The 144,179-nt window shown below is 41.1% G+C and overlaps 3 protein-coding genes across 3 annotated transcripts; 2 read left to right on the plus strand and 1 right to left on the minus strand.

The window, feature by feature from the left end:
* Positions 1–17,486: 17,486 nt before the first annotated feature.
* On the plus strand, positions 17,487–18,466 carry LOC493983 (SPANX A/D member 3). Its single transcript, NM_001009155.1, is given in 2 exon segments — positions 17,487–17,558; positions 18,206–18,466. Coding segments are annotated over 2 exon segments (333 nt in total).
* A 16,586-nt stretch (positions 18,467–35,052) lies between these two features.
* On the plus strand, positions 35,053–107,327 carry ARSF (arylsulfatase F). The gene is made up of 11 exons (XM_054676348.1): positions 35,053–35,161; positions 61,861–61,899; positions 65,803–65,952; positions 71,108–71,229; positions 75,423–75,545; positions 78,773–79,196; positions 84,054–84,190; positions 95,633–95,767; positions 98,306–98,468; positions 104,678–104,802; positions 106,724–107,327. The coding sequence occupies exons 2-11, from the start codon at positions 61,889–61,891 to the stop codon at positions 107,104–107,106; spliced, it is 1,773 nt and encodes a 590-aa protein (XP_054532323.1). The 5' UTR covers positions 35,053–35,161; positions 61,861–61,888; the 3' UTR covers positions 107,107–107,327.
* Positions 107,328–107,556: 229 nt separating this feature from the next.
* LOC129138715 (small ribosomal subunit protein eS24-like) lies at positions 107,557–108,130 on the minus strand. The gene is made up of 2 exons (XM_054676546.1): positions 108,038–108,130; positions 107,557–107,730 (listed from the first exon to the last, which is right to left on the minus strand). The coding sequence occupies exons 1-2, from the start codon at positions 108,128–108,130 to the stop codon at positions 107,557–107,559; spliced, it is 267 nt and encodes an 88-aa protein (XP_054532521.1).
* Between the last annotated feature and the right edge of the window lie 36,049 nt (positions 108,131–144,179).

Genomic DNA, 144,179 nt, shown 5'->3' on the forward strand with positions numbered 1-144,179 from the left:
AAGTGCTGATTGTCAGGAAGGCCTGTTTATACCTTGCCTGTTTTACTTTAATCAGCAATACACTTATAAATTATGTATCAATTTATACTGATAATAAAATTTGCATTTTTTTAAACATCCTGGATTCCATAGAAACTGAATGCATTGTTGCTTTTCAGTTAGATGTGGCCAAAAAAATGCTCAGAATTATTGAAATGACTATTTCATCAGAAACCACCTTTCAATGTTCAATGAATAACACACCATTTCAGCTTTGTCATGCTCCCGGCATGCTGTGCAGGTCTGCTTGTTTCCTGAGGGCGTGGGGTAGCCATGCAGTTTTGGATGTCAAGGTCTCGGTCATTCAGTCTGGCCTAGGCTCTGGGCAGCTGGGGTCATGATGCTGCAGGCAACCATACGCACCTGGTGGCACGACGGTGGGACCTCAGAGATGAAGAGAGTCCGTTGCTACTGGTCCCCAGAGCAGGATGCACTGTATTAGTGGGTCCATTTCAAGATGGTGCTGAGTCACAGCAGTTTAGGTCGCTGGTGCGGAGGGTGCTCATGTTGAACTCCTACTCTGAGGCAATGCAGCTACACAAACTCCTAGCTACTCTCCAAACTGGATTCAGAGACTGTGAGGACTGGGGGACTCTCTTGTAGCAAGGATTGTTAATGTTTGTGGCATAAATGAGGACTACTGTGGCTCTCTAGCTTACCTTTTAACTGTAAGATTAATTTCCTCCTGACTCTGAGCTGATCCCCATGGGGGAGACGGTGTTGCAAAGGCAGGCTTCCTCATTCCCCTTGCTATGGTGCTGTCCTGGATTTCATTGCTCTGTGGGGTTTTCACCACTCCCCTGGTGCTCTCCAGAGTGCTTCCTCGGTCACTGTACTCAAAATATAGTTGTTCATTTGTTTTTTGTCCCTTTTTATGGAGAAGATGGGCACCAGGTAACTCTTGTTAGCCATCTTGGTGACGTCACTCTGTACCTTGGTCTTTTAAATGGCCATAGTTTGCCCATTTCTATTATGGAGGGATAGAAATAACCCCAACTGTGTAACATTATTTATTCACATAATTATTTTGCTTTTTTTCCCTAGATTAGCCAACTGTCTTTATGGCCACTGCTTGTTCTGCCAACCTGGGTCAGGCTGGCAGAACAAGCAGGAACATTTCTCAGCAGACTGCCTGCCTTCTGACTTCCTCATTCAACAGAAGCCAGGAGACTCGCTTGTCCTACAATTTCACTTTGCTTCCCTAATAACCATCTCATTGAATCCTTTAGACATCTAAGTCATAGGACCGCTAGTTATCTTTCCTTGTCACCAGCAGTCTTAAATCAACACTGTTAAAACCTACCTTTAGTGACAAATAGCAAATTCAATGTGCTTTCCAGAGGTGAGCTGATAAAACCACTCATGTAGGTATATAAATGACTGGCAGAGTTTAATTTATAAGCTTTCATAAGGGTTTACTCCCCCAAAATGTGTATGTGGTGTGTGTGTGTGTGTGCGTGCGCGCGTTTCAGTGTTATTTTGGAGAATCATTTCATAGATGACTAACCCTGTCTCTGTTAGGTAATCATCCATTTTTAATACATTTTTTATATCGTGGAAGACTCGCACCTCTTCACCAATAGATATTCATTGTGTGAAATTAAGCTTTTAACATTATTTTTCTCATGAGGCCAAATGAGTGTGGTTTTAGAGTTAGGTTTACTGCACCTCCCGGGACAGATCAGGCACCTATGCACGGACTTCCCAGCGGACTGCATTTTAGCTTCCTGGTTAATCAGAAATCTGCATCTTGTTTTGTCCTGCCACCGCGCTTTCCCACCACGAGAACATGACTGATGCCTTGATCTCAACAGATGTAAGACTGTATAAGTGATGAGACACTTTCATATTCACTTAACATTGAAACTATAACATAGATAGCACCAACTTGATCTTAGTAGAGAAGGAAGGGAAGAGAGACAAGTTAAAACAAATCCTGTTTCTCAGAGAGAAAGAAGTAACAGAAAAAGAAACTTTAAGGCAGGTGCCATTAATTGCCTCTTTCCCGGAAGGAAGTGTTTAGAGAGCTTGAAGCTAACAGGAGAGAAGATAGCTAGATAATGGCTACACATCTGTGGCTTCTTATTTAGAAAAATAATTGTTACGATATGTTGTAATCATTTTCTCATCAGCAACATTTTCTCATTGGCTACTATTGCACCAGGTGACTATTCCTTCACGTTTTGACATCCTCTCTTTCCCTAGCAATAATGGAAAAGACAAGGGAAATGAATTCTGCTGAGTTCTTCTTCAGCCAATCACCTTCTGACTGTCCCGGCCTTTAACATCTTTCCAATAGCCCCAACTATTCCCATTCAGATTTCTGTGTGTCCTATAAGCTCTGAGGTAATCTGTCCTACCCCAATAGCCCAACCTAAACTAAGACAAGGAAGGCTTCATCCTACACCAGAGTTTTCATCGTCAGCACTATTGTCTTAAGCCTGATAATTCTTTGCACAGAGACTCTCCTGTGCATTGCAGGATATTCAGAAGCATCTCTGGCCTTCACCCACTGTCAGTAGCACTCACCTCCCACCAGTTACAGCAACCAAAAATGTCTCCAGACACTGACGAATGTTCCCAGAAACGGGGAGGTGGAAATCACTCCCAGTTTGATAATGACACTGATGGGAAAACATAATTGTAGGAGAGCTTGGTGTGAGACAGTGGGTCTTTTGTCCTCCCCATACATGGCACCAGGACATGCTCTGTGTCCAGGTGTGAGTGTACACTATGGATACAGCATGCCCAGAGCACTCAGCAATGGCTGGAGCTCCTATGAGCTTCCGAGAAGAGGCTAAGCCAAGGCCTGAGCTTTCTTGAGTGGTTGGCCCCACAGAACACAAATAAAACATAAAGGAGCAGCTGCTGATAAACACAGACAGGTTGACTGACCTCCTCTGATCACTCCATGTCTCTCAATTAATATCTGCTCACTCATCAAAACTATGAAATAATTCCCCAATGTGGCATTCCAGCAAACAACAAAATTTCCACATTAATTTCATTTTGGTCGACAAATTGTGTTATACCCTTTTAGGCAAAATAAGCACATGCCTATGTATGGATGAAATGGAAAGCCTATTTTTTAAAAAATACGGCCAATTAAGAAATTGTCTATTGACTATCTCTCTGTAGAACACTACTGGAGTTTGGGGGGCCTTCTAACATCCTGCACAGGGAAAAGAGTCAATGTTTGGGGTAGCAGGTATCTCCCTGGGCCTCTTAGCACCACTCCTGCTCCTGGCTGCTGAGCTCACAAAAACACTGGCCTCCTTTATTCTCATGGATCCCAGACCCTGGCCCTAACATTCTTTCAAAGCATCCATCCATCATGCGGTACTTAAAATCATGAACTCTGTAGCTGCACTGTCTCGGTTTGAATCTTGGATCCACTATTTACTAGCTGCATGGCATGGGCTAAGCTAGTTATCCTCTCTGTGCCTCAATTAGTAAATATTGAGTACTCATATGTTCCAGGAATTATTTCTTCATTGTTTCTAAAAACTAAATTAGCTAATACTTATTTAAAAATTTAATAGTGTTGAATATGTATTAAGTGCAAATGCATTAGCTATTATTATTATTATGCCCAACTCCTCTCCTTTTTTTACCCCAAATCCAATTCATCAGCAAATCCTGTATGCTCTTTTAAAATACTTTTCAAGCTGGCCCACTTCTCACCATCTCTAACATTACAACTCTCAACCAAATCATCATTATCCCTCATCTGGATTACTGGAATAGACTCCTACTTGGTATTTCTGCTGCCATCCTTATCAATCTGTAGTTCATCCTGCACACAGCTTCTAGAAGGATCTTTTAAAAATTCATCACATCACTCCTTCACTCAAAACTGGCAATGGCTTTCCAGCTCGCTCAAAGCAAAAAAAAAAAAAAAAAAAAAAAAAAAAAAAACACACTTTATGTCATTTGGAACCTACTACCTCTGTGACTTTAGCCTCCATTATTGTGCCTGTTTCTTATTCTTCTTTGGTCGATATGACCTCCCCATGATTCTCTATGTATGCCAAGCACATTTCTGCTTCAAGAATTCAGCCTTTGTTCTGAATGAAAAGCAGTTCATTATTGTTTTGAACCGCTTTTCCTCAAATATCTACATTACTTGCTCCCTCATTTTCTCGCGGTTTTTTTCCTCAAATATCACCTTTTCAGCGAGGTTTTACTTGAACTCCCTATTTAAAACAGCATCCCCTCAGCATTCCCTGAACCCCCACGTTCTACATTATTTCCTCCATTTCAATGTATACTATCTCAAATAGTATATATTTAGCATATTTATTTTTGCTTATTGCCTGCCCCTTCTCCCCAGAATATAAGCCACGTGAAGGAAAAAAAAAATTAATGTTTGTTCACTGCCATATCTCTAATATCTAGAGCAGTGCCTGATTCAAAATATGTGCTCAATTAAAGTATGCATTGAACATAATAAATAATTATGAGCTAATTGATTCGTTTTCTTTCTGAGATGGAGTCTCGCTCTGTTGCCCAGGCTGGAATGCAGTGGCATGATCTCAGTTCACTGCAACCTCCGCCTCTTGGGTTCAAGCGATTCTCCTGCCTCAGCCTCCCAGGTAGCTGGGATTACAAGCATGCACCGCCATGCCCCAGCTAATTTTTGTATTTTTAGTAGAGACGGGGTTCACCATGTTGGTCAGGCTGGTCTTGAACTCCTGACCTCGTGATCTGCCCGCCTTGGCCTCCCAAAGTGCTGGCATTACAGGCATGAGCCACCGTGCCCGGCCAGCGAATAGAATTATTGGTAACAGTGATGTTAATGTAGCTGGAGCATGTGATGCAGGGGTAAGTGAATATAAAGGTTTTCTATGAGATGTGATCTTTGGAAATGGTAGCGAATGTTTATTGAAAGCTTACCTATTATCTCATTTAATCCTTGAAGCAACCATATAAAATTGATAATCTAATTATTATTTCACAGATGCAGAAAATAAGGCCAAGGTGGTTAGGGTCACACAGTAAGTGGCTTAGAGAGGATTTTAACTCCAGGTGTTTGGCTTCAGAGCCCTTGTGCGTAACAACTAAGTGTTTTATTGTCCCTAAAATGCAGTTTGGGTAATAGTTTGAAAGATGAATATTTAATCAGAGAGCAAGAGAGTAGAGAAACTGGCTTCGAAACTACACTTCATTGAGGAATTACGTACTCGTTCTTTTGAACAGCTAATATTGATCAAGCTCTGTACTAACCATGAATAATGTACAGAAGAAATAGCATATTTGCAGTCTTCCTAACCCACAGTTAAGTGAGGAAACAAACACATAAATAATTTGTGAAAAAACATAAGATAAGCCCTGTTCTACACATACATACGAGGATTTACAGAAATTTAGAGAAAGAATCAGTCAACCAGTCTCCAGGTAAGTGAAGGTGAGTTTACTAGAGGAGATGATATTTAAGTTATCCTTATAGTATAATTAAGAGTTCACATTGACCACGATGGAAAGAATATTCCAAGCAAAGGAACCAACAGCATGTGGAAGTATTAGAAATGACAAAGATCATAGCCCACTCAAAAACTCAGAGAAATTCAAATTTGCAATTAAGGGTTTCTGAGGGGAAAACGTAGCAGGTGAAGACATGAAGGAGAATGGGGTGCAAATCCTAAATAATTTAGATATTTTTAAAAGCTTCAGAATTTTTGTGCAGATCATAAAAACTCTTGTTCCCCTTCTCCTCTATCCTCTCAGGCATTTTTCCCAATAAATCTTTTGCACTTCTAATTATGCCTCGACATCTGCTTCCCAGAGGTCCAGAAATGACACATCATGTAGTATGGGGTGCTCTTTCACAAAATATTTGTAACTGTAATCCAATCAAGCCTTCAGATTGAACTACCAGTTTATAGAAAATACAACAGCTATCAGAAGAAAGTAAATTACACCATGAGTAAATATGCACACAATTTCAGAATCCTGGGATCAAGATATCCGCCCATCTTGGTATTGCAAATGTTGAGATTACGGGCATGAGCCACTGTGCCTGGCCTTAGGAGATATTACTTTTGTTTGCTATCTTAATAGTATTGCAGTTTCTTTTCTTAATGTTGCTTTTTAGAGATACATACTAATATGGTTTGGCTGTGTTCCCACCCAAATCTCATCTTGAATTGTAGTTCCCATAATCCCCATGTGTCATGGAAAAAATAGGTGGAGATAATTGAATTATGGGGACAGATTCCCCTATATTGTTCTCATGATAGTGAGTGAGTTCTCACAAGATCTGGTGGTTTTATAAGGGGCTTCCCCCTTTGCTGGACACTGATATGGTTTGGCTGTGTCCCCACCCAAATCTCATCTTAAATTCCCACATGCTGTGGGAGGTACCCTGTGAGAGGTAATTAAATCATGAGGGCAGGTTTTTCCCATGCTGTTCTCTTAATAGTGAATAAGTCTCACGAGATCTGATGGCTTTATAAGGCAGAGTTTCCCTGCACAAGCTCTCTTTTTGCCTGCCACCATTCATGTAAGATGTCACGAACTCTCCCTTGCCTTCCGCCATGACTGTGAGGCCTCCCCAGCCATCTGGAACTGTAAGTCCAATAGGCCTCTTTCTTTTGTAAAATTGCCCAGATTCAGATATGTCTTTATCAGTAGCATGAAAACAAATGAATACAGTAAGTTGGTGCCGGGGGCATTGCTGAAATTATACCCAAAAATGTGGAAGTGACTTTGGAACTGAGTAACAGGAAGAGGTTGGAACAGTTTGGAGGGCTCAGAAGAAGACAGGAAAGTATGGGAAAGTTTGGAACTCCATAGAGACTTCCTGAATGGCTTTACTAAAATGCTGATAATGATATGGACAATGAAATCCAGGCTGAGGTGGTCTCAGATGGAGATGAGGAACTTGTGGGGAACTGGAGCAAAGGTGACTCTTGTTATGTTTTAGCAAAGAGACTGGTGACATTTTGCCCCTGCCCTAGAGATTTGTGGAACTTTGAACTTGAGAGAGATGATTTCGGGTATCTGGCAGAAGACATTTCTAAGCAGCAACACATTCAAGAGGTGACTTGGGTGCTGATAAAGGCATTCAGTTTTATAAGGGAAGCACAGCATAAAATTTTGGAAAATTTGTAGCCTGAAAATCCAATAGAAGAGAAAATCCCATTTTCTGAAGAGTAATTCAAGTCAGTTGCAGAAATGTGCATGAGTAACCAGGAGCCAAATGGTAATCCCCAAGACAATGGGGAAAATGTCTCCAGAACATGTCAGAGGTCTTCACAGCAGCCCCTCCCAACACAGACCTGGAGGCCTAGAAGGAAAACATGGTTTCATGGGCCAGTTCCAGGGTCCCTGTGCTGTGTGCAGTCTAGGGACTTGGTGCCCTGCATCCCAGCTGCTCCAGCCATGACTAAAAGGGGTCAAGATGCAGCTCAGGCCGTGGCTTCAGAGGGTGCAAGCTCTAAGCCTTGGCAGCTTCCACATGGTGTTGAGCCTGTGGGTGCACAGAAGTCAAGAATAGAGGTTTGGGAACCTATACCTAGATTTCAGAAGATGCAAGGAAATGCCTGGGTGTCCAGGCAGAAGTTTGCTGCAGGGGTGGGGCTCTCATGGAGAACCTCTACTAGGGCAGTGTGGAAGGGAAATGTGGGGTTGGAGCCCCCCACACAGAGTCCCTACTGGGGCACCGCTTCGTGGAGCCGTGAAAGGAGGGGCACCATCTGCCAGACCCAAGAATGGTAGATCCAGCGACAGCTTGCACCGTGTGCCTGGAAAAGCCACAGACACCCAACACCAGCTTGTGAAAGCAGCTGGGAGGGAGGCTGTACACTGCAAAGCCACAGGAGTGGAGCTGCCCAAGACCATGGGAACCCATCTCTTGCATCGGCGTGACCCAGACGTGAGACATGGAGTCAAAGGAGATCATTTTGGAGCTTTAATATGTGACTCCCCTACTCGATTTTGGACTTGTGTGGGGCCTGTAGCCCCTTGTTTTGGCTAATTTCTCCCCTTTAGAGTGGCTATATTTACCCAATTCCTGTACCCCCATTGTGTCTAGGAAGTAACTAACTTGCTTTTGATTTTACAGGCTCATAGGTGAAAGAGACTTGCCTTGTCTCAGATGAGACTTTGGACTGTGGGCTTTGAGTTCCTGTTGAAATGAGTTAAGACTCTGGGGGACTGTTGGGAAGGCATGATTGGTTTTGACATGTGAAGACATGAGATTCGGAAGGGCCAGGGGCATAATGATACGGTTTGGCTGTGTTCCCACCCAAATCTCATCTTGAATTTCCACATATTGTGGGAGGCGCCTGGTGGGAGGTAATTGAATCATGGGGGCGGGTCTTTCCCATGCTGTTCTTTTGATAGTGAATAAGTCTCATGAGATTTGAAGGCTTTATAAGGCAGAGTTTCCCTGCACAAGCTCTCTTTTTGTCTGCCGCCATTCACATAAGATGTGATTTGCTCCTCCTTGCCCTCTGCCATGATTGTGAGGCCTCCCCAGCCATGTGGAACTGTAAGTCCAATAAACCTCTTTTTTTTAGTAAAATTGCACAGTCTCAGGTATGTCTTTATCAGCAGCATGAAGATGGACTAATGCAACACTCATTTTTCTCCCTGCTGCCATGTGAAGAAGGATGTGTTTGCTTCCTCTTCTGTTATCATTTGTAAGTTTCCTGGGGCCTCTGCAGCTATGCTGAACTGGGAGTCAAACCTCTTTCCTTTATAAATAACTCAGTCTTGGGTATGTCTTTATTAGCAGCATGAGAACGGACTAATACACATACCAATAAATTAAGTTACAAAATGTCAAAATGTCTATAAGTTTAAAAACTTCATAATGTAAAAATATAGATGAAATAAACATGTAAAAGAAACCTCTAAAGACTATCATCCCTAAGATAAAGAGCAAAATAAAGATGTTTACTTACACCACTATTATTTCTCTTTTCTTTTGAAGTTGCAGCCAATAAAATAATATTAATAATGACATCAGCAACAAAAAACCTTTTATAGTGCTTATTATGTGATAGGCATTGTTCTAAGCATTTTGTCTAAATGAACTCATGTGATCCTTTGATGGTCCAGATCACCTTGTGTGGTAAGTAACCGTCTCTCGGTTTTAAAGAAAGTTGAGGTTAAGAGATGTAAAGTATCACAGCTGGTAAGTGGTGAAGCCATATTAAAATATATGAGCTCCAGTTCCTATAAATAAATAAACAAATGAATATACACATATGTGTAATAACAATGTGTAATTCCTTATAAGATACGTAATTATCTGTAGATTACATTCTTATATACCGAGAAAATCTGAGAAAATTCATTCTATATCTTTTTAGAACTAATTAGAGGTTCAGTATGGTAAAAAGTGGGCATATTTATTACAGTAAACAACAACAAAATGTATTTAGGAATACTCAAAGTAAAAATGTCTATTTTATGTAAATGTAATTATAGTTTTTATTCTGTTCCAATCAAAATATTATTTAAAAATACACTGGCAAAAGGACTCAAAGATATACCTGGAATAATAGGTGATACTAAGATACTTTTGATAAAGACGAATGAGGGAAGACCGGTCCCAACATCAATGCCATTATAAAGATAGAAAAAACAAAACAGTTGGTATTGGCAAAGAGCAATAGCTAAAAGGAACACAGTACAAAGTCTGGATTTAGACTCAAGAATATATAATTTAGTATATGATAAGGCAGCATTTGAAATAAACACGGTCATATCAAATTGGCATGTAATGTACCCCATCTTGAAACTTGCTACTATCTTGGCTTGTGTGTGGATAGCATATTACATTAATGCCGAGCAGATTAGTAACGCCGAAGTAGCTGGCGCCTAAATGGCTTAAACACGGAGAAACCACTTACTGATGATGGAACAAAAACTGACCAATCAGATTATAGAGCGGGCTTTTTAAAATTTAAGAAGCTTCTTTGTAGCTAAACCAACAAGAACAAAGACACAACACACCAGAATGTCCGAGACACATTCAAAGCAGTGCGTAGAGGGAAATTTATAGCACTAAATGCCTACAAGAGAAAGCAGGAAAGATCTAAAATTGACACCCTAACATCACAATTAAAAGAACTAGAGAAGCAAGAGCAAACACATTCAAAAGCTAGCAGAAGACAAGAAATAACTAAGATCAGAGCAGAACTGAAGGAGATAGAGACACGAAAAAACGCTCCAAAAAACCAATGAATCCAGGAGCTGGTTTTATTTAAAAGATCAACACAATTGATAGACTGCTAGCAAGACTAATAAAGAAGAAAAGAGAGAAGAATCAAATACACGCAATAAAAAATGATAAAGGGGATATCACCACTGATGCCACAGAAATACAAACTACCATCAGAGAATACTATAAACACCTCTATGCAAATGAACTAGAAAATCTAGAAGAAATGGATAAATTCCTCGACACATACACCCTCCCAAGACTAAACCAGGAAGAAGTTGAATCCCTGTATAGACCAATAACAGACTCTGAAATTGAGGCAATAATTAATAGCTTACCAACCAAAAAAAAGTCCAGGAATAGATGGATTCACAGCCAAATTCTATCAGAGTTATAAGGAGGAGCTGGTACCATTCCTTCTGAAAATATTCCAATCAATAGAAACAGAGGGAATCCTCCCTAACTCATTTTATGAGGCCAGCATCATCCTGATACCAAAGCCTGGCAGGGACACAACAAAAAAACAGAATTTTAGACCAATATCCCTGAAGAACATAGATGCAAAAATCCTCCATAAAATACTGGCAAACGGAATCCAGCAGCTCTTCAAAAAGCTTATCCACCATGATCAAGTTGGCTTCATCCCTGGAATGCAAGGCTGCTTCAACATACACAAATCAATAAACGTAATCCAGCATATAAACAGAACCAAAGACAAAAACCACATGATTATCTCAACAGATGCAGAAAAGGCCTTTGACAAAATTCAACAGCCCTTCATGCTAAAAACTCTCAATGAATTAGGTACTGACGGGATGTATCTCAAAATAACAAGAGCTATCTATGACGAACCCACAGCCAATATCCTACTGAATGGGCAAAACCTAGAAGCATTCCCTTTGAAAACTGGCACAAGACAGGGATGCCCTCTCTCACCACTCCTATTCAACATACCGTTGGAAGTTCTGGCCAGGGCGATCAGGCAGGAGAAAGAAATAAAGGGTATTCAATTCGGAAAAGAGGAAGCCAAATCGTCCCTGTTTGCAGATGACATGATTGTATATCTAGAAAACCCCATCGTCTCAGCCCAAAATCTCCTTAAGCTGATAGGCAACTTCAGCAAAGTCTCAGGATACAAAATCAATGTGCAAAAATCACAAGCATTCTTATACACCAATAACAGACAGAGAGCCAAATCATGACTGAACTCCCATTCACAATTGCTACAAAGAGAATAAAATACCTAGGAATCCAACTTACAAGGGATGTGAAGGACCTCTTCAAGGAGAACTACAAACCACTGCTCAGTGAAATTAAAGAGGACACAAACAAATGGAAGAACAGTCCATACTCATGGATAGGAAGAATCAATACCGTGAAAATGGCCATACTGCCCAAGGTAATTTATAGATTCAATGCCATCCCCATCAAGCTACCAATGACTTTCTTCACAGAATTGGAAAAAACTACTTTAAAGTTCATATGGCACCAAAGAAGAGCCCGCATCGCCAAGTCAATCCTAAGCCAAAAGAACAAAGCTGGAGGCATCACGCTACCTGACTTCAAACTATACTACAAGGCTACAGTAACCAAAACACAGATATAGCATGGTACTGGTACCAAAACAGAGATATAGACCAATGGAACAGAACAGAGCCCTCAGAAATAATACCACACATCTAAAACTATCTGATCTTTGACAAACCTGACAAAAACAAGAAATGGGGAAACGATTCCCTATTTAATAAATGGTGCTGGGAAAACTGGCTGGCCATCTGTAGAAAGCTGAAACTGGATCCCTTCCTTACACCTTATACAAAAATTAATTCAAGATGGATTAAAGACTGAAATGTTACACCTAAAACCATAAAAACCCTAGAAGAAAACCTAGGCAATACCATTCAGGACATAGGCATGGGCAAGGACTTCATGTCTAAAACACCAAAAGCAATGGCAACAAAAGCCAAAATTGACAAATGGGATCTAATTAAACTAAAGAGCTTCTGCACAGCAAAAGAAACTGCCATCAGAGTGAACAGGCAACCTACAGAATGGGAGAAAATTTTTGCAGTCTACCCATCTGACAAAGGGCTGATATCCAGAATCTACAATGAACTCAAACAAATTTACAAGAAAAAAACAACCCCATCGACAAGTGGGTGAAGGATACGAACAGACACTACTCAAAAGAAGACATTTATGCAGCCAAAAGACACATGAAAAAAATGCTCACCATCACTGGCCATCAGAGAAATGCAAATCAAAACCACAGTGAGATACCATCTCACACCAGTTAGAATGGCGATCATTAAAAAGTCAGGAAACAACAGGCGCTGGAGAGGATGTGGAGAAATAGGAACACTTTTACACTGTTGGTGGGACTGTAAACTAGTTCAACCATTGTGGAAGTCAGTGTGGCGATTCCTCAGGGATCTAGAACTAGAAATACCATTTGACCCAGCCATCCCATCACTGGGTATATACCCAAAGGATTATAAATCATGCTGCTATAAAGACACATGCACGCGTATGTTTATTGTGGCACTAGTCACAAAAGCAAAGACTTGGAACCAACCCAAATGTCCAACAGTGATAGACTGGATTAAGAAAATGTGGCACATATACACCATGGAATACTATGCAGCCATAAAAATGGATGAATTCATGTCCTTTGTAGGGATATGGATGAAGCTGGACACCATCATTCTCAGCAGACTATCGCAAGGACAAAAAACCAAACACCGCATGTTCTCACTTCTAGGTGGGAATTGAACAATGAGAACACTTGCACACAGGAAGGGGAACATCACACAACGGGGACTGTTGTGGAGTGGGGGGAGTGGGGAGGGATAGCATTAGGAGATACACCTAATGTAAATGACGAGTTAATGGGTGCAGCACACCAACATGGCACATGTATACATATGTAACAAACCTGCACGTTGTGCACATGTACCCTAGAACTTAAAATATAATAAGAAAAACCCGTAAAAAAAAGTAAAAAAATAAAATAAAATAAAATAAGCAGCGAGAATGTCAATTATTTAATTTCTTTGTGATTACTAGTTAACCATTTGTTAAAAACTAAAATGGTTTCTCAACTCAAATAAATGCAAGGATATATCAAATACTTTAAAACATTAAAGATGAAGTGTTAACATAAATAATTACTAGTGACTTAACTACTAAATATCTTTAGGTAGAGTGGTTATTTCTAAGCATATAATGAAAGCTAAGAAACATAAAAAAGGTTAATAGAATTAAATATAACATATAACCTTTATTTAAAAAAAGAGCAAAATTTGTCAAGGCATAAATAATAACTAAATGGGAGAGTATTTGCAATACCAGTAACAAAGGGCTAATATCTTGAAGGCAAAAAATCCCTTTCTACTAAAATATGATTACCCTCATAGAAAATTGCAAATATCAGTTAAAATATAGATGGACACTAAACAAGAAAATACTTTAAAATTGTAAGGTAATTAAAGATAATTCCTCATTTATCAAAAATTGTCAAGCACCTCATTGTATACACTTGCTGTTTCCTCTATCTGGGATGCTCTCCTCATAAATCTTCACTTGGCCAGCTCTTTCTCAAGATTAAATATCATCTCCTCATTGAAGTAGTTCCTGATCAAAAGCTTAATTTAAATATCTCCCCGAACAGTTTTCATTATAGCAACCATTACCGTCTGAGCTTACCTCACTCATTTAGTTGTGTTTTATTTGCCCCCTGAGGTTTCCCAAGGGTATGTGTAAATCCTCAGTGCCTAAAATAGAGCCTGATCCACAACTAACATTCAATAAACCTGTAAAAAATTGCCAAATGAATAATAGCTACCACGATTCCTGCCAGCTTCAAGATGCGATAGTGATCATAAGTAGAAATAGGGAAGCCAGGAAAGGTAAACTTGGGTAAGATTTGCCCAACTGTCTATTATACACACAATTGCAGAGTACCCACAAAACCAAGAGCATTGGAAATCTCTTTGCAAAAGGAATTATTTTCCCAAAATGAGTAAAATATTAGAGAAAAGTATATATTTTCAAATGATATATGTCATTTTTCTTATGTATTAGCCCCTCCTATGTGTCTAATTTAGCCTAATATTTATTATCTAAGCAACAATTCTGAACACTTGGTGGGAAATTTTTAGCAATATCTACAAACTCAGACCTACTCGACAGATTAGGAAACAGAAGTTTCCATGGTTTTATAGGTGATCGTGTGGCTGCATTTTGCAATTTAAATTTAAAAAATGTCTTGGTGATAAACAGACACCTAGAGCTTTTGTCTGATCAACTGGAATAAAATGTGAAAACTTTCTATGGAAACCTCAGGGGAACGAAGGTGAGGTTGGTGATTTCACTGTGTTAGCAAATGGAAATGCATTGGGAGTGATGACGAATGTTATTGTCTGTGTTCCTGGGCGATAACACAATTGCATTCCAGTGGCTTTTAATGAGTTTTCACTTGAGATACAGTGAGTACATTTGCATGTCAACTACAGAGACCAAAAATATATTTCTTGTCATCACTGCAGGAGGAGAAATCATTTCTGTGCTGTATAAAGTAGAAGGAAAGTAGGTTCACGTACTGCCTTTTGTATTAACGATAAATAATTGAGTTCAGTTAGCTTGTTCTTACACAATCTGAGGAAGAAGAACTGAGTACAGTGGCTCCCATTTTGTAACAGTTTGTTATTTTTTTCTGGGATGACCTGAAGCTAAGAACATGGGGGTAGAGACATGTCTCATAATTTTTTTTTTTTTTTTTTGAGACGGGGTCTTGCTCTGTCACCCAGGCTGAGAGTGCAGTGGCACAATCTTGGCTCACTGCAACCTCCCCCTTCCAGGTTCAAGCAATTCTCCTGCCACCACGCCCGGCTAATTTTTGTATTTGTAGTAGAGACAGGGTTTCACCGTGTTGGCCAGGCTGGTCTCGAACTTCTGACCTCAAGTGATCCACCTGCTTCAGCCTCCCAAAGTGCTGGGATAACAGGCATGAGCCACAATGACAGGCCCCAAATTTTTTTCTTAAAGGTCTAAAAAAGTGTTTTCTTCCAACATAATATTCCGTACACTGCAGATGGTCTTTTATTTTGCTTATTGGTAACTGGCCTAAGAGATTTTACATTTTATTGAAATAAATCCTATGTCATTATTATAAACTTCTGCATTGCTTAGAAAAAAAAACATAAACATTTTTTTACTTAAGGTTATTACATCTGTGTAACTTTCTGTATGTGCTTTTAAAGTCTTTGTGCCATTGAGTTATAGGGCTTTGACTTCTGGGTCTAACAAGGACACCAAGTTCTGCTATATCTTAAACACTGACAGCAATTACAGCCTTATCTTCAGGCCCAGTAGAAGATGCTAATCAAAGTAAACTGCGTTCATGAGATGCAGGGCCAGAAATTAAAACTGTTCAACTCCTCAAGGCCCGAGGACTATTGCGGAAGAGGTGGGCATGTGAGATTGTAAGGGCTGATATTAAGAGAAAAGTAGCTCAGTTTCTCTAGGAATTAACCATTAATATCAAAGGCACACTAAAGCAAAACCAGTATCTAGGTTGCTGTGTCAGTTTAACAAGGCTTTCTTGGAGCATGAACTCACTCCTTCATGCAAAATGATAAAGGTTACAAGGTTTATAGAAATTATATTTTATAGTCAAGATGATTAAACTTTTATTATAAAATTTCAAAGACACAAATTTAATTTGCCGCATCCTGTTTTTAATTAGGGCTTATTGTTTGGGATATTAAGCCTCGTCTCTCAAAGAATAAAGATTTTCACGTTTTTTTTTTTTTTTTTTTGAAATCTTTGAGTTACTGCTTTGGTTAAATGAATGACTTATTTTACAATGACCCATGACCCTATTTCGTGATATCAAGCATTTTAAACTTTTTATCTTTGACGAACTTTCCAAAGTCAAATTCTAACTTGATTCCTCATTAATTTTTTGATATGAGTCCTCTGAAGTCCAAAAGAGACATATTTGTCTTATTTGGTATAAAAATCATACAAGAAGCATCGTCAAATATAAAATGGTGTTTGACTTTCTTTGGGCTGTATTTATAGAAATGTTATTGATATGTGCTCCAAAATTATGGGAAACTCTTATAATTCTGAAATAACTTCTGTATGTTGTGAATTATAAATTTTATGTTAAATTGTTGTATGCTACAGAAGTAACCAAAATTTCCTTGTCAATGGTGGTTTTAATAATGGCCGTCCTGGCTGGGTGTGGTGGCTCACGCCTGTAATCCCAGCACTTTGGAGGCCAAGGCGGGTGGATCACGAGGTCAGGAGATCAAGACCAGCTTGGCCAAGATGGTGAGACCCCCGTCTCTCCTAAAAATACAAAAATTAGCCGGGCGTGGTGGCACAGGCCTGTAATCCCAGCTACTCAGGAGGCTGAGCCAGAGAATCACTGAAACCCAGGAGGCAGAGGTTGCAGTGAGCTGAGATCATGCCATTGCACTCCAGCCTGGGCAACAAGAGTGAAACTCCATTTCAAAAAAAGAAAAAAATATACACCCCTGATTTGAAACAAGAGTAGGATACACGGTAAAGAATGTTTATTCACTAAAGTTTTGACAGACTGAAGGCCATTATTTCAGATTGGAAATAGGAAACTTAAAAGAACTACATGGACATTGGGTCAAAGAACATGGGTTGAAATGTGCCTGGCAGTAGCCCAAAAGTAAATGCTCTTCGAGGTGCATGTGAAGGAACTGTAGGAGGGAAATGGGATAATTCACATCTCCGCCAATAAATAAATGTAGCCACACTAGCTTGGGGGATTTGAGGTGAGACATCGAAAATACTAAGTCATGGTGAGGGCTGGAAGACAAAAGAATGAATCACTTTATAGGAATGGCTGTGGGGAAGGGCTTGAAGGAGTCATCCTCTGACTTCCATGTGAACCATGAACATTAAACATGGAGAAATGAGGAGCGGCAGCAGATCGGTTTGGGATGCATCTTCAGGGGATGCTGAAACAACAACAGCATTTGGTTTGCTCTACACCCCTGTCACCCCTCGCCCGCAAGCCCAGGGAGTGGTCAGCAGTGGGGCTTTGTGACGTCGAAGCCACCCTAGGGGTGCCATTGGATGGGACACTGCCTGTATGATCAAACAAAGCTCAAGGGTGTGGCTTTGCCTTGTCACCAGGAGGGTATATATAGGGAGGGCAAGAGCTCTGGGCCACTGCGAAGATTCAAAAGCTACAAAGCTTTCCGCAGACATTGACAAACCAATATATACAATGGGCCAACAATCCAGTGCTGGCGGGGTGAAGAGAAGCACCCCGTGTGAATCCAACGAGGTGAATGAGACGGTAAGATTGTTAGGTTTTGAAGCGAAGGCGAGGGTGAAAGAAAGACACACAGAGTGGGGGCGGCTCAAACAACAACACAGGAATATTGCAGACAATTGTGGAAGTGGTGGGCCCGCTTAATGCCAGAGCCCACCGCCGCTTACAGGCTGGGGTGCTTGTAGGTATGGGTGGGAGGGGCCTGGGCAGTATGGCTTGCTGCCCGGCAGGATATTGATAAGATGTTCTTAGCATCAGGTGGTTTGGCCCTTTTTCTGCTGGAATATCATTGTGGTGTTCCTTAAAACTTGCCAAGCAAGATATGATAGGGATGTTTCTTTAGTTGGGCCTTCGTCCGCCTTGCGGACAGGTGGTTAGGCAGGATGTTTCTCACGGCCCGAACCCCCATGGGATGTTTCACTTTGACCAAGGTCTGCAAAATAGCAAAGAACTTACAGAATGGTGCAGTTTGGACTAACAGATGACCCTACCCACGCTCCTCTTCTTCTTCCCCATAGATCCCTACTCTGTGATTCAACCTTGTTCTTCTCTGGATCAAACCCCTTCCTCAACCTGCATTCCTTCTTGTCATGAAGCCCCCCGTGCTATCCAGTCTCTATCCTGTTCACCCAAAATAATGTCCTCCTGGCCTCTCCCTGTTTTCTTAACAGATGCCAGAGACGTCAAGGGGGGACTCACAGCCAGAACCCGCTCCTAAGAAATCAAAAGCATCGGACTCCTCGACCGTATTAGTGCTTTGCTACAGGAGAGAGGTTAGAAGACGTTACTCCGTCTCCGATGAATTGGTGAATGACCACTCCCGAGAGAACCGAATCAACCGCCTCCAAATAGACGAGGAAGAATTCACCCAGATTTCTGTGGAAACAGCTGCAAACCAGAAGGAAGATGCTGCCGTTAACCCTGGGCAATGAAAATAAAGTTTGAGAAGCTGATGGCTGTGCATATCTCTGCCTGTTTTCTGATGGTGGTGCGGGGGGGGAAGGGAAGGGAAGAGGTAGGCATTTGAGAAGGGAGGGATATGAGGTCCTGTAGGGTTGCTGGACAGACCCACAGGTGGACAGTAAGCCAGACATTGTAAATAAGGCCTGGGGGAGGACTGATTCCTAAAGAAAATTTCCTTCTTAAAATTTTATCTCACAGGAAGTGGAGATGTGTATATGTTCACGCAACTGTACCCGGCAGCACATAGTTCTGCTGAATGCACATATCGAAGGTATTCCCATCCCCTTTCCATTTGATATTTTCCTAGGTTAGAAATATATGCTTTATAAAGAGTAAACGTTCTGTAAAACACAAAGCACAATACAAAAGAAGATAGTAGATGTAGGAGTAAGTAAACGGCAGGAAAGCATTGCTTGTAATGAAATGATTGAAAAGCCAATTCTAAAACAAAATGTTCAATGCATCTTAAATATTTGTTACTGTTTTAATGACCTCAGCAGTCTTTAATCAAGATAAGTATGCTTTAGAAATGTGTTGATATCCGCAAAGTGTGAATATTCAAAATCGCCATGACTTGGGAAAAGGAAAGTAAAACACTCTTAAGTATGAGGAGCTTTTTTCCATGGAATGTGAACTGCAAGGTGGTGAGAAGGGTTAGGTGTGATGTGGTGAGATCATTTTTAGGAGAGTGTGTCTATTATCGGCTTCCTAACCCTTCCATTTTGCATGATAATTTCCTGAAATTCGTCATTTAATTAAGGCTATAGATTTTGATTACAATGTGTCTTAAAATGTCAAACAGTATAATATTTATAGTGAAAAAGAAAACTGCTTGGTGGATACACATCGGTTAGCGGGAAAAGACACCACAGGGATTCACCATGGAGTCACCCGTGGATGGGGTTTTAGTTTCTGTCTTTGAATTGACCTTCACATAGTGTCTACGTCTTGAGAGTTCAGGGGATGTTGGAGAGATCATTAGGTAAAACAAGAAGGTCTTCTCAGGATACATGAGGGAGTTAAATAAAAATGCAGGAGCAATTACAGTTTTAGTTATTTGTAACTGTGGTTTGCTAAGTCATAACACTGTCATGGATAACATGAAAAAATAAAATATACTAAATATCAATAGACAAAAACCGGTTTGCTTTTCTCCAACCAAATACCTAAATACCTAGCACTGATTTCCAGAACAAAATCCCCCACGTACCATCTTTGGAATAAAAGAATATTCTTTCAAGTTGTCGGACCACAAGGTAAAAACAAAAAATCCCAATGCTTTTTTTCTTACTCTTTGATATGTACAATTGAAGGTATTCCTCATTGCAAACTAATATTTCCATCCAGCACGTGACATTAAAGAATTTTTCATATTTAGGATAGTAATATGGGATCACATTCTTTAGCCTTAGGCATTGCAGAGGAAAAACAAACAAACAGAAACAAACCAAAACTAAGCTGAGAGAGGCGGAGCAAGAAAAGCAGAATAGAAGGCTGCACAGATCAGCCCCCTCGCAAGGACACAAATTTAGCAACTATCCACACGGTAGAAAACACCTCCATAAGAACCCAAAATCAGGGGAACTCTCAGAGTACCTGGTTGTATCACTGAAAGAGGCACTGAAGAGTTAGAAGAAACAGTCTTAAATCGCTGACCCCACCCCTTCCCTATCCTAGGCAGTGGCAGTGTGGTGTAAAGAGCATCTCTGGAAGCTGGAAGAGCAAGAGCAGAGCAGTTGTGGGTCACTGAACTCAGTGCTGTCTCTTACAGGAGAAAGGAAAACCAGACCAAACTTAGCTGACTCCCATCTGGGAAGGGAGCATTGCAACCACCTCTAGCCAGAGGGAAATTACCCATCCCAGGAATCAGAACTTGAGTTTCTGCAAACCTTGCCACCAAGGGCTAAAAAACGGTTCCAGGTTTCTCAGACAACCTTAAAGGCAGTCTAGGCCATAAGACCTGTAACTCGTAGGTGAGTTCTAGCGTAGAATTGGGCCCAGAGGCAGTGGATTGTGGCGGGTATGTGGAGGGGTGCACATGACCTACTGAGATACCAGCTGGGGCAGCCAAGTGAGTGCTGGTGTCACCCCTGCCCTAGCCCCAGACTGCCCAGCTAGCGGCTCCATGAAAGACCCCCTCCTTCCACTTGAGGAGATGGAATAGTGAGGAGCGTTTTTTTTCTTGCATCTTGAATACCAGCTCAACTACAGCGGGACAGGGCACCGGTCGGGGTTGTGAAGCCCCTGTTCCAGGCACTAGCTCCTGGATAACATTTCTAGACACACCCTAGGCCAGAAAGAAACCTGCTGCCTTGAAAGAAATGAAAAGAGAATACCTATACACTGTTTATGGGAATGTAACTTAGTTCAGCCATTATAGAAAACCGTTTGGTGATTTCTGCAAGAACTTAGAATTACCATTCATCTCAGCCATCACATTACTGGATATATACCCAAAGGATATATAGCATTCTACCGTTAAGACATATGCATGCGTATGTTCTTGACAGCACTATTCACAATAGCAAAGATATTGAATCAACCTAAAGGCCCATCAGCAGCAGACTGGATAAAGACATTGTGGTACATAAACAGCACGGAATACTATGCAGCCATAAAAAACGAGATCATGTCTTTTGCAGCAACATGGATGGAGCTGGAGGCCATTACTCTAAGCGAACTCACGTGGGAACAGAAAATGGAATACCACCTTTTTCCATTTCTAAGCAAGAGCTAAACATCGGTACGCATGGACACAAAGAAGGGAGCAACAGACACCCGTGTCTACTTGGGGGTAAAGGATGGGGAGGAGGGTGAGGATTGAAAAGCTACCTGTCAGCTGTTATGCTGATTACCTGGGTGATGAAATAATCTGTACACCAAACCCGTGTGACACACAATTTCCCTATATAACGAGCCTGCACGTGTACCCCTGAACCTAAAATAAAAGTTAACAAAAATTTAAAAATAAAATAATAAAAAATTAAGAAGTCTCACAGAGGTAGAGAGTAGAATGGTGGTGACTAGGGGCTCGGTGGTGGTGGCTGGAGAGACATTGCTCAAAGGATACCAAATTTCCATTAGACTGAAGGAATAAGCTCCAGAGATATATTGTACAACACGGTGACTACGGGTGATCATAATATGTTGTATTATTGATAAATGCTAAGAGAGTAGATGTTAAGTGTTCTCAATACAAAATGATAACTTTGTGGGATGATGCATATGTTAATTAGCTATATTTATTCATTCTACAATGTATATACTTCAAACATTAGATACATGATACATACATTCCATTTTATCTGTTCAGTTTAAAATAATAAAAATAAAGAAGAAAGACATGTCCAAGTGTTCTGCCTGGGAAGATGGGCCTGAGAGAGTCTTACATAGTTAATCATGTACTATGTTTTTCTGTGCAGGACAGCAGAGGGAGTGGGGCTACCTGAGAGCAGCACATAGTCAGTAAATGGCCTATAACAGCTCTACTTCCTTTCTTGAAGAATCAGAATGGTGAAAGAAACCAGTGTAATGTTTCTCATACCCCTAAGAAGGACACTAAAGTGTTTTAAAGAGAGTTGGATCTGAAGGTGCCCTGTGGTTGGGCTTGAGGGATGACATGAAAATGTTCTGCATGAATCAGCCATTTAGGGCCAGATGGGATGATACGCATCTCAGGAGATGTTCGATGGATACGACATTGGGAAATTCTGAGATTCTGAATTGACTAGGTGTGAGACTCATGCATATTAAGTGCAATTACATAAAATGGCATTGCATTTCTCATTCGGCCAAGCATTGTAACCAGGTATATTCATGTGCCAGCTATTTCAATAGAAAGTGCTATCTCTCACAACCGTTTGCATTCCAATACAATTTTCTGAATGTAAGAGAAAGAGATATAGTTATAACCAAGGTGTTAATCAATGAGAATAGTTTGCATCTCATCTTCTCTATTCTGCAGAAAGGCCCTTGAAGAGCATATTGCATCATTTTCCTCATGGCCAAGAAAATCAAGAATCACTGATCTGGCCAGGTGCAGTGGCTCATGCCTGTAATCCCAGCACTTTGGGAGGCCGAGGCGGGCGGATCACCTGAGGTCAGGAGTTTGAGACGAGCCTGGCCAACATGGTGAAACCCTGTCTCTGCTAAAATACAAAAAAAAAAATTAGCTGGTCGTGGTGGCGGGCGCCTGTAATCCCAGCTACTGGGGAGGCTGAGGCAGGAGAATTGCTTGAATCCAGGCAGTGGAGGTTGCAGTGAGCCGAGATCGTGCCACTGCACTCCGGCTTGGGTGACAGAGCCAGACTCTGTCTCAAAACAACAAAAACAAAAACAAGAAATCACCGATCCATTTGAAAGTCAGCAAATATTTTGTCATTGACTAAATGTAGACCCTAGAGAGTGATCCCCATACACCACACTACAACTTAAGACTGATTCTGTTTCTTAATCATCCTTTGGAGGTCATCACGTTTTTGAACTCTTGTAATAACAGGGGACTTGAACGCATTTCAGACAGCAAACCTCGTCCTGTGTTATCTTATGCTCTGGGAGGAATCTAAAAGACAAGGAAGTAAGGAAGAAAGAAAGGAAGGAAGGGAGGGAGGAAGGAAGGGAGGGAGGGAAGGAGGGAGGGAGGGAGGGAGGAAAGGAGAAGAGGAGAGAAGAGAAGAGAGGAGACGATCTCTAAACCTAAATTGGTAGAAAGCTTCACAAGTCTGAATACTTAAAAAGTTAAATTAAGTAGCTAAAGATGTTTTTGAAAAGCATCTGAGCAAACAACAAAATGATTCTGAAAAATATTTGGTAATGTAATAATGACAATGGGTTATTTCTTCTATCCGTGATCTCCTACAATATATTTTAAGCCAGATCACGTTTTTCCTTTGATGAAAACTCCACAGAGTTTTCATCTTGATGAAAATAAAATCCAAATTCCTAATAAGGCCGTACATGATGTGGGCACCTATTACCTCTCTGACATTAATACTTATTCTTCTCATGAATCAATCACTCTGCTTCTATCACACTCCCCAATCTGTGACGCTTGTAACTCACCATGCATGTGATTCCTCTAACCTGCCATCCATATCAGGGTCTTTGCATACTTCTGCTGGAAGGTTCTTCTCTAAAATATCCACTATGTATCCTCATTTTCTTTTCTTTTCTTTTTCTTTCCTTCTTTCTTTTCTTTTCTTTTTTTTTTTTTTTTTGAGATGGAGCCTTGCTTTGTCGCCTAGGCTGGAGTTCAGTGGTGCATTCTCGGCTCTCTGCAACCTCCGCCTCCTGGTTTCAAGCAATTCTCCTGCCTCAGCCTCCTGAGTAGCTGAGATTACAGGCGCCTGCTACCACGCCTGGCTAATGTTTGTATTTTTAGTATAGATGGGGTTTCATTGGTTGGCCAGGCTGGTCTTGAACTCCTGACCTCGTGATCCGCCTGCCTTCGCCTCCCAAAGTGCTGAGATTACAATCGTGAGCCACCACGCCCGGCCTGTGTATCCGAATTTTCTTAAGGTCACTAGTCAGAAGTCACTTTATTGGAAAGGCTATCCTCCATTTAATGGTGAAGACGTTAAATGGTACTTGTACTTCTTTCCCAAAAAATGATACTTTTATCAGTTATTTTACTACAGTACCTGGAACACGTAAACTTTCAAGAAATATTTGGTGAATGAATGCATGTTAATCTGAATTTAGTATTGCAGTCTTCATTACTAGAAAGCATTTACATGTTTTAACTGTCAGGGAGCAACGCTGGTAAGTGATTAATTCCCTATCAATAAAATGGATAGAGTACTATTCATGCTACATGTTCTCACAGTTGTGGCAAGGGTTATTAAATTGCCAACTGTACTACTAAACTTATATTAATGTTGTACTCATTAGTATTACTCTTGTTATGTTCAGAGGAAATATGGAATAAAAGTAAGATCATGGGCCTGGTTCAAATCTGAAATTCTGCTACGTCCTAGTTGGGTGATCTAGGTCAAGTTTCTTAACTCCTCTGAGTCTTAGATTCTTCGTATGAAAAATGGAAAAAATGCTAGCACCTACTTCTCAGGATTGTTTTGAAAAACAAATTAATTAATATATTTAAGCTTTTAGCACAGAGCCTAGTACATACTGTGTGTGCAGTAATTACAAACTATTACTAGTGAGTATAATAGGATGTGAAAATTCATGACATCAAACAACTAGAACCGAGATTTATACACACACACACACACACACACACACACAGACATATGTATACACACACACACACACAGACATATGTATACACACACACACACACACACACACACATATAATTGTTTTTGCAACAGAGTCTAGCTCTGTCGCCCAGGCTGGAGTGCAGTGGCGTGATCTCGGCTCACTGCAACCTCTGTCTCCCGGGTTCAAGCAATTCTTCTGCCTCAGCCTCCTGAGCAGCTGGGACTACAGGCGCGTGCCACCATGACTAGTTAATTTTTGTATTTTTAGTAGAGATGGGGTTTCACCATGTTGGCCAGGCTGGTCTCGAACTCCTGACCTCAGGCGATCTGCCCACCTCAGCCTCCCAAAGTGCTGGGATTACAGGCGTGAGCCACCGTGCCTGGCCTGCAGTAGGATTTTAGAGAGATGTGTTTGTGAGAGAGATTTGTGCCCAAAGGGTTTTATTTTAAATTTTTAAAATATTTATAAAATAGAGACAAGATCTTACTATGTGGCCCAGGCTGGTCTCGAACTGCTGAGCTCAAGTGATCCCTCCCACAGGCGTGACTCACCACAGCCGATCCACTCAAAGCATTTTAACTTAGGGAGGTGAGTGTTGACACAGACAAACCAATGCCATTGCAATATTTTCATGACTTAGATTTCCCGAGAGAAGGGGATATGCCCTACCACACAGGTTCACGGTGGGAAGCACCAGGGCTTGGCTTGGAAGCAGAGGCAGGAAGGAATGAGGAGCCCAAGCAACAGCCTTTATTATTAGGCTTTCCAAGGGAAAGGTCAGGCAGGGCAGGGTGAACAGCTTCACACTGGTAGTTTGAGTAATTACAGTAAGTTTGGAGCAACAGAGACTGCCTCTAGCTGTCTGGTACCCGGTGCTGGGTTGATTTAGGACAGAGAAAATATCAGCTTACTGTGTGAGAGTTAGATAAAGGAGGTGGATGCTTGCATAGGTAGGGTGTGTTCCTAAGTGAGTTGTTACTATTTGTATTAGTCCATTCTCACGTTGCTAATAAAGACATACTCAAGACTGGGTAATTTATACAGGAAAAAGTGGTTTAATGGACTCACAGTTCTGCATGGCTGGGGAGGCCTCACAATCATGGTGGAAGGCACATCTTACATGGTGGAAAGCAAGAGAGAATGAGAGCCAAGCGAAAAGGGAAATGCCTTATAAAACCATCAGATCTCGTGAGACTTATTCCTTACCATGGGAACAGTATGGCAGAAACTGCCCCCATATTCAATTATCTCCACTTGGCTCTGCCCTTGACATATGGGGATTATTACAACTCAAGGTGAGATTAGGGTGGGGACAGAGCCAAACCATATCGCTATTTTTAGGAATCAGCTAGTCCTGGGAGGAGCAGTCTTTCCCCAAGTCTATGAGGCCCCTCAAGCTGTCAAAATACTAGCCTGGCACAGTGGCTCACAGTTGTAATCTCAGCACTTTAGGAGGCCAAGGTAGGAGGATTATTTGAGCCCAGGAGTTTGATATCAGCCTGGGCAACATTGCAAGACCCTGTCCCTACAAAGAAAAAAAAAAGAATTAGCCAGGTATGGTGGCATACAACTGTAGTCCAGCTACTCAGGAGGCTGAGTGGGAAGTTTGAGGCTGCAGTTGGCAATGATCGTGCCACTGTACTCCAGCCTGGGCAACAAAGTGAGACACTGTCTCAAAAAAAAAAAAGTCAAAACATTATAGGATACAGAAAATTAAGACAACATGATTAATGTGTGTGTGTAAGTATGCATTAGCTTGTGTGAGTGTATACATGAGAGAGAGAACAAGAGAGAAAGAGAGACTATGAATACCCACAGCTTAGGGATGACTGAAGTAATTATTCTAGCAACGAGGAGTAAATTCTTCAACGTGACCTGCCGGGTGGTTGCTTATCTCCACCTTCCTTCCTTTCTAACATCCTAGTGATTGTTTCTGTCCCACATTCGCGCTATGGAAGTCATGCAAACAAATATAAATTAACAAATAGTATCGTTTGCCTTAGACCTGTAAAGAAAGGTCTTTTGGAGTCATTGCATGAAATTCCAGAATTCTTACTTGGTTGGATTTAACTTTATTTGCAGGAGGAATTTTCTCTGATGGGATCAGTCACTTGTGGTGTGATGTATCTTCATTTTGATGTGGATAGTCCCACATAAAACAATTAAAAAAACAAAAACAAGTAAATAAAAATCTATGTTTTTAAGATTCTATATGAGTGCAGGACATGATCAATGATAAATAAAACAGCCCCGTAAACAGCACAAGCCTCCCGAATTTAACTATAGAGGACTATACAGTAGAATTTTTTGTTATTATTTTTTCTCATCATAATTTCAGAAGTTGGGAGCATGGGGCTGACACAGTGCTCAGTGCCACGGTCATGGGACCAGGGTTCTTTTTTTCCACTTGGCCACCTCTGACATGCTAGCTTTCATTCTTGTGCATCTCACCCCATGGTTGCAAAGTGGCTGCAGTTCCTCCAAGCATCACACCTGCACTCCATGCAGTAAGGAGGGAAAAAACCAAAGGCGGTAAAGAATCCAGTTAGATGATTTGATCCTATTTTAGTAGGAAAGCACAGCTTCTCTGCAAGACCCCACCAGTAGACTTCGGTATAATCCTCATTTACCAGAGGCTGGGGAATGCTTATGTTTTCTATCTAAAATTGATCTCTGCAGCCAGGCATGGTGGCACATGCCTGTAAATCCAGCTACTCGGGAGGCTGAGGTGGGAGAATCACTTGAACCCAGGAGGCAGAGGTTGCAGTGAGCTGAGATGTTGCCACTGCACTCCAGCCTGGGCGACAGAGTGAGACCCTGCCTCAAAATAAATAAATAAGTAAATAATAAAAAATGAAAAATAAAATTGATCTCTGAAAATAGATTTGGTAACGATTTCATATCAGAAGAAAGAAGAAAGGAAGGGAGGGAGGGAGGAAGGAAAGGAAGGAAGGAAAGGAAGGAAGGAAGGAAGGGGAAGGGAAGGGAAGGAAAGGAAGGAGGAAAGGAGGGAGTGAGGGAGGGAGAGAAGGAAGGAGGGAAAGAAAGAAAAGAAGAAAACAGAAATGGAGGAAAAAAGGAAGGAAAGAAGAGAGTGAGAAAGAGGGAGGGAGGAAGGGAAGAGGAGGGAGGGAGAGACAGAAGAGGGAGGGAGAAAAGGATAAAGAATGATGAACTTTGCCAAATTACTTTTGTCAATTTCAGATGTGAAAGTGGCATTCAGCCTTGGATCATTTTTAATTTTGTTTGTACCTAATCAGATTGAGGTAGAATTTTAATTTGGTATTCCCAGAATTACCCAATTCCCATCTGGGTCATCATTATTATCTCCAAATATTCTCATGACAAGATTTCTAAAAATGTCTGCAAGTTTGCAGTGAAATTGTGCCTTGTTCTTAGAGTTGAAGAAATGCTACTGTTGCTGTGTAATTCTGTGCAGAAGAGTATTATCAATCACTAGAAAAAGCTTTTGAGAAAAACATCTTTAACGAAAAGAGTCCTAAAAGCACCACAAAGACGGTATCATACATAATGCAACTTGTTTTTTAGGTGCAACTGTGTGGAAAGCTCATTATGTGACTCCTAAATTCTACCCTGAAGGAACAGGTGCCTGCTATGGGAGTGGAATATGTTCATGGTCGGGGGATGTAACCTACCACGACCCACCACTCCTCTTTGACATCTCAAGAGACCCTTCGGAAGCCCTTCCACTGAACCCTGACAACGAGCCATTATTGGACTCCGTGATCAAAAAGATGGAGGCAGCCATAAGAGAGCATCGTAGGACACTAACACCTGTCCCACAGCAGTTCTCTGTGTTCAACACAATTTGGAAACCATGGCTGCAGCCATGCTGTGGGACCTTCCCCTTCTGTGGGTGTGACAAGGGAGATGACATCCTTCCCATGGCTCCCTGAGACCATGGGGACCACGTGTTACCCACCACAAACTTACTGTTACAACGGTCATAGGAGCAGAGCTCACCTGACTCATTCATTCCATTTGGGATAAAAACTGATGGCCCAACCCATTGTTTTATCCTCAGAAATCAGTTCTTTCAAGAGCTCGGTGAAATTAAAGTGGGCCCATAGAACAGTGAACCTGGAGGGGAGCATTTGTTGTATAATTTTTTTCTGGTATATAATTGTGCCATTGCCCAAGGAAAAGAGCAAATCAAGGTGACTTCAGCAGATTCTTGTAGAGCTTTTGTTCCTAGAATTCATGGAAGCATCAGGTCCAATGTCATAAGTTAGAAACTTCTGCTTGCAGATTCTATACCCAGGCATGCTAGCTTTCTAATAAATCATGATAAGTACTTAATTTTTTCATGAAGCAGAGGGTCACATAAAACTTGAAGTAGTGCTATTATAGTCAGTTTGACTTCTTGATTTTCTCTCTTTCCTTCTTTTCTCTTCCTGTCCGATACACATCTGGTTATGAGAAAAAATGCTGGGCTGAAGTTCTTGACTTTGCTTCCTCGTAGCTATATCATCGTGGAAATGTCTCTGTGATTTGGTTTCTTCATGTGTAAAAGAAGGAAAACCAGTGTCTACTTCACAGAGTAGCTATGAGGATTACATGCATTAATTAATGTGAAATCGCCTTGTGTAGAATAAGCAGTCAATAAATGTTATTATTACAAATGTTGTTGTAAGCATCATCAATTGCAGTTAATCATGATTCCTTAAACACAAAATAAGAAAAATGGCAAAGAGTCAACATTTAAGAAAAAATAAAGAAACATGGCTAAAACAATTATTTAATTGAAGAAAGACATTTGGCAATACACATAGGAAGCAATTCAAAGCAGGATAAACAAACATAAATCCAAAATTTGAAGCATTTGTGACTGCAGACTACAAAAGACAAAGAAAGGATCTACAGATGGATGCAGGGCAGGTGAGCCCCAAATTGGGGCTTAGCCTGGGAGGGTTCTTGGCTTCCCTCAGGAAATAATTCAAGAGTAAGCCAGTGGTGGAAGCAACAGCTTTATGGAGAAGGTAGTGTCACAGTTCTGTGACCGCTCCTGCAGAGAACAGGAGCTCAGGGCACTGCTGCAGTCATATTTATACCCACTTTTAATTGCATGCAGATTAATGGGCAGTTTATGCAGAAATTTCTAGGAAAAGGGTGGTAACTTCTGAGTGCTCAGGTCATTGCCATAGAAGAGGCCAGTAATGCCCAGATGCTGCCATGGCAACGGTAAACTGACATGGCATGCTGTTAGGCGTGTCTTATGGAATGCTGCTTCCATGTTTTAGCTAGTCCTCAGTTTGGTCCTCTGTCTGCTTCTGCTTCTTCTTCTTACCATTCCTGGGCTCAAGCAATCCTCCTGCCTTGGCCTCCCAAAGTGCTGGGATTACAGGTGTGAGCCACCACATGTGGCCAACAATGAATGTTCTTTATTTTATTATACTTTATATTTTGAGATAGAGTCTCACTCTGTCAGCCAGGCTGGAGTGCAGTGGTGTGATCTCAGCTCACGGAAACCTCTGCCTCTTGGGTTCAAGTGATTCTCCTGCCTCAGCCTCCTGAGTAGCTGGGATTACAGGCACACACCACTACAACCAGCTAATTTTTGTATTTGTAGTAGAGACAGGATTTAACCATGTTGACGAGGCTGGTCTCGAACTCCTGACCTCAAGCCATCCACCTGAATCAGCCTCCCAAAATGCTGGGATTATAGGCGTGAGCCACCGTGCCAGCAACAATGAATGTTCTTAATATCACCAGCCTGTGCACTTAAACATGATTTAAAATGGTAAATTTTGTTATGTGTTATTTTACCGTAATTAATTTTTTATTTTTATTTTTTTGAGATGGAATTTCCCTCGGTCGCCCAGGCTGGAGTGCAGTGGGAGATCTTTTCTCAAAAACAAAACAAAACCCCAAAAAACGACCGAACAAACAAATGCAATAACAACATCTTTTGCAATTTTTGAAGTTTGAAGATTACTTATTTCACTCAGAGCTCCCTTGTATTACTTGTCTTTAATGCTGTTCTCAAATTTGTGTGTGTGTGTGTGTGTGTGGAGAGAGAGAGAGAGAGAGAGAGGGCAGCTAGCAGGTCCTACATCACCCCAAATCCATCATTTTCTCTTTATTCAATTCTGCAGTGGTGCGATCTCGGCTCACTGCAACCTCCGCCTCCTGAGTTCAAGCGATTCTCCTTCCTCAGCCTCCCCAGTAGCTGGGATTACAGGCGCCTGCCACCACACCCAGCTAATTTTTTGTATTTTTAAGTAGAGACAGGGTTTCTCTATGTTGGCCAGGCTGGTCTCGAACTCCTGACCTCAGGCGATCCACCCGCCTCGGCCTCCCAAAGTGCTGGGATTACAGTCGTGAGCCACCTCACCCGCCCCCATTCTGCTATTTCTTATCCCTCTTTACATTGCCGCCACACTGCAATGTAAATGAACCTTTGACCTAAATGAACCAATTAATTATGCCCCCACTTCACTAATGGGCCACTAGAGGGCGCCAGACAAACATTTCTCAACTACTCGGTCAATGCGTTCAAGCATGCCACAGGTGTTCTTGCCAGAGACTTGTCATTGATGTTTTCTTGAGCCATTAGAAGGAAATGGCCATGAGGAAAAGACTCGGTTTGTTTTATGTTAATCCAGGGGATATGATGGTAGACAGGTACCAATCAGATATGTTCATTTCAGACAGTCAAAGTAGCCAATCTGTCCTCCACAATTCAGCATTTTTAGAGAAATAAAAAATGGTGCTGAAACATGCAGAGTCTAAAACTGAATGTCTGCTTTTCAAGTTCTTTCTAATTATTGGCTAGGGAAAAATCAGTGTCACTTAACTTCTCTGTAGTGCAATGTCTCAACTTTAAAATGACTACAATAGCAAATGCTTCATAGAGTTGCTGCAAAGATTACATAGATAAATATGCTAAAACACAAGAGGCTGGAACGAGCACTTTAAGATGACAGTAATTTTATTTTATTACAAGAAAGACTGAGGTTGAATTTTCTTAACCCAGAACTTAGATTAGGAAGAAGTGGTCATTAAAATATACCATGCATTATTACTTATTATGGTCACCATTCTGTGCAATAGATCACTAAGCTTATTGCTCCTGGGAGGGGATAGATTTATTAACTTGCCTGATGTAATCATTCCACATTGTGAACATATATCAAAGCATTCCATGGTACTCTCTCTATATATAATATTATATATAATGATATATATAAAATATTATATATGATGTTATATATAAAATACTATATAAAATATATAAAATATTATATATAATGTTATATATAATGTATTATATAAAATGTTATATAAAATATTATATATAATATATTATATATAATATATAAAATAATATATAATATATATAAAATTTATCAATTAAAAATAAAAATAAAATGCTGACAAAATAAGAGGTGTTAAATGAATGTATAAGAAACATGAGGTAGCTGAAGTAGGAGTCTTACTCAAACCATCTGCCCTGATCTGTCTATCATCCCATGCTGGGACATGAAAAGGCACATATTCAGAGGACTGGGGGAATTGAGAGAGAGTGAAGGACAGACAGAGTCTTCATCAGGGACGCTCCCACACGGGAAGCCTCCTACCATGAACCTTAAAGACGTGAGTTCTGGAAGGTGTCTGAGAAGAGATTTTCTGTGGTTTTGCCAGAGAGCTGGCAACGAGGTGATGGGAGCAAACCCTTCCTTCATTAGTATATTTTCCAAAACTCACAGCATTATTTTGGAGAATTGTTAAGGTAGTAGGAGGGAGATTTAAGAAATAGCCCCAGAGTGTCTTTGTGTTCACTGCCCTGCATGTTTGCCAGGAAGAACATATTCCTCAGGTATTAGTCTCGTGCTGCTGATAAAGACATACCCAAGACTGGGTAATTTATAAAGGAAAGAGGTTTAATGGACTCACAGTTCCACATCACTGGGGAGGCCTCACAATCATGGCAGGAGGCAAAAGGCACATCTCACATGGTGGCAGGCAAGAGAGAAAAAAGAGCCAAGTGAAACCTCTTATAAAACCATCAGATCTCATGAGGCTTACTCACTACCATGAGAACAGCGGAAACCACCCCCATGATTCAATTATCTTTCACTGGGTTCCTCCTGCAACACGTGGCAATTATGGGAGGTACCACTGAAGATGAGCTTTAGGTGGGGACACAGCCAAACCATATCACCTTAGGTATGGAGAGACTGAAGAAATGAATGTGCCATTTTTGATCTTTACAGAGGGTTTCAAATTTGCAAATGTTCAAAAATGTTATCCCTCAAAGACCTTTGAGGAAAAAGTTAGTTGATTGACTCCAGCAAAATGGAATGTCATCCAAGAAAGGTGAGAGTAGCCAAGCACAGTGGCTCATGCCTGTAACCACAGCATTTTGGGAGGCTGAGGTGGGAGGATCGCTTGGGTCCAGGAGTTCAAGACCAGCCTGGACAATATAGTGCAATCTCATCTTTACTAAAAATTCATTTAAAATTGCTGAGTGTTTACTAAAAATTTGTTTAAAATTGCTGAGTGGCACATGCCTGTAGTCCCAGCTACTCAGAAGGCTGAGGTGGGAGGATCACTTGAGCCCAGGACATTGAAGCTGCAGTGAGCTATGACTACACTACTGCACTCCAGCCTGGGTGACAGAGCAAGACCCTGTCTCAAAATACTACTACTACTACTACTAATAATAATAATAAAAAGAAGAGAGTACACAGGAAGCAGTGCTGAATAAATAAATGTATAAAACAAAGTCTGAATGTGTTAGTGCACAGTTGTGAAAATAATCTGGAGTTAACATTTCACATGGGAGGTAATTGAAAGAGCAGAGAAGAAAGAGAGAATGAGCATATGTTCATGTTTTTGTTTCGTCTGGGAAGAAGACATAGGTAATGACTATCTTTATACTTGATAGAAAATATAAGCTTAAATACGTGCTGACAGGTGAAAGGTGGTTACCACCAGAAAACTAGAAAAGATGTGTACAAGTTTCAGAGCCTTAATGGGAAATGCGTGGATTGAAGAAAACCTGATTCATGCAATCAGAGGTGGGTGGGAAAGAATTACACCGAAGAAGCAGAAAATCTGATATATGTAAAAAAGGGAAAATAATATAAAGTGAAACTGCAGGACTCAATCCAAATATAACCATGATCATAATAAACATGGATGGATTAAAATTCCTTTAAAAAAGATAGGCTTTCTGAATGGGAAAATAAACATAAAATCCAGACATACAGTAGTGTAGGAGGCAGCTTAATTAAAAACAAAATGTTGAAAATAAATGGATGCATTTGATATGATTCTGTTCCACTATCCAATCTAAGTAATGATCAATTATTTTATAGATTGTTCTTCAGTTTTTTTTTTTTTTTTTTTTTTTTTTGGAGACAGAGTCTCCCTTTATCCCTCAGGCTGGAGTGCAGTGGCGCGATCTTGGCTCACTGCAACCTCTGCCTCCCAGGTTCAAGCAATTCTCATGCCTCAGCCTCCACAATTGCTGGGAGTAGAGGCACCTGCCACCACGCCCGGCTAGTTTTTGTATTTTTAGTAGAGACGGGGTTTCACCTTGTTGGCCAGGCTGGTCTAAACTCCTGACGTCAGGTGATCCGCCCGCCTCAGCCTCCCAAAGTGCTGGAATTACAGGCTTGAGCCACTGTGCCCAGCCTTCAGTTTGGTTTTGTCCAGTGTTTTCTCATGATTAGACTGAGGTTATGCATTTTTGGCAAAAAAATCATCAGAATTGATGTAAGTTTTCAGTGTGTCATGTTACGGAGTGCATGATGTCTGTATGTCCTGTCCTGGTGATGTTAAATTTCATCACCTGGATTAAGTGGTGTCTGTTGGAATTCTCCACTGTGAAATTATTATTTTTTCTGATCCAGGAAAGGTTAAGCAAGAGTCTGGCACCATTTGAAGTCTAATAAGAAACATTTACTACCTGATTTCTCTGAAGCCTGCTACCTGCGGGCTACATGTGCATAATAAAAACTTTGGTCTCCTCAACGCCTTATCCTCACCCAGACATTTCCTTTCTATTGATTACAGGTCTTTAATCAGAAAATCCTGGAATCCACCTACGACCTGGAAGTTCCTCACTTTGAATGGAATCCCACCTTTCTGGACTAAGCCAATGTACGTCTCACATGTGTCGATTGATGTCTCCTGTCCCCGTAAATTGTATAAAGCCAAGCTGTCACCCAACCACCTTGGGCACTTGTTCTCAGGACCTCCTTGGGGCTGTGTCGTGAGCCATTGGTTAAATGAATAACTCTTTTCAAATATTTTACAGAGTTTGACTCTTTTCACGGACATTAATTGGTGCCCTACACGTGGGGCCTCAGAAAAGACTCAGAATCCTTGACGCAGTTGCCCGAACCCGGAGCTAAGTTACCCGCAGGGCCATTGGAAGCCCTCCCTGGCTTTAGGTTTCTCCTCCAGTGGAACCGGTGAGTCCTCTGCAGCTCTGGACCTTCCATTTGGTGGATGGTCCTTGGTTCATTCTGAGCTGTTTTTCTACCTCCTTTTTATTTTTCTCCTAGGAAGTTGTTGTATAGGATCCTACTTTAGGTTTGGTGGTGCATTCTAAATGGTCTTCTCCACTGCCCTTTTCCCCCCAAATTAATGTCGATTGGCCTGTGAGTACATTTGCGTGAGAGACTGAACTGCCACTTTTGTGGCGTAATTTTGAATTGCCAAATGAGAGGCTGACCTCCTCAGCTTGGAAAAGAAAGGGAGTTTTGCTCCTCCTAGCCAAAAACCACCCCTGGGTGGTAGGGGTTGAGTGGGAGTCTCTGGGGGATTGACTCCTGCCATGATGTGCAGTGACCCTACAGGGAACCACACAACAAAATTAATTTTAAGAGGCTCATCCAGGAGACAGGTGTAAGAGCTGATCACTTGCTATGTTGAGCCCTGTCAGAGGTCTAGACCTCTGGAGAGAGAAACTCAGACACGTGAAAGGGTAGAAAGACTCAGTGGTGACACACAGTGTAGTCCCTCTCACAGCCAGCACACTTCAATCCACCCTACTAAAACCCAGGCCACAGTTTAGTTCCTCATTTTTAAATAAAAGTGGGAGACATAGCATGTAAGGATGAGGAAAGGCGGAGACAGCGACCCCCATTTGGGCACCCCTTTTGGTTCTCTGCTTCCTCTACTTGCAAGTATTTGTGTAAGTGGGAAAAGCTTGAGGGCATGCCAGGTCAAACAAGAAGCTTCCTGTTACATATTATGTCTGTGCTTGTTCACACTTTAAACTGCTGCACACATTACACCAGAGAAAATTCCAGCCCAAAGGTCAACCTGCAACCAATCAGTTCCTAAGTCCTCTATTTTGCTATTTTCTTTTCTGCCTACTTTAAATCTTCTGTTTACTTTTTGTTCTTTTCTTTTCTTTTTCTTTTTTTTTTTTTTTTTTTTTTTTGAGACAGAGTCTTGCTCTGTCACCCAGGCTGGAGTGCAATGGCGCTATCTACTGCAGCCTCTGCCTTCCAGGTTCAAGCGATTCTCCTGCCTCAGCCTCCCCAGTAGCTGGGATTACAGACGTGCGCCACCACGTCTACGTAATTTTTGTATTTTTAGTGGAGACAGGCTCTCACCATGTTGACCAGGCTGGTCTCGAACTCCCGACCTCAAGTGATCCGCCGGCCTCGGCCTCCCAAAGTGCTGGGATTACAGGCGTGAACCACCATTCCTGGCCCTTCTGTTACTTTTCCACTGCTGTTGAGATAGAAGTCACTGTTGGGATCCAACCTTTTTGTTTGTATAAACTGGTGAGTTTGTGTTGATATCTCTTGCTAGAGTTCTGAAGTAAAAGCTATAGGATCTTTGTGTGAGTGTGCATGCGTGTTTAGATGTGTTTATGTACATGCACATATGTGTGCACATACATACATTTTTTATGTGCTTTAGCCCTGAAGTGTCCAATTGGCTTCAAGTCAAAGAGCACTCATAAATTAAATAATAAGCCAAAACGCTTTTCAAGTTCACGTGACTTACATAAATCTTTAATAAATAAGCTGGCTTTAAAATTATTGGTACGATAGTATTAGAAATATCTTAAAAATTGTCAGCATACATGTTTGTTTGCATTTACTGATCAAGCAGTTTCATATTTACCTCTGACAGATATTATAAGGTGTCAAAATTTGCCATAAGGCTTACAAAACTATAAACCCAGCAACCCAGCATGAAACACAATAATCTTTGTTTCTGTACTTTTTGAGAAATAAGACGTTTAATGTTATTAGTGTAGTAAAAAGAGCTAAATCCCAAGTTATCAGTAAAATATCTATATATTTAAAATTTTTGCTTAGGCAAACACAGAAAATTCATAGACTATAAAAATGGTTAACAGGGAAATAACTTTAAATGATGACTATCAGAGTTTTCACAGATAATCTAGGTAAAAGATTTTATAAAATTAATTAGGTAAATGTAATGAAACAAATGCCTGTAAATAAATATAATTTAGAATCTAAAGTTAAATAATAGATATTCACTAAATGTCTGGGCCATTTTCAATTTAAATAAATTGTATTATAGAAAAACTTTTCTAAAAAATATGTTCTTATTCAAAGCTAAGTTATTTTCATCTAATTCCATGTTTATTTATTTATATTTTTTGAGATGGAGCCTCGCTCTGTCTCCCAGGCTGGAGTGCAATGGTGCAGTCTCAGCTCACTGCAACCTCTGCCTCCCAGGTTCAAGCGATTCTCCTGCCTCAGCCTCCCTTGTAGCTGGGATTACAGGTGCCCACCACCATGCCTGGCTAATTTTTGTAATTTTAGTAGAGATAGGGGTCTTGCCATGTTGGCCAGGCTGGTCTCGAACTCCTAACCTCAGGTGATCCACCCACCTAAGCCTCCCAAAGTGCTGGGATAACAGGTGCAAGCCACCGCACCCGGCCAGATTCTAGGTTTATTTAAGGGTTATTTATGAAATATGGTAAAAGGAACCAAGAAACAAGAGATGTAAAGAAAGTTAGGCTGCGTGCATTGGGTCACACCTGTAATCCCAGCACTTTGGGAGGCTGAGGCAGGCGGATCATGAGGTCGGGAGTTTGAGACCAGCCTGACCAACACAGTGAAACCCCGCCTCTACTAAAAATATAAAAATTAGTCAGGCATGGTGGCACGTGCCTGTAATCCCAGCTACTCAGGAGGCTGAGGTAGGAGAATTGCTTGCACCCGGGAGGCAGAGGTTGCAGTGAGCCAAGATCGTGCCACTGCACTCCAGGCTGGGTGACAGAGCGAGACTACTCCATCTCAAAAAAAAAGAAGAAAGTTACAAGGAGGTATTTTTTGGTAAGAAATGTTAAAAGAAAAATAATTTTGTATGAGAAAGAATCTTGTTGTTTAAGAGAGATGTTTAGGACAGAACAGAAAATCCAAGCAGGATGTATATGGTCTGTGCAAGTCATAATACAGTCTGTAAAAAAGGAATTCAAAAAAATTTTTATGTAATTAAGTTTGCTATAACTAAAAGGAAATTATAATCATTCTAGGTATTGGACTTCAATAATAAAAATACAGTAATGCCAAAGGAGATCATTGGTTAGAACAAGATTTTCTTAAAATACTGATGTACTCAGTGAAATTGCAAGAAGTTTTTTATTTTTGAATTCCATAATCTCTTCTTGAAATTCTTCAGATGGACATCCTAGGGGTTCCACTTCTGCTGCATCCTGCTTGCCTCAGAGCTTTCCCTCTTTTGAAAAGGCCTGGGATGGTAACTCTCTCCTTCAACTTTTGCTGGCTCCCGTAATTTTTTAAAAATTAGTAGTCTAAAGGAAGAGAGAGAATTTTTGAAAAGAGGCAAGTGAAAAATGTTACAGGATGTGCCTCTATCTGTGTGTCTGTCTATAAGTTTATTTATTGTCTGTTTGTTTGATTGATTTGTTTATTTTGGAGACAGGGTCTCACTCTGTCACCCAGGCTGGAGCGCAGTGGTGTGATCTTGGTTCACTGTTCCCTTGAGCACTGGGCTCAAGGGATCCTCCTGCCTCACCTCAGCCATCCATGTAGCTGGAACCACAGGTGCATACTATCTCGCCCGGCTAATTTTTTGTATTTTTTATGTAGAGATGGGGTTTTGCCATGTTGGCCAGGCTGGTCTCAGTCCTGAGCTCAAGCGATCCACCCGTCTTGGCCTCCTAAAGTGCTAGGATTACAGGCGTGCGGCACCATGCCTGGCCTTGTCTGTAAGTTTCTATCTGTCATGAGGAAGTAATATTTCAGTACCAAATTATATGAAAGAGCTCTAATCAAATGGCTTACAGAAAAGCAAGTGCTTATCAGACAACCAAAAGCTAGCTCAGATGCTTTTAATTGACATTCCTTTAGTAATCTTTGGTAAGACTAATTTGGTAAATTTAATTTCAAAATCCTGTCCAGTGGTTTAAAATCTTAGAGTCACGTTAGATGGGACTGTTCCCCTGACCTTGACCCCCTTCGTGGGCAGGAACTGGAGTGGCTCATGTTACTCAGCCTGCAGTTTGTGGACAGCTATGTGTTAACAGCTCAGTGAAGGGTCAAGGTGACAGCCTTCTGCACCTGTCCTTTTGGACACCGACTTCTTGTTTGGTGTCCAAGAATCATCAGGTCACACAAACTGAAAGATGATGAATGTGGAGGACTTTATTGAGCAGTGGAAGTGGCTCTTGGTGGAAGAGGAGCTGGAAAGGGGATGGTGTGTGAAGAAGGTGATGTTTCTCTGAAGCCTAGCCTTCTCTGGCTGGGCTCCCCTCCAAAACCACACCGTCTGAAGTTAGTCATGTTTATCTGTAGTCTCCAATGCTCAGTTACTTCTCTGCTCGCCACTCAGTAGCTTGTATCCCTGCCGGTCAGCTGCTTGTGTTGCTTTTTTCTTTTTCTTTTTCTTTTTCCTTTTTCTTCCTGCCAGCTGGTCTGGTCCTTATGGGCACAGGATAGGGGGCAGGGCAGGCCAAAAAGGCAATCATCTGGGCAGAGAAACGAGGTCAGCTGCTTTCACTAGGGCCGAGCTTCCAGACTTGAGGTTGTAGTTTAGCCGGGAGCCCAGCCATCCTGTATCAATGTTAGATTAAATTAGGCAATCCTAGGTTTTGCACTGGAAATTAGGGTTACTGGGAGTTGGAATAGTAGGAGAGTAAGATGTATTTTTGGTGAGATTTATAAAAACACAAAGATGTGGTTTTTGCCAAAGAAAATGTAATGTTTAGAGGCTATTTAAAGGTCACTTTAAAATAAATGGAAAATTATGTAGATAAAACTCATTGGAGAAAGAGAAAAATAAAGAGGTGGGGAATGAGAAACCTTTGACTTTTGGGTGGCCACGTGGTCACACATGGTAATGAAGTGGCATCATTGTCTGGGGTAAATACCCGAGATTCATTGTCTCATGGCCACAGAAAACGAGGACGTGGACACACAGAATGAGGTTGAGAGCAGAAGTTTAGTAGGCAAAAGAAAGAGAAGAGCTCTCTGCAGCAGAGCAGGGTCCTGGAGAAGTGGGTTGCTGCTTCTTTGCTGAAATGCAGCAAGTTTTATAGATGAGCTTGAGGAGGCAGTGTATGATTTACATAGGACGCAAAAGATTGGTTGGACCAGGTGTACCATTTGCATAGGGCACGTAAAGCTGGTTAGGACTAGATGTGTCATTTGCATAGGGCATGAAAAGCTGGCCTAATCTTTTTTTTGAGATAGAAGTTTGCTCTTGTTGCCCAGGCTGGAGTGCAATGGCGCCATCTCGGCTCACTGCAACCTCCGCCTCCCGGGTTCAAGTGATTCTCCTGCCTCAGCCTCCTGAGTAGCTGGGATTACAGGTGCCTGCCACCACACCCGGCTGATTTCGTACTTTTAGTACAGATGGGGTTTCTCCATGTTGGTCAGGCTGGTCTCAAACTCCTGACCTCAGGTGATCTGCCCAACTCGGTGCCTAATCTTTTATTATGCAGATGGACTCTTTACCTGGCTAGTGCCATGTCGCCTGTTTTTTTTTGTTTGTTTTGTTTTGTTTTGTTTTTTGAGACGGAGTTTCACTCATTTTGTCCAGGCTGGGGTGCAGTGGCGTGATCTGGGCCTAATGCAACCTCTGCCTCCCGAGTTCAAGCAATTCTCCTGCCTCAGCCTCCTGAGTAGCTGGGATTACAGGCATGTGCCACCACGCCTGGCTAATTTTTGTATTTTTTTAAGTAGAGACGGGGTTTCACCATGTTGGCCAGGCTGGTCTCGAACTCCTAACCTCAGATGATCCGCCCGCCTCGGCCTCCCAGAGTGCTGAGATTACAGGCGTGAGCCACTGCGCCTGGCCTCTGGTTTTTTACTGTACACGTGGTGACAAAGAAAAGGGAAGACGGAGCCTCCATGTTGAACATACCTGGCTTCCAGGTAGCCCTTTCCCATTGGCACAGCTGCCAGCATTTACCCATGCAAGCTTCCAGCTTGCTTATTATCTATGCCTGCAGCTCTATTTTCCAGGCTGCTCTTTGTTAAAAAGAAATGATTTGGGGGCTCCTTTTTAAAAAGGGAAATTCTGCCAAGGACTCTTTTACCCTCACTATCTGCCTGAATAATTTCTTTCTAGTTCCTCTATCAGTAAGGAGATGCAGCTGGCTTGTCTTCAGTCACTAAAGGTCAAAGCCACCAGAGGAATTTAGAGATGGATCCTACTCATAGTCCCAGGGAATTTAGTTCACTGGATGTATAGCAAATGCAAATTAATAAGGAAAAAGTGAACTATTCAGTCCCTTGCTTACTGCCTATGTAGTTGCTAAAACGAAAGTAAAAGAGTGCTGCCTTGGGCGTGAAGGCAGCACCAAGCTCAGATGTGGGTCGGTCTCAGATCAGGCCAGTGACCTCAAAGCTTCCTACACAAGGAAAAATTAAGCCACGTCAACCAAAAGTTACCTCTGAGACCTGTGATTACCAAGAAGATAGACATGTGGAGGAAGGGCAAAACCAAGTAACTATTAAACCCAGAGGGTATTTACGGGGCTGTTCAATCTTTTGGCTTCCCTGGGCCACACTGGAAGAAAAATTGTCTTGGGCCATGCATAAAATACACAAACACTAATGATAGCTGATGAGAAAAAAAAAAGGCAAGAAAATGTCATAACATTTTCAGAAAGTTTACACGTTTGTGTTGGGCCACATTCAAAGCCGTCCTGAGCCACGTGCGGCCCGCGGGCCGTGGATTGGACAAGCTTGAAAAGGAATTGGTTCATCTTCTAGATTGGTATCGTCAGCTTCCCGAGTTCCCTTTTCTAAAATGGGTTGTAAGAATGACTACTTTAAGAACAGTATGTTTAATTTTTTTTTTTTTTTGAGAAAGGGTCTCATTCTGTCACCCAGACTGGAGTGCAGTGGCATGATCTCAGCTCATCGCAACCTCCACCTCCTGGGTTCAGGTAATTCTCCCACCTCAGCCTCCTGAGAAGCTGGGATTACAGGCACACGCCACCATGCCCGGCTAATTTTTCTATTTTTTGGTAGAGATGGAATTTCACCATGTTGGCCAGACTGCTCTTGAACTCCTGACCTCAGGTGATCTGCCCACCTTGGCCTCCCAAAGTGCTGGGATTACAGGCGTGATCCACTCTGCCCAGCCGAGATGTTTAATTTTTAAATGCCACAGAAAGAAAGAGCATGTTTGGGCTGGTGCAGGGCCCGCAGCTCACTCACTATTAAACACTTGCTGATGAGTGTATGGGACCCAGATGCACAGAAAGTTTTTCCTGAGGAAATGGCCAGCCTGGTGGACTAGGTAAACACCCTACAAGGTCTGTTTATCCTGAAAAGGGGACTGCCCAGCCCTCCCTATATAATGCCAAGTGGAGCACCCTAGATAAAGCAGCCGATGTGCTTCATATGCAAGCCATGTGGGATTGGCTTCATGATGACCGGGATATTCATCAGCTGAATATGCCCATTACCCAATGTATTAGTCCGTTTTCATGCTGCTGATAAAGACATACCCGAGATTGGGCAATTTACAAAAGAAAGAGGGGTAATTAGACTTACAGTTCCACGTGGCGGCGGAAGCCTCACGATCATGGTGGAGGGCGGGGAGGAACAAGTCACATCTTACATGGATGGTGGCAGGCAAAGAGAGAGAGCCAAGCGAAAGGAGTTTCTCCTTGTAAAACCATCAGATCTCGTGAGACTCATTCACTACCACAAGAACAATATGGAGGAAACTGCCACCAGAATTCAATTATCTCCCACCAGGTCCCTCCCACAGCAATGGGAATTATGGGAGATACAATTCAAGATGAGCTTTGGGTGTGGACACAGTCAAACTATATCACCGAGGTCATAGTGTGAAAGGAAAATAAATCTCAGGTCCCCAAAATCACTAAGCCAAGGGAAAAGTCAAGCTGGGAACTGTGTCAGGCAAGCCTGCCTCCCATTTGATTCTTAAATAAGACAGCTACAAAGATAAGAAGCTACATACCCCCCTCACAATTTGTGCTTAACGAAATTCCTTGTGGACAAAGGACAGACGGAATTCAAAGTCATCCTTCCAAGGCTCCCCTGAGACAAATGCTTATCTGATAACTTCCTCTGCCCCATTGCTTATGTAAAAGTACAGATTCACGGAGCCAGCCTAAATTGTGTATTCAGTGGAAAGCTGATCAAGGACTCAAAAGAATGTAACCTTTTGTCTCGTGTCTACTTCTAATCTGAAAGCTCCCACTTCAAGTTGTCCTGAATTACTGAACTGAGCCCATGTATGTCTTACACATATTGATTGATGTCTCATGTCTCCCTAAAATATATAAAAGCAAGCTGTGCCCTGAACACCTTGGGCACATGTCGTCAGGACTTCCTGAGGCTGTGTCACAGGTGCACGTTCTCAACCTTGGTAAAATAAACTTTCTAAATTGACTGAGACCTGTCTCAGATATTTTGGGTTCGCAATAGATTCTCAGTGTATCAATGATGTTAGCTGAAGAACTGTGAAGCTCATAAATTTGGAAAGGAAAGGTTTATTTCTATAAATGTTGTGGTTCAAGGGTCCCCTTCTACAAGAGCACCCCAGGTGACATGACTCTTGCAGAATCAAACAATGGTTTGAGAAACCTTATCAAATTTGCAGTTGTAGCTTTCCCTCATGGGTCTTACAGATGCTACCAAAAGACTAGGGTGTCAACGAGAAGAGACAAACTGTAAATTTTTTTAAGAGGTTTATTCTGAGCCAAATAGGAGTGACCATGGCCGCCCATGACGCAGACTTCAGGAGATCCTGAGAACATGTGCCCAATGTGGTCTGCGTGCAGCTTGGTTTTCTATTTTAGGGAGACATGAGACATCGATCAATACATGTAAGACGTACATTGTTTCCATTCAAAAAAGGTGAGATAACTCAAAGTGGGGGATTCCAGCTCATGGATGGACAAGACACAAAAGGTTGCATTCTTTTCGGTCTTTGATCAGAATACACAATTTACATGTGACGGAGGTTGGGGGGTGGGGGTGGTGGGTAGAGGAATAGTGACTGATGCCTGTTCAGTGAATCTGCATGTTTGCGTAAACAATAGGGCAGGGGAATCTATCAGATATGCATTTGTCTCAGGTGAGCAGAGAGGGCTGACTTTCACTTCTGTCTCTCCTTTGACCCACACCTGTGAAGATAAGCCAAGGTGAAATTGAACAGATCTGTTTTAGGGTAAAGATCTTGAGGTCCACAAAAAATTTCTTTGTGGGCAAATCATGAAAGAGGTATGCAGCTTTTTGTTTTGTTTTGTTTGTTTGTTTGTTTGTTTTTGTCTCCATAGCTGTCTTATTTAGGAGAAAATGGGAGGCAGGTTTTTCTGATGCAGTTCCCAGCTTGCCTTTTCCCCTTGGCTTGGGGATTTTGGTTTCCTTTCACTAATTAACAAACAAAATTAATAAATTAACAAACAAAAACAGGGAAGGGAAAAGTGAGTCAAAGGGCTCATGCCAGAAGGGTGGAAATCTTTAGATAATTATTTTGTTATTATTATTAATTTTTCTTTTTTTGAGATGGAGTTTCGCTCTTGTTGCCCAGGCTGACATGCAATGGTGCCATCTCGGCTCACTGCAACCCCGCCTCCCAGGTTCAAGTGATTCTCCTGCCTCAACCTCCTGAGTAGCTGGGATTACAGGCACCTGCCACCACGCCCAGCTAATTTTTTTGTATTTTTAGTAGAGACGAAGTTTCACAATGTTGGCCAGGCTGGAATCTTTAGATAATTGTTAAGAAATAAAAGAAAAGGAAAATTGATGGAGTTAAAACAAAAGACTTTACAACATGATCAAAGGTTGGGTGGGCCACAGGGAGCCCCAACTGGTCCCCCAACATGAAGGGGCCCCAGGCCAGTTTTCTTCATTTGCCTCAGATTGGAGAAGTTTAAGAAAACTTGAGGCTGGGCATGGTGGCTCAAGCCTGTAATCCCAGAACTTTGGGAGGCCAAGGCAGGCGGATCATCTGAGGTCAGGAGTTCGAGACCAGGCTGGCCAACATGGTGAAACCCCGTCTCTACTAAAAATACAAAAAAATTTGCTGGGCGTCGTGGCACGCACCTGTAATCCCAGCTACTCAGGAGGCTGAGGCAGGAGAATCGCTTGAACCCAGGAGGCAGAGGTTGCAGGGAGCAGAGATCATGCCATTGCACTCCAGCCTGGGCAACAAGAGCGAAACTCTGTCTCAAAAAAAAAAAAAAAAAAAAAAAAAAAAAAAGTTTTAGAGCAGGAATGAAAAGAAGGAAAGTACACTTGGAAGACGGCCAAGTAGCTGACCTAAGAGATCAAGTGTATGGTTGACCTTTAGACTTGGGGTTTTATAGGTTGGCATGCTTCTGGAGTCTTGTGTCCCTTCTCCGCTGAGTCTTCCCTTGGGGTTGGGCTGTCCACATGCACAGTGGCCTGCCAGCACTTGGGAGGGGAGCATGCGCAGTGTGTTTACTGGAGTTGGACGCATGCTCACTTGAGGCGTTCTTCCCTTACCAGCTGAATGTTCCTAGAAGGTTACAGACCAGTTAAACTCCACCGTTTTGCTTCTCAGTGTGCATGCTTGAGCCCACTCACTCACCTCCTGAGATCGTATTGGGAAACTGCTGACCACCAGTTTTAGGTGTTTTCTATTTACTGGGAGACGGCCTTTCCCTGGTGCTGACTGTGACCAATTATTATTTTAGAGAGACACTTTAATAACCGCCTGATGCTCGCCTGACATTCCTGGTGGGGCTGGGGAGAGCCTTTCCTGCCTTGCTCATGCCTGACTAGCTACCTACTGTAACAATAACTGAACTCTTTCTACCGATTTCCAGTGAGAAAATCTATGCATCTATCTATGACCTGCAAGCCCCCACTTTGAAGTGTGTCACCTTTCCTGGCTGAACCAATGTCCATCTTACATGTATTGAGGGGTGTCTTATGTCTCCCTAAAATGCATAAAGCCAATCTGTAACTCAACAACCCTGAGCACATGTTCTCAGGATCTCCTGAGGGCTGTGCTATGGGCCAGTAGTCACTCATATTTGGCTCAGAATAAATATCTTAGAATGGTTTACAGAGTTTGACCCTTTTCATCAGCAGAGGCATACACTCTTGCTATGGGATGTTAACCGAAGCTAATGGAAATAATGGTGTCCAAAAGAGTTCCGTGATGAAACATAAATGGTTCATGTAGGACCTGCTACCTGGGGAATGCAAAGATAATATACAAGGAGGGAGCTTCTTTTTCCTCTTCAGACTGACTCTGTAACTATGTGAGAAGATTTTTGCCTTCCAAAGTTATTAGTGTGTTCATTTTTATCTCTTAGGAAAAAAGTGGCAAAGTTGGAGATGGTGTACACTTTCCTTTATTGCTTGACTGAGGTTAAAAATTTGGCCAGGCATGGTGGCTCACTCCTGTAATCATAGCATTTTGAGAGCCCAAGGCCAAGGATAGCTTGAGCCAAGAAGTTCAAGACCAGCCTGGGCAGCATAGCGAGACCTTGTCTCTACAAAAAATAAAAAAATTAGCTGGGTGTGGTGGTGAACACCTGTAATCACATCTACTTGGGGGGCTGAGGTGGGAGGATTGCTTGAGCTCAGGAGCTGGAGGTTGCAGTGAGCCAAGATTATACCACTGCACTCCAGCCTGGGCAACCAAGCGAGATGCTGTCTCAAAACAACAACAACAACAACAAAAAGAACAACAAAAAACAAAAAAAACTTGTATTCTATTGTCACCCATCAGATTATTTTTAACTAATTTTATTTTAATCACTTACTGTTGAGTCACCTCTGAGATTTTCTATTCCAGTGGCATCCTTATAAAATGAAGCTTCCTTGTCAACTGCACTCGTGATAACACCGAGCTTCTGCTAAGAAAAAGCAAATGCATAACTCTGTATAACCTATCTCCCATGACAGGGTCTATGCCTCGCTGTATTTAAGCATTCATTTTAGTTTTCAGCAATGTAGTACTTTCACCTACATTTTGTCAAATTCAAACACTTGCAATACTTCATTTATTTTTTCTGCATGTCCTTCATATTTTGGCTTTGCTAGTCCACTTTGGCCAAAAAGCTTTGATTCTTTAAGTATAGGCCTAAATATCCTATCTTAAGCATGGGTGTAATTTTCTTCTATTACCAACAGAGGTTCTTTTATAGTTTTTGAAATCACTGATTAAAAAGAAACAGCTCAAATTATATTCTACTGTAAAAATGATACATTCAGCCTGGGCACGGTCAGTCACATCTGTAATCACAACACGTTGGGAGGCTGAGGCAGGAGGATCACTTGAGTCCAGGAGTTGAGGCTGCAGTGAGCTGTGATCACACCATTGCACTCTAGTGTGGGTGACAGTGAGACCCTGTCTCAAAAAAAAAAAAAAAAAGATACATTCAAAGAAGTCAAAATAAAACAGTATCAAACCTATCTCCCTGATTGCAGCTACCTTGTTTTACGCATACGCCTGCAATCCTTTTACACCTATCACACACTAAAAATGTTTTACAGTTATTGTTATTGCACACAGAAGGCATCTAGGAATGTTTTAAAGAACCTGTCTCTCTGAAGTTCATCCTGCTTATCTAACTTGTCTATCAAGGAAATTATTTTCTTGATTATTATTGCTGAGAAAGACTGGGTGAGGTCGCTACCCCAGAATTAGCAGATGCAAATCAGGAGGAAGTGAACAGGCTGCAAATTAGCAAGTTCTGGCATGGGGTGAGGCAATGGCAGAAAATCGGTTTCCTGGGAACTATGCCCAGGAACTAGCCTGACATTGTGAGAAAGCTCCCAACATTCATAATGAGTTGCATATTAAATTCCAGGGGAGGGCACTGTAGGTAAGATGGACCACATTTGGAAATACACTTTTTCAGACGTTTTATTTAGGGAGAATTTCTGACATGTCCTCCGATAATCTGAACTTCCTTGATTTGCAGTTGTACATTGAGAGATCATTTCTTGGTCAAAATAAATGTTCAGCAGGTGTGAATGCTGTATCCACAACTTTTTTTTTTTTTTTTTTTTTTGAGACAGTCTCACTCTGTTGCCTGGGGTGAAGTACAGTGGTGTGATCTCAGCTCACTACAACCTCTGCCTCCTGAATTCAAGCAATTCTAGTGCCTCAGCCTCCCGAGTAGCTGGGATTACAGGCATGTGCCACCATGCCTGGCTAATTACAACTTAATTTTTAAATTTGGGCAGATTTACAAAACTATCAAGCTATTACCCTGCAGCATCCTTAGCCCTAAGCTTGTCACTACTTGTAATGTATTTTTATTTTATTTATTTATTTTTTGAGACAGAGTTTCACTCTTGTTGCCCAGGCTGGGGTGCAGTGGCATGATCGCGGCTCACTGCAACCTCCACCTCCTGAGTTCAAGCGATTCTCTTGCCTCAGCCTTCCGGACCACAGGTGCATGCCACCACGCCTGGGTAAATTTTTTTTTTTTTTTTTTGAGATGGAGTTTCGTTCTTGTCATTCAGGCTAGAGTGCAATGGTGCGATCTTGGCTCACTGCAACCTCCACCTCCCAGGTTCAAGCGATTCTCCTGCCTCAGCCTCCCAAGTAGCTGGGATTACAGGCATGTGCCACTACGCCTGGCTAATATGTTTTGTATTTAGTAGAGACAGGGTTTCACCATATTGGTCGGGCTGGTCTTGAACTCCTGACCTCAGGCGATCTACCCACTTCAGCCTCCCAAAAGTGCTGGGATTACAGGCATGAGCCACCACATCCAGCCAAAACTGCACTTCAAATCCAATCTTTGGCTGGGCGCAGTGACTCATGCCTGTAATCCCAGCACTTTGGGAGGCCAAGACGGGCAGATCACCTGAGGTCAGGAGTTCGAGACCAGCCTGAACAACATGGAGAAACCCCGTCTCTACTAAAAATACATAATTAGCCGAGCATGGTGGCACATGCCTGTAATCCCAGCTACTCGGAAGGCTGAGGCAAGAGTATCACTTGAACCTGGGAGGCGGAGGTCACAGTGAGCCCAGATCGCGCCACTGCACTCCAGCCTGGGCAACAAGAGCAAAACTCCGTTTCAAAAAAAAAAAAAAAAAAGAAAAAAATCTAATATTGTCCCCAATTCCTACTTTTGGGAGTAAACTATGCCTATTTCAAACTATTGCTGGACAAGATTGCCTGGTTTCTGCTTCCCCTTATCCCTCTTGTTCAAGTCAACCAGTCAGGAAATATAAAGAATGATCAAGGAAACCTCCAAGTTAACACAGAAATACGTATATATGGTGAATGCTGTCTGCAGACAGCTTATGGCCCCGTGGTACTAGCCGTCATAGCACATGGCAAAGTTGTCCTATTGACTCTGCTGTCAGCCCCTGCGTGGAAGACCAAATAAAGGTGCTGGGACAGAAGGATGAAAAGGAATCCTAGGATAAATATCTCATCTTCATCGTCCCTGGGTTGGATAATTCTGAGGGTCTGTCGTTGAATCTCAGTGTTTCTGCACAGGACTCAGCTTCAATAGCCCAGTGGCAAGCTGCTTCATAAGTACAACCTCTACTGGCTTCCTGCCTTTCCCTGTCTCTCTTCCTCTTTCCCTGACCAATGCTCCCTCAATTACCTCCCTAATAACCTACTTGGACTTAAGGTTTGAAAAAGAAATGCGGCATCATTCTTTTTGTCTTAAATTTTTAATTAAAAAAAATTTTTTTTCGAGATGGGATCTTGCTCTGTTGCCCGGGCTGTAGAACAGTGGTGGAATTACGATACGGCTCATTGCAGCCTCAAACCCTTTGGCTGAAGCAATCCTCCCACCTCAGCCTCCTGAGTAACTGGGACCACAGGTGTGTGCCACCGTGCCTGGATAATTTTTGTAAAATATTTTTTGTAGAGACAGGGTCTCACTAGTTGCCCAGGCTGGTCTCAAACTCCCAGGCTCAATCAATCTGCCTGTCTCAACCTCCCAAGGTGTTGGGATTACAGGCGTGAGCCACTGCGCCGGGTCGCACCATCATTCCTATTTTTTTTTTTTTTTGGAAATGAAGTTCCCTCTGTCACCCAGGCTGGAGCACAGTGGCGCTATCTCGGCTCGCTGCAACCTCTGCCTCCCGGGTTCAAGTGATTCTCCTGTCTCAGCCTCCTGAGTAGTTGGGATTACAGTCATGTGCCACCACACCTGGCTAATTTTTATATTTTTAGTAGAGACGGGGTTTCGCCCTGTTGGCCAGGCTGGTCTCGAACTCCTGGGCTCAAGCCATCTGCTTGCCTCAACTCCCAAAGTGGTGAGATTCCAGGCGTGAGCCACCACTCCTGGACGAAGCATCATTCTTAATTTCAATGTCTAGTCTAGACATTTAAAAGAATTGAACATATTGGATCGTATCAAAACAACATCTTGTTGAAGAGAATGACCCTCTCCACCCAACCTGAAACAGATGGAGGCAGTGCTGACTTGATCTCAAATCTTAAACAAAATCTGCTTCACTCAATTTTCTTGTAGACAGGCCGACTGCTTTATTAGAAAACGGGAGAACATTGATCTTTTTCTATGATTCTCTTCCGATCACCCTAGGTAGAATTCCTTTCACTTTCTAACCTGTGTCTGTTTCAGCCCAGGATACATTAAGCTTGTTGTCTGTGACACTTTATTGAACTTTTTAATAGCCACGACTGACACTGATCCTCTCTGCTGAGAGAGGAGCTATTCTGATTCCATTCATTGTGACTCCAAAGTCTACCCTGGAAGTCAGATGCTCAGGTGGGATTTTATAAATATTCCATGAACAAATGAACTTTGGCTTTGGGGTAAAAGAGTGGGTTGCCCATCATTTGATAGATCCCTGTATATTTTTTCATAAAAAACACCCTAGCAGGTTGCTTATTGCAAAATGACATGTGTCATATCTTCTCTGGAGCTGAATATTGTTAAGCAAAATTTATATTAATGAGAAGCAAAAAACAGTTTGTTTGTTTTGCTTTGCTTCAGCAAGAATTATCTGTTGCATCAGAAATGCAGGGAGCACTTTTGCTCTTTATTAGCGTTTTTTTCCCCAGAAACTCTGACATTACTAGGACACTTGGTCATCTGTGATCTGCTTAAAAGCTCCCTTCAGCTCCTGGAAGAGTGGGTGGTTCTGATTCTCTTTCGGTGAGATGGTTTATGGAGCCCTCTTCATCCCATAATTCTGAAGAGTAACAGGCAGAACGTCTTATTAGGGGGCAGCTGAAATCGTCTAGGGAATGTGGCTAGGGAGTGTCGTCATCTTTACATCAAAGGCTATGCACAGATAACACGCCAATCCTGATTTCACCCATGAGAAAAGTGAACTCCAAGAATTTCAGGAATGTAGATGTGTCGATGATAAACATTGCATTTATTACAATTTCACTTTATTTCCTAGAAGAGGGGACATTATATTTCCTGGCCAGATGCTACCCTTTGAAAGAAATGCAAACTTTGATAAAATAGACATGCTATCAATTTCCTTAGGGGAGCTTTCTCTTCACTGGGTCACTATACCCAGCATGACAATAAAGTCTGCCATGTGTTTCTTGTCCTACTGGAAAAAAATACATAGAAAAGCTATGCACAAGGACTGTATTAAGATTCATCTATGTCTTTCAGAGATGGCAGGCAAGTGCCATTTCTGAACAATTTGGGTGAAGTCAGACACATGCACCTTACCCCGACAACCACTCAATGGACAGCAGAACATTGCAAATCATGACCTGTAATAGGACTGTCTTTGACTTACACAGCTCAGGAAACAACACTTGGTTTGGTCAAATGTTTGTTCCTTTTCATTTTGTGTTCTAGTGTTTTCTTTTCCTGCCCTTATGACAGTTGTGTGCAACGGCATTATTGCATTAAATAGACACGACTGATTAGGTAGCATGAACCATAGTTTAGAATTTGGCTAAGTGTGGCTATGTTACTGTTTGTTTTTTCTTTTTCTTTTTTTAGGAGATAGGGTCTTGCTGTGTTGCCCAGGCTGGAGTACAGTGGCTATTCAGACATGTGATTCCACCACTGATCAGCACGAGAGTTTTGACCTGCTGCATTTGTGACTTAGGGTGGTTCACCAGGCCTTAGGCAGCCTGGTGGTCTTCTGCTCCTGGGAGGTCACCATGCTGGTGCTGAATGCAGTGCAGATACTTGATCAGCCTAGCGCACCATAGCCCAGAACTTCTGGGCCCAAGCCATCCCCCACTTCAGTCTCCTGAGTAGCCGGGACCACAGGCAGGCTACTTGCTGTTTTTGTCAACATAAAAGGGAGTCAGAAAAGGCAGAACATATCAAGATCAGTAAATCTAGGCTGGGCCTGATGGCTCACACCTATAATCACAGTGCTTCATGAGGCCAAGGTAGGAGGATTCTTTGACGCCAGGAGTTCAAAACCAGCCTGGGCAATATAGGGAGACCTTGTCTCTACAAAAAAATAGAAAATAAAGAAATTACCCAGGTGCAGTGGTGCATGCCTGTAGTTCCAGCCACTCCAGAGGCTGAGACTGGAGGATCTTTCGAGCTTAGGAGGCTGAGGCTGCAGCGAGCTCTTATCACACCAGTGCACTCCAGCTTGGGTGACAGAATGAGACCCTGTCTCTAAAAGAAAAAGAAAAAAAGAGATTAGTAAATTCTTTAGAAACCAAGATTTTACCACGAGCAGTTGCACGAAGGTGGAAAACCTTTCTGTGATTATAAGTAGGGATTCTGAAAGAAGTCCTCAAAGTGAATACTTATTCCATGGAGAAACAGAATGAATTGAGAGAGTCCTGGAAGCTGGGAGGAGAGGAATCTGTAGAAAGCAGAGTCACTTAACTAATTCACCACTGAGACTGCAAACCGATGGTCATGGAGCTGCCATGGGAATCTGAATTACAGTCACTTTTATTCTTTGTATTTTATTGTTTGGGTTGAAAATGCGGCCAGGCACGGTGGCTCATGCTTGTAATCCCAGCACTTTGGGAGGCTGGGGTGGGTGGATCACCTGAGATCAGGAGTTTGAGACCAGCCTGACCAACATGGTGAAACCCCATCTCTACTAAAAATACAAAAATTGGGATTCCATTCCAAGATGGCCAAATAGAAACAGCTCCGGTCTACAGCTCCCAGCGTGATCAACACAGAAAACGGGTGATTTCTGCATTTCCAACTGAGGTATCTTGTTCATCTAATTGGGACTGGTTGGACAGTGGGTGCGGCCCACAGAGGGCAAGTCGAAACAGGGCAGGGCATTGCCGCACCTGGGAAGTGTCAGAGGATTTCCCTTTCCTAGCCAAGGAAGCTGTGACAGACTGTACCTGGAAAATTGGGACACTCTCGCCCACATACTGCACTTTTCCAATGGTCTTAGCAAAGAGCACACCAGGAGATTATATCCTGCACCTGGCTCGGCAGTTCCCACGCCCACAGAGCCTTGCTCACTGCTAGCACAGCAGTCTAAGATCGAACTGTGAGGCAGCATCCTGGCTGGGGGGGTGGGCATCCAACATTGCTGAGGCTTGAGTAGGTAAACAATGTGGCCAGGGAAGCTCGAACTGGGCAGAGCCCACTGCAGCTCAGCAAGGCCTACTGCCTCTGTAGATTCCACCTCTGGGAGCAGGGTATAGCTGAACAAAAGGCAGCAGAAACTTCTGCAGACTTAAACGTCCCTGTCTGACAGCTCTGAAGAGAGCAGTGGTGCTCCCAGCATGGTGTTTGAGCTCTGAGAATGGACAGACTGCCTCCTCAAGTGGGTCCCTGACCCCCTTGTAGCCTAACTGGGAGACACCTCCCAGTAGGGGCCAACTGACAACTCATACAGGTGGTGCCCCTCTGGGACGAAGTTTCCAGAGGAAGGATCAGGCAGCAATATTTGCTGTTCTGCAATATTTGCTGTTCTGCAGCCTCCACTGGTGATATCCAGGCAAACAGGGTCTGGAGTGGACCTCCAGCACACTCCAACAGACCTGCAGGTGAGGGACCTGACTGTCAGAAGGAAAACTAACAAACAGAAAGGAATAGCATCAACATCAACAAAAAGGACATCCACAGCAAAACTCCATCTGTAGGTCACCAGCATCAAAGACAAAAGGTAGGTAAAACCACAAAGATGGAGAGAAACCAGAGCAGAAAAGCTGAAAATTCTAAAAACCAGAGTGCCTCTTCTCCAAAGGGTTGCAGCTCCTCGCCAGCAACGGAACAAAGCTGGATGGAGAATGACTTTGACGAGCTGACAGTAGTAGGCTTCAGAAGGTCGGTAATAACAAACTTCTCCGAGCTAAAGGAAACATTCAAACCCATCGCAAGGACTCTAAAAACCTTGAAAAAAGATTAGACGAACAGCTAACTAGAATAAATAGTGTAGAGAAGACCTTAAATGACCTGATGGAGCTGAAAACCACGGCATACGAACTACGTGATGCATGCCTAAGCTTCAATAGCCGATTCAATCAAGTGGAAGAAAGGGTATCAGTGATTGAAGATCAAATGAATGAAATAAAGTGATAAGAGAAGTTTAGAGAAAAAAGAGTAAAAAGAAATGAACAAAGCCTCCAAGAAATATGGGACTATGTGAAAAGACCAAATCTACGTCTGATTGGTGTACCTGAAAGTGACAGGGAGAATGGAACCAAGTTGGAAAACACTCATCAGGATATTATCCAGGAGAACTTCCCCAACCTAGCAAGGCAGGCCATCATTCAAATTCAGGAAATACAGAGAAAGCCGCAAAGATACTCCTCGAGAAGACACATAATTGTCAGATTCACCAAAGTTGAAATGAAGGAAAAAATGGTAAGGGCAGCCAGAGAGAAAGGTCGGGTTACCTACAAAGGGAAGCCCATCAGACTAACAGTGGATCTCTCGGCAGAAACTCTACAAGCTAGAAGAGAGTGGGGGCCAATGTTCCACATTCTTAAAGAAAAGAATTTTCAATCCAGAATTTCATATCCAGCCAAACTAAGCTTCACAAGTGAAGGAGAAATAAAATCCTTTACAGACAAGCAAATGCTGAGAGATTTTGTCACCACCAGGCCTGCCCTACGAGAGCTCCTGGAGGAAGCACTAAACATGGAAAGGAACAACCAGTACCAGCCACTGCAAAAACATGCCAAATTGTAAAGACCATCGATGCTAGGAAGAAACTGCATCAACTAACGAGCAAAATAACCAGCTAACATCATAATGACAGGATCAAATTCACACATAACAATATTAACCTTAAATGTAAATGGGTTAACTGCCCTGATTAAAAGACACAGACTGGCAAATTGGATAGAGTCAAGACCCAACAGTGTGCTGTATTCAGGAGACCCATCTCATGTGCAGAGACACATGTAGGCTCAAAATAAAGGGATGGAGGAAGATCTACCAAGCAAATGGAAAGCAGAAAAAAGCAGAGGTTACAATCCTAGTCTCTGATAAAACAGACCTTAAACCAACAGAGATCAAAAGAGAGAAAGAAGGCCGTTACATAATGGTAAAGGGATCAATTCAAGAAGAAGACCTAACTATCCTAAATATATATGCACCCAATACAGGAGCACCCAGATTCATAAAGGGAGTCCTTAGAGACCTACAAAGAGACTTAGACTTCCACACAATAATAACGGGAGACTTTAACACCCCACTGTCAATATTAGACAGATCAACGAGACAGAAGGTTAACAAGGATATCCAGTACTTGAATTCAGCTCTGCACCAAGTGGACCTAATAGACATCTACAGAACTCTCCACCCCAAATCAACAGAATATACATTCTTCTCGGCACCACATCACACTTATTCAAAAATTGACCACATAGTTGGAAGTAAAGCACTCCTCAGCAAATGTAAAAGAACAGAAATCACAACAAACTGTCTCTCAGACCACAGTGCAATCAAATTAGAACTCAGGATTAAGAAACTCACTCAAAACTGCTCAACTACATGGAAACTGAACAACCTGCTCCTGAATGACTACTGGGTAAATAACGAAATGAAGGCAGAAATAAAGATGTTCTTTGAAATCAATGAGAACAAAGACACAACATACCAGAATCTCTGGGACACATTTAAAGCAGTGTGTAGAGGGAAATTTATAGCACTAAATGCCCACAGAAGAAAGCAGGAAAGATCTAAAATCAACACCCTAACATCACAATGAAAAGAACTAGAGAAGCAAGAGCAAACACATTCAAAATCTAGCAGAAGGCAAGAAATAACTAAGATCAGGGCAGAGCTGAAGGAGATAGAGACACAAAAAACCCTTCAAAAAAATCAATGAATCCAGGAGCTGGTTTTTTGAAAAGATCAACAAAACTGATAGGCCGCTAACAACACTAATGAAGAAGAAAAGAGAGAAGAATCAAATAGATGCAATAAAAAATGATAAAGGGGATATCACCACCAATCCCACAGAAATACAAACTACCATCAGAGAATAGTATAAACACCTCTATGCAAATGAACTAGAAAATCTAGAAGAAATGGATAAATTCCCGGACACATACACCCTCCCAAGACTAAACCAGGAAGAAATTGAACCTCTGAATAGACCAATAACAGGCTCTGAAATTGAGGCAATAATTAATAGCCTACCAACCAAAAAAAGTCCAGGACCAGATGGATTCACAGCCAAATTCTACCAGAGGTACAAAGAGGAGCTGGTACCATTACTTCTGAAACTATTCCAATCAATAGAAAAAGAGGGAATACTCCCTAACTCATTTTATGAGGCCAACATCATCCTGATACCAAAGCCTGGCAGAGACACAACAAAAAAGGAGAATTTTAGATCAATATCCCTGATGAACATCAGTGCAAAAATCCTCAATAAAATACTGGCAAACCAAATCCAGCAGCACATTGAAAAGCTTATCCATCATGGTCAAGTTGGCTTCATCCCTGGGATGCAAGGCTGGTTCAACATATGCAAATCAGTAAACATAATCCATCACATAAACAGAACCATCAACAAAAACCACATGATTATCTCAATAGATGCAGAAAAGGCCTTTGATAAAATTCAGCAGCCTTTCATGCTAAAAACTCTCAATAAACTAGGTATTGATGGGACGTATCTCAAAATAATAAGAGCTATTTTTGACAAACTCACAGCCAATATCATACTGAATGGGCAAAAACTGGAAGCATTCCCTTTGAAAACTGGCACAAGACAGGGATGCTCTCTTTCACCACTCCTATTCAACATAGTGTTGGAAGTTCTGGTCAGGGCAATCAGGCAAGAGAAAGAAATAAAGGGTATTCAATTAGGAAAAGAGGAAGTCGAATTGTCCCTGTTTGCAGATGACATGATTGTATATTTAGAAAACCCCATCATCTCAGCCCAAAATCTCCTTAAGCTGATAAGCAACTTCAGCAGAGTCTCAGGATACAAAATCAATGTGCAAAAATCACAAGCATTCCTGTACACCAATAACAGACAAACAGACAGCCAAATCATGAGTGAACTCCCATTCACAATTGCTACAAAGAGAATAAAATACCTAGGAATCCAACTTACAAGGGATGTGAAGGACCTCTTCAAGGAGAACTACAAACCACTGCTCAACGAAATAAAATGACACAAACAAATGGAAGAACATTCCATGCTCATGGATAGGAAGAATCAATATTGTGAAAATGGCCATACTGCCCAAGGTAATTTATAGATTCAATGTCATCTCCATCAAGCTACCAATGACTTTCTTCACAGAATTGGGAAAAATGACTTTAAAGTTCATATGGAACCAAAAAAGAGCCCAGATTGCCAGGTCAATCCTAAGCAAAAAGAACAAAGCCGGAGGCACCATGCTACCTGACTTCAAACTATACTACAAGGCTACAGTAACCGAAACAGCATGGTACTCATACCAAAACAGAGATATAGACCAATGGAACAGAACAGAGGCCTCAGAAATAACACCATACATCTACCACCATCTGATCTTTGACAAACCTGACAAAAACCAGAAATGGGGAAAAGATTCCCTATTTAATAAATGGTGCTGGGAAAACTGGCTAGTCATATGTAGAAAGTTGAAACTGGATCCCTTCCTTACACTTTATACAAAATTAATTCAAGATGGATTAAAGACTTACATGTTAGACCTAAACCATAAAAACCCTAGAAGAAAACCTAGGCAATACCATTCAGGACATAGGCATGGGCAAGGACTTCATGACTAAAACAACAAAAGCAGTGGCAACAAAAGCCAAAATAGACAAATGGGATCTAATTAAACTAAAGAGCTTCTGCACAGCAAAAGAAACTACCATCTGAGTGAACAGGCAACCTACAGAATGGGAGAAAATTTTTGCAGTGTACCCATCTGACAAAGGGCCAATATCCAAAATCTACAAAGAACATAAACAAATTTACAAGAAAAAAACAAACAACCCCATCAAAAAGTGGGCAAAGGATATGAATAGACACTTCTCAAAAGAAGACATTTATGCAGCCAAAAGACACATGAAAAAAATGCTCACCATCACTGGCCATCAGAGAAATGCAAATCAAAACCACAGTGAGATACCATCTCACACCAGTTAGAATGGCGATCATTAAAAAGTCAGGAAACAACAGATCCTGGAGAGGATGTGGAGAAATAGGAACACTTTTACACTGTTGGTGGGAGTGTAAACTAGTTCAACCATTGTGGAAGACAGTGTGGCAATTCCTCAAGGATCTAGAGCTAGCAATACCATTTGACCCAGTAATCCCATTACTGGGTATATACCCAAAGCATTATAAATCATGCTGCTATCAAGACATATGCACACTATTCACAATAGCAAAGACTTGGAACCAACCCAAATGTCCATCAATGATAGACTGGATTAAGAAAACCTGGCACATAGATACCATGGAATACTATGCAGCCATAAAAAATGATAAGTTAATGTCCTTTGCAGGGACATGGATGAAGCTGGAAACCATCATTCTGAGCAAACTATCACAAGGACAGAAAACCAAACACTGCATGTTCTCACTCATAGGTGGTAATTGAACAATGAGAACACTTGGACACAGGGTGGGGGACATCACACACCGGGCCTGTTGTGGGGTGGGGGGTGGGGGGAAGGATAGCACTGGGAGAGATACCTAATGTAAATGACGGGTTGATGGATGCAGCGGGCCAGCATGGCACATGTATACCTATGTAACGAGCCTGCACGTTGTGCACATGTACCCTAGAACTTAAAGTATAATAAAAATAAATAAATAAATAAATAAATAAATAAATAAATAAAATAAAATCAGGAGAAAAAAAAATTGGCCAGTCATGGTGGCAGGTGCCTGTAATTCCAGCTACTCAGGAGGCCGAGACAGGAAAATCGTTTAAGACCAGGAGGCAGAGATTTTAGTGAGCTGAGATCGTGCTGCTGCACTCCAGCTTCGGCAACAGAGTGAGACTCTGTCTCAAAAAAAAAAAAAAAAATGCACATGCCCTTTATATGTAAATTTTCATTTTAGGGAATAAGTTCACATCTTCTTAACATATATTATTTTGGTGTTTTTAGACAATTCCAGTTCAAAATTCCTCTCCAGGTACATTTACCTGAAGAAATCTGCATCTCTGGTCTGATGCAAGATCTGGTTTCCAGGCTGGGCGCAGTGGCTCTCGCCTATAATCCCAGCACTTTGGGAGGCCGAGATGGGAGGATTGCTTGAGCCCAGGAGTTTGAGACCAGCCTGGGCAACATAGTGAGATTATGTAAAAATACAAAAATTATCCATGGACTAGTGGGTGCCTGTAGTCCCAGCTATTCGGGAGGCTGAAGCAGGAGGATCACTCGAGCCTGGAAGTCGAGGCTGCAGTGAGCTGTGATCACCATAATTTTACTCCAGCCTGGGTAACAGAGAGACAACCAGTCTCAAAAACAAAACAAAACAAAATCTGGTTTCTAGAGTTTATAGAATCATACAACAGCATGTTTCATGGAGCGTTCCATCTCACAAGGTGGTGTTTGGTTTAGAGAGGGTTATGTATGCCCTCTGATATTCTCAAATCTTTATTTAAAATGCTGGGAGAGTTGCTATCTGGCTTTGCATCAGTGTTTAATATTATTAAGATATAAAGACAGGGAAGACCTTCCATTTCCCTCCCACGTCCCCACCACCTTTAATTGGGAGCACAGATGTCCCTGAGGCACTGCTATAGACCATGAGGTCACCACAACACAAGGGACATCAAATGGGATTGCTCTGGCTCAAAACAGCCAGTCTTAATTCTGGTGCGATGAATGGCTTTTGTGGTCATCCCAGATAAGAACATTCAGCGTCAGCAAGAAAGGCTGTAGGTATTTGGCTGAATGTAATGTTTTGTTGTTGATGTGCTGTTGTTTTTCTTTTCCTGGGCGTGTAGTAGGAGTTGCAAATGCGGGCTGCAGATTAGCAACGGGAACCATCTGGGTGAGCCTAGCAGGGACCAGCCCTCCCATGGGAGAGAGAGGTGACACGGAGCGGCTAATGCTTTCGTAATGATTCAAGGCAGCTGCCAAAAGAGGCAGAGCCTTTGCAGAACAGCCTGTCTGTTCTGCTCCTAGACATTAGAGAGATAATACGGCTGATAGGTGAGTTGGGGAAGGCTTGTTTGGGCACATTTTCTCAGCCTGTTTTTTTTTTTAACCTCTGGTAGAAACGGGCATAGTCGAAAGATCCATTGACCTATTGTATTCCGAAACTCAATGGATCATCAGCTTAGGCACTGAGAAATGGATTCCAAACCAATTTTAGTGTGAGCAAGTTTCTCTCCTTTCTGTTACTCTCATACCCTTTCTTCTTTCTTCCCTCCCTCCCTCTCTTCCTTTTTCTTTCTTAACCAAGAACGTGTGTGTGTGTGTGAGTGTGCGTGCGTGTGTGTCTGTGTAGTGTGTATAGTATGTGACCAGAGTATCCATGCTTTGGAACAAAATGAATTTAAGGAGGAATGCGTTTGTATTTTGTCCTTAGTGTTATTTTAAGGTACAAATATGGGTAATAACTTGCAGACTACAGATGGGCTTTTCTTTCATTGTAATGCATTTGGCTGTCATATCCCTTAGTCCTAACCCCTCTGCCACTGCCAACTAAATATAACCATTAGTCATTCAGTGGTTTCTGCATTTTGCAGTCAAAAAAGAGGGAGCTCATTTTGATTGATTGCCTCTTTCCTTATTCAGGACACAGAAGCTTTCTGAGTTTAAACTTTTAGGCTTGGCAGGACATTGAGACAATGCTCTTGGGCCAGCATGTTTCAGGGCAGGTTTTGCCACTGAGACAATTCATCCAAGAGCCCCAGGACTTGGGGCAGCAGGAGTTCTTTTAAAAATGGGCCAAAAGACGGGCAGAGCACTTGAGGTCAGCAGTTCAGGACCAGCCTGGCCAACATGCTGAAACCCCATCTCTACTAAAAATACAAGAATTAGCCGGGCGTGGTGGTGCACGCCTGTAGTCCCCACTACTCAGGAGGCTGAGGCAGGAGAATGGCTTGAACCCGGGAGGCAGAGGTTGCAGTGAGCTGAGATTGCACCACTGCACTCCAGCCTGGGTGACAGCCAGACTCCGGCTCAAAAAAAAAAAAAAAGGTCAAAAGAATGAACTCATTGAAAGTTCAGGATTTGTGCAGTAGTGGCCTTGGAAAATCAATTTTAAAATGTCGGAATTAGGGATATGGCTCACAAGTCTAGTGAGAATTTCATGCTGGGAACTAATTTAATTGACACATGAATGATACTTTTTTTTTTTTTTTTTGGTCTTTTAAATCATGTGTGTGTCTTCTGCCAAAGACAACAAGAAGGTATTCCAAGCTGCACAATGAGGCCCAGGTAGGTAAAGCCGTATACTGCATTGTGAGCACATTGAATCTAATGTATAATTCTGTGTATTTGTGAATCCAGCCTTATAGGTAGAGGCATTTAATATCATCTGCCTTTTTTTCTTTTTTCTTTTTCTTTTCTTGTAACCTACTATGAGTCAACATGCTGTCTTTATATGGCTGGCCATAAGATGTCTAAGTTCATTCTCTCGACTTAGTAAGTGTGTAAGTTTTTTAAAAAGGTAGGAGTTAGGCAATTGATAGAGATGTAAACTGTAAATTTCCAACAGATACATATGAGTTTATGTTTATTTTTATTTATTTTAGAGACAGGGTTTCACAGGGTTTTGCTCTGTCATCCAGGGTAGACGACAGTGGTGCAGTCATAGCTCACTGCAACCTCCAACTCCTGGGCTCAAGAGATCCTCCAGCCTCAGCCTCCAGAGTAGCTGGGACCTCAGGTGCTTATCACCATGCCCAGCTAATTTTTTATTTTTATTTTTTGTAGAGACAGGTTCTCATTTTGTTGCCCAGGTTGGTCTTGAACTCCTGGGCTCAAGGAATCCCCCCGCCTCAGCCTCTCAAAGTGCTGGGATTACAGGTGTGAGCCACCATTGTGCCCAGCCGTATACATGATTTTAAAGTATTGTAAAAATAGGAGGTGATAAAAAAATTCAACTAACTTTGCATAGATGAAAAGCATTTCTGTAACTTCGGGGATTTGGCCCACAGTCCTGAGCATGTAGCTTTTGCCTGCAAGACATTCTCAATCTTCAAGGAGATGTTTGCATACAGCAAAAAAATTATAATGTTCTGTGGCTGTCATTGTTTCAGAGTATTTACAAAGGACTCTGAGAGCCAATAGGGATGAACTCCTGTTTGTATTTTTTCTCTCAGAGGAGATATTTGAAGTGGGTTTTGAAACATGTATAGAGATGACATAGGAATTGAATCAATAATCCACATGTCCAATATTCATTACCTGATAACTGAGTAGGGATATGCTGAGAAGAGCGTCATGTGTTTCCTTAAGAAAATATGACCTCAGCTGGGACTGAGCAAAACTATGAAGTGGACTCAGGTGGTCCTCAGAGTCCACGTTTCTTTCTTTTCCTCAATTCAGTTCTTTCCCCAACTTCCACTTTTCCTTTACTTGGTAATTCCTTATTTTATTTTATTTATTTATTTTGTTGCTTGTTTTTCTTTTCTCCAGCCAAAGCTGCTATTCTCACACTTTTTTTTCTTTTGAGGGTCTCGTCCTGTAGCCCAGGCTAGAGTGCAGTGGCGCAATCTCAGCTCACTGCAGGCTTGAACTCCTGAGCTCAAGCGATCCTCCCACCTCAGCCTCCAGAGTAGCTGGGACTACAGGCATGTACCACCACACCCAGTTCATTTTTACATTTTTTTGTAGGGATGGGGTCTCACTATGTTACCCAGGCTGGTGACGAACTGATTCTCCTGCCTCAGCCTCCCAAAGAGCTGGGATTACAGGTGTGAGCCACTGCAACCTGACTTTTTAAAAATTTGGAGTAATGATAAATTGCATGTATTTATTCTTTTTATATTATGAATATTTTATTTTTATTTATTTATTCTTTCTTTTTTAAATTCATTTTTCTTTTTAATTTTTTTCCTTTTTAAATTTCTTTTTCTTTTTTTATTGTCCCTTGAGTCAAAAAAGCTGACATATAAACATTGCATAGATTTATGGTGTACAACTTGATGTTTTGAAATACGCCTGCATTTTGGAATAGCTCAATTATGCTAATGCATGTTACCTCATCCACTTACCTATTTGTGATGAGAACACTTTGAGTAGATTTTATCAGTAATTTTCAACTCTAAAATACATTCTTATTAACTACAGTCAGCACAAGTACAATAGATTCTTTGAACTTATTTCTCCTGTCAAATTGAAAATTTGTATCCTTCGACCAACATCTCCCCAACCCCTCCACTGGCCCCCCAGCTCCTAGCAGGCATCATTCTACCCTTTCCTTCTATGAGATCAACTTTTTGAGATTTCACATAGAAGTGAGATCATGTGGTATTGGTGTTTCTGTGCCAGGCTTATTTTCCTTAGCATAATGACCTCCAGGTTCATCCACGTTGTTGTAAATGACAGAATTTCATTCTTTTTTTAACGCTGAATAATATTCCACGGTGTATATGTACCGCATTTTCTTTATCCATTCATGCAATGATGGACACTGAGGTTGATTTCACAGTTTGGCCATTGTGAATAGTACTGTAAGGATCACACACACCCACACGCCCTTAAATTAGAATAAAAATTCTAATTTTAGAATGAAGTTAAGGTTAAATCCCTTACCCGTAGAGACTCATTTAAGTCCCTTAAATGAGGTTAAGTCTCTGGAAGAGAGAGTTAACCTCAGGAGTCTTATCGTCTCCGTCCTCTGCAATGATTTGCCTCTGAGTACATGTTTTCAGACTTCCCTCCTGGAAGGGCATCTACTTTAGCCTTTTAAAAAAATTTCAATAGTTTTTGGGGAGCAGGTGATGTTTGATTACATGGATAAGTTCTTTAGTGGTGATTTGTGAGATTTTGATGCACCCATCCCCTGAGCAGTGTACACTGCACACAATGTGCGGTCTTTGATCCCTCACTCCCCTCCCACCCTTTCCCTGAGTCCCCAAAGTCCATTGCGTCATTCTTATGCCTTTGCAGCCTCATAGCTTAGCTCCCACTTATGAGTGAGAACATACAATGTTTGGTTTTCCATTCCTGAGTTACTTCACTTAGAATAATTGTCTCCAACTCCATCCAGGTTGCTGCAAATGACATTATTTTGTTCCTTTTTATGGCTGAGTAGTATTCCATGGTGTGTGTGTGTGTGTGTGTGTGTGTGTGTATGAATATGAAAATTGGATATGGATAGATAGATACCTGCAGATCTATACAGATAAAGAAGATGTGATATATATAGGTATCTACAGATCTATAGATATCAAGAGTGTCTCGCTCCAAGCACCAAGCACTGCTGCTGAATGGCAGCAGAAGTGCCCAAAGAAATGCACTCTTGGCTTCTCACTTTGTATACAATCTATAGCTAGCTATCTCTATATATCACATTTTCTTTATCCACTCATTGATGGGTATTTGGGCTGGTTCCACATTTTTGCAACTGCAAATTGTGCTGCTGTAAACATGCATGTGCAAGTGTCTTTTGTTGTTGTTGTTGTTGTTTTTGATGGAACCTCGGTCTGTCACCCAGGCTGGAGTGCAGTGGCACAATCTTGGCTCACTGCAACCTCCGCCTCCCGGGTTCAAGTGATTCTCCTGCCTCAGCCTCCCTAGCAGCTGGGATTACAGGAGTGTGCCACTACACTCGGCTAATTTTTGTACTTTTAGTAGACACAGAGTTTCACCATGTTGGCCAGGCTGGTCTCGAGCTCCTGACCTCAGGTGATCCACCTGCCTCGGCCTCCCAAAGTGCTGAGATTACAGGTGTGAGCCACCACACCCAGCCGCAAGTGTCTTTTATATATAATGCCTTCTTTTCCTCTGGGTAGATACCCAGGAGTGGGATTGCTGGATCAAATGGTAGATCTACTTTTAGTTCTTTAAGGAATCTCCATACTGTTTTCCACAGCGCTTGTACATTCCCACTAACAGTATAAAAGGATTCCCTTTTCACTGCATCCATGTTAACATCTGTTGTTTTAGCCTTTATTTTATGCAAAGTGAGAAGCCAAGAACGCATTACGTTGGGCACTTCCGCTACCATTCAGCAGCAGTGCTCGGTGCTTGGAGAGAGACACTCTTGAGCTTGAGGAGATGCCTGGGAGATCCACGTGATCTCCAAAGACCCCTGTTGTGTTGTGTTGGGAGGTGGATCCTGAATCCACCCAGAGAAGCCTGATACCAATAAAATCCCTGCTTGCTTTCCAGGAGACCCTTGGTCTTCATGTCTTTGGTGTGTGCACTCTTGAACACATGCCAGGCACACAGGGTGCATGACAACAAGCCTAATATTGTCCTAATCATGGTTGATGACCTGGGTATTGGAGATCTGGGCTGCTACGGCAATGACACCATCAGGTAAGGCGGTTTCATGGCCAGTCATACGTTCGTCAGTCGTTCAGGTTCAGCAGGCTGGCTGTACGGCTGCATCTATGTGCAAAACCAAATGTATTTGTTGGGATTTTTTTTTTTAGTTACTTTAAACTTTTTGATAGTTTTAAATTATTTAGATTATGTAATAGTTTTACAATTGCATTTTTAATAATTTTAATTTGAATCTCTTTCAGTTTTTAAACTTAAGAAATAATAATTGTCCATCTTCACAGGGTACACAGTGAGGTTTGGATACATACAAAGTATAGTGATCAGATCAGGGTAATCAGCACATCCAGTGCCTCTAGCATTAACCAGGATGGTCATAGTAAAAGCATGGCTATCTGGACCCGAGTCCTGGCTCTGCATTTACTAGCTCTGAAGTCTTGGAGAAGTCGCTGAACCTCTCTGTGCCTGTTTTCTTATTTGTCGAATGCAGAGAAGGCTTTATATCCCTGAGTTTATGTGTGTAAAGAACTTAGAATAGTACCTAACACACAACTACCCTCTATCATACAGCCTATTATGAAGCATGATGATTGTACGTACATGTACATATACAGATATGAACATATAAATGTCATTATATAAATATATGTGATATATTCATATATGAATATATTCTATAATATATAAAGTATATATCATACATTTATTATATTACATATCCATATATTATGAATATATGAACATATAGTCAATGTATAAACATATATGAATATATTCATAATATATGAATATATAATATTACTAATATATACGAATATGTTATTCATATATACATGAACATATACATATTTCTATGTCTATGAATATATATTCACTTTTATATAAATGTATTTTTTAAAATTAAATATAAATATATTTAAATAAATATATAAACATATATTTATATATTTTATAAAAGTACATTTAAATAAATATATGTAAATATATATTTATTTTATATAAATAAATATTTATATAAAATGAATATATCTTCATACATATTGATAATATATAAAGTATATATTATCAATATATATTGATAATATATAAATATATATTTATATATAAATGATATATACTTTATATATTTATATATTATCTATATATTGATAATATATATTATATATTATATATATATTATAATATATCAATATATATTGATAATATATAAATATATATTTATATATAAATGATATATACTTTATATATTTATATATTATCTATATATTGATAATATATACTTTTATATATTATCAATATGTATGAAGATATATTCATTTTATATAAATATTTATTTATATAAAATAAATATATATTTACATATATTTATTTAAATGTACTTTTATAAAATATATAAATATATGTTTATATATTTATTTAAATATATTTATATTTAATTTTAAAAAATACATTTATATAAAAGTGAATATATATTCATAGACATAGAAATATGTATATGTTCATGTATATATGAATAACATATTCGTATATATTAGTAATATTATATATTCATATATTATGAATATATTCATATATGTTTATACATTGACTATATGTTCATATATTCATAATATATGGATATGTAATATAATAAATGTATGATATATACTTTATATATTATAGAATATATTCATATATGAATATATCACATATATTTATATAATGACATTTATATGTTCATATCTGTATATGTACATGTACGTACAATCATCATGCTTCATAATAGGCTGTATGATAGAGGGTAGTTGTGTGTTAGGTACTATTCTAAGTTCTTTACACACATAAACTCAGGGATATAAAGCCTTCTCTGCATTCGACAAATAAGAAAACAGGCACAGAGAGGTTCAGCGACTTCTCCAAGACTTCAGAGCTAGTAAATGCAGAGCCAGGACTCGGGTCCAGATAGCCATGCTTTTACTATGACCATCCTGGTTAATGCTAGAGGCACTGGATGTGCTGATTACCCTGATCTGATCACTATACTATATAGTATATACTATATACTATATATTATAAATATATACATATATTTATATGTTATATATAATATATTATATATTAATAAATACATATTATTTATTTATATATTTAATTATACATATATAAATATTTATTTTAATATAAATAAAATATAAATATTTATTTATATTTATAAATATATTTATAAATAAAATTATATATAATTATAAATATATAATTAAATATATATAATTAATAAATATATATTATAAATATAGATTTATTAATATATAAATATATATTAATAAATATAGATTTATAATATATAAATATATATTAATAAATATAGATTTATAATATATAAATATATATTAATAAATATAGATTTATAATATATAAATATATATTAATAAATATAGATTTATAATATATAAATATATATTAATAAATATGTATGAATTTATGAATATTTATATATTCAATTATATATATTCATAAATATATAAATGTGAATATGTATATTCAGCAGAATTCATTCTGTTTCCTAATTTGGTGAGCCAATAGATTCTTTAAGATGGTGAGCTTGTATTTTTAACAATGGGCATTCTGAAAGAAGAAAAACAGATATGAAACAAACTCAGTGCTTTGTGGTGGATAATAGAAGCTATCTGTATTAGCCATTCTTATACTGAGCTTAGGAGTACATCGTTATCAGACGTACATCATACGCTTTTAAGATCATTGCGTTGTATGACTAATAGATGCTGAAAGTAGTCACCACAGTTTTCGACAACGGAGCTAGGAGTCATGAAAAAGTAGTCGCCAAAAATTAACCATTGCTTATGAGAAAAGAAGAGAGGACTCACCCAAAAGCGCAGAAACACGGTGTCCATAAATAGCAGATATTTACAGAGAGTATGTTAGCGTGGGGTATCGGTCTTTTGCTGAAAATACTAGCAATTTGAGAAGTGAGATTATAATGTGAAATCTAAAACCAGGCACATGTGCCCCAGGAATGCAGTTTACAATTTTTTTCTTTGCAAAATAAATAATGTTTTAAAAGTTGGTAGGTGACTTCCATATCCGAAAAAAAAATCAGATGCACACCTTGGTAAAGCTGGAACTTCTCCTTGCACCAGTTACCTGTCATAATTTCTCTCATGAATAAATGTAGAACTCATTATATTTTATTTTCATCCAAGAGGAGACTGATTCTTTTTCCAGAAGTCTCTCCAGCCTCCAGAAATCTCTTGTTAAATTATTTTTTAATTGACGAATTATAGTTCTGTGTATTTCTGGTGTACATCATGATGTTTTGATTCATGGATCCATTGTGGAATAGCTAAATCAAGCTAATTAACATGCACAACCACACATACTTATTATTTATATGTGGTGAAAATTATAGCAATTTCAAGAATAGAATACATTGTTATTAGCTATAGTCACCACAATCTGCAACAGATCTCTTAAATTTATTCCTCTATGTGAGGAATAAATCAAATAGAGGATTTATTCATGTTTGGCTCCGTGAAATGTTGTATCCTTTAACCTACCTGTTCTCGACCCTCACCCCAGCCCCTGATACCCACCATTCTACTGTCTACTTCTGAGTTTGCTATTTTAGATTCCACACATAAGTGAGATCATGCGGTATTTGTCTCTCTGTGCTTGGCTTATTTCATTTAATCTAATACCCTTCCAGTTCATCTGTGTTGTCGAAAGTGGTGGGATTTCCTTCTTTTGAATATTTAATCATATGACAGTTTTGCAACCTATGTAGACTGCAGGGAAATGTATCTATCAAGCCAGTGAGTGGGTGGGTCTGTGAGTAGTTAGGCATAAGTAAGGTCTGTAAGCAATTAGCCTCGATGAATCAGACCACAATCCCTTAAGCATTTTATTTTGTAAGGCTGAAGTACAGTGAATGGACACCATATAGTGGCACCCATGTATATGAACCCTGCAGAACAACAGCTGCCTGGAATCTCAGTCATACTTCACCTTGACACGGGCAAGAAAGAAAAATGAACTCCATGTGCAGTTACCTGCTCTGGGCACCTGGAAATCATAATAAACAGGGATGTTGTTTATCTTCAGATCTCTCTCTCTCTCTCTCTGTCTCTCTCTCTCCTCTTTCTGTCTCTACATCTCTTTCTATGCCTATGCGTGTCTCTGTCACCCCTCTCTGTCTGCTTGTCTCTCTTTCTATCTCTCTCTCTGTCTCTCTCTGTCTCCCTCTCTTTGTCTATCTCATTCTATCCATTTCTTTCTATCTCTTTCTGTCTCTCTCTCTCCCTCTCTCTGTCCTTCTGTTTCCATCTCTGTCTCTCCATCTCTTTCTATGTCTGTCTCTGTCTTCCCCCTTTCTCTGTCTGCTTGTCTCTCTATGTCTCTCTGATTGTCTGTCTCTGTCTCTGTCTCTCTCTTTGTCTATCTCACTCTATCCATTTCTTTCTATGTCTTTCTCTCTTTCCTTCTCTCTCCCTCTGTCTGTATCTTTCCATCTCTCTCTGTCTCTCTCTTCCTCTCTTCTTCTCTCTCTCCATCTCTCTCTCTGTATCTCTCTCTGTGTCTCTTTCTCTCTTTTCATCTCTCCCTGTTTGTCTCTCTCTGTTTTTCTTTCTGTCTCCCTCCATCTCTCTCTCTTTTTCCACCTCTCTTTCTGTTTCTCTCTGTCTCCCTCCCTCTGTTTATCTCTCTTTCCATTTCTTTCTGTCTCTCTCTTAATCTCTGCATGTCTCTTTCCATCTCTCTCTTTCTGTTTCTCTCTCTCTGTCTTTCTCTCTCTCTCTTGTCTTCTCTCTGTCCCTCTCTGTCTTTCTCTGTTTCCCTCTTTCTGTCTTTCTCTCTCCTTTTTTCTGTTTGTCTCTCTCTTTCCATCTCTCTCTGTTTCTCTCTGTGTGTCTTACCCTTTTCTCTTTCTCTGTCTCTTTTCATCTCTCTCTTTCTGTTTTTCTCTTTCTATCCTTTTCTGTTGCTCTCTTTCTCGTCTGTCTCTCTCTCTTTCATCCTTTCTTTCTGTCTGTCACTCTCTCTGCCTCGCTTTCTGGGTCTCTCCCTCTCTCCCTGTCTGTCTCTCCTCTCTCTTTCCACCTGTGCCTTTCTGTTTGTCCTTCTCTGTCTTCCTCTCTGCTTCCCCCGCCCCCCACCTTTTCCTTCTCTCCAATACACCTTCCCTCTCCCCCTTCAGGACACCTCACATCGACCGCCTTGCCAGGGAAGGCGTGCGACTGACTCAGCACATCTCTGCCGCCTCCCTCTGCAGCCCAAGCCGGTCCGCGTTCTTGACGGGAAGATACCCCATCCGATCAGGTGCGCAAACTGGCGGGCTCTGCTGGACTCTGCCCTCATGTTAGGATGTGAGGAAACAAAAATGTGGCTTGACCACGTTAACAAGTAAAAAAGGGCTGGGCACGATGGCTCACGCCTGTAATCCCAGAACTTCGGGAGGCCAAGGTGGGAGGATTGCTTGAGCCCAGGAGTTTCAAACCAGCCTGGGCAACAGAGCAAGACCCCATCTCCACAAAATTTTTTAAAAATAAGTTGAGCATGGTGGCATGTGTCTGTGGTCCCAGCTACTTGGGAGGCTGAAGTGGGAGGATCGCCTGAGCCCGGGAGTTTGAGGCTGCAGTGAGTGTGATCACAGCATTGCACTCTAGCCTCGTTGATAGAGCGTGTGTTAGAAAGAAAAAAAAAGATACAAAGGAAAGAAAAGAAAAAGCACACATGTGCATAGGTGCACTGGCACACACAGCTAGCACTGGCCACATCAAAATGGCTGCGCTTCTCAGAGATGCAAGATCAACCTGTGTGCTTCGGTTGTCTTTTGATGCAATGAGAGTTTTTTATCTGAATTCCAAGTCACAAGGTGTACATTTGAGTTTCCCAGGTCAAAAAAGATAAGCTGTCTTGGAATGAAGTAATTAATACAACATGTGTTTACACATTCAGTCTGTCACCAAAAAATATCTTTTTTTTTCTTTCAAACCACAAAGTCATGGCCGGGCATGGTGGCTCATGCCTGTAATCCCAGCACTTTGGGAGGCCAAGGCAGGTGGATCACTTGAGGTCAGGAGTTCGAGCCCAGCCTGGCCAACACGGTGAAAGCTCATCTCTACTAAAAATACAAAAATTAGCCAGACATGGGGGCATGCACCTGTAGTCCCAGCTACTCAGGAGGCTGAGGCAGGAGAATCGCTTGAACCCGGGAGGCAGAGGTTGCAGTGAGCCAAGATTGTGCCACTGCATTCCAGCCTGGGTGACAGAGCGAGACTCTGTCTCAAAACAAACAAACAGCAACAACAACCAAAAACCCACAAAGTCATAAACCAAGAAATAGCTATCAGATTTTTGGACAACTTTCATCACAGCATTTTACCCATGGAGACAGTAGTATTATCCCCTTGCTCAATTTATATCAATTTTATTTTATTATTATTATTATTATTATTTTTGAAATGGAGTCTCGCTCTGTTACCCAGGCTGGAGTGCAGTGGTGCAATCTCGGCTCATTGCAACCTCTGCCTCCTGGGTTCAAGTGATTCTCCTGCCTCAGCCTCCTGGGTAACTGGGATTACAGGCACATGCCACCAGGCCTGTCTAATTTTTGTATTTTTAGTAGAGATGGAGTTTCGCCATGTTGGCCAGGCTGGTCTTGAACTCCTGACCTTAGGTGATCCACCCACCTCAGCCTCCCAGAGTGCTGGGATTACAGGTATGAGCCACCGCACCCGGCCATATGTCAATTTTAGATAAAACAAAAATGAAATGAGAAGAACGAAATTATCGTAAGCTCTAGTTGTCATGTTCTCATTACTTTTTAATTTATTACTATTATTTTGAGACAAGGTCTTGCTCTGTTGACCGGGATGGAGTGCAGTGGTATGATCACAGCTCACTGCAACCTCAACCTTCCAGGCTCAGGTGATCCTCCCACCTCAGCTTCCTAAGTAACTGGAACCACAAGTGTGCACCACTATGCCTGGTTAATTTTTTAACTACTTAGGGTATTGCTGTGTTCCCCAGGCTGGTCTCGAGCTCCTGAACTCAAGCCATCTTCCCTCTTTGGCCTCCAAAAGTGCTGGGATTACAGGCATGAGCAACTGCACCCAACCTGGTGACTTTTTTTGTTTGGTTGGTTTTTTGCTTTTGAGATAGGGTCTCCCTTTGTTGCCCAGGCTGAAGTGCAGTGTCACAATCTCAGCTCATCACAGCCTCAAACTCCAGGGCTCAAGTGATTCTCCCTCCTCAGCCTCCTGAGTAGCTGAGATTACAGGCACCCGCCACCATGCCCAGCTAATTTTTGTATTTTTGGTAGAGATGGGGTCTCACCATGTTAACCAGGCTGGTCTTGAATTCCTGAGCTCAAGTGATCGGCCCACCTCAGCCTCCCAAAGTGCTGGGATTTTAGGCATGAGCCACCGTGCCTGGCCAAAAGTAGCTATTTTTAAATGTGCTATTCAGTAGCATGTAACTCTTTCCCAATATTGTACAACCATCACCTCTATCGAATTCTAGAACATTTCCATCACCCACAAAGGAGATCTTGTCCCCATGAAGCAATCACTCCCCATTCCCCCTTCTCCCAGCCCCCGGTCACCAAGAATCCACTTTCCGTCTCTACAAACATGTCTGTCCTGGACATTTCACATAAAAGGAATCATACAGTATGTGACAGTCTGTGACTGGCGTCTGTCACCAAGCATAATGTTTTATGGTAGCCTGGGTCAGAGTTTCATTTATTTTTATGTTGAATATTATTCCCTTGCATGGATTCACTACAGTTTCTCCATCCATTCATCAATTGATGGGCAGTCAAGATGTTTCTACTGTTTAGTGATTGTGAGGAATACAACTATGAACATACATGTACAAGTTTTTCTATGAATACCAGTTTTCAATCCTTTTGGGTTCCTCAGGAACCTCAATTCTTTTGACATTCCCCAGGAGTGAAATTGTTGGGTTGCATGGTTCTATTTTTTTTTTTTTTTTTTTCAGATGGAGTTTCACTCTTGTTGCCCAGGCTGGAGTGCAATGGCGCAATCTCGGCTCACTGCAACCTCTGCCCCTGGGTTCAAGCGATTCTCCTGCCTCAGCCTCCTGAGTAGCTGGGATTACAGGCATGCACCACCACGCCCAGCTAATTTTGTATTTTTAGTAGAGACGGGGTTTCCCCATATTGGTCAGGCTGGTCTCGAACTCCTGACTTCAGGTAATCCCCCTGCCTTGTCCTCCCAAAATGCTGGGATTACAGGTGTGAGTCACCACATCCAGTCATATAGTTCTATTTTTAAAGGTGAGGGAAGTGGGCTTGGGGCACAGTGGCTCACACCTGTAATCACAGCACTTTGGGAAGCTGAGGAGTGCAGATCAGTTGAGGCCAGGAATTCAAGAACAGCCTGGCCAACATGGTGAAACCCCATCTCTACTAAAAATACAAAATTAGCTGGGCATGGTGGTACATACCTGTAATCCCAGCTACTTGGGAGGCTGAGACAGTAGAATTGCTTGAACTCAGGAGGCAGAGGTTGCAGTGAGCTGATATCATGCCACTGCACTCTAGCCTGGGCAGCAGAGTGAGATTTCATGTCAACAACAACAACAAAAAAAAAAGAGAGAGAGAGAAAAAAAGAAAAAAAAAAGCTGAGGGAAGTAGTCTTCGCTTGTGGGTACAGATGCCGCACTTTAATGCCAAATTATGTGGATTCCAGATAGCGGTTCTTGGAGGCAGAATAAAATCGCACGTATCAACCCTACTGCCAGTCTGCTGACACTGACTTTGGACGAGAAGAAAGAAAAGGTCTTTTTTGGCTGAGTGCAGTGGTTCATGCCTGTAATCCCAGCACTTTGGGAGGCCAAGGCGGGCAGATCATGAGGTCCGGAGATGCAGACCATCCTGGCCAACATGATGAAACTCCGTCTGTACTAAAAATACAAAAATTAGCTGGGTGTGGTGGCGTGCACCCATAGTCCCAGCTACTTGGGAGGCTGAGGCAGGAGAATCACTTGAACCTGGGAGGTGGAGGTTGCAGTGAGCTGAGATGGCACCGCTGCACTCCAGCCTGGTGACAAAGCGAGACTTCATCTCAAAAAAAAAAAAAGATCTTTTCTTAGTCTGTTTGGGCTGCTATAACAAAAATACCATAGACTGGGAGGCTTATCTACAACAGACATTTACTGCTCACAGTTCTGGAGGCTGGAAGTCCAAGATCAAGGCATGCCAGATTCAGTGTCTGCTGGGGACCTGCTTCCTGGTTCATACACGGCGCCCTCTTGCTGTGTCCTTACATGGTGGAAGGGGTGAGGGAGCTCTCTGGGGTCCCTTTTGTAAGGGCACTGATTCCATTCTTGAGGCTCCACCCTCCTGACCTCATCCCCTCCTAAAAGCCCTACCTCCTAACCATTACCTTGCAGATGAGGATTTCAATGTGCAAATTTTGGAGTGACAAAAATATTCCCTCCGTAGCAACACCTACTCATTGTACTTTTTTCCACACTACGTCTAGGTATGGTTTCTAGTGGTAATAGACGTGTCATCCAAAATCTTGCAGTCCCCGCAGGCCTCCCTCTTAATGAGACAACACTTGCAGCCTTGCTAAAGAAGCAAGGATACAGCACGGGGCTTATAGGTAAGACACAAGAATTGGTGTTAGTCATTGATCATAAGGTAATCATGTCCTTTGTTCTACCCTTGATTTGTGACTTTCCTGGAAACACTGTATTTTACAATGTCTTATGTAAAGGCGCAGTGGCCCATGCCTACAATCCCAGTACTTTGGGAGGCCAAGGTGGGAGGATCGCTGGAAACCAGGAGTTTCAGACCAGCCTGGGCAACATAGAAAGACCCTGTCTCTAAAAATGTAAAATTAGCTAGGCATTGTGGCATGTGCTTATGGTCCCAGCTACTCCGGAGGCTGAGGTGGGAGGATTACTTGTGCCAGGACTTCTTTTTTTTATTATTATTTTTAAAACAGAGGAGTCTCACTGTGTCACCCAGGCTGGAGCACAGTGGCACAATCTTGGCTCACTGCAACCTCCATCTCCTGGGTTCAAGGGATTCTTGTGCCTCAGCCTCCCGAGTAGCTGGGACTACAGGCGTGTGCCACCACGACTGGCTAATTTTTGTATTTTTAGTAGAGATGGGGTTTCATCATGTTGGCCAGGCTGGTCTTGAACTCCTGGCCTCCAGTGGTCTGCCTGCCTTGGCCTCCCAAAGTGCTGGGATTATGGGTGTGAGCCACCACACCTAGTCTGATTCTTCACACAGCTCAGTGATAGGAGATGTTTTAAAATGAATATATTACAAGAACATAAAATTTTTCCGGCTCTGCCTGCCCGCATAGTCTCTCACCGTGTATCCTGTCATCTGCCTCTTTATTTCGCTAAAAATGGACCACACAGATTTTCTTCTCACTGCCAAGGATGATAGAAGTCCTCAGCCACCCAGTAGTTGGAACTCCAACTACTATTCCTGTTTGGGAAGCCTGGGTTTCAGCTGGTGTGAGAATAACATGCTATTTTAAATCCCTTCAATTTTTGTAACACATCTGCTGTTGATAAGAGAAGGCAATCTCCGTGGGGTTGCAGGACAGGAAGCCTAAGCCAGTAGCACTGCCTCTCCTCTACCTATCCCCACAGGCACTCAGAGGTTGATGGAAGCACAGGCATTCTTGATGGGGCCCTCACCACATACAGGAAGCTGTTAATATTCCTAGTAGATACACATTATCGCAGCCTCTGGGGGTTTGCTGATCATCCACATGCTAGCAGGACTCACAGGCACCCTTTGGTGATCATTCAAGGTGTGGTACGTTTTACTGAATAAGTCCCTTACTTCGATCAGTTTTAATGAGAGCCCCTAGGATTTGCAGTCAGCCAGCTATTCATCCATCCATGCTGGTCCATCCTCCATGATTTATCTATAGCTATCATCGGTCATCTCTCTCTCTTTCTCCATCCATCCATCAACCCATATATCTCTATGCATCTATCTATCCATCCGTCTACCTGTCTATCTATCTACCTGTTTGTCTATTGATCGATCCATCATCTATCATTTATCTATCATCTATGAATCTATCTACCCATCATCTATCTATCATCTATAATCTATTCATCCACTCATTCATCTATCATGTATCTATCTATCCATCTATCATCTATATCTGTCTATTTATCTAGCCGTTCATTCATCTCTATTTAGACATCTCTCTATCCATTCATCCATCCACCCATATATCTCTATCCCTGTCTATTTATCTATCTATCTACTCACCCATCTATCCTTTCATCCACCTACACATACAAATATGCTCCATCTGTCCTCCATCATTTATTTGTACGTGTCATATTTATTACATCTATGTCTCTATTGATATATACATACACATATGTATACATAGATGCATACTCCATAATTTATTTTTATCCATATCTTACCTGTCTATTCATCCACCCACAACACAGATCTATTCATGCATCTCTCTATCTAATCACCCACTCATCCAGGTATCCATCTGTCCACCTACACACACATATATACATGCTCCATCTATCCTCCATCATTTATTTGAATCTGTCCTATCCTATCTTATCTATTTATCTATCTATCCATCTATCAAACTACTCACTCTATCTCTATCATCTATTTGTCTATCTATCCATTCATCTATCAATCCATCTATCCATCATATCTATCTATCCATTCATCTATCCTATCTATCTATCTATCCACCCATAGATCTCCATCCACCTATCTACTCACCTACTCAGCCACCCACCTATCTATCCATGCATCCACTTACACATACATACATGCCCCATCTATCCATCCATCATTTATTTGTATCTATCATATTTATCACATCTATCTCTCTATTGATATATACATACATATATGTATACATAGATGTATACACCATAATTTATTTTTATCTATCATATCCCATCTGTCTATTCATCCACCCACAACACAGATCTATTTGTGCATCTATCTAATTAGCTAGTCATCTATCGATCCATCCATCCACCTACACACACATCTATACATGCTCCATCTATCCTCCGTCATTTATTTGAATCTGTCCTATCCTCTCCTCTCCTCTATCCTATCTATCTATCTATCTATCTATCTATCTATCTATCTATCTATCTATCCATCCAACCACTCACTCTATCTCTATCATCTATCTGCCTGTCTTTCTGTCTACATATTATCTATCATCTATCTTTCTTTCTATCATCTCTATTTATCTAGCTAGCTATATCTACATATGCATCTGTTCATCTGTCTATCTACCTATCTTTCTGTCTACATATTATCTATCTATATATCTACCTACCTATCATCTCTAGCTAGCTAGCTAGCTCTATCTATGTATACATCTATTCTTCCATCAACTATAACCTGCCTTGTCTCTGTGATGTATCTATTCTTCCATCATCTGTAACCTGCCTTGTCTCTGTGATGTATCTATTCTTCCATCATCTGTAACCTGCCTTGCCTCTGTGATGTCTCTATCTTTGTGGCTATGACTTTGTCTTCTCAGTGAATGAGAAAATTTCTAGTTCACGTCATTGACAGAAACTCACAATTCTATTTTTCTCCCTTAGTGTTTATCCTATCCTGTTGCTCACAACCGGATCTGAATACAAACTTCCTCTGTAAACTAAAGAAGAACAAAAAAAATGTGGCTAAGTGGCACTCGGATTTTTTAGAGGAAGGAGAGTATCTCTGCTACTTTATTTTTGTGTATTAGCTGATTGTTTCACGTGAAGAATGCTCACATGGTCTTTGCAATGTGCTGGCATATGTTGACATATTGATGCGTAGATGTGTTTGTGTGTTTGGTTTTAGGCAAATGGCACCAAGGCTTGAACTGCGACTCCCGAAGTGACCAGTGCCACCATCCACATAATTATGGGTTTGACTACTACTATGGCATGCCGTTCACTCTCGTTGACAGCTGCTGGCCGGACCCCTCTCGTAACACGGAATTAGCCTTTGAGAGTCAGCTCTGGCTCTGTGTGCAGCTAGTTGCCATTGCCGTCCTCACCCTAACCTTTGGGAAGCTGAGCGGCTGGGTCTCTGTTCCCTGGCTCCTGATCTTCTCCATGATTCTGTTTATTTTCCTCTTGGGCTATGCTTGGTTCTCCAGCCACACGTCCCCTTTATACTGGGACTGCCTCCTCATGCGGGGGCACGAGATCACGGAGCAGCCCATGAAGGCTGAACGAGCTGGATCCATTATGGTGAAGGAGGCGATTTCCTTTTTAGAAAGGTAAGCGGAATAATTACAAATTCATGTAATAATGATAATGATCTCTTTTTTAAAAGGACCTAGATAGATCTGTAGGGTGATTGTAGTTTATAATAATCTATTGTACACTTCTAAATAGCTAAAAGAGAATAAGTCAAATGGCTCTAGAATAAAGAAAAGACAAATATTTAAGATGATGGACACCCCAATTACACTGATTTGAAAAAATAAATCATTTGTAATAATTCTTTACAAATTATATGAATGTATTAAATTGTAACGTGTACTCTTAAACTATGCACATCTATAATGCATTAATAAAAATAATAGGGGATGATGGTATTAAAAATATTGAGTTAGGAAATGGAATATTGCTAAATGGTGTAATAGGGTTAGATAAAAATATGAAGTGTATTGAAGACCAGTTGGACTCTTCAGTTGGTACCTAAAGCGGTGGTACCTTGTTTGGGCTCCTGTTATTAAAATCATGGCCTCTCTATTGGCTCTGAAATTTATATGTCGTCAGACCATGGACGCAGACCCTGGTAACTCAAACTCACAAATTGTTTACGTTAATTTACAATGCATCTTGTCATCATGTTAACTTACAACAGGGAATATGTACATATACAATATGTATATACTATACTATATATGTATATATATAATATATTTTATAATATTTTTTGTCTGGTTCCCTGATACATATAGATATAGATAAATATATATATATATCTGGAAATCAGATGAAAAAAGTAAGTTTTCCATTGCATTATGTCCCTGTTGTTAAAAAACAAAAAAAAAAGCTACTTGGGGAAATTAAAATCGGAAAGCTTCTCTTTGAGCATGTGATACGTAAGGGCTATTTCATGAATTGGATGAGGTAAATGGTCAAAGGTGATTGTTATAAAAACTTTATGCATCCAGAACACAATGACTGGAAATTTTCAAGGGTATCTATCCTCCTGTTGTTGGACCTTCTTTCTTTAAAAAAAGCCTGTGAACACATTTTTCATTTGCTTTTTCCATATTGATTGAGGCTTAATCTTTACCAATAGCCATTCTAGGATCTGGATTTTCAGGATGTAAGGTGTCTTGTGTACTCTGGTACATAGCTTTGTCCTTACTCTGTAGCCCAAGTGAAGGTGATAAATATGTAGTCTGGGGCTGGCAGCGGTGGCTCATGCCTGTAATCCCAGCACTCTGGGAGGCCGAGGAGGGTGGATCATCTGAGACCAGCCTGACCAACATAGTGAAACGCCATCTCTACTAGAAATACATATTAGCTGGGAGGCTGAGGGAGGAGAATCGCTTGAATCCGGGTGGCGGAGGTTGCAGTGAGCTGAGATCACGCCATTGCACTCCAGCCTGAGCAACAGAGGGAGACTCTGTCTTAAAAAAAATAATGTTGTCTGGGAGTAATAAAGCCATATTTGCTCTGTAGATGCAACTGAATGCTTGGTGTCACTTAGAGCAAATCTTTCTGTTCCCTGGTACCTTTCCAAATGTGCAGAGTTCTATGAATTTTTACAGACAGAGCATCAATATGTGCAAATTAGCACCAACCACTCTGAAAGTATATGATAAGCAATCCTATTCTCTTCTGTCTGCCAGTTCATCTTCAAACATTCCCACACAGTTCTCCTTAGGAATTTACATGAGTACTTGAAGAACAGATCCTATGGTTGAGATGTACATTGTTCACCAAAACCTCTGTCGAGTTTCAAAAGTTCCATATGATCCACAATAACACAATATTGAATGGAAAAAACAATGGTGAAGAGGAAATATAAAGACTTGGACGTTGTGACAATAAGCTCATGGCTTAGGTTCATGAATGCTCAAAACTATTTTTATCTGGATTCTCAGTGTATGACTCTCCTACAGTTGCTATAACAAATCACTATAGGGCTGAGTCCAATGGCTCATGCCTGTAATTCCAGCACTTTGGGAGGCTGAGGTAAGCGATCACTTAAGTTCTGGAGATTGAGACCAGCCAAAGCAACATATGGAAGCCATATTTCTACAAAAAATACAAAAAAATTAGTTGGATATGATGGCATGCATCTGTAGTCACAGCTACTTAGGAGGCTGAGGTGGGAGGATTAGTTGAGCCTGGGAGGTTGAGGCTGCAGTGAGCCGTGATTGCACCACTGCACTCCAGTCTGGGCAACAGAGTGAGGCCCTGTCTCAAAAAATAAAAAAAATTACCACAAATGTAGTGGCCTAATGCAGCACAAAGTTATTATTCTGCTGTTCTTGAGGTAAGAAATCCAAAATTAAACTTGTGGGCTAAAATCAAGATGTTGGTGGGGCTAGTTACTTCTAGGGGTTCTAGGGGAGAATCTGTTTTCTCTTTCTTCTAGTTTCTTGAAGCTGCCTGCATTCTTTAGCTTGTAGGGTTTTGTTTTCTGACTCAGACCCTTCTGCATCTCTCTTATAAAAGGACATTTCTGATTCCACTGGACCTACCCAGATAACCCAGGATAATCACTTTGTCTCATGATCCTTAATTCATTCCCATCTGCAAAAACCTTTTACCATGTAATATCACATGTTCACAGGTTTTGAGAATTAGGATGTGGATATCTTTGGAATGGGGCATTATTCAGCTGATCACTTTGACCACGACTCTTTATTTTGGCAGCTTAGTTTGGGATGCAAACTATTTAATTTTAAATATTTAATGTTCAGAGCTGTGCTTCCTCTGTAGGCTCTAGGGGAGGATTCTTCCTGCCCTTCCCCACTCCTGGTGGCTTCAGGCATCCCTGGGCTTGTAGCCGCATCACTCCAGTCTCTGCTTCATCTGCATATGGCCTTCCCCTCTGTGTTTGTGTCTCATCTTCTGTCTCTTATAACGACAATAGTCATTGGATTTAGTGCCCATCCTAATTCCAGGATGAGCTCATCTTCAGATCCTTAATTAATTACCTCTGCAAAGGTCTTGATATCCAAATAAGGTCTCATTCCAGGTTCTGGGTTTTAAAATATATGGACTTATATTTCTGGGGGCTACTATTCAATCTACTACAATTGTATCCAGTTTCTTCTGGAGGCTCTAGGGGAGGATCTCTTCTGCCTCCTCTAGCTCCTGGTGGCTCCAGATGCCCCTTGGCTGGTGGTTGCATTACTCCATTTCCACATGGCCTCTTCTTCTGTGCTTGTGTCTCCTCTTCTCCTATAGGGACAACATTATTGGATTGGGGACTCATCCTAATCCAGAATGATCACATCCTAAGTAATTAAATCTCCAGAGGCCCCATTTCCAAATAAGGTCCCATTCTGAGGTTTCAAGTGAACATGAATTTTGAGGGGTCACTGTTCAAGACACCATGACATAAGTCTTGTTTTTAAAATTCATTTTTTTAATTTCTTTATATTTTGATATCTCATCAGAGCAGAAATTTCCCAACGAATGGCATTTGTGCTGTGTGTTTTCCTGGGTAGCTGAGGACTTATCATTCATGCAGATGGATTATCAAAATTAACAGTGGGTCAGCCTAGTTCCCTGTATCCTCATGTGAGAACCTACAGGGTGCAAATAGCTTGCCAAGCCATTCCTGTTTGTACTGGCTTATGGCTCGTGAAACTCTTGATCTGGCTAAGAAATGACTTCCATACCACTGTCTCTTGATGTATCTCAGGGTGTGACTCTAGTTTGAGGCTTCATGAGCAGTGAGAACATCCACCAAACAGAGCTGGATTTGACTTTTTGCACTCGCATGATATGGGAGGTCCGTGTTGGCTTGCAGTATATTCTACAGCTGTCCTGGCATCTGAGAATCAAAGGAACTGTGATGGTGTCACAGGGCTACCAGGTTCATATGCCTGCTGCACAGTAACATACCAATACACTGAGGCAGCAGGGTTTATGGCAGAGAAAGGTTTAATAATTACAGGGCAATTAGTGCAAACATGAGAGGAGACCTCAAATCCATCTTTTTTTTTTTTTTTTTTTTTTTGAGACTGAGTATCACTCTGTTGCCCAGGCTGGAGTGCAGTGGTGCAATCTCAGCTCACTGCAACTTCTGCCTCCTGGGTTCAGCGATTCTCCCACCTCAGCTTCCCCAGTAGCTGGGATTACAGGAGCCCATCATCATATCTGGCTAATTTTTGTATTTTTAGTAGAGATAAGATTTCACCCTGTTGGCCAGGCTGGTCTCAAACTCCTAACCTCAGGTGATCCGCCATCTTCAGCCTCCCAAAGTGGTGTGATTATAGGCATGAGCCACTGTGCCTGTCCTCAAACCCATCCTTCCAAGGAGTTCTGGGCTGGATTTTTTAGGGGAATCATGGAGGGTCTTCGGGTCACTGATGGGTTGGGGTAAGAGGGAATGAAATCATCAGAATGTGGAAATGGTATGCTTTGGTAAGTCAGCTTCTCATAGGGTCCTTCAGAGAAGCAGACATCAGCAGTTTCCCTGGTATGCACAACCTGAAAGATTATTGCAAATGGAAAACTTAACATTTCATGATGTTATGTTATCATCCTGTAACAGGATCTGTGTGATTCTAGAACAAATAGGTACCAAACAAGTAGGAATACATAGATGAGAAGGCAAGCTGACCTCAGGATCAAAGCTGAGTATGCTGCAAGCTTAGTTCATTTTGTTTCTCCCGCTCCCTTCCTCTCTGATTGATTTTATGAAGTTTATAGAGATGGTTTCAGTAGCATTACCAAAGGGGTTAGGGAGTAGTTGAGGTGCTGCAGGATCATGGAGTCCATTCTATGCAGGATGGGGCCCTTGGGTGGACCCACTCTATCTTCTGCAGCTTGGAGAAGAAGGAAGCAGGTCATGTCTATGAGAAGCCAAAACAATATTTTTCACATTCATAGATATTGAAAACTCACAAGTAGTTTCATTGATGTCTTCTCAGGCACCGTAAGGAAACTTTCCTTCTCTTTTTCTCCTTTCTTCACGTGCACATACCTCTCCCCACCACGGACGATTTCACTGGCACCAGCAAGCATGGCTTGTATGGGGATAATGTGGAAGAGATGGACTCCATGGTGGGTAAGTCACAGGACTTAAGTGGACAGAAACTAACGTATTCTGATAGGACAGGACACCTGAAAACTGCTCTTGGTCAACCTGTAGAGTGAAGAGAATTATGCCTATGGGACAGAGTGGTCTGAGACATTAATGAGGTAATAGTTGCTAGCAATTGAGAAAGTCAGCAAAAAAACTATATGCATTTCCTCTCCTTTCTTTGCATGCTGTCCACTTATCAACTGGGGTCTTTGTCTACTTGACTGCATCTCCAGTGCTGGCCAGATAACAAATCAAGTCTTCTTTTCAAAAATTTCAACTCTTGTTTTAGATTCAGGGAGTACATGTGCAGGTTTGTTACCTGGGTGTATTACGTGATGCTGAGGTTTAGGATATGATCAAACCCTCCACCCGGACACTAAGCATAGCACCCAATAGTTAGTTTTCAACCCTTCCCCCACTCCTTCCTTCACCCCTCTGGTAGTCCCCAGTATCTATTGTACTGATCTGTGTGTCCACATATACTTGATGTTATGCTCCCACTTATTTTGTTTCATTTTTAAAAATAAATTTTATTGTGTATTTTAAGATTCACAACGTGATGTTAAAAGATACGTATAGATAGTAAAATGATTACTATAGTGAAGCAAATAGTAATCATTAAGTAACATAATATAGTAATATTAAGTAATAGTAATATAGTAAGCAAATGTATCTATCATCTCACACTGTTACTTTTTTGTGACAAGATCAGCTAAAATCTATTTAACAAAAATCCAGCTGAGCACAGTGGCTTCCATCTGTAATCCCGGCACTTTGGGAGGCTGAGGCAGGAGGATCACTTGAGCCTAGGAGTTTGAGACCAGCCTGGACAACATAGTGAGACCCTGTCTCTACAAAAATACAAAAATTAGCTGAGTGTGGTGGCATGTGCCTGTAGTCCCAGCTACTTAGGAGACTGAAGCGGGAAGATTGCTTGAGCCCATAAATTGAGGCTGTAGTGAGCCATGATTGCACCACTGCACTCCATGCACTCCAGTCTGGGTGACAGTAGCTCCCACTTATAAGTGAGAACATGCAGTATTTGGTTTTCTATGTCTGCATTAATTTGCATAGGATAATGTCCACCACCGGCATCTATGTTGCTGCAAAGGACATGATCTTGTTCTTTTTTATGGCTGTGTAATATTCCATGGTGTATATGTACCACATTTTCTTTATCCAATCCACCATTGATGGGTGCCTAGGTTGATTTATGTCTTTGCTCTTGTGAATAGTGCTGTGATGAACATATGAGTGCACATGTCTTTTTTTTTTTTTGAGACAAGATCTCACTCTGTCACTCAGGCAGAAGTGCAATGACATGATCTCAGCTCACTGAAATCTCTGCCTCCTGAGCTAATGCGATTCTCCTGCCTCAGCCTCCTGAGTAGCTGGGGCTATAGGCACATGCTACTGCGCCCGGCTAATTTTTGTATTTTTTGTAGAGGCAAGGTTTTTCCATGTTACCCAGGCTGCTCTTGAACTCCCAAGCTCAGGTAATATGCCTGCCTCAGCCTCTCAAAGTGCTGGGATGACAGGCATGAGTCACTGCACCCAGCCCACATATCTTTTTGATAGAAAGAGAAATCATATTTTCAGACTCTTTAGTGACATAGCCAAACTTTATTTCAGGTCTGTTGAGCACCAATATCTTAGTTGGGGATTGGGAATTAACTGGTAAGTCAGAATCCAGTACCCTCATGAACTCATCCTGTAGAGAGAACAATGTAAATGGGATGTCCTAGGACTTACATGGTAAATGTATTGATTAGCAAAATGGCTTTAATTTTCCAACATTAATGAAAGAAAACCATGAGTGAAACTCACATATGTGCAGGACACAAATTCAAAGTATAATATTTTCCAGACACAGATATTGTGAAATATATGTCACTAAATAGAAAGACGCTTTGGAAAATTAAGCCTGGAAAAAGCAAAGCCAATTTGCATAGTCTTAAACACATAAAAAATATGAAGTATTTAAAAATATAAATAATATTCAAACCAAATACATGAACATGAATAGATGTTTATGTAGGTATAAGTGTGTGTGTCTGTGTCTGTAGCGTTTGTGTACATATGTATAGAAACAGATGATTGACAGAGATAGATGATGGATAGATAGATGATAGGTAAATAGATGATAGATGGATAGATAGATGATGGATTGATAGATAGTTGATAGATGATAGGTAGATAGATAGATGATGGATGATAGATAGATAGATGATAAATAGACAATCGATGATCGATAGAAAGATAGATGATTGAGAGATAGATACATAGATAAACAGATGATAGATGACAGAGAGACAGATGATTGATAGATTATAGATGGATACATGAATAGATAGATGAATAAATAGATATATAGATGATAGATGGATAGATATATAGATAAGTACATGATACATATGACAGATGATAGATGACAGATAAGATAGGTGATTGATAGATAAGATAGATAGATGATAGGATAGATTGACAGATACATAGATGATAGGTAGGTAGACAGATGATAGATAGATAGATAGATAGATAGATAGATACATACATACATACATACATACATACATAGATACATAGATAGCTATGCATACCCCTCTTACTTTCTGCCTCCACCAGCACTAGTCCTTAAAGTTTAGATTCTTAATATTGCCCTCAATCTCAAAAATCGTGGCGATCCTATTTTTGATTTGATCTTTGAAAATCGATGAAATAGATCATTCAAACTCAGGCTGTGATAACTAGAAGACATTACTATTTGCTTTAAAAATTTAAATTAACAAAGCTCCCAAAGTATCTAATTTAATAAAACTGATGATGTGTCATAGTGTTCAAACAAGGCACTTTGGGTGTGACTTTAATTTCGATGGGATTTTTCTGGTGACATTCAGATAATATTACACAAATGGATGGGTATGTTGAATCTGGTTGGACAAGCTGTGATATCTGAAAATTATATTTTGAAAAAGCACAACTGAGATGTACATGATACTGGTGCCCAGAGTTTTTGAATGTTTTGTCCACACAGCCAGAATCAAGCCTTTAGGAAGAATAAACATCTGCTTTAATATATAATTTTAGCAATTCTCAAGCAAACATATATTTACCCTGAAATTATTTATCCCAGAAGCTGTAACAATACCCCAAGTCCTAAGAATTGTTGCTTTTCTTATTAGAAAAGTTGATTTGTGGCCATTCCTGGTAGAGATATCACCTTCCTGCCTTTTATAATTATCATAGGTGGCCGGGTGCGGTGGCTCACGCCTGTAATCCCAGCACTTTGGGAGGCCAAGGCGGGTGGATAACGAGTTCAGGCAATCAAAACCATCCTGGTTAACACTGTGAAACCCCGTCTCTACTAAAAATACAAACACATCCGTGGTGGCAGGAGTCTGTAGTCCCAGCTACTCGGGAGGCTGAGGCAGGAGAATGGCGTGAACCTGGGAGGCAGAGCTTGCAGTGGCCGAGATCGCGCCACTGCACTCCAGCCTGAGCAACGGAGTGAGACTCCGTCTCAAAATAAAAAAAAATTATCATGGGTTTCCCACAGCAGTGCCCTGAAATAATGGAGTCTACTGATAGAATAAACATTTATTTTCATTTTTAATAATTTCCACCTTTTATTTTAGATTCAGGGAGTACACATGCAGGTTTGTTACCTGGGTATATTGCATGATGCCAAGATTTGAAGTACAACAGCTCCTGTCACCCAGGGAGCGAGCATGGCAACCAATAGATAGATTTTCAGCCCTTGTCCCCCACCTTCCTTCTCCCCTTTTGGAGTCCCCAGTGTCTATTGTTCCCATCTTTATGTCCATGAGTACCCAATGTTTAACTCCCACTTATGAGAACATGTGGTAGTTGGTTTTCTTTTTCTGTGTTAATTTGCTTAGGACAATAGCCTCCAGCTGTTTCCATGTTACTGCAAAGGATGTGATTTTGTTCTTTTTTATGGCTGCATAGTATTCCATGGTGCATCTGTACCACATTTTCTTTATCCATGTAGATTGGTTCTATGTCTTTGCTATTGTGAATAGTATGATAATCATGCAAGTGCCTGTGTCTATTTGGTAGAATGATTTATTTCCCTTTGGGTAGATACCCAGTAATGGGATTGCTGGGTCAGAGGGTAGTTCTGTTTTAAGTTATTTGAGAAATCTCCAAAGTGCTTTCCACAGTGGCTGAGCCAATTTATATTCCAAACGATAGTATATAAGTGTTGCATCTTCTCTGCAGCCTCACCAGCATCTGTTCCTCTTTTATTTTTTTGACTTATTGGGTTCGTGCAAAAGTAACTGAGGTCTTTGTCATTGAAAGTAACGATAGATTGATAGATTATAGATGGATACATTGAAAGTAATGACAAAGACCTCAATTACTTTTGCACCAACCTAATAGTAGCCTTTCCAGCTGGTATAATAAACACTTTTAAAAGTGATACTTCCTATGGGCCATGCACTGTTACCAGTGTATTCTGGATGAATCCCCACAACATCCCCGGAGACGAGTATCATCTTCATCATCATGTTTATCCCCATTCACAGAGAAGGAGGCAAAAGTATGTGGCCTTTGGTGGCTGCTCCTGGAGATAAGCCAGGGTTGGGCTCCAAAGCTCTTACTCCCTAGCTCAGTTACCTCTTATGCAGGGCAAAGAAGTCATGTTGAATGATGAAGAAGGAGAGCTACATTCTTCTCTGTAGTCTCCGGTAGCCCCGTTAGACTCCTACAGACTGTCATTTCACAGGAGTCAGAAAAACTCCAAAAACTTCCCCCAACCTGGCTTCCTGCTTCCTTCGAGCCCAGCGAGAGGCTTTCATTGGAGATACCACCCTTGCCCCACCCAGGGGAAAATCTCTGATGCCAAATGAGTCATGCATTTCTGCATGGGCAAGAGTCCATCAGCTTGGATCTGAAGAGCAGGTTTCTCAAGAATGCAGATAAGAAAGTAAAATGTGCAAAAATGAGTAGGAGAAATGGCCTTATCAGCAGGAGATGAGACAAGGATGAGGGTCTTGGCTGAGCCTGTTGTACAGACAGTTGTGAGTGGTGGAATCCCAGGGCAGGCCTGTCTGTGGACAGCAACACAGCTTGGGCAGCAACCCTGGACAGGGCAGAACTGCAAAGGAGGCTGTAAACATGTATTTCTATGTCATATATATATATATATAATTTATATGCAATATGTGAGATACATATATAAAATATAACTTAACCCTTTATATTATATATATTTATATTATTTGTTATACATATTAGTATTAATAATTTGAAAGTTTTATCATATATAATGAATATATATTATGTATTTCTGTAGCATATAATTTCTATATTTATTTATTTATTTCAGTTGATGTTAGAAAGGTATGAATCATTTTCATGGTTGTAATCCCTGCTACTTTGGAGGCTGATGTGGGAGGATCATTTAAGCCCAGGAGTTTGAGGCTGCAGTGAGCCACGATTGCACCACTGCACTCTAGCCTGGGTGACAGAGCAAAATCCTGTCTCAGAAATAATCATTTCCATGGCCACTATGTAATCTCTCTAAATTTTAAGATATAAATAGAATAATTGAATATAATTGAATAATATTAAGAATACAAACAACTCAAAGTAATTTAATATTATTTGTAAAGAACAGAATTGCCTATGCTAAAAACCCTAGAGTTTAATAAAACACATATCAGCACATAGATGACATATGATATTATAATAAAATTATATTACATATAATTTATATTATAGTTATATTACTTATATACATTGTTATATTATTATGTTCATATATAATATAAACATATCATTAATATACAATTATTAGATTTTAATATATTATATGGTTCTATCGTATATATATCACAATTATGCTATGCATGTTATATATTATGTACATGTATACATCAGTACCATAGAGGTTTTATTAAACTTTCTGGGGTTTCCAACATAGTTATGTTCACTACATTTAATGTTAAGTTTGTATTTTATGTGTTAAAGTATGTATTTAACTTTAATGTTAATTGCATTAGTCAGGTTATGTACAAAAATAAGTTACATAATGACAAAAATATTCTTATTTTTCTGGTATTAATGAAATAGTTTCAATTTTTACTTTTAAGCATAATGTTGACTGACGCTTTGAATATTTTAATTCTTAACATTTTGAGAGACTTATAAGATATGCATTAATTAGATAGTAGCCAGGAAAATTCTTGCATGCTTTCTAGTATTACCTAACTATATACATGTATATGTAGTTAACTATATACATGTTATATATCATGCTGTTAATATTATCTATATTTTATATATATTTAACAATATAACTTATAAAACATTTTTATTATATACATAAATACATATATACTACATGTTATGTAGTATATATGTTCTAAAGATTGATATATAATATAATAAACACATTTGTTTTTGTATAGTATATGTTAGTATAGTATTAGTCCAATAGTATAATTAGTTACATTTATATATTAGCTATACATAAATATATTAGCTATATATAAAAATATATTAGTTATACATATATATGAAGTCTACAGTGTTTCTCTGTTGGGTATATGCACCAAAATTAAGACGTTTTCTTTTTGTTAAAAATAATGCATTTCAAGATACAATGGATCACCAGCTACTATTCATTATAGCTCCAATGTCAATAACTAAAATATTTAGAAATAATTTTTCAAGCAGTAAATGAGTATCTCGAAGCTGACTCATGAAAGAAAACTTGAATACATGGAAAGGAAGAGTGGATTGTATACATGTATTAGTTATTTCAAAGTTAATATTGAAGGCTAAGGTAGCTCTGATTAGAGCATTAATTACTGTTCTCTGGGGAGTGGTCATTATAGAGGTGATGATGAAATACACACTGAATAAACTGATAGGAAATAAACTTTCCAGAAACATCTGATGAGAAAGTCTTTGGTAGAAAACATCAAGAAACACTTCTGTGATCATAAGAAATGCTATCAAAAAGATAACTACAAAAATTAAAACGCAGAAATACAAGATTTGACTTTTAGATCAATGAAGCAGAAAATAATAGCCTTAGAGCAGGTCTGGGAAAGAGAAGGACATTACATTCGGTACAATAAAGTTTTTAAATCAAGGTGGCAGGGGTGAAAGGTGTTGGGGAAAGTTTGTGTTATGAGTTGACTTACATCCCCCAAAAAGGTATGTTCAAGTCATAATCCAAGGTATGTGAGAATGGGATCTTATTTGGAAATAGGGTCGTTGCAGGTGGAATCAAGTTAAGATGAGGTCATTGGGGGTGGGTCCTAATCCGATATGGTGAATTAGGATGAGGCTGCTACATGCCAAGGAAGGCTAAGGACTGATGCCAACTGTCTGAAGTGAGGAAGAGGTAAGGAAAGGTCCTCCCCTAGAAACTTCAGAGAGAGAGAGTGACTCTGTCAACACATTGATTTTGAACATCTGGCCCCCAGAACTGTGAAAGAATAAATGTTTGTTGTTTTAAGCCACCTCATTTGTACTAATTTGTTTCAGCAGCCCAAGGAAATTCACAGAGTTAGTTTAGGAAAAACCATTACCAATTCAATTAGCATGCTTTTCCATACACATTAAGGACATTGAGTGAAACAAAACAAAAATTGGAAGAAGCTATAGTTAAACAGTAAATTTACATCTGGATGAGGTATAGTGTTAGTAATAGCAAAAGGTTATCTGATAAGTAGCATGACTAAAGGCCCTATGCACACTGAGGAAATATTAGCAACAACATGACATTGTTTTAACTGCTTGACAAATAAAGAGTTCTTATAAATCAATAATGGAAACACATAATTCCTTCCAAAAATATCAGCAAAATTTTAAACATCTTTTACAGATTAAAAGTACAAATATTAGAGTGGACACAGGAGGAAACTCATGATCATTCATAATGTACCATAATCACCTATCAAACATTAGATACTGATGAGGAATTGAGAAAATGAACTATTATTAATGCCAAAAGTTGTTCATTATGGCATTTTAAATTATGGCAAAGTATGAAAATTAACCAGAATAGTGAACAACAGTAAAATGGTTAAATAATTTATAGTACTTAAAAATAAAGTATCATAAATTGTTTAGGCCAGGTGTGGTGGCTCACGCCTGTAATCCCAGCACTTTGGGACGCTGAGGCAGGCAGATCACCTGAGGTCGGGAGTTCGAGACCAGCCTGACCAACATGGAGAAATCCTGTCTCTACTAAAAATACAAAATTAGCTGGGTGTGGTGGCGCATGCCTGCAGCTGAGGCAGGAGAAATGCTTGAACCTGCGAAGCGGAGGTTGCAGTGAGCTGAGATCGTGCCATTGCACTCCAGCCTGGGTAACAAATGCAAAACTCCATCTCAAAATAAAAAATATATATACACACACACACACAACACACACACACACACACACACAATGGACACTTTTCCAGCCATTAAATTGTACATATAATTTTTTAAATTTTTTTTTTTAATTGAGACAGGGTCTCACTGTGTTGACAAGGGTGGTCTCAAATACCTGAGCTCAAGGGATCCTCCTTCCTTGCCCTCCCAAATTGCTGGGATTACAGGTGTGAGCCATGATGCCCAGTCTTGAATAATTTTTTAACACGAAGATTTTCCGAGAAATAATATTGGATGAAGAAAGCAAGTTGAAAACTGTGCATACAATATCAACCCAAATAGAGAGAGATGCATCTACAAGAGTATGTGATATGGTTTGGCTGTGTCCCCACCCAAATCTCATCTTGAATTGTAGCTTCCATAATTCCCACATGTTGTGGGGGGGACCTGGTGGGAGATAATTGAATCATGGAGGCAGTTTCCCCCATAGTGTTCTCATGGTAGTGAATAAGTCTCATGAGATCTGATGGTTTTATAAGGGGAAACTCCTTTTGCTTGGCTCTCATTCTCTCGTGTCTGCCACCGTGTAAGATGTGCCTTTCACCTCCCATCTTGATTGTGTGTCCTCCCCAGCCACGTAGAACTGTGATTCCATCAAACTTCTTTTTCTTTATAAGTTACCCAGTCTCAGGTATGTCTTTATTAGCATCGTGAAAACAGACTAATACAGTATGTAACAATTTTTTTTAAATAGTCAAATGGCAATGGGGCAGGAAATTGGTGGTCTTTATTTTCCTCCTTATAATTTTCTTTATTTTTTTATATTTCCCAAGCTATTTTGTATTTTTATAATCAGAAAAATATTAGCCTTGTTGTTTTTTCTTGCTACTTTTCACTATTTACTGAAAAGTAGCAAGAAGAGTAAAAACAACTCCCGTGTCCCCTTCACCCATCTTTCCCAATTGTTAGCAATTTATCAAATATATCTTCTCTCGCCCCTCTTCCTTTCTCTTGATCATCCTCTTTCTTCCTCTCTCTCTCTTTCTCTCTTCCACCTCCACATGTTTCTTATGCTTCTGAATATTTGGGAATAAGATGCAGATATGATGTTCATTACATTTAGAAACTTTAGTGTGTATTTTCTAAAACAAAGACATTCTCCTACATCATCACTGCGAATCATCAAAATCGGGAAATTAACATGGGTGGATTCTTAGGATTTAATTCACAAATCCCAGCCAAACTTCTCCACCTGTCCTCAAAAGAAAATTTATACACAGCAAGCAAAACCAATGGACAAACAAAAACCAACCAACAAAACCCCTACTTCCTCTACCCTCTTTCTGTTCTGGTCCATGGATTTTCTTGTTGTATCTGTTTAAACTCCTCTGATCTGGACAAAGACTGAGCAATCTTTATTCTTTCTTGAATTCAAAGACCTTGACATTTTCTGAGAATAAAGACCGGGTATCATCTAGAATGTCCCTTGAATTGGGTTGGTTTGACATTTCCTTCAATGGAAGTGGAAGTGATGGTGTGTTCTCAATCCAGTAGACAAGTAAGTGAATTAGCCCCAACAATGGTTATAAAATTCTTCATCTCTTGATTAAATGGTGTCTTCCAGTTTTCTCCACTGTAAAGTTACTTATTTTGTCATTACTTAATAATTTGAGATTTTTAACTATTTTATGGGAGATACTTTGAGATGAAGCCAATATTTTGGTTCTTATCAAACATTCAATGCCAGGTTTAGCATCCATTGATCATTTTCTCTTGGATCAATTTTCAGTGCGATTTTTGCTAAAAGTATTGTGGTAAATTTTTAAAAGTATTTTAAAATATAAATTCTTCTTAACTTGCCCTTACTTGTGTGCCTTGGCTCTAGAAGAAAATTTCTAAGGTATAGTACTTTAGGAATGTTAATGTAATGTTATCTGAGATAACCAACAGTAGAACACATAGAATTAGACACGTTTGAGACTAATAAGCTTTTTCATAATTATGCATAATACAGACTGGGTTTGAGAACTCTAGGAATTTAGCTATTTTCCTATAAAAATGATTGGAAATGTGGTTTATTTTGAATACATTCTTCCTCTTTTAACTTGCCCATTGAGTCTAATTCTCCCAACCTAGTCATCCTATTCTCTATTTAAAATATCAAATAAGAAGGGAAGGGAAAATGGTTAAAGAATTAGTTATCTAAATCATCTGCAAGAATATATCAAATAAATTATGTGAACCCAACAGTGGGAGTGTCTTATTCTTGCCTCTGTCTCCTCAAATTCTGTAACAATGTCTGCCTTCCGTGAGCAGAGAGGTTGCATAAACCGTGACTGCCATTCTGTGCAACATCAGTCAGAATACCACTACAGTCCTTCGTTTCATATCCAATGGGAAAAACTGTATTTCTCTGTTTAATGTTTTCATTCTGCATGAAGGAAATTATCAAGGAGAATTTGTCCTTTTAAATGATACCAGTAGCAACTGATGTTCATTTGTATTGCCATAATATTTTTTTCTTAAAGCAGGTCATCTTTTATTTCTTAAAAATTTTGGACTCTCAGTTTTTTGTTTTTTTGTTTTTTGTTTTTTTGAGATGAGTCTCACTCTGTCACCCAGGCTGGAGTGCAGTGGCACGATCTGAGCTCTCTGCAACCTCTGCCTCCCGGGTGTAAGCAATTCTCTGCCTCAGCCACCTGAGTAGCTGGGATTACAGGCCTGTGCCACCATGCCCGGCTAATTTTTGTGTTTTTAGTAGAGACAGGGTTTCATCATCTTGGCCAGGCTGATCTTGAACTCCTGACCTTGTGATCCACCCACTTCAGCCTCCCAAAGTGCTGGGATTACAGGCATGAGCCACCGCGCCCAGCCTGACTCTCAGTTTTTTTCTCTTTCAATGGTTTGTCAATTTAAACTGTTAATGCACATTTCTTTTCTTTTGTGGCTTTTGACATAGGGTCACACCATCCTTGTTTTCCTTTAGATAGCTCATGCCCATTTGACTTAGGGGTGAAATACCTCATAATGTCATTATTTTTACTTGTCTCTTGTATATTATTTTAGGCAAGATTCTTGATGCTATCGATGATTTTGGCCTAAGGAACAACACCTTTGTCTACTTTACATCAGATCACGGAGGGCATTTGGAAGCTAGGCGAGGGCATGCCCAACTTGGTGGATGGAATGGAATATACAAAGGTGAGGAGAGGAACTCATGCAAGTGATCTGGTGGTGAATAAGCTTTTTTGTGGTTGTTATAATTAAAGCCCATGACACAAAGGAATGAGGCCTGAAAAACTGAACAAGTTTGTTTAATTTGACTCTTAGTAAAATGAAGTATCGGACCAAGGTCAAGAAAATTGGTCTTACATTTGTTAACATTTCTGTGGAAGGAAGCCATGTATGTAGAGGGAGCATCTAGAAATATGCCTTTCTGACAACCCTATCAAATTATGAGGAGTTAGCACAAGCAGATGCTTTTATGGGGTCTTTAAAGAAATATCCACTCATTCATTCCGTTTATGAGATTATTGAGAGATTAAATGAGGGGGAGTGTGATTCCTAGAGAACAGAGATCAGAAACCAGGGATCCTTCATCATTAAGAAGTCTTCGACACTCTCTTCCAAGGATATAGTATAGCATAGAAAGTAGACAAGCCTGTCTTGGGTTTCATGATTAAATTCACATATACTGATTTTATGTCCTGCTGTAACATTTAGTCCACAAAATAGGTCCATAAGCTACTACATTGGCCAGGTCTATAATGTGTAACCTGATGTTAGAATATTATCTTCATTTGTGAAATGAGGATTAAAAAGGGAAAAAGAAAAAAGATAATTATCTGGAAAATGTCGAGTATATTTTATCATATGTCTTGAGAGAGATTTTAAAGTATTTTCTAGAGGAAGATACGTTGTTATTCATGCAACTACAGATTCCACAGTCTTGGATTCGGTAGGAAATTATAATTTCTGTATGAATGAGGTAAAGGCTCTGCCTCCATCTTGCAGAGGGTATGAATGTGTACTCTTTAGAGCGTGTAGCACTAAAGTGTGCACTTAGGACCCAAAACAAATCCTTAGTGGAAATTATTATAGACATTCTATTTAAAAAAAAAATTCAGTAGTTTTGGGGCTACAAGTGGTTTTTGGTTACATAGATAAGTTCTTTAGTGGTGATCTCTGAGATTTTAGTGCACCGTCATCTGAGCATGTACTCTGTTCCCAATATGTAGTATTTTTTTCCTCAGCCTACTCCCAATCATTCCCCAAAGTCACCAGAGCCCATTATATGATTCTTATGCCTTTGCATTCTTGTAGCTTAGCTCCCACTTATAAGTGAAAACAGGCTGTTTGGTTTTCCATTCCTGAGTTACTTCACTTAGAATAATGGCCTCCAGCTCCATCCAAGTTACTGCAAAAGATATTATTTCATTTATTTTTATGGCTGAGTAGAATTCCATGGTGTATGTACACCACGTTTTCTTTATCCACCTGTTGGTTGATGGGTACTTAGGCTGGTTCCATATCTTTGCAATTGAGAATTGCACTGCTATAAGCATGCGTGTGCATGTTAGACATTGTATGTTTGCTTATGGGAACTGTTTTTAAAAATTTTTGGCTCACGCCTGTAATCCCAGCACTTTGGGAGGCTGAGGCAGGCGGATCACAAGGTCAAGAGATCGAGACCATCTGGCCAACATGGTGAAACTCCATCTCTACTAAAAATACAAAAATTAGCTGGGCATGGTGGCGGACACCTGTAGTCCCAGCTACTCAGGAGGCTGAGGCAGGAGAATCACTTGAACCCAGGAGGCGGAGGTTGCAGTGAGCCGCGATAGCACCTCTGCACTCCAGCCTGGCAACAGAGCGAGACTCCATCTCATAAAAAAAGAAATTAACTTTTCAGCATGCCATGACATAATGTAGATTTTACTCTGATTAACTTAATAAAATAAGAGTCAATTAACACAGGACAGTGGCCATTTCTCCTAATTTCCCCCTGGAAATCCTGGTGTATGCCCGTCATCTTGGTATAATTAAGACAACTTTCTGCTTTTATTCTCAATAATACCTTGATGTGGACAATAAGTTACCATATGTCCATAGTATTCCATTTGTTTTCAAGGTGCATGAATCAACAGTGAGCAAAATAGGCAGAAATCCTCGTCTTCATGGAGTTTATATCCTACTGGAGGGAGGCACAGCAGAAAATAAAATAAAATAAATAAATAATACGGCATATTAGAAGGTGGCTGTAAATATGAAAAAAACACGAGAGTAAAGAATTCTGGGGTGGGACTGCCATTTCAAATAAAATGTTCAGGCACGCCTCATTGAGGTTACTGTGAGTTCCATAAAATTGGGGGCTGGATACAAGAAAAATATTAATTTAAAAAAATATAGGAAGTTACTTTGAGCAAAGGTATGAGGGAGGTTGGAAATGAAGTAGGTGTATATTTGAGATAAGAACACTTTAAGTAGAGAAAATAGCCATGCAAATAGAATGTAAATGTCCAATATTACATATGCTTAGTTATTTAATCAAAAACCTACCAGCAGCACAGGAAAATATAATTCTGTAGACGTGCACTACTTACCCCACTAGGACTCTACATAGAGTAGACATTATACAAATGTGATCTCTTTTGATACTAGCTTACCTTTTAAATACATTCAATACAGTGACTATTTTAACTAGGCACAATAATTGAACTTAATTGCATTGTCTTATAGGTGGAAAAGGCATGGGGGGCTGGGAAGGTGGAATCCGCGTCCCAGGAATTGTCCGATGGCCTGGAAAGGTACCAGCTGGACGGTTGATTAAGGAACCTACAAGTTTAATGGATATTTTACCAACTGTCGCATCAGTGTCAGGAGGAAGTCTCCCTCAGGACAGGTGATGTCATATAAACTGTTAACAAGAGCTTATTTTCACCCTTCTTCCTTCTCAGAAGATTCAGAACAAGGAGACTGACTCTATCCTGGCAGACCCACTTTTTCCCTAGTATCTACACAGTTTTACCTTCCTATATGACTGTGTCTATTCAGCATTTTTCAGAAGAGACCAGTCTTTTCTTTTTTTCTATTGAGGTAAAATATACATATGTAATTTACCATCTTTACCATTTTTCAGTATACAGTTCAGTGGTAATAAACATACTTATTTTCTTTTTTTCCCCTTCATTTTCCTCTCATCTCTCCCCTCTGGTCATCACTATTCTACTTTCTATCTTCCTAAGATTCACTATTATTTATTTTTAGCTCCCACACTGAGTGAGAAGATGTGATGTTTGCCTTTCTCTGGGCTTGGCTTATTTCACTTAACATAATGGCCACCAGTTCCATTCATGTTGCTGCAAATGACAGGAATTCCTTCTTTTTTAGGGGTGAATAGTATTCCCTTGTGCATATATAACACTTTTTAAAAAGTTAATTTGTCTGCCGATAGGTGGTTAGGTTGATTCTATAGCTTGGCTATTGTGAAGAGTGCTGCGATAAACATGGAAATGCAGCTATTCCTTTGATCTGTTGATTTCTTTTCTTTTGGGTGTATACCAAGTAGTTGGATTTCTGGATCACATGGTAGCTCTATTTTTGGTTTTCTGAGGAACACCTCACCACGCAAAACAGATAAAGCAAATTACAACCGAAAATAGAGATGGACAGATTTATAACCAGAGGTCCTGAACAAGTATCAGAGACCAGTCTTAGATACTAATCTAATGCGGACCATCTTAGATACTTTAACATTTTCAATTGAGAGAAAGATGGAGACAGGAAGCTTTGGAGATGAAGACATGGTAGGTAAAACTCACTCATCTCTATAAGAAAGGGAAAAATAATCCTAGTCTCTGGTGTGAAAGATCTGGAAGACTGAGAAGAAGGTAAGATGTTTGAGGATGCTTTGAACTCTATCATGAATACTTTGAATTTCTTCAAAAGGAGATCGTTCATACTACATTGCTCCATTCCCCGGCAGCAACCAGCCTAGGTAGGTTTGCTGCTGATTGATTGACAGTTCATTGATCACAGCTCTGCAAGGGAATCCAGATGGGTTAGAACCGCAGCTATGTCTCTCCTCCAAGCCCACAGAGTTCTTGTAATATTTCTTTCTTCACGTAACAAAGCTAATCTATTTCTGAAGAAATAGGTTCTGTTGGCACTAATACAGAAAAGAAAAATATTTTAGAAGTCATGGTTAACTTACTAAAAAACAAACTATCAAGAACTAATCAAGACACATCCCCAAGTTTGCCTTTCTAATATTTAAAAATTTATGTTTGATGCTAGCAGATATCTGTATCAACACACTAAGGCTGGAATTTATTTTATAATTTTCGGGACTGAACTTTAGATGAAGACATTTTTATTTTCTGCCTGGAAAGAAGTTAGTCATTGATGATGCTAACACAGGAAAGAAAAAATATTTTATTCTTTATTTTTATTTATTTTATTTTTGAGACAGAGTTTCGTTCTGTTGCCCAGGCTGGAGTGCAGTGGCACGATCTCAGCTCACTGCAACCTCTGCCTCCCGGGTTCAAGTAATTCTCCTGCCTCAGCCTCTCCAGTAGCTGGGACTACAGGCACCGGCCACCACGCCTGGGTAATTTTTGTATGTCTTGTAGAGATGGGTTTTCGCCATGTTGGCCAGGCTGGTCTTGAACTCCTGACCTCAAGTGATCCTCCCTCCTCAACCGCCCAAAGTGTTGGGATTTACAGGTATGAGCCATCATGTCCAGCCCAGAAAAAATATTTTAAAAACCACTGTGAAGTTATTGCAAAAAGAACCTATCAAAAAACTATGGAGAAGCCCAGCTTTCCTGTTCTACCATTTAGAAATAGTTGTTTTAAGAAGTCTGTCGTTCCACATAGCCCAACAGCCTGTTAGGGAGACGGCAAATGTCCAGGCACAATATTGTTACGTTGCATGAGGGTGGAAGGCAACTGCTGCCAAGTTCCAGCCGTTGTCCTCACGTTAAAAAGAAGAACGAGTTGATTGGAGTCACTCATCACTCCAGTGCATTCGGCGCCATGAGATTACATGCTCATTTGGTCAGGGGTTTAGGGTTATGAGTTTGGTGTCCTTGATAAGATGTATAGTACAGCTGTCCTTTCCTGCCTGCAACCATGACTCCACTAGCCATAGGCTAAGTCCTCAGAGGACGCACCATCTTTGTAGTTAAACGGGAAGTGGAAGAATATCGCGGAGATGACTAAGGCACTGTGGTGGGAGACCTAACCTCAGCTTCACGTACAGGTTGGCGTGCCGGGTACTACTCATCAGGTTGACTTTTTGGTTATTCCTATGCTTGGTTCTCCCAAGCCTCTTTCTTTGAATTCATGACTTCTTTGGCATGTGCATTGACCAGTTAAATATGTCCTTGCTAATAGAGAATAGCTGTACTACGTAGAAGGGAACAAACAGCAAATTCACAGTATCAGGCTCACTGTCTATGACACCAGCATCATGAGGGCCTGTGGATACCTCTCTCCTGTCTGCTTCAATCCCCAACACAATGAAATCAACAAGAAGAACTCAAAAGCGGCTCTCACCTGTACAGAAATGAAGGCTGCTAATACTGTAAAAGCCAAATAGTTATTTATTTTTAGAATTAACACAATTTGTTTCACCACCTCATCACACAAAACAGATAAAGCAAATTACAACCAAAAATAGAGATGGACAGATTTATAACCAGAGATCCTGAACAAGAGTGTAGAATAGACAAAAAAGAAAAGTAAAGATAAAACAGAGGACACCATTAATGTGTAGAAACACGGGAATCTGAGGATGCAATGGTTTATCAAAGTGTTGGGAAAAAATGACTTATCAGGTATGTGGTTTACCAATACAGCTGTCCCTTGGTATCCATGGGGGGTTGGTCTCAAGACCTCACGTGGATACCAAAATACCCAGATGCTCCCGTCCCTGATGTAAAATACTGTAGTATTTGCATATTACCTACACACATCCTCTTGTATATATTAAATCATCTCTTGATTACTCATAATACCTAATACAATGTATGTAAATGCCACATAAAATAGTTGTTAATATTGTATCCTTTAGGGAATAATGACGAGAAAAAGTCTGTACATATTCAGTACAGACAAGACCGTCCCTAAAAGGACCATAAGCCTAAATGTAAACCCAAAATTATAACACTTCTAAATAAAACATAGGAGAAAATCATTGTAATATTCAGATAAGAAAATAATTTTTTTAAGATTTATCAAAAAAGTCACAAGCTATAAAAGAAAAAAGTGATAGATTAGTCATTATCAAAATTTAAAATTTCTGCTTTTCAAATGTCAATATCAAGTAAATAAACATGTGACCTCAGTCCATTAGTGGAGAAAAAAAGAAAAGAAAGAAAAAATTAAAATATTAAATATGAACTTAAAAGAAAGTTTAAAAGAAAAGAAAAAGACAAGCCGTGGAGTAGAAGCAAATAGTCATCCCTCTGAACTCAGAGGTTCTGCATCTGCGAATTCAATCAACTGCAGATCAAAAGTATTTCATAGGATTTTCTAGAATAAAGAATATATAATAGTCTAAAATTTTTTGAAGAAGAAAATCATTTGAAGACTCACTACATAATTCCAAAATTTACTATAAAGCTAGAGTAATCAAGTTTAAAAGAGTAATCAGGATGGTGTTCTAATGCTCTAAACTTTTTAAAATTGATATTTAATATTTTAATTTTTTTCTTTTCTTCTTTTTCCCCACTAATGGAGTGAGGTCACATGTTTATTTTCTTGACATTGCCATTTGAAAAGCAGAAGTTTTACATTTTGATAATGGCTAATTTATCTTTTTTTCTTTTATAACTTGTGATTTTTGTGACAAAACTTAAAAAAAATTTTCTTATCAAAAGATCACAGTGATTTTCTCCTATGTTTTCACTTAGAAGTTTTATAGTTTTGGGTTTACATTTAGGCTTATGGTCCACATTGAGTTAATTTTTTAATGTGGCTTGAGGTATAGGCTGAGATTTATTTTCCTTGCATTTGGATATCCAATTTGTCTACTGTCATTTATTGAAAGACAGTCCTATCTCTACTGAATTATTTTGAGCATTTGTTGAAAAGCAGTATTCGTGTTGGTCAATTCCTGGACTCTCCTATTTCATTGATCCATTGAAACCCTTATTTCAACACTACGCTGTCTCAATTAGTCTAGCTTTATAGTAAATCTGGGAGTTATGTAGTGAGTCTTCAAACTATTGTCTTCTTCAAAAAATTTTAAACCATTCTAGGATCTTTATTTTCCCATGTAAATTTTGGAATAAGTTTCTTCCTTTCAACATAAACCTTTCTGAAATTGTGATTGAGATTGCTTTAAATCTATAGATCAATTTGCAGAAAATTGATGTCTTAAAAAACTTTGAATTTTCCAATCAATAAATATAGTTCATTTCTCCATTTATTTCTCTTATTTGGTGCTTTGTGGCTTTTCTCATACAAATTTTTCACATAAAAATGCTATCCCTAAATACTTCATGCTTTCTCATGTTATAGTACATGATACTCTAAAAAGCTATTCCCAGCTATTCATTGTAAATATATAGACATTTTTAAAAGTTGTTATTGTATTGTGTGATCTTGCTAGTCTTACTCATTATTTCCGGCAGTTTTTTCAGTGATAATTAACATAGGAAATCATTGTATCTGATAGTAAATATAGTTTTATTTCTTTTAAGATCCTTTTTAGGCATGGCACGGTGGCTCACACCTGTATTCCCAGCACTTTGGGAGGCCAAGGCAGATGGGTCACCTGAGGTCAGGAGTTCGAGACCAGCCTGACCAACATGGTGAAACCCCGTCTCTACTGAAAATACAAAATTAGCCAGGCATGGTGGCACACGCCTGTAATCGCAGCTACTCAGGAGGCTGAGGCAGGAGAATTGCTTGAACCTGGGAGATGGAGGTTGCATTGAGCCGAGATCGTGCCATTGCACTCCAGCCTGGGCAACAAGAGCAAAACTCTGTCTCCAAGAAAGAAAAAAAAATCCTGGCTGGGCGCGGTGGCTCACGCTTATAATCCCAGCACTTTGGGAGACCGAGGTGGGTGGATCCCCTGAGGTTGGGAGTTCAAGACCAGCCTGACTGACATGGAGAAACCCCATCTCTACTAAAAATACAAAATTAGCTGGGTGTGGCGGCACATGCTTGTAATCCCAGCTACTCGGAAGGCTGAGACAGGAGAATCCCTTGAACCCGGGAAGCAGAGGTTGCGGTGAGCAGAGATCACACCACTGCCCCCAGCCTGGGAAACAAGAGTGAAACTCCATCTCAAAAAAAATAAAAGAGAAAAATCCTTATCTGGGATGTATTATTATGTGTCCCATTACAAAGCAGGTTTTATTATTATTGCTTTCTAATACAAGGCATAAGATATATTTTATAATATAAATTTTTAAAATTCATTTTAGTTTAGATTCAGGGTCCCATGTGCAGGTTTGTTATTTGGATATATTGTGTGATGCTGAGGTTTCTATTAAATTTATCAGCCAAGCAGTGAACACAGTACCCAACGGGTACTTTTTCAACCCTTCCCTCCTCCCTCCCTCCTGCTTTTTGGAGCCCCCCGATGTCTAATGTTCCCATGTTCATGTTCATGTGTACCCAGTGTTTAGCTCCCATTTGTAAGTGAGAACATGGTGATTGGTTTTCTGTTTGTGCGTTCATTTACTCCATTTCTCATATAAAATTAGAAGTATATGACTTTTTAGTGACTACATAAAATTTTTTCAAAGGGTAGCAATATAATTGCAAATGAAGTTCAGATTTATGAAATTGCCATAAATTGCTGAGCTGTGGAGAGCTCTGTGTCGCAACCAAGGCTGTCTGATCTTTTCGCCTTTGGGGCATGCATTGTCACATTCCTCGGCCTCATCATTTCAGGATCAGAACTTAGCTTTCTTCTCTTGTCCACTGGAGTGTAATCTCCCAGAGAGCATGCATGAGTTTTCCTAAAGACTCAGTACGCTGTCCTCTGGACCTGAGGCATGACGCAGTCTTCACCAAGTACCCTTCAGGTAGCTTGGGACCCAACGTCCCTTCTCCCCATTTTCCTTATCTGCACTGTCTGTGTCTCTGCAGGGTCATTGACGGCCGAGACCTCATGCCCTTGCTGCAGGGCAACGTCAGGCACTCGGAGCATGAATTCCTTTTCCACTACTGTGGCTCCTACCTGCACGCCGTGCGGTGGATCCCCAAGGACGACAGTGAGTGCTCAACCCGTTGCTTCCTGTTCCCTGCCAGGAGCAGGGTCACTCAGGTGTATCCTGAATGCATTCTTCCTTTCCTCTCTAGACCGGTCCTTTCATTCCAGGGCTCACTGAACACATGTTTTTGGAGAAGTTTCTCAGAATTGCTCTTCTGCAGAAAGGCAGGCGGGGGTAATGGAGATGCTAATTGGCTTCACTTAATTATCTCAGCAGTCGCACATACATTAAAACATCACATTGTGCATGGAAAATCTATGCAATTTTTACTTATCGATTACACTTTAATAAAGAAAACAGATGTATGAACATAAGATTTGCCTATAAAGTCAGGGAGACACTTTTACGAAACATAGATTTTTAGCCAGGTGTGGTGGATCACGCCTGTAATCCCAGAACTTTGGGAGGCCGAGGCGGGCAGATCACTTGAGGTCAGGAATTTGAGACCAGCCTGGCAAACATGGCAAAGCCCTGTCTCTACTAAGAAATACAAAAATTAGCCAGGCATGGTGGTGCACACCTGTAGTCCCAGCTACTTGGGAGGCTGAGGCGGTAGAATCACTTGAACCCAGGAGGCAGAGGTTGCAGTGAGCTGAGATCACACCATTGCACTCCAGTCTGGAAGACAGAGTGAGACTCCATCTCAAACAAAAACAAAACCAAAAAATATATATACATTTTTAGAAACAGGACTGATATCTGCTGGAAAATGTGTATATCATTTCACCAGGGAACTCTAATGTTCTCGTTTTGTTGTAAGGATTGCATAATATTTAGCATTGACGTGTGGGCAAAAAGAAGCCCAAGAACCAGCCTTGAGAAGATGGAAGAAGACAAGAGAAGCCAGCACCTTGGGTGCATGCCTCTGATGTGCTTTCTTTCTTTCTTTTTTTTTTTTTTTGGAGATAAAAAATATGTATTGAATATCTTCTATGGGCAGGTTATTTTGTAGGCATAAGTGGTCATGGCTAAACTTTCATTTATAAAAATCAATTCTAGGCAGACTAAAGATAAAATGTAAGATTAAAAGTGTTAGAAGAAAATGAGTTTATGACCCAGAAATTGGAAGTTTTTTAAATTTTTAAAAAGTGACACACATATAATAATATGCACACATTGCACATGAAAATTGGGGGTATCTAGTGATATTTTGAGATAGGCAATGCATAGCGATCAGATTAGAATAATTGGCACATCCATCATCTCAAACATGCATAATTTCTTTGTGTTGGGAACATTGAATATCCTCCTTCTAGCTATTTGTAACTATGTAACATATTATTGTTAACTATAGTTATTCTACAGTGTTTAGAACAGGAGTCCCCAACTTTTTTGGCACCAGGGACCAGTTTTGTAAAAGATAATTTTTCTGCAGACTGGGGTGGGGGATGGTTTTGGGATGATTCAAATGCATGACATTTATTGTGCACTTTATTTCTATCATTATTACATTGTATTACATAATGAAATAATTCTACAACTCATCATCATGTAGAATCAGTGGGAGCCCTGAGCTTGCTTTCCTGCAACTAGATGGTCCCATCTGGGGGTGATGGGAGACAGTGACAGATCATCAGGCATTAGATTCTCATACGTAGCCTGCAACCCAGATCCCTCGCATGCGCAGTTCACAATAGGTCTCGTGCTCTTATGAGAATCTGATGCAGCCACTGATATCTGACAGGAGGAAGAGCTCAGGCAATAATGCCAACGATAGGGAATGGCTGTAAATACAGAGATAAAGCTTCGCTCTCTCCCCCAACCACTCACCTCCTGTGTGTGACCAGATTCTTAACAGGCCACGAACAGGTATCAGTTTGTGGCCTGGGGACTGGGGACCCCTGCTATAGAACACTAGGACTTCTTCCTTTGATCTGGCTGAAGTGCGCATCATTTGACGAGTCTCTCTTTTCTCCTCCAGGTGGGTCAGTTTGGAAGGCTCACTATGTGACCCCGGTATTCCAGCCACCAGCTTCTGGTGGCTGCTATGTCACCTCATTATGCAGATGTTTCGGAGAACAGGTTACCTACCACAACCCCCCTCTGCTCTTCGATCTCTCCAGGGACCCCTCAGAGTCCACACCCCTGACACCTGCCACAGAGCCCCTCCATGATTTTGTGATTAAAAAGGTGGCCAACGCCCTGAAGGAACACCAGGAAACCATCGTGCCTGTGACCTACCAACTCTCAGAACTGAATCAGGGCAGGACGTGGCTGAAGCCTTGCTGTGGGGTGTTCCCATTTTGTCTGTGTGACAAGGAAGAGGAACTCTCTCAGCCTCGGGGTCCTAACGAGAAGAGATAATTACAATCAGGCTACCAGAGGAAGCCTTTGGTCCTAACGAGAAGAGATAATTACAATCAGGCTACCAGAGGAAGCCTTTGGTCCTAACGAGAAGAGATAATTACAATCAGGCTACCAAAGGAAGCACTAACTTTGGTGCTTTCAAGTTGGCAAGGAGTGCATTTAATAGTCAATAAATTCATCTACCATTCCAGATTATTAAAGGCCCACTGGTTGTTCCACTTGCTGCTTTTTTTTGGATTCCTGTGGATAAATGTTGATTGAAATTTGTTTTATTTCCCGAAAGCTTATAATTTACTAATTCTCTTACAAAAAAATCCGCACGATGGCTGCTGATAATGTCACTGCAGAATTGCTACTTCTTCTGTTTTTCACCCAGTCTCCACCTTGCCTATCGCCAGCACCAACACTGGCCTTTGCAGTCTTCCTGACTTTCTTTGTTTTGTTCTTTCATTCCATTTGCTGTTTCCTTGAGGTCTTTTTCTTCTCACATGGGCTGTGTCTTGCAAGTCTATGTTTGGGTTCATTTTTCTTTGCATAATCTGAAGATTTGTAAATCGTGCCAAAACCAGTTGTCTTGCCACCACCAAAATGAATTCTGAATATGAATACAAAGAGGACATCCTGGCTGGGCACGGGGGCTCACTCCTATAATCCCAGCACTTTGGGAGGTTGGGGTGGGGGGATCACTTGAGGCCAGGAGTTTGAGACCAGCCTGGCCAACATCATGAAACCCTGTCTCTACTAAAAATACAAAAATTAGCCAGGCGTGGTGACACATGCCTGTAATCCCAGCTACTGGGGAGGCTGAGGCAGGAGAATTGCTTGAACCTGGGAGGCAGATGTTGTAGTGAGCCAAGATTGCGCCACTGCCCTCCAGCCTGGGCAACAGAGCAAGACTCCATTTCAAAAACAACCAAAAAACCAGGACATCCTGTGTGGTCTTGTCCATTTCGACTAGTTTTTCCTGAATATCTGTCTTAGGTGCTGTTGCCTTCCTGGGGTGAAGGACATCGATGACCATTTGTTGCCTCTGAAGAAGTCAGTAGCTCATGACCTTCCTGTGTAGATAGTTACTATGTCATCCATGTTGACAGCTGAGGGCACTGGCACCATCATAACTCACTGAAGACTCCACAGCAATCCTCCCAGTTCAGCCTCTGGAGTAGGTGGCACTGCAGACACACACCACCACACCCGGCTCTTTTTATTCTTTTGTAGAGAATGGGTCTTGCTATGTTGCCCAGGCCCATCTCAAACTCCTGTCCCCAAGTGATCCTCCTGCCTCAGCCTCCCAAAGTGCTGGAATTATAGGCATGAGCCACTGCATCAAGCCTAATTTCCATTTTCTAAACGTGTCTTTCCGTGCCAGAAAACAAGCACCTACAGACACTTGTGCCATCTGCTCAGTTGCTTTGCTCTAAATATAAGGCCCTGTGTCATCAGGAGGCAACATACGAGGCATTTAAACAGTGCATTAAGAGGATCAAGTCTAAACGTGGCCACTAACCAACCAAAAGGGTTTATGTTTGTCAACAACAGATAGAAATTGAATCAAGAGTGGTGCAATAATTCAGCAAAACGTGTGTGAACCCAGAAAGTCTGAGACAAGTCTCAGATAACTTAGAAAGTTTATTTTGCCAAGGTTGAGGACGCGCCTGTGACACAGCCTCCAGAAGTCCTGACAACATGTGCCCAAGGTGGTTGGGGCACAGCTTCATTTTGTACACTTTAGGGAGACATGAGACATCAATCAACATATGTAAGAAGTACACTGGTTCGCTTTGGAAAGGCGGGACCACTTGAAGTAAGGGCTGGAAGACTTGAAGTGGGAGGGGGCTTTCAGGTCACAGACAGTGAGACACAAACAGTTGCATTCTTTTGACTTTCTGCTTAGCCTTTCCAAAAGAGGCGATCAGATATACATCTATCTCAGTGAGCAGAAGGGTGACTTTGAATAGAATGGGAGGCAGGTTTGCCCTGAGCAGTTTCCAGCTTGAGTTTTCCTGAGTCATTTTGGGGGCCCAGGATATTTTTTTTTCACACATGCTAGCACTGAGTGACATAGCAATTGGTCTCCTGGCAGTCTGGAAATTTCAGCAACAGCTGATAAGACAGCGTGGTGAGCAGCCAGGTTCTAGAAAGCAAAGAGAAGTAGTCATCAACAACCTCGGAGCAGCACTGCTTTGATCCCCCCAGAATGTGCCAGAGCTTTGATGAAGTCTCTTATTTCCTTCTTAATTCAGCCTCATGATTTAGGTATAAACACTTGTGTGAGATTGCCCAGAGCTGCCATAAAAATCACCATAAACTTGGTGGTTTAAGAAAACAGACATTCATTCTTCCACAATTCTGGAGGCTAGAAGTTCAAAAATCAAGGTGCTTCCTCCGAGGCCCTGGGTAGAATCCGTCCTTGCCAATCCTTGAAATTCCTTGGCTTGTGGACATATCACTCCAATCTCTGCCTTTGTCATTACATGAATGTCTACGCTCTGTGTCTTTAAATCTCTCTCTCCTTATAGAGAGAGATTATAGTCATATGGAATTTAGAACCCACCTTCATCTAGTATGACCTCATTTTCTCTTGATGGCATCTTTAAAGACCCTATTTCCAAATAAAGTCTCATGTGCAGGTACCAGGATTTAGGACTTTAATGTAACCTTCGAGGAGGTCATAATTTAACCCTTTGCACCCTTATATACCAAGAAGAGTACCTGGGACTTGGAAATGCTCTGTAATTTGCTCAGGAGAACACAGCTTAGGTGTTACTGGGCTGAGACTGGCACCCTAGCCATGCCAATCCCAAATCTCCATGTACATCAACCCTATGGTGTTGAAGTAGGAGGCGGGACTTGACTCCAGAGGTGGGGGTTGGACACCAGACCAGATTGAGGGCTAGCTAAAACAGGGCAGACCAAAGCAGCTTTCAGTCAGACACGCCCATCAGTGTGCCATGTCAATTTACCATTGCCATGGCAACACCCAGGAGTTACCACCTCTTTCCATGGCAATGACCCAATAACTCAACGATTACTACCCTTTCCCTAGAAATTTCTGCATAACCCGCACCTTAATCTGCATGCAATTAAAAATGGGTATATATTTTGGGAGGCCGAGGCGGGCAGATCATTTGAGGTCAGGAGTTTGAGACCAGCCTGACCAATATGGTGAAACCCTGTCTCTACTAAAAATACAAAAAAAATTAGCTGGGTGTGGTGGAGCATGCTTGTAGTCTCAGCTACTCAGGAGGCTGAGGCAGGAGAATTGCTTGAACCCGGGAGGCAGAGGTTGCAGTGAGCCAAGATCGTGCCACTGTGCTCCAGCCTGGGAGACAGAGTGAGGCACGGTCTCCAACAAGGAAAAAATACAAATAAAAATAAATGGGTATAAATATGACTTCAAAAAAAATATGCCCTGAGCTGCTACTCTCTGCCTGCAGGGTAGCCCTGTTCTGCAAGAGCAGTCACGGAGCTATAACACTGTCACTTCAATAAAGCAGTTTTCTTCTACCTCTGGTTTGCCCCTAAATTCTTTCCCGAGCTAAGCCAAGAACACTTGTGGGCTAAGCCCCACTTTGAGACTCACTTGTCCTCCAGGAGTGTCTCTCAAAGGTGCAACCCCAGGAGTAATATAATCATGTGTGTTCGTCAATTTGCAATTGCAAAAATGTGGAACAAGCCCAAATGCCCATCAGTCAATGAGTGGATACAGAAATTATGGTATATATATGTACAATGGAATATTACTCAGCCATGAAAATGAATGAATTAATGGCATTTGCAGCAACCTGGATGGGTTTGGAGACTAAGCGAAGTCACTCAGAAACGGAAAACCAAACATCGTATGTTCTCACTCATAAGTGGGAGCTAAGCTATGAGGATGCAAAGGCCTGAGAGTGACACAGTGGACTCTGGGGACTCTGGGGGAAAGGGTGGGAAGGCGGTAAGGGATAAAAGACTACAAATTGAGTGCAGTGTATACTGCTCAGTGATGGGTGCACCAAAATCTCACATATCACCACTGAAGAACTTACTCATGTAACCAAACACCACCTGTTCCCCCAAAACCTATGGAAATAAAAAAAAATTAGAAAATTATGTGTGTTTGACTTATTTCAATGGACCGATACTGTTGCCTTGTCTTTACTAAGGAGTAATATGAATGTGTCAAGTGAAATACAAATAACTGTCTTAATATTAACTATTAAACAAGGATATCTTTTTCCTAAGTGATTTGGGGCAACCATATTAGACCTTATTTGTCCACAAAAGAATTCCTTACAAAGGCTGAGCATTTTTCTGCCACTCTTTGTTCTAAGATCTCTAAAACATCTTCGTTTTCTCATCACTCTTAGGAGGAGGTTCATTTTGAATTTAGAATACCCTAGAACAGAATCTTAGGATTTTAGCCTGAGAAATAACTTCTGAAATCATTTTCTCAAATGCTCTTATATTTGCAGATGAAGAACACAGAGTGTGAAGACACGAAGAGGCTTTGATGAGTCTGCACTGTAAAGGGAGCAGGACCATGAGGTCTGAACCCAAGGTTGTCAACCCCAAATGCAAGGTCCTTCTCCCTCCCTGGCTCCGGTCCTTCCATTTTCTTTAACCACATGGCAAGGAGAAGGTAGTAGATAAAAGCAAGCTATGTACAACCAAGGGAACACGTTCTTCTCCACACAGTGGTGTTCAGAGGTGGAAAGAATGTTCTCTAGGGTTTGACACAATGGGGTGAATGGGAATTGTTCTTCTTGCCAGCTAAATATCTTTGGACATATTCCCTAATCTATCTGTACTTCAATTGTTCCCTCTGTGAAATGCAATTAAAAAGTATATTACCAGACTTACAAAGATTCATGGAGATAATATCTGTAAAAGACTTTGCACATAGCCCATAGGCCCATAGGTAGCTCTTAATAAGTATTATATTTCCTTTTCTAGTGGTTATTTTGAAAATACCTTAAGATTAAAATTGAAAGAATGTCATCTATCAAAATGATACAAACCTTTGCCATTGGTCTAAACACTCCAAACTCAATGCTTAATTAACCTATCATGACCCATTGCATCGAGAAAATACCTTCACCTGCCTTGTCCATCCGAGGTGGTCAATATTTTCCATATGCCCCTTAAGCCCTTAATTAACCTTTTTCCCTAAATAGAAAGATAAATTATACAATTCAGTCTGCAAATATAGTTACTTAAGGGATGTCTATTATTTCCTCATTCTGAATCATTCTTTAAATAATTTATATTCTTTCCTTCGCATGGAGGAATACAAGCCTGATTGAGCACTGCGTGTTTTTAATCATGACACGAATTTAAACACTAGGTGGCGTGCTAACCTAGCTGCCGCACAGCTAGCTCCAAACTCCTAAGATGATAAATGTGTGCGTTTATTTCATTTTTGTAAAGATAGCATACATTTTCACTTTATTCTCAGGAGAGGAATTTGAAAAGGAAAGACACCTTTTTCAACCCATATTGTTTGATTACATCCAGAAATTCACCTCCACCTACTTTATCCATCTGAGGTGGTCAGTATTTTACATAAGCTCCTCAAACCCTTAGTAGCTTTGAAGGAATGGAATGCATTGCCTAAAGTTTCAGACAGGAATAACAGAAAGCAAAAATTAGAGAAAGAAAGACAGAAGGGTAGCGGGGGAGAGAGACAGAAGTATCAAAGTGCATCATTTATCATCTGGATTTTTCTAAGCACATATATTTTAATTACAACTAGCATGTGTGATCCGTGCTACTCATTCATCCCCCAGAGGGTGAACATAAATGGAGAACCTAGAATAATCCAGGCACTGGTCTAAAGTTGGAGAAAAGATACGTAGTTTCTTCTGTCTCAAGACCGTGTTCGGAGGATGAGTAAAGCAACGTGAATTAGAGTTGAGATGGGCCAACAATAAATAATCTCAAAAGGCTTGGCTGAAAGCAGCACCCGTACCTCAGATCTTGGATATAATTTAGCTAAGGAAGCAGTGTATTTAGAAACCTACTTGCAATGATTTTTTCAAATCCAAATCTTTTATGAAATTTGACTTGGGTGGTGCAGGGATTCAAGAGCAAATCCCAAATTAGATGGACCCACAAATGGTAAAGACTCCTAGGGTTAGGGTTATAGGGTTTTCCTTACTCAGATCTGCAAATGGCCTCAGAAGCCCTGCCTCTGGCTGGAGCGGGTTTCCTTAGCAGTGTTGTAAAAAAAAGCGGGAGATACAGGAAGTACACATTGCATGGAAGCACAGTTTGTATGGGTGGATACCTTGGGGTGATGTTATGGGGCGATGATTAGTTGCCCGGCCACCTCTTGGTGAGGGTAATTGAGCAATGGACATTTTCCAGCTGCGGATGGCAGGATGACAGTCAGATTCTGCAGAATAGAAAGCTTGGATTCTGGTTCAGAAAAATCCTGCCTCTTCAAGTATGCCTTGTTTGATTTTCCATTGCATTTAGATGACATGCAAGTGAAACCCCCACTTGGAAAATGCCAAATATCCACCCACATCTCCAGCCTGTATCCATTCTTTAAACAGTAAAGACTTCCTTCCTTCTTTTTTTTTTTTCTTTTTTCTGAGACAGGGTCTTGCTCTGTCACCCGGGCTGCAGTGCAGTGCTGCAATCATCATTCACTGCAGCCTCGACCTCCCAGGCTCAAGTGTCCTCCTGCGTCAGCCTCCCAAGCAGTTGGGACCACAGGTACGAGCCACCACTCCCTCCTAATTTTTGTATACTTTGTAGAGATGGGGTCTCACTATGTTGCCCAGGCTGGTCTCAAATTCCTGGGCTCAAGCCATCCGCCCTCCTTGGCCTCCCAAAGTGCTGGAATTACAGGCATGAGCCACCATGCCCAGCCTATTTTTGTTTCTTCTAAGCAGAATTTTGATCAGCAATCCAGATTCCCTAACTTTAACCCCAAGAGCCGAATTTAGGTCCTTGCCAGAGAAATGCTATCAATGGTATAGACTTAGGAAATATGCATATTTAAGAGGAAACTTTTGAAGAAACCCACTGTTGCTATCAGTATGAGTAATAATGACTTAAGCAACCTCAGTTCTTGGCATCATTCCTTTGTGGATAGAACCAGATATATAGTTTGCAAGGCCGAATGCAAAATGAAAACGCTCAGCTCTTGGGGAAACAGGTAAAAGTAAAAATAAAATGGTTATGTCTGTTAAAGCAAACTAAATATGGCCCGAGAAGTACTCCGTACTTCTGTATTTGAGTCCTTGTGGGTGAAGGGTATCCTAGCTTAATAGGCAAACAAAATTGAAAACCTAAGTTAATAGCATGCATCTGTAACAATAGCTGAGTGTTGGCCAATCCCAGCGGCCATACTTCAACCACTCATAGACTGCTGAGTGTTCAAACTGCGTTCAAATCAGGCAAACGCCGAGCAGTAATCCATTTCACTGTTTCCGTACCGCACTTCCGATTCCTGTACCTCTCTTTACCTTTTTTTTTTTTGAGACGGAGTCTCACTCTGTCGCCAGGCTGGAGTGCAGTGGTGCGATCTCGGCTCACCGCAAGCTCGGCCTCCCGGGTTCAAGCCATTCTCCTGCCTCAGCCTCCCGAGTAGCTGGGACTACAGTCCCCCGCCATCACGCCCGGGTAATTTTTTTTTTTTTTTTTTTTTTTTTTTGTATTTTTAGTAGAGACGGGGTTTCACTGTGTTAGCCAGGATGGTCTCGATCTCCTGACCTCGTGATCCGCCTGCCTCGGCCTCCCAAAGTGCTGGGATAACAGGCGTGAGCCACCGCGCCCGGCCCACTTTACTTTTTTTGTCTATAAATTTGTTCCAACCATGAGGCACCCCTGCAGTCTGTCTGAATCTGCTGTGATTCTGGAGGCTGCCTGATTCAATCAAATCTTTTCTTTGCTCAATTAAACTCCATCAAATTTCACTTGTCTGAAGTTTTCTTTTAACAGCTCCTTGTTCCAAAATGTTTAAGAATTTCGATAGGGTGCCAGCAGAACAGAAGGAAAAACAACAACAACAATAACAACTTTTTCCTCTGTCCTCCTCAGTTCTCCAGCTACTGCTCTGGAAATTAAACTGTCAAAAGAACAAAAGAAAAGCAGAATTTATTAAGACATGCAGTGCATATACACATGTGGTGAAACTCAGTGATGAATAACTCAAAAACATGGTTAGAACTTGGGGCGCATACAACAAATCAGCCAAGAACAATACATTTGTCAAGAAGGAAAAAGGCAAAGGAAAAAGGCCTTTTAAGCTCCTAGGAGCTGCAAACTTTGAGAAGACAAATACAGGAGGAAACAAATGGAAGATAAAGGCAAATTGAGTAAGGTTTGTTATGTAGATTCCTCTAGGCCTGTGTCTCTGGTAATTAACAGTCTAAGCCTACTTTCAGGCTAATAGGAGAGTGCAGAGAGCTTTTTTTTTTTTTTTTCCGCTCCCTTAGCTGAGTTGCTTTTATTGTTTGAGTTAAAAAAGAACGAGATCATGTCCTTTGCAGGAACACAGTTGGAGCTGGAGGCCATTATCCTTAGCAAACTAGCACAGGACCAGAAAACCAAATACCGCATGTTCTCACTTATACATAGGAGCTGAATGATGAGAACACACGGACACAAAGAGGGGAACAACACACACTGGGGCCTTTCGGAAGGTGGAGCGTGGGAGGAGGGAGAGGATCAGGAAAAATAACTAATGGGTATGTGAACCCAGAAAGTCTGAGACAGGTCTCAGTTAACTTAGACAGTTTCTTTTGCCAAGGTTGAGGACGTGCCGTGACACAGCCTCAGGAAGTCCTGACGACATGTGCCCAAGGTGGTTGGGGCACAGCTTCGTTTTATACATTCAGGGAGACATGAGACATCAATCGATATATGTAACAAGCACATTGATTCGGTCTAGAAAGGCTGGACAGCTTGAAGCAAAGGCAGGAAGACTGGAAGCAGGGAGGGGGTTTCCCGGGCACAGATAGGTGAGACACAAACAGTTGCATTGTTTTGAGTTTCTGATGAGCCTTTCCAAAGGAGGCGATCAGATACGCATCTCTCAGTGAGCAGAGGGGGGACTTTGACTAGAATGGGAGGCAGAGGCCCTAAGCAATTCCCAGCTGGACTTTTCCCTTTAGCTTAGTGACTTGGAGACCTCAAGATATATTATCCTTTCACAGGTTCTAAGCTTAATGCCTGGGTGATGAACTAATCTGTATAACAAACCCCCATGAGAGGTTTATTCTGTTTTCTTTTAGCAGCTCTTGCTTCTCATTTGTCTTCAGCTCAAAATAACCCTTATGCCAAAGGGCTATCTTTTGGGGTGACCTATCCTGCTCCCCCACAAGAGCCTTCAGCAAAGTTTACAGCTGTCTTGCAGAAGACCAAGGAGAGGTTTGTTTTTTTATTATACTTTAAGTTCTAGGGTACATGTGCACAACGTGCAGGTTAGTTACGTATGTATACATGTGCCATGTTGGTGTGCTGCACCCACTAACTCGTCATTTACATTAGGTGTATCTCCCAATGCTATCCCTCCCCACTCCCCCCACTCCACAACAGTCCCCGTTGTGTGATGTTCCCCTTCCTGTGTGCAAGTGTTCTCATTGTTCAATTCCCACCTATGAGTGAGAACATGTGGTGTTTGGTTTTTTGTCCTTGCGATAGTTTACTGAGAATGATGATTTCCATGTTCATCCATGCCCCTACAAAGGACATGAACTCATCATTTTTTATGGCTGCATAGTATTCCATGGTGTATATGTGCCACATTTTCTTAATCCAGTCTATCACTGTTGGACATTTGGGTTGGTTCCAAGTCTTTGCTATTGTGAATACTGCCGCAATAAACATACGTGTGCATGTGTCTTTATAGCAGCATGATTTATAGTCTTTTGGGTATGTACCCAGTAATGGGATGGCTGGATCAAATGGTATTTCCAGTTCTAGATCCCTGAGGAATTGCCACACTGACTTCCACAATGGTTGAACTAGTTTACAGTCCCACCAACAGTGTAAAAGTGCTCCTATTTCTCCACATCCTCTCCAGCACCTGTTGTTTCCTGACTTTTTAATGATTGCCATTCTAACTGGTGTGAGATGGTATCTCATTGTGGTTTTGATTTGCATTTCTCTGATGGCCAGTGATGGTGAGCATTTTTTCATGTGTCTTTTGGCTGCATAAATGTCTTCTTTTGAGAAGTGTCTGTTAATATCCTTCACCCACTCTTTGATGGGGTTGTTTGTTTTTTTCTTATAAATTTGTTTGAGTTCATTGTAGATTCTGGATATTAGCCCTTTGTCAGATGAGTAGGTTGCAAAAATTTTCTCCCATTTTGTAGGTTTCCTGTTCACTCTGATGGTAGTTTCTTTTGCTGTGCAGAAGCTCTTTAGTTTAGTTAGATCCCGTTTGTCAATTTTGGCTTTTGTTGCCATTGCTTTTGGTGTTTTAGACATGAAGTCCTTGCCCATGCCTATGTCCTGAATGGTAATGCCTAGGTTTTCTTCTAGGGTTTTTATGGTTTTAGGTCTAACGTTTAAGTCTTTAATCCATCGTGAATTAATTTTTGTATAAGGTGTAAGGAAGGGATCCAGTTTCAGCTTTCTACATATGGCTAGCCAGTTTTCCCAGCACCATTTATTAAATAGGGAATCCTTTCCCCCTTGCTTGTTTTTTCAGGTTTGTCAAAGATCAGATAGTTGTAGATATGCAGCGTTATTTCTGAGGGCTCTGTTCTGTTCCATTGATCTATATCTCTGTTTTGGTACCAGTACCATGCTGTTTTGGTTACTGTAGCCTTGTAGTATAGTTTGAAGTCAGGTAGCATGATGCCTCCAGCTTTGTTCTTTTGGCTTAGGATTGACTTGGCTATGCGGGCTCTTTTTTGGTTCCATATGAATTTTAAAGTAGTTTTTTCCAATTCTGTGAAGAAAGTCATTGGTAGCTTGATGGGGATGGCATTGAATCTATAAATTACCTTGGGCAGTATGGCCATTTTCACGATATTGATTCTTCCTACCCATGAGCATGGAAAAAGGAGAGTTTTATTGGTGATGTCAGTTTGCAAACTGGGTAGTGAGTGTCCCTGGCATAAACAGAAGGTGCTCTCTCTCTGAAGAGGGAAAAGAGAGATTGGATCTCATCCCTCATAGGGATCATATTATACAATAGAGTCATGCATATTCAGCAGATTTGGGGGAGAAGCTATGCATATTTATGAGGAGAGCTGAGTGCATGCCCAATGGGTAAACATATATGTAACATATGTCCCATGTTCACTTTGGGGCTATGTTTTAGCATTAAAATGAGGCGGGTGTGGTGGCTCATGCCTGTAATCCTAGCACTTTGGGAGGCCAAGGCAGGAGGATCACTTGAGCTCAGCCTGGGCAACAGGGTGAAACCACGTCTCTACAAAAAATAAAAATAAAAGAGCCAAGCATGGTGACACACACCTGTGGTCCCACCTATTTGGGAGGCTAAGTTGGGAGAATCGGTTGAGCCCAGGAGATTGAGGCTGCAGTAAGCCATGACTGCACCACTGCACTCCAGCCTGGGTGACAAAGTGGGACTGTGTATCCAAAAAAAAAAAAAAAAATGAGATGGGATTTGGCTCTTCATATGAAGAGGTGAACTATAGGACACAAAGACAGTTTGTGTGAAGCCTCTATGAGCTGGTGAAACTGGAGTAAGGTCTGCAGTTGCTTATCAGAAAAGGATGTGTGTATAGCTGCTCCTCTGTCTGAATAGTAGTCTGGGTTGTCAATACTTAGAAGGGGCTGGGCACAGCGGATCATGCCTGCAATCCCAGCACTTTGGGAAGCAGATGCAGGCAAATTGCTTGTACTCAGGAGTTTGAGAACAGCCTGGGCAACATGGTGAAACTCCATCTCTACAAAAAATACACACACAAAAATTAGCTGAGCATGGTGGCATGAACCTGTGGTCCCAGCTACTCAGAAGGCTGAAGTGAGAGGACTGCTTGAGCCCAGGAGGTCAAGGCTGCAGTGAGCCATGATCATACCACTGCACTCCAGCTTGGGCTATACAGTGAGACCTTGTTTAAAAAAAAGTGTTAGAAGGGTCTGATAATTTGCCTGGGTAGCTTGTCTTCTTACGGAATTTAGCAAGAGTGTGGTTTTTCTTATAGCCGTAGGAATTTAGGAAGTTGCCACCCTAGCCTCTCTGTGAACTCAGCCTGTAGCAAACTTTTCTTTCCTTAACCTTAGGGTCTGTTTTAGTTGCTAAAGGGGCATTTATTTTAGTCTCTCTGATGACAGGGCCTTGTGCAACAGTGGAGGTCCTTCATCTTGAAGTTCACCCTGAACATGGGTAATATCACCCAGACAACACCTGGAGCCTTCACGGTAACTTAGGGCAAGTGTCACTGGTTTTCCAAAACCCAGCCGAAATTTCAGGTCTCACTAGACAGGCACGGCCCTCTTCTTAGACTGTTCATGTTTAAGGCAAGAGCTATATTTAAGCTGAGCGCCAAAAGATGCGTCAAATTCAGTTTAGCCTAAAGCTGCCCCCTGACATATTTTAAGGTTTGCCTAAAGGTTTCTCCGTACGCAGTGCACTGAAACCTAACTGGATGTGTAAACAGGCTGGAACCTACTTTTGTGCCAATCACAAAGTGTTGTCCGAAGGAAGTCAACTGTCCAAACCATGCTCAAATAAGGCCAATGGTGAGCTGGAAGGAATTTGGCTATTTCTGTACCTCACTACTGTTTTCTGCACACCACTTTCCTTTTTCTGTCCACAGATCTTCTCTCAACATGAGACAGTGCTGGGGTCTCTCTGAACCGACTCTGGTTCCACGGGCTATCCAATTTGTGAATCGTTCTCTGCTCAGTTAAACTCTGTTACATTTATTTTACTTATATATTGTTATTTTTGTTTTTTTTTAGAGACAGGTTCTCACTCTGTCACCCAAACTGGGGTGCAGTGGCAGCATCATAGCTCACTGCAGCCTCCCACCTCAGCCTCCCAAATAGCTAAGAGTACAGATGTCCCCCACCTGCCTCAGCCACCCGAGTAGCTGGGACCATAGGTGTAAGCCTGTTTTTTCTTTTTTTTTTGGCTTTAGCTGCTAGAGGAATCCTGGTGCCACTGGCAGATCTGATGGAAGAACCTATGCATTGCAAACCCTGGGTTGGAGATGCCACTGAGATACCTCAGGGGAAATGCTGAGGAAGGAGTGGAAGGCTGGATGACAGGAGACTGTTGGTCTGCATGTGAGACAGAGGTACTAGGGGATCCTGGTTTCAGCCACACTGGGTGGTTTTCTTTAAATTTACATCTCATACTAGTTCAAGTCATATCTGGCCTTCTGGGGACACAGTCCCAACATGTTTCTTTTGTTGTTGTTTTTTGTTTTATTCCTCTGATGCTACAAAGGCTCCAATGTATACTTCTTTTAAGGTGCCCTGGCTCATGCCTGTGGGCCGAGGTACTCAGGAGGCTGAGGCGGGAAGATGGCTTGAGCCCGGGAGTTCGAGGCTGCAGTGAACTATGAATGCACGACTGTACTCCAGCCTGGGTGACAGAGTGAGACCCTATCTCAAAAGAAAAGAAAAAAATAAACAAGATAGTGCATTTCAATGAAAGAACATTCTCTTAAAACGGAAAACACTTTCAATGGATGGGCAGGGTGGCTCATGCCTATAATCCTAGCACTTTGGGAGGCCGAGGCAGGAGGATTGCTTGAGCCCAAGAGTTAGAAACTAGCCTGGGCAACATGGCAAAACGCTGTCTGGAACTCCTGGCTTCAAGTGTTCTGCCCACCTCAGCCTCCCAAAGTGTTGGGATTACCTGTGTGAGGTACTGCGCCCGTCCAGATACCTTGTCTCTACAAAAAACACAAAAATCAGCTGGGCATGGTGGTAGTGCATGCTGTCCCAGCTACTCAAGAGGCTGAGGTGGGAGAATAGCTTGAGCCTGGGAGATGGAGATTGCAGTCAGTCGAGATTGTGCCACAGCACTCCAAGCTGGGTAACAGACTGAGGCCCTGTCTGAAAAAAAAACCAAACAAACAAACAAATAAACAAAAAAACCCAAAACAGGCCGAGTGCGGTGGCTCACACCTGTAATCCCAGCACTTTGGGAGGCCGAGGCACGCGGATCACAAGGTCAGGAGTTTGAGACCAGCCTGGCCAACATGGTGAAACCCCATCTCTACTAAAAATACAAAAAATTAGCCAGGACTGGTGGCGCATGCCTGTAATACCAGCTACTTGGGAGGCTGAGGCAGGAGAATCGCTTGAACCTGGAATGTGGAGGTTGCAGTGAGCTGAGATCGCACCATTGCACTCCAGCCTGGGTGACAGAGAAAGACTCTGTCTTGAGAAAACAAACAAACAAAACAACAACAACAAGCCAACAAACAAAACAAACAAAAACAGAGTAAGCCAGGCTTGGTGGCTCAGCCTGTAATCCCAGCATGTTGGGAGGCAAAGGTGGGAGAATCACTTGAGCCCAGGAATTTGAGATCTGCCTGGACACCATAGTGAGACTCCATTTCTATTTATATTAAAAAATAAAAATTAAAAAAAACAGAGTACCTCAGAGTCACATGTCATCAGTGTAGATACAATTATTACCCACAAGGGGAAGAAGTGTGTCCCCAGCAAAGTGAGAATTGATGATATCTCTTCAGATGTTTAATCTCATGAATCAACATCAGTTTTGTTGATTCAATGGTACAAATATAAAGTTCCATGAAGGAAAACAGTCCTAATGTTAGATAGGTCAGGAGGGTGACTATAGTTTACAGTAATCTATTACATATTCAAAATTGCTGGAAGAAAAGAATTCAAATGGTTCTAGTACAAGGAAAAGACAAATATCTACGGTGATGAAGATCCCAAGTACTCATTTGATTTTTACAAATTATATGAATCTATTCAATTATTACATGTATCCCCAAACTATGTAGATCCCTTATGCATTGATTAAAAAAAACAAAGAAAACTCCAAAAAACCCATGAGCTTTGAAGTAGATTTCAATATGTTTCATATTGAATATTTACATATTGAATATTCACATATCGGCATATTTACATATTGAATATTTACATATCGGCAAATTTACATATTACATATTCAAAAAGCATGTAATGAGTGGAGAATACCCCGAGGGAACATGCTAGCAATGTGGTTACCATATTTGTCTTTCTCTTATGTTTTAGTGGAGAGAGAAATAACAGTACTAGTTCCTACTTCATTAGTACCAGGAGGAGTGTTTGGCAGTAGAAATAAAGGAACGTTGGACGAAATTCCCCAAGTTTGGAAAGGAAGGAAGGATTTCCCGAGAAAGTGATGTTTGAAGGAAAATCTGATGGGTGAGTAGGGTAAGGGGTGGTGATATGGAGCATTGGGTCCTTCCTGGTAGAGTTTAGCAAGGAATGGAGTAGGGAAACTAACCATGAGATCAGGTTGAACCAGTTCAACTCAATTGTTTAACCATTGTTTAAGCTGTTATACAGTTGCAACAGAACCAACATTGCATGTTGTGTAGCCTGGGCACAGGCAAAGGGAAAAAGCTTTGACCTCCAATCACACTGGAAACTGATGATGCTTCCCTATGGAACCAAAGACAGCTGGACATGACCAGAACCAGGATGCAGAAACCCATTCAGAAGCAAAAGGTCTACTCTCCCAGAAGACATTGTGCTGAAATCCACCATTCCATACCTTATTATAATAGCCAAGGTTAAAGCCCTTTGATTAAAACTTGCCGCACCAGCACTTCCACACACTTCTTTTTCTTTTCTTTTCTTTTCTTTCTTTTTTTTTTTTTTTTTACACGGTCTTGCTCTTTCACCCAGGCTGGAGTACAGTGGCGTGATCATGGTGCACTGCAGCCTTGACCTCCTGGGCTTAATTGATCCTCCCACATCCACCTCCTGGGTGGGTAGCTGGGACCACAGGCATGCACCATCACACCTGGCTAGTTTTTGTATTTTTTGTAGAAATATGGTTTCGCTATGTTGCCCAGACTGGTCTTGAACTCCTGTCCTCCAGCAATCCTCCTGCCTCGGCCTCCCAAAGTGCCATCATTATAGGCATGAGCCACTGTGCCCAGCCACATACTTCTTAACCCATAAACATTTGAGCTAACTCCCCAGATCAGGGAGACAGATTTGAGCCCTGCCTCCTGTCTCCTTGCCAGTTGACCTCACAATAAAGTCTTAAAAAGAAAGAAAAAAGAAAAAAAAAACCGGTACCCTACAGCACGGCGTGGTGGCTCACACTTGTAATCCAAGCACTTTGGAGGCTGAGGCAGGTGGATTGCTTCCGCTCGGGAGTTGGAGACCAGCATGGGAAACAGCAAAACCCAGTCTCTACCCAAAAATACAAAAATTAACTAGGCATGGTGATTGTGCCTGTGGTCGCAGCTACTCGGGAGGCTGAGATGGGAGGATTACTTGAGCCTGGGAGGCAGAAGCTGCGCTGAGTGAAGATCGTGCCACTGCACTCCATCCCGGGCAACAGAGTGAGACCCTGTCTTAAACAATAACAACAAAATCCCCAAAGCAATGCCCTAGTATTGGCTTATATACATGTCAAGCAGCAAGCCCATTGCTCAGTAACAAAATGGGTGACGCAACCCTGAAGAGCAGTAAGAACCGCAGTGTGGCTGGGAGACACAGAATGAGGTAAACGATGGCAAACATTGAGGATGGAGAGGTAGCAGGAAAGAAGCAACAAGTACAGATGATTCAGACCTCGTGGTCCGAGATGAGGAGCTTCTTCTTTATCCCAGGAACAGTGGAAAACCATGAAATGGGTCTACACAGAACACAGCATGGTCAGGTCTATAATCTCATCTTCTACTGTGTCCAGAGGGTTTTGGACTAGAGAAGAGTAAGGCTGGGAATTGAGGTGGTACAAGTTAGCGGGGTGTTGCAATCAAGAAAGGAAGAGATGATGAAATCTTCCACCTGCCTCCTGACATTATGAGAGCTGGCACGATGTAGACTGGTCCAGGAGCTATTTAGGGTCAAGCCACAAGACAAGAAGATTAAATGATTCATGATTAAATGATATCCATAGCCTCCAATAAATCGACTTCATCCTTGTTTTCTTGTTCTATTATTCATCCTTGTTTTCTTGTTCCAGACCACCATCTCTGAAAAAGAAGTAGGATTATTGTGAGAAGCCTTCTTTGATCTTTTGTTCTTTCCTTTTTTGGGGGGTGGGGACAAAGTCTGACTGTCACCCAGGCTGGAGTGCAGTGACATGATGTTGGTTCACTGCAACTTCCACCTCCCAGTTTCAAGCAATTCTCCTGCCTCAGCCTCCCGAGTACCTGGTATTGCAGATTTGCACCACCACGCCCAGGTAATTTTTGTATTTTTCATAGAGATGTGGTTTTGCCATGTTGGCCAGGCTGGCCTCAAACTTCTGGCTTCAAGTGATCCACCCACCTCAGCCTCCCAAAATGCTGAGATTACAGGTGTGGGCCATCACTCCTGGTTGCTCTATCCTTGAGGGGCTATAATGGAACCAACCAAGGAAAGGACATAGCAGCAAATGGCCACTCCTCACCTTGGTATTTCTGGGAATTGTATGAGGCTACTGTAGAAAAATGGTTTCATGAAATGAAGCCTGTGATCACCTAGTAAATTGTAGAGAAATGGCTTCCACATGTGAGGCTGTCCTTTCCCGAATACATGACCTTAAGGTGAAATGGATAAAACTTCTGGCTTGGAAAGGTAGTTAGTATAATTAGGACCATATTTATTTTTCAAGTACAGAGTTGAGGACCCCTGTCGTTTTCTGTAATGCAAGTCTAAGTGGGCTCGGAGGGACTGTGAACTCTGGTCCTGGAACTGATTTCATAACCTGGGGCACGTTCATGGAAATATACGGTAGGAAGGGAGCTTGGACAGGTCTCTACAGATCCCACTGCTGATTGGTTTTGATAGAAGAAATCACTTACGTGCCTCTGTAGCTGACTCCATTTTAATAAGACAGCGCAGCTTCCTCTATTCTCAGCTTTGAACATCTGTGGAGACAGAGAATAAGGATTCTCATGCCATCGTTTAATGATGCTTTTATAAAACTTTTGACTAGATCGCAGGGCTTGCCTCTACTTTTCTCAAGATGCATTAAGCATTCTTTCTTCCCATTTGCATTCACCAACCCCTTTACCTTCTCTGTGTCCTCTCCAACCAAATATTTTTTTAAAAATAGGCATCTACACTTGACCAAAAGTTGAATACATGTCTACCTGAGGATACTAAAAGAGTTCTATCTTGATTTTCATACCTCTGACCTATATGTTATTTTGTCTTGTTAATAATGGTAACTTCCAGGCCAGGCACAGTGGCTCATGCCTGTAATCCTAGCACTTTGGGAGGCCAAGGCAGGAGGATCACTTGAGGTAAGGAGTTCAAGACCAGCCTGGCCAACATGGGGAAACTCTGTCTCTACTAAAAATTCAAAAATTAGCCAGGCGTGGTGGCACACGCCTGTAATTCCAGCTACTTGGGAGGCTGAGGCATGAGAATGGCTTGAAACTGGGAGGCGGAGGTTGCAGTGAGCCGAGATCGTACCATTGTACTCCAGCTTGGGCGACAGAGTGAGAGTCTGTCTCAAAACACAAAAAAAACAAACAAAACAAAAAACTACATTGTAAAGATATTCCATGAATGGGGTCATACTATTAGTAAATGTTTGGATCAACATCTGTAGTCCTTTTAGGAAGTAATAAGAAGGTATAAGAGGAGAGGAAAGAGATCTTTCATTGCAATCTATGTGAGGCTTTGGGTGTGAGCTAGGTTTCTGGGGTTTTCTCAGAGAGAAACAGCAAGAGAGAGAGAGGCATGCTTATATTCCATGCTGCCGAGAGTGGCAAAGATATGACAGCATTGCTTCAGCAGTAGTGGTGACATTGAGAGGGAGGAAGTGAAGAAGGAGAATTTTCCCAGTGTAGCACTTTTTTTTTTTTTTTAAATAGAGAAGGGGTCTTGCTATGCTCTTCAGTCTGGTCTTGAACTTCCGGCCTCAAGTGATCCTCCCACATTGGCCTCTCAAAGTGGTGGGATTACAGGTATGAGTCACCACGCCTGACACACAGTGGAACACCTTGGTGCTTGGCTATAAAAGTTATATTCCCAAGAAGCCCAAAGATGGAGAAAAAAATGTTTGTTGTGTTTACCAAAAACAAGGTGTCTGCTTTGTATATAACCCCAAGAGAGATCACCTGGCGGCCCCTCCCAAATATTTGGAGAAGAATTTGCAGAAAGTTCCAAGTCCTTCAAGAGTAAAGACACAAGAGTAAAAGAACACACCAACATTCATGATTTCAAAGTTTGATTTGCTCCTGAATCGAAAGCCAGTTTTTTCATTTTGATTCAGATCTATACGTTCACAAAAGCCATGCTCATTTTGCAAAACTCTTATGCTAAAAAAAGTGATGCTTCCTCCTTCTAAACAGAAACCCCTTTCTCTACAAGTGTCTACTTTTCCTACTTTCTGATAAAGGGAAGACAATCTACCCTGTCTGTTTAATTTTTTACATGCAGCCTCTCTGACACGTGGAATTGGGAGACTGGAGTGCCAAATCTGTTTTTTTCAGTGTGTAATTTTATAGCTTTCCCCAGAGCAAAAGAGGACAAGTCAGGCAAGCTGTAAAGCAGAGGGGAGGAATTTCATGGGACAATTTTATTATGCCATGAAATCAAGACAGGGTTTGATGCCAGTGACCATCTTGGACAGGCAGGATCCAGAGAGAGATGAAGTCCATGACCTGCAGAAGCACAGTTTGAAGAAGGCATGCTGCACCCCAGCCGTTCTCTTTGCCCTGAATGGTTCCTGCCTTATGGGACCAAGGAAACGGGTATTGCTAAAAAGGCAAAATTGGCAGCTTCCAGGAAAACTTCTGGAGGAATGTACTGAGGCCCCTAACAAGTCAACATATGTTGGGTGGCTAAAAATAACAAGACTTTATTCTCCCCCAGTTCAGAACACCCGAGCCTGAGATCAAAGCATCTCAGGGCCACGATTCTCCAGAGGCTCTAGGGGAGGCTCCGTCCTGCCTGTCCCGGCTCCTGGGGGCTCCAGGCATCCCTGGGCTTGTGGCCGCACCACTCCAGTCTCTGCCTCCATCTCCACATGGCCTGCTCCTCTGTGTCTTTCTCTGTGTTACTTCTTCTGTCTCTTATTTTATTGTATGTATTTATGTATTTTCTGCATCAAATCATCCATTGCTCTTCTGTCTCTTATAGGGACACCTCTCGTTTGATTTAGAAATCACTGTAATCCAGTATGATTTCATGTCAAGATCCTTAACTAATTACATCTGCAAAGACCCTATTTCCAAATAAGGTCTCATTCCAGATTCTAGGCTTTAGGATATGGACAGATCTTTCTGGGGGCCACTGTTTAGTCCACTACATTTGTATTCACTTCCTTCCGGAGGCTCTAGGGGAGGATCCTTCCTGCCTCTTCCAGCTTCTGGGGGCTCCTGGCATCCCTGGGTTTGTGGCCACATCACTCCAGTCTCTGTTCCCATCTCCGCATGGCCCTTCTCCCCTGTGTCTGTCTCTGAGAATGGCAAAGGTCTGACAGCATTGCTTCTACAGTAGGGGTGACATTGAGAGGGAGATGGTGGTAGCAAATGAAAGAGGAGAATTTTCCCAGTGGAGCACTGTTTAAAACAATAGAGATGGGGTCTTGCTATGTTGTCCAGTCTGGTCTTGAACTTCTGGCCTCAAGTGATCCTCCCACATTGGCATCTCAAAGTGGTGGGATTACAGTTATGAGCCACCATGCCTGACTCCCAGTGGAGCACTTTGATGCTTGGCTATAAAAGTTATACTCCCAAGAAAAAGCCCAAAGATGGAGAAAAAAAAGTGTGTTGTGTTCACGAAGAACAAGGGGTCTGCTTTGCATATGACCCGAAGAGGACACCTCTTAGAAAGACACTGGTCATTGGATTTAGGGCCCATCCAGATAATCCAAGATGATCCCATCTTGAGATCCTTAACTTGATTCCATCTGCAAAAACCCTATTTCCAGATAAGGTCCTATTCCCAGGTTCTGTGGTTAAGATGTGAACTCATATTTTAAATGTCTCCATTCAACCTACTACAGCTTCCATGGGACATATTTGCCCAGCATCCAGTGATGTAAACTGGATTTCTGTGTGTTTTAAGAGCTGAAAAGGAAGGAATAATTATCATTACTGAAATACCCTTGGTATTTTAGCAAAATAAAAGTTCCCCAGATTTGCTTAATGAATCTTTACAATAAGTAGCAGGGAATTAAGTATCATGGGTGTGATTTGAGACTTGGATGAATTAAGGGAAAAACTTAAAAGTTGTTAAAACCTTACTACCTCCTGCCAGCTCACCAGACACCTTTAATGCTTCAGGAGCAGCACACGAAATATAATTTTTGAAGGAGGAGAGTTCCATGTCCACATCTACGCCAATGGAAAAAATAGCTGGGTGGAAAAGACTAGGAAAATGAACAGAGAGTAATTTTCAAGATTTCCTTTCATTAAAAAACAAAACTTGCTGGTTCAGAGATAAAAGAAAGTGAAGCACTTTTTTTTGTAAAGGAAAGAATTATAAGATTTGAAGTGAAACATTAATATGAGCAGTAAACGAATAGCTGAAAATATAAGGTAACCTTAGTGGAAAGGGATTTTGAAATTATTCTTTGAAACTCCCTCTTTCATATGCCTTGTTAATCCGATTTATTTACGTGCATTTAACGTGAGCATAGGGACTCATGCTTTTACTTATGTTATGCAGGATTTGGTGTACAAAGAAATATGTCTACCTATACTGATTTTGGTTATTTGTAAAATTAAATGAAGATTATTGGTTATCATGTCTTCCTGGATTTGCAAATACTTGGTATACACCCAGTTTCAATTGTGGGGAAGTATATTATGGGGAAACTCATGAATCACTGCTTATTTTTTCAAAGCACGTGGAAATTCCACTCACATGAAAAAACATACTTCCACTTAAAATAGCATAAGTCCAATGGGTGCTTTTGAAACAAATGAATCAAATCAGAATCAAAATTCTCTAGCTCTCTGATCTTCAGTTGTAGAGTTAAAATATTAAGGGAAATTGCTTAAATGTTGAAAAAATTTTGAACAGATGGCTACCACATAACCATATGGAATCAATGACCCTCCCCAAATGCATGAGAAAGTCATTTTAAAAATTGATGATGCAACTATAGTTGGAATACACACACGTAAACACACACAAAATGACCTATGGCAAGTTTTATTTATACCATGCAAATGTTAAGTTAATCATCGCCTCTAGTTAATGCATATCCCAGATTTTCTGACACTGTGGATGAAATCTAGACCCACTTGTTGTTTTTGCAGAGTTACATGGAAATGTTGATTAAATCCAAATGGAATCACAGTTTAGCTGAATTAAATGCCAAATGGCTCCAATCACTTCCTGGAGTGAGAGAGAGGGGAAATCATTGCAAATGCAACCTACACAATGCCTTCTGTTGAAAATTTAGTGGATACTTGGTTTCACATGGTCACCTCCACGCAGTAGCTTAGAAAAGTGGTGAAACTTTACAGACAGACAGACAGGGAGAGAGAGAGAGAGAGAGAGAGGATAAATTAGATAGATAGATAGATGAGATTGATAGAGATGACAAATAGGTGAGATACCTAATTAGATAGACAAATAGAGATAGATAGACAGGTGATAGATATAGATAGAGGAATAAGTGACAGACTAGATAGATAAGATAGATAATTAGACAAAGATAGACAGGTGACAGATGAGATGGATAATTAATAGATGAGATAAATATAATAGATGAGATAGATAGATAGATAGATAGATAAAATAGGTAGGTACCTAGGTAGAAAGAAAAAGGAAAGAAAGAAAGAAGAAAGAAAGAAAGAGAAGAAAGAAAGAAAGAGAGAAAGAAAGAAAAGAAAGAAAGAAAGAGAGAGAAAGGAAAGAAAGAATACATGGATGGATAGATAGGTGGTAGCTAGGTATGTAGATAAATAGATGATAGATAAACAGACAGAATATATGGGTGAATATTTAGATAGATGGATGGAATACATAGATGAAATTGATGGATGGATGGATGGATGGATAGGTAGGTAGCTAAGTAGTTAGGTGGCTAGCTGGATAGTGATATAGTTTGGCTGTGTCCCCACCCAAATCTCATCTTGAATTGTAACTCCCACAATTGCCATGTGTTGTGGGATGAACCTAGTGGGAGGTGACTGAATTACGGGGGCAGGTCTTTCCTGCCCTGTTCTCATGATAGTGAATGAGTCTCACCAGATCTGATGGTTTTAAAAAGGGGAGTTTTCCTGCACAAGCTCCTTCTCTTTGCCTGCTGCCATCCACGTAAGACGTGATTTGCTCCTCCTCCCCTTCCACCGTGATTGTGAGGCTTCCTCAGGCACGTGGAACTGTAAGTCCAATACTCTCCTTTTCCCGTATAAATTACCCAGTCTTGGGTATGTCTTTATCAGCAGCCTGAAAACAGACTAATACAGATAGACGCATAGATAGATAGAAACATTAATTCATACATACATACATAGATGATAGATGATAGATAAATAGATACATAGATATATAGATAGAAATAAATAGAAAGAATAAACGGTCTGGACAGCAGGATAAAGAACAGAATTTATTGAACCTAAATTCTCCATATGCGTCTGAAACAGTGCTAGCCAAAGCCCTTCTCAGATACAAGAGAGGGCCCCTTGATTTTCATTCCCTTGTTCCTCACACTGATACCTCCTTGTTCTCAGCAGCGAGGTGCTCTGTTTAGCACTAGGAGTCACTGTCCCAGCTCCTAATGCAAGAGACATCTGCAGGTTAGCACTCAACCTTAAAGAAAGAACGTGAAAGCTGTCAACGCTGTGGAATGGGATGAAGCGGGACAGCAGGTGACAGCCACCATTACAAGTCCGCTGGCTCCATCAGTGCTCTGTGTGACTTCAGTCCTACTCAAGGCAGCCCTCGCCTGTGGGCTCTGCACAGTTCTTTTTGGCTTACAAGAGCATGCAGGGATGGCGAGAGAGGATTAAGACTTCTGCTTGCCTCTGTCCAACCTTGACCCAACCTTGAGAAAAGAACAGTTTAATGATGTCAGAGACAGCACAAAGAACAGGACTTGCAAGCCAGTTAGACCTGCATTTTAATCTTAGCTTTAAAGCTCAGTCAAGATATGATCTTCCCACCTTCCTGCACCTCTGAGATATCCTGTTACACGATGGGCGTTGTTCTTCGCAACATCATTTGCATGTCAATAAGACTGCAGTGCACACATTCAAATACAGGAAGGCTTTGTTTCACACAGACATCACTTTGAGTGAGCCAGGATTGAGCCTCTGACACAGCTCAATTTACACAAACAGCAATTTACTCCAAAAATTAACTGATTTTTTAAATAAGGTGTTGACTTACTTTACAGTTTTGTTTTTCAGATGAAAATATTGAGAGGTTTTTTTTTCTCTTGTATTCTTTACACTTAGAGTTGGTTTATCACACGGTAGACATCAAGAATTTGTTGAGTGAGTCAACAAAGAATCTAAAATTAATGATGTTAATACCTGGTGTTGTTTGCCATATGATATGAGACACGGATTTTTTTTTTTTTTTTTGAGGCAGGGTCTGGATCTGTTGCCCAGGCTGGAGGGCAGTGGTGTGATCTTGGATCACTGCAACCTCCACCTCCCAGGCTCCAGTGATCCTCCCACCTCAGTCTCCCGAGTAGCTGGGACTCCAGGCACATGCCGTCACCACAACCCACTAATGTTTTTTGTAGTTTTTTTGGGTAGAGATGGGTTTTTGCCATGTTGCCAAGGCTGGTCTTGAACTTCTGGGTTCAAGCAATCTGTCTGCCTGAGCCTCCTAAAGTGCTAGGATTACAGGCGTGAGCCACCATACCTCGCCAAGAGTTTTTAATATACATCAAAGTTTCCATAGATCATATAGTTGTTTATTATTATTATTATTGGTAGTAGTAGTAGTAGTAATTTATTTTTCAAGGTGAGATCTTGCTTTGTTGCCCAGAATGGAGTGTAGTGTTGTGATCATGGGTCACTGAAATCTTGACCTCCTGGGGTCAAGCAATCCATCCACCTCAGTCTCCTGAGTAGCTGGGAATACAGGTGCACGTCACCATGCCCAATAAATTTTTCTATTTTATGTAGAGATAGGGTCTCATCATCTTGCCAAGGCTGGTCTTGAACTATGAGCCTCAAGCAATCCTTCCGCCTTATTATTATTATTATTATTTTGTGAAGGAGTCTTACTCTGTCACCCAGGCTGGAGTGCAATGGCACGATCTCGGTTCACTGCAACCTCCGCCTCCTGGGTTCAGGTGATTCTTGTGCCTCAGCTTCCCAAGTAGCTGGGACTACAGGCATGCATCACCACGCCTGACTAATTTTTTTTATTTTTAGTAGAGACAGGGTTTCGCCATGTTGGCCAGGCTGGTCTTGAACTTCTGACCTCAGGTGATCTGCCCACCTCGGCCTCCTAAAGTGCTGGGATTACAGGCATGAGCCACCACATTATTATTTTTAATAGACCTTTATTTTTAGAGCAGTTTTAGGTTTACAGCAAAATTGAGTGGAAAGTACAGAGACTATCCACATACTCTGTGCCCCCAGACACGCACAGCCTCCTCCACTGTCAACATCCCCCACTAGAGTGGCGCATTTGCTACAATCCATGGGCCCACACTGACACATCATCATGACCCAAAGTCCATAGTTTAAGTTCCTGGTTGGTGTTGCGCATTCTGAGGGTTTTGACAAATCCATAATGACATGCATCCCACACTATACTATCACACAGCATAGTTTCACTTTTCCTAAAATCCTCTGTGCTCCACCTATTTATATCCCTCCTCCCCCAACCTGTATCAACAACCGATCTTTTTATTGACTCCGTAGTTTTGTTTTTTCCAGAATGTCATATAATTGAAAGCATGCAGCAGAGAGTTAACTTTAAAAAATAACATTCTGAATTATTTCTTTTGGAAAGAAAACATTATTTTTTAGTCAAGATGAAGTTTAAATAACTACTGTGTCAGACATTGTATATACCTTACCTAATTTAGTTGTTAACATCTTTGTGAATAAAGTGTTCGCATCCTCATTTTACACTACAGCTCAGAGAACCCAAATTCAGGCAGGGTATGCATGTGAGCTTCTTTGCTTTTGAGCCCTTTGCTGTTGACTCTACATTTGTTTTTGGAAACTCCAGGTCTGCCATTGGACATCAGAATACCTTGATCTTGACTTTGACCTTAGGCTTCATTTATTTCTATCCAGGTACCATTAAACAGGTTGAAGCCACCACGAAGTTGAGATTTCCTACACACAAAATGTTCTTATGAGCAGGCTGGGCACGGTGGCTCACGCCTGTAATCCCAGCACTTTGGGAGGCCGAGGCGGGCAGATAACTTGAGGTCAGGAGTTGAAGACCAGCCTAGCCAACATAGCAAAACCCTGTCTCTACTAAAAGTACAAAAATTAGCTGGGCGTGGTGGCATGCACCTGTAATCCCAGCTACTCGAGAGGCTGAAGCAAGAGATTTGCTTGAACCCTGGAGGCGGAAGTTGCAGTGAGCCGAGATTGCACCACTGCACTCCAGCCTGGGTGACAGAATGAGCCCCTGTCTCAATAAATAAATAAATAAATAAATGAACAAACCAATAAATAAATAAATAAAAGTTCTTATGAGTGATCATCTCTTTGAGGAATAAGGGAAAGGCCATTCTTATAAACAATTCATGTTTTATTATCACTGGTCTTCTGTTTTATTGCATATTTGATGGGCAAGTGAAGAAGAAGACCAAAAGAATTTTGGAGAAATGCCTCGTGTAGATAGAGTTAGTAGTTAGAGAAATCAAACGAGAGAGAGGACCTTATTTAGAAATGAAAGTCTACCTGGGTTACCTAGATATATTAGAGAAGTTTTGGTTTTTCACTTGGTAGAATACTGGTAAATAATTCTTTCCTTTCCCTTTGACATCTTAATGTGAATTTTATTGCAATTTTCTTATTGGGAAAATCAAAGTAAAACCATAAGAGGTTGTGGGTCTCGTGAAACTCTACTTAACATAAAGCAGAAAGTATTGAGATACACGGAGAAGCTCTGAGGGGCTCAGCGGGTCTCTCTTTCCCTGGACTGTGTTACATGCATGAATTCACACTGGAATTCCAGATACAGCATCCTTTTTGTTGAAATGCTTTTCAGGCAGGCTCTGTAGGGACCTTTCTCAGAATCAATGACTGGTGACACCTCTTCGTAGCCTGCACTTATATTTGGAATCCATATAACCTCCTTGCATGCAAATACACAAAGATGGAAATGCCACATCTAGCCGTAATTAAAGAGAGTGAAAGGTGGATAATTGCTGCTGTAATCAATTGTGTTTCTATGAAAATGCTTAGGCATAATTTTACCAAATTAATATTACAGTAACTATGTACTTGAGTCAACTTCTACTCAGTTCATTTGGGTTTAAAAGAAACAGAGATGAGCCAGTTTTTACCGAGAAAGGCAGGGGGAGCTACAGTAATATTTTTAGTTCTTACAGCTGGTCATGAAGAAAAGAGGTTCTGGATTCTATGATCCACCTTGAAAAAAAAGAAATTCTAGTTTCTATGGGGAAAATTTAACTGCTATGGAGAAATTCTAGTTTCTTGGGGGAGAATGAGGTGCCAAAGACAGGAAGGGAGGAGGAGTTCAGACAGAAGACATTTATGCAGGAAGTACAACACACACACACACACACACACATGCACACGCACATACATTCACACAAACACAACGGGAGTAGGGTGGACACTTCAATAAAAGCAAGGACTAGAATGAAAAAATGCAGACCTGGCACGGTGGCTCGTGGCTGTAATCCCAGCACTTTGGGAGGCCAAGGCGAGAAGATTGCTTGAGCCCAGGAGTTTGAGACCAGCCCGGGCAACATGGTGAAACACTGTCTCTACAAAAAATGCAAAAAAATTAGCTGGGCATGGTGACACATACCTGTGGTCCTGGATAGTCGTGAGGCTGAGGTGGGAGGATCTTCTGAGCTTGGGAAGTTGATGCTGCAGTGAGCCAAGATTGCACCACTGCCCTCCAGCCTGGCTGACAGAGGGAGACTCTCAACAAAACAAAAAACAAAACGAAAAAATGCAGAAGAAAAATATTTGTATAGGAGAGCAAAAAGGAGCATCCACTTAATTGAAATAGCCATAGTATGCCAAAAAATTTACAGATGGTGAAGACAGATTAAAATAAAGCAGAGAAAGTTGTTAGCTTGGGGGTGGTCCTCATAATATGCAGACAATCAAGGTAAGTTGCTGTGTGATGATAATGGAAATGTGGATGTGAAGGTCAACAAAAAACAACTACATCACCTGTTTTGCAATTGCCCACTTCTGGTGTCTAATGTTGAACAAGACCTTGGTCACCAAATGCTTCCATAGGCAATAGGAGATGAAGGGTGTGTGGGAAAAATAAAAATGGCAATAAGAAACTATCCAAAGACATGAGGGTAACCTCCAGGCATTGCTGAGAGTGAGGGTAGAAAACAACAGTGCTAAAATGCACACATGATTACCATTTTGGATTCTCAACAAAGACTGGGGTTTTCATTTGTAGAGACTGTTAACTAATGTGCTCTTGAATTCCGTCATCCCTGCTGTCCAGATCTCCTGCACTGCCAAAAATTTAGCCAGAAAATCCGTGCAAGTCATCCTGCTAGTCTCCATAGACTAGAAATAAAAGTTAACTTGTTCCAAAACTTTTCTAATTAGATTGATTGAATTGTACTGTGCCTCAAAGTCATTTCTTTTCCAGCTCATTAAGCTCATCCTATAAAAACATATCACATTGTTCATATTCATTGCAAGTGGATTAATTATCCAGTATGAATTGTAGGTTCCAAATGCATTGAATCATATCATCATGGTGGGTGTAGTTTTTTAAAATCACTTCCAAAAGAGAGACATTTATTTTTGTCGGTTTCTTTGAGCCTCTCCTCATCTAAATGCTGTAAAGACAGAAAAAAATCCCGACACAATTTTTATAACTAGTGTAAGTATGTTGATAAATCCCACGATAATTCCCTCCACTGTTATTAGTTAAGAATTAAACTTTGTTATGCAAATGAATCGATATTGAGACATACATGTCAAATAGGGAACAAAATGTCTTAAAACTTATTTTTTCTGCAGAGTTTTCTTTTTCCAAAGTGTACAAAGGTCTATCATTCTTGGATGTTTTCTTAAGTTTATTAATAACTTTGAACACCACCTTTATCGATTTTTAGAATTGTTAACCAGGATTTCTTGACAAACAGGTTGTGCTGATTTGAATCAGGCCATCAATTGAAAAAAATGCCTAAAGTTTTAATATTTAAGTGTGCTGAAATAAGCTGGTGTCACCCTAAGTAACAGAGAAAGCCTCTGTAAAAGAAAAGATATTTATGTGGGAATGTAGCATTGCAGTGGAAATTCGCATGCCATAGGAAACTATGTGCATATTTGGTGGGGGAAGGAAGACAAAGATTTTTTGTAAGAGAACTATTACTTAATTGTTTTGAAATAATTATCTGTGGCTACAAAGATCGATAACAAAGATGGGACAGGCACAGTGGCTCACACCTATAGTCCCAGCACTTTGGGAAGCCAAGGCAGGAGGATTACTTGAGCCCAGGAGTTCAAGATCAGCCAGGGCAATATAGTGAGACCCTGTCTCTACAAAAAAAAAAAAAAAAGAAAGGAAAGAGACAAAGACAGGAAAGAAAGAAACAAGCAAAAAATAACAAGGAAAGGAGAGACAAAAAAGAAAGAAAGAGAAGAAAGAAGAAGAAAGGAGAAGAAAGAAGAAGAAGGAGGAGGAGGAGGAGGAAGAAGGAGGAGGAGGTGGGGGAGGAAGAGGAAGGAGGGAAAAAGACGAAAGGAGAGAAAGACAAAGAAAGAAAGAAAAGAAAAAGAAAGAAAGGAAAAAAAATAGAAGGAAAGAGGACAGACAGAGAAAAAAAAGAAAGAAAAAGAAAGACAAGGGTGAAAAAGGAAGTGTGTCTTTCTCAGGAGAGTAACAGGAAGTGTGTCCTGCACAGGACAAGAATAGAAATTGTGTGCTGCACAGGGTAGGAACAGGAAGTGTGTCCTGCGAAGAAGAGACACAGGAAGCGTGTCTCACAAAGAGGAGGAACAGAAGTGTGTTCTGTACAGGGAGAAACAAGAAGTGTATCCTGCACAAGAGAGGAACAGAAAGTGTGTGCTGCACGGGGGAGCAACAGGAGGTGTATCCTGCACAAGAGAAAAACAGAAAGTGCGTGCTGCACAGGGGAGAAATAGGAAGTGTGTCCTGCACAAGGGCGACACAGGAAATGTGTCCAGTGCAGGGGAGACACAGGAAGTGTTTCCTGAAAAGGGGAGGTATAGGAAGTGTGTCCTGAACAAAGGATGAACAGAAGGTGTGTCCTGTACAGGAGAGGAACAGAAAGTGTGTGCTTCACTGATAGGAGTAAGAAGTGTGTCCTGCAAAAACGAAGTGCCGGAGGTGTGTCCTGCACAGGGAAGGAACAGGAAGTTTGTCATGCACAGGAGAGACACAAAAAGTGCATCCTACACAGGGGAGAAACAGGAAGAGTGAGTCTCATGAGAGTAACAGGAAGTGTGTCCTGCACAGGGGAGACAAGGAAGTGTGTCCTTCACACGGGAGACACAGGAAGTGTGTCCTGCACAGAGGAGGAACAGAAAGTGTATCCTTCACAGGGGAGATACAGGAAGTGTGTCCTGCACAGAGTGGGACCAAGAAGTGTGTCTCTCTCAGGAGAGTAACAGGAAGTGAGTCCTTCACAGGAAAGACACAGGAAATGTGTCTTGCACAGGGGAGGTACAGGAAGTGTGTCTGTCTCAGGAGAGTAACAAGAAGTCTGTCCTGCAGAGGGAAGGAACAGAAAGTGTGTCTGCCTTAGGAGAGTAACAAGAAGTCTGTCCTGCAGAGGGAAGGAACAGAAAGTGTATGTTCCACAGGGGAGGAACAGGAAGTGTGTCCTGCAAGGGGAGACACGGAACGTGTGTCCTGCACAGGGCAGGAACGGGAAGTGTGTCTTGCACAGAGGATAAACAGGATGTTTCTCCTGCACACAGGAGTCACAAGAAGTGTGTCCTGCACAGAAAAGAAACAGGAAGTGTATGCCATACAGGGGAGAAAGAGGAAATTTGTTTTTTACAGAAGAGAAACAGAAAGTGTATTCTGCACAGGGGAGGAACAGAAAATGTGTCCTTCACAGGGGGACACAGGAAGTGCGTCCTGCACAGGGGAGGAACAGAAAGTTTGTCCCTTACAGGAGAGAAAAAGGTAGTGGCCCATGTTGGTCTCGAACTCCTGACTCAAGGGATCCTCCAGCCTTGGCCTCCCAAAGTGCAGGAATTACAGGCATAAGCCACTGTTCCTGACCCTCAGATCATTTCTTTATGGCCAGTTTTTACTTGGAAAGGCAGGTGGAGGGAATTAGAGTTATATTTTTAGGTTTTATGCTTGGCTTTGGGGAAAAGGGGGTCTTGTTTCTAGGACTCGCCTTGGGGAGGAGGGTTTCTAATTTCTACCGTGCCTTGGGTCAGAGTGGGACTGAGATACTCAAGATGGCGAGTAGAGTGATGTCTGATCGTCCTCACTGCTACACTCCTACCAGCGCCATGACAGTTTACAAATGCCATGGCAACGTCAGGTAGTTACCCCATACAGTGGAAAAAGAGGAGACAGGAATAATCCACCCCTTGTTTAGCATATCATCAAGAAATAACCATAAAAATGGGCAACCAGCAGCCCTCGGGGCTACTCTTGTCTATGGAGTAGCCGTTCTTTTGTTCCTTTACTTTCGTAATAAACTTGCTTTCACTTTACTCTATAGACTCGCCCCGAATTCTTTCTTGCGCCAGATCCAAGAACCCTCTCTTGGGGTCTGTTTCCTGGACCCCTTTCCTGTAACAATATTTGTTTAAAATAAATCTCTTCAAATATTTTACAGACTTTGACTCTTTTCATTGACATTCCTGTGAGTCAGGGGTGAGAAAAATAATGACGTTTTTGGGAAGAGAGAAAAAACCTGTACCTGATGGAACACAAGGATTTGTTTTCTCTCTCGTCCTGGGCCCGTTGGCTTTTTAAGTATAGCTACCCCAGGTATTTGTGCGTGCTCTCTCTCTCTCTCCTTTTCTTTCTCTCTCTCTCATACACATTCCCCCCTTTTCCTTCCCCCCTTCCTTTTTCCCTCTCTTTTCTCTACCTGTCTTCCTCCCTTGTCTCTCCTTACTTTCTTTCTTCTCTCTCTCTGCTTCTCTTTTCTTCCTGGTCTCTCTCTCTCTCTCCCTCTCTCCCTCTCTTCTTCCTATCCTCTCTCTTCTCTCTCTGTCTCTAACTTTGTTTCTCATATTCTCTTCTCTCTCTCTCCACTTTTTCTCTCCTTTCTGACTTCCTTACTCTTTCTTTCCCCTCTCTCCTTCTCCTTTTCTTCCCCATCTCCTCCTCTTCCTCCTTTCTTCTCCTTCTTTCTTCTTCTCTTTCTCCTCCTTTTCTTTTTCTCTCTTGTCTTCCTCTCTCTCTTTCTCTTCTTTTCCCTCTCTCTTCTCTCTGTCTCTCATTTTTCTTATTCTCTCTCTGTCTCTCTCTGTCTTCCTCTCTCCCGCTCACCTCTCCTTTTCCATTAAAGTCTGCAAAGAGTTCCCATTTCTTCTAGCAATTGAGATTTCTAGACATCACCAGGGTGGCTCATATATACCCTAGGATGTGATTACCTATTTGGGCTGTTGAAGGAATGAAGGATGTGCCTTCCCAAAATATGCTGGATTGGTATCTTGCATATTTTGAGTTGAAAACACTAGAGAAATTGTAGTTTCAGAAAGTGCTAGCCGACCTGTTTCTTCCTGCAGGCAGCAAGCCATAAAGATTCCTTTGGGAGGGGACTCTTCCCCGTACCAGGGTGAGAAAATAGCTCTCATCACCAGAGACTGGGCTTTGAGACCTGCAGTGGACCTCAACAAATGCACTTCCCACTAGTTTAACCCCTCCTATATATCTCCTTGTGACTTTCCCAGAAATTCACTGCCCCTAGCCAGATCCCCTTTGTTTTTCATTTCTTCTCAAATTTGTCATTCTTTGTTTAAAAAGTATAAAAGCATCTTGGTTTGGTCACCTCTTTGAACATCACGCTTAGGAAGATCCCCATGGTCCGTGGAAAATTAACAAAATCTGTATGTTTTCGTTTGTTAATCTGCCTAGCATCGACTTGGTTTCTAGTTGCAGCTACAGAGCTCACTAAGAGCTAAAGGAGGTTGAAGGGGACCTCTGGCTCCCCCTCCCCCATGCCATGCACACAAGGGAGCTGACCCACTGACCCCCTGGACGACTCATGGACAGCTCAGTGGGACAGGAGCTTTGGAGGTCATAGGAGTGTTTATGCAGACCCCAGAGTGGCTTCCTAGGAGGAACAGGATTCAGCAGATCAAAGTTTCCCAGCATCTGTGATAGTCTGAGGCCAGCAGGAGGGAAGGAAAACAAAGACTCTCAACCCCAGCCCCAGGTGTCATGAACATTCATGGGGGAGAAAGGGAGCAGAGAGTGTTGAGTCTCTGAAGAGGGGACAGTGGAAAACAGCTCTAAGCAGAAATTGCCGGCTTCACTTCACTTCTGTGCCTTTTCCCTCTGCTGTCTCCTGAATTACATTTGTTTTTCCACAAAAGAAAAAGAAAGAAAGAAAGAAAGAAAGAAAGAAAGAAAGAAAGAAAGAAAGAAAGAAAGAAAGAAAGAGAAGGATTCTTCTGCCTTTGGTAACCATGCATGAGAATGTTCACATTTCTTCTTCTCTTCTCCTCCCTCTCCTTTTCCTCTCTCCTCCTCCTCCTCCCTCTTCCTTCTTCTTCTTCTTCTTCTTCTTCTTCTTCTTCTTCTTCTTCTTCTTCTTCTTCTTCTTCTTCTTCTCCTCCTCCTCCTCCTCTCCCTCCTCCTCTTCCTCATCCTTCTTCTTCTTAAGACAGGGTCTCACTCTGTCACCCAGGCTGGACAATCATAGCTCACTGCAGCTTCAACCTCCTGGGCTCAAGCAATCCTCCCACCTCAGCCTCCCAAGTAGCTGGGACTACAGGTATATGCCACTACGCCCAGCTAATTTTTGTATTTTTTTGTATAGATAAGACCTTGCTATGTTGCCCAGGCTGTTCTTGAACTCCTGGCCTTAAGTGATCCTCCTGCCTCAGCCTCCCGAAGTGCTGGGATTACAGGCATGAGCCACCACACCTGGCAAGGATGTCTAGAGTTCTAAGAGCCTGTGGACAAGCTCTAAGAAGAAATCTCTTTTGTTCTCTGGCACAAATTGCCACAGGTCCCTTTTCCCACGACTTATGTTTCTGTCCTTAGCACTAATGGTTTCCACCTTGTGAGGGGTGAGGCTGTTTTCTCCCAACCATATGGGAATATGCATGTTAGGACTTTTCGTGGTATAAGCTCTAATGGGATTTCCAAGTAAGAAAAAATTTGCTAGTCTCAGGATTTTAGTTTTGTTGCTACACCTTTTCACGTTTCTGTGGGGTGGTGAGGTAGGAGGAATGTCTCTTTTTCCCTTTTAATTTTTGAAACTGCCTTTTCTTCTTTTTAAGGATGAGTGTTCACAAATTGTAAAAACTTCCATGAAGCATGAACAAGGTGAGTCACAGCCTCGTGAGTCTCTATAGTTGCCAGCGTTGACTGAAGTGATTGTAGGGAGAGTAAGAGCACCTGTCTTCATCCCTTACTGCTCCATTCTGAAAGCTCCATTTTATTTTCCAAAAATGTACCCCATAATTCACTGCTCCCTTCTCCATTGGAGCCTTGCAGTATCAAAACATAATGTAATATTTTTGTCACTGTGGTATAAAAAAAGAACAGACAAGTCTGTGAGTTTGCAAGGACACTGGACTTTTTACTCTTTCCAATGCAACTTGGGAGACTGTCATCTGGATTAGGATGTGGGCAAAATTTCGTTTTCATCTCTCACAGGGGTTACAGACCTTGGGATCCTGGTAAACACACATAGACTCTCACACACACACAGTCACACACACACAGTCACACACACACAAACATACACACACACACACACACACACACAGAGTCACACACATACCACAAACAATGTTTTTTTCTGCAAGAGACACTTTTCTGTTTTATTATTCTTTTTATTGCTTGTTTTTTATTTTACTTCTATTTTCCCACCAGAAATAGTGGCTTCAAAGCCATAAGGTTAACACTTGAAAAAACAAAAACAAAGCATAGAGAACGGTGCAAATTTGATTCATTTTTTTTTCTTTCAATCTTCCAAAGTGGATGTAGAAGGGTATAAAATAAAAGTTGAAGAACTAAAGTTTTCATCAAAACCTGTGGTGTTAGGGTGTAGGTTTTTATTTTATTATTTTATTTTCCTGAAAAGAGTTAAAGGAAATAGTTTTTTTCTGGGAAGGGTGAAGTTTCTGTGAGTGTTTTGTGGGTTTAGAGATTGAATAAATCAGGAAGACAACAGATGTTAGGTGTGATTAGCAGGTCTGATTGAATGGAACCAGCTTTGAAGTCTAATTGAAGACATTTGACATTAAAACGCTAAGATTATTTAGGTGCTTCACAAAATAAAATTAAAAATGAGACCCAGTAAAGGAAAAATACATAATATGAAACATTTGTTGGCCAGGTGAGAGACTATGCTGATGAAATTATTATTGGCATCCGAAGACTCCACTTTGATTGAAATTTATTTAAATTTTCCATTCTACTCAGTGGTGTTCTGCTGAAAACAGTAAAAATTTGTGGAATATGAAAAATAAGCTTAAGTACCTTTTTCAAAATCAGTAGATGTGACTAGAAGAATTTAAAACAAGATACACAATTAACAACTATTTGGAGAAGAAAGATGAGAGGGAGGTGAATGGGAAATGAATTTCTTATATTTCAGATTTGGAAGTCAAAACATCCTGCTTAAAAGAGATTGGCATATAAATACAGCTATCTTGCATAAAATTTCAGAGAGTATCATTCAAGAATTTAAAACTGCCTGGGTACGGTGGCTCATGCCTGTAATCCCAGCACTTTGGGAGGCTGAGGTGGGCAGATCACCTGAGGTCAGGAGTTCGAGACCAGCCTGGCCAACATGGTGAAACCCCGTCTCTATTAAAAATACAAAAAAATTAGCTGGGCGTGTTGGTGGGTGCCTGTAATCCCAACTACTCAGGAGGCTGAGGCAGGAGAATCACTTGAACCCGGGAGACGGAGGTTGCGGTGAGCCAAGGTTGCGCCATTGCACTCCAGCCTGGGTAACAAGAGTGAAACTCCATCTCAAAAACAAAACAAAACAAAATTAAAAACTGAAAAGGCAAAAGGGATTTCTATGACCTCCCATTTGACCATATCTAGAAGGGCAGAGGGAAATACTTTCCACATATTTTTACCTTTGTGAACTATTGTGTTTTTATGGCTGTCTTGCGGGTATCAATGTTTCACCTTGGAACAGGGAACCAAAATAGTACATAAAGCTCTATTATCACATGATCCAGCAACCTCACTACTGGGTGATTGCCCAAAGGAAAAGAAATCATTATATCAAAAAGATCCCTGCACACGTGTTTATCACAGCACCATTCACAAGAGCAAAGATATGAAATCAATCTCAGTGTCCATCAATGGATGATTGGATAAATCGAATGTGGTATATATACACAATGGAACACTACACAGCCATACAAAATAAAATCATGTATTTTGCAGCAACATGGCTAGAACAGGAGGCCATTATCTTAAGTGAAATAACTCAGAAACCGAAAGTCAAATACTGCATGCTTTCACTAATAAGTGGGAGATAAATAATGTGTCCACATGGACATCCAGTGTGGAATAATAGACATTGGAGACTCAGAAGGGCAGGAGGCTGAGGGGGTGAGGGATGAGAAATTATTTAATGGGTACAATGTACACTATTCAGGTGATAGATACATTAAAAGCCCAAACTTTACCACTATGCAATATATCCATGTAACTGCACTTGTATCCCTTAAATTTATACAAATAAAAAA

The sequence above is a fragment of the Pan troglodytes genome, chromosome X, assembly GCF_028858775.2.
Source record: "Pan troglodytes isolate AG18354 chromosome X, NHGRI_mPanTro3-v2.0_pri, whole genome shotgun sequence".
In the NCBI taxonomy this organism is placed as follows: Eukaryota; Metazoa; Chordata; class Mammalia; order Primates; family Hominidae; genus Pan; species Pan troglodytes.

Excerpts from the sequence above, each read along its gene's own strand:
- ARSF (XM_054676348.1), top strand. Across the intron at positions 95,768-98,305 it reads ATGGAATGGAATATACAAAG|GTGGAAAAGGCATGGGGGGC; the intron begins GTGAGGAGAGGA and ends ATTGTCTTATAG. Across the intron at positions 104,803-106,723 it reads GTGGATCCCCAAGGACGACA|GTGGGTCAGTTTGGAAGGCT; the intron begins GTGAGTGCTCAA and ends TTTCTCCTCCAG.
- LOC129138715 (XM_054676546.1), bottom strand. The coding sequence starts at position 108,130 with ATGGTCATCGATGTCCTTCACCCCAGGAAGGCAACAGCACCTAAGACA. Across the intron at positions 107,731-108,037 it reads TGGACAAGACCACACAGGAT|GATGTCCTCTTTGTATTCAT; the intron begins GTCCTGGTTTTT and ends GTGCCCAGCCAG.